At 41.1% G+C, this 121,896-nt stretch overlaps 1 protein-coding gene across 1 annotated transcript; it reads right to left on the reverse strand.

Moving 5' to 3' along the window:
- Window positions 1-28,788: 28,788 nt before the first annotated feature.
- MBOAT1 (membrane bound O-acyltransferase domain containing 1) lies at window positions 28,789-121,178 on the reverse strand. The gene is made up of 13 exons (XM_008528044.2): window positions 120,670-121,178; window positions 75,278-75,423; window positions 74,158-74,235; window positions 66,322-66,417; window positions 53,852-53,907; window positions 51,870-51,924; window positions 50,186-50,369; window positions 48,115-48,307; window positions 43,044-43,147; window positions 40,214-40,278; window positions 38,028-38,160; window positions 35,401-35,552; window positions 28,789-30,006 (listed from the first exon to the last, which is right to left on the reverse strand). Exons 1-13 carry the CDS (start codon window positions 121,024-121,026, stop codon window positions 29,880-29,882), a joined length of 1,746 nt encoding a protein of 581 aa, XP_008526266.2. The 5' UTR covers window positions 121,027-121,178; the 3' UTR covers window positions 28,789-29,879.
- Between the last annotated feature and the right edge of the window lie 718 nt (window positions 121,179-121,896).

Here is a 121,896-nt window from a genome sequence, read left to right on the forward strand (position 1 = left end):
AAAAAAGCTAAAATCTCCCATAATAGGCAGTCATCAGATAAGGTCTAGAATTGGTAAAGCAAAAAAATATCAATAGAAATATGGAGATAAAATAATAGAAGAAATAGCTGAAGAGAGTTGAAGTTGGCTGCCTTTTGGGAGCAGGACTGGTGAAGGTGTGGGAGCAGAAGAGGGCAGAGAACTGTGCCAGAAGAGCATTCTAAGCTTGAGACTGCCAAGATCACTCCAATACAGGTCAACTCATCCAGCACGATTTTCAAACCCTTGATTTCTCCGTGCAGATATCAATCACTCAGTGTTATGGATGTGGCACCTGGATACATTATTATATAATTAGCTACACAAATGTATAGTTAAGAAAGGATGAGAGAAGCAATTCACCTGCAATATTCCAGAAATTCTTAAAAGCACATGCTTGAGTTTGAATATTTATACAAAGCTAAAACTCCTTCTTAGGTTTTCTTGTATGATTACTCACAGATTTCTACCCACTATCAAAACCACTCCTTGGGCTTTCCATGGCACATCTACTTCTTTTTTTCCCCAGTTTTATAGAGATATAATTAACATACATCACTGTGTAAGTTTAAGATGTACAGAATAATGGTTTGACTTACATATATTGTGAAATGATTACCACAAGAAGTTCAGTTAGCATCCATCATCTCATCTAGATACAATCAAAAGAAAAAGAAAAAAATTTGTTTCCTTGTGTTGAGAACTCTTAGCATTTACTCTCTTAACAACTTTCATATATATCAGACAGCAGTATTAACTATAGTCATCATGTTATACATCACATCCCTAGTACTTATTTATCTTATAACTGGAAGTTATACCTTTTGACCACCTTCTCCCAATTCCCTATACTCCCACTACATCCCTCTGGTAACCACAAGTCTAATCTCTTTTTCAACGAGTTGGATTGTTTGGGGTTTTGTTAGATTCCACATTTAAGTGAGATCATACAGTGTTTGTCTGACTTATTTCACTTAGCGTAATGCCCTCAAGTTCTGTACGTGTTGTTGGAAATGACAGGATTTCCTTGTTTTTATGGCTGAATAATAATACATTGTAAATATATACCACAATTTCTTTATCCATTCATCAGTTAATGGACACTGAGGTTGTTTCCATGTTTTGGCTATTGTAAGTAATGCTGCTATGAACATGGGGGTGCAGATATCTTTTTGACTTAGTGTTTTTGTTTCCTTTGGATATATTTCCAGAAGTAGAATTTCTGGATCAAATGGTAGTTCTATTTTTAATTTTTTGAGAAACCTCCATACTGTTTTCCATAGTGGCTGCACCAGTTTACAATCCCCGCAATGGTGCACAAGGGTTCCCTTTTCTCTATATCCTTGCCAGCATTTGTTATCTCTTGTCTTTTTGATGATGCCCATTCTAACAGGCATGAGGTAATGTCTCACTGTAGTTTCGATTTGCATTTCCCTAATTACTAAAGATGTTGACCATTTTTTATGTATCTATTGGTCATTCATATATTTTCTTTGGAAGACGTCTATTCAAGTTGTTTGCATTTTCTTTTTTTTTTTTGTATTTAGGTTTTTTGCTATTGAGTTGTATGACTTCTTTCTATAATTTGGATATTAACTCTTTATCAGATATATGGTTTGCAAAAATACTTTTTTGCATTCTTTTCATTTTGGTTGTCTTTTCACTTTGTTAATTGTTTCTTTTGCTGTCCAGAAGCTTTTTGGTTTGATACTGTCCCACTTATCTTTGATTACCAGTTTGTGCTTTAGGTGTCATATCCAAAAAGTCACTAACAAGACCCATGTTAAGGAGCTTTTTTCCTATGTTTTCTTTCAGGAGTTTCATGATTTCAGGTCTTACATTTAAGTCTTCAATGCATTTGGAGTTAATTTTTGTGAGTGGTGTAAGATGGGGTCTAGTTTCATTCTTTTGCATGTGAACATCCAGTTTCCAAGCACCATTTATTGAAGAGACTGTTTTTTCTCCGATGAGTATTCTTGGCTCCCTTGTCAAATATTAGTTGACCATGTATGCTTGGATATATTTTTGGGCTCTTGATTCTGTACCATTGATGTATTTGTTTTTGTGCCAGTACCATACCGTTTTGATTACTACTGCTCTATATTATAGCTTTAAATCAGGAAGTGTGATGCCTCCTGCTTTGCTTTTCTTTCTCAGGATTGCTTTGGCTACTAAAGGTCTTTTGTGGTTCCATATAAATTGTAGGATTGTTTTTTTCTACTTCTATAAAAAAACGGCCATTGGAATTTTGATGGGGATTGCATTGAATTTATAGACTGCTTTGGGTACTATTGACATGAATTCTTCCAGTCTGAACATGGGATACCTTTCCATTATTTGTGTCTTCTTTGATATCTTCCTTCAATGTCTTGTAGTTTTTAGAGTAGAGATCTTTCATCTCCTTAAGTTTATTCTTAAGTATTTTTATGTGGTTATAAATGGAATTGTTTTCTTTATTTCTTTTTTAGATAATTCATTGTTAGTGTATAGAAATGCTACTGATTTTTGTATGTAAATTTTGTATCCTGCAACTTTACTGAATTTGTAGATTAGCTATAACAGTTTTTTGGTAGTGTCTTTAGGATTTCTGTATATAAAATGTCATCTGCAAATAGAGAGAGTTTTACTTCTTCCTCTCCATTCTCATGCCTTTTATTTCTTTTTTTAACCTAATTGTTCTGTCAAGAACTTCCAGTACTGTGTTGAAGGAGTGATAAGAGTGGGCACCCTTGTCTTGTTCCTGATCTAGAAGAAAAGATTTCAACCTTTCACCATTGAGTGTGATGTTAGCTGTGGGCTTATCACCTATGGCCTTTATTTTGTTAAGATATGTTCCTTTTTATCCTTAACTTGTTAGGGGTTTTTATCATGAACACATGTGGAATTTTGGAAAATGCTTTTTCTGTATATATCAAGATTATATGATTTTTTTCATTCTATTAATGTGATGTATTACATTGATTGATTTGCATATGTTGAAGCATCCTTGCATCCCAGGGATAAATTCCACTTTATCATAGTAGTTGGTCCTTTTCATGTGCTGCCGACTTTGGTTTACTAGTATTTTATTGAGAATGTTTGTGTCTATATTCATCAGGGATATTGGTCTATAGTTTCCTTTGTAGTAGTGTCATTTTATATCATGGTAACACTGGCCTCATAAAATGAGTTTGGATGTGCTCCCTCCTCTTTGATTTTTTGGGAGAGTTTGAAAAGAATTGACATTTAGTCTTTAAATATTTGGTAAAATTCATCAGTGAAGCCATCTGGTCCTAAACTTTTCTTCATTGGGAGATTTTTGATTACTGATTTAATCTCCTTACTAGTTACTAGTAATTAGTCTATTCAGACTTTCTATTTCTTCCTGATTCAGTCTTGGTAGTTTGCATGTTTCTAAGAATTTTTCCATTTCTTCTAGGTTGTCCAGTTTGTTGGTGTATAGTTTTTCATAGTAGTCACTTATGATCCTTTGTATTTCTGTGGTATCAGATGTAATGTCTCTTTCATTTATAATTTTGTTGATTTGGGTCCTTACTCTTTTTCCCTTGGTTAGTCTAGCTAAGGGTTTGTCAATTTTGTTTATCTTCTCAAAGAACCAACTCTTAGTTTGGTTAATCATTTCTATTGCTATCCTGTTCTCGATTTCATTTATTTTTGCTCTAATCTTTATTATTTCCTTTCTTCTTCTAAATTTGGGCTCAGTTTGTTCTTCTTTTTCTAGTTCCTTAAGGCATAGACTTAGGTTGTTTATTTGGAATCTTTCTTGTTTCTTAATGTAGGCATTTATAGCCATGAACTTCCCTCTTAGAAATGATTTTGCTGCATCCCCTAAGTTTTGGTATATTGTGTTTTCATTTTCATTTGTCTCAAGATATTGTTTTATTTCCCCTTTAATTTGAGCCGTTGGTTGTTTAGGGAAGTGTTGCTTAATTTCCATGTATTTTTTAATTTTGCGGTTTCTATCTTGTTATTGATTTCTAGTTTCAAGTCATTGTGGTCAAAGAAGACACTTGGTACAATTTCAGTCTTCTTGAATTTGCTAAGACTTGTTTTAGGCCTAATATTATGGTCTATCCTAGAAAGTGTTCCATGTGCCTTTGAGAAGAATGTACATTCTGCTGTTGTCAGATAGAATGTTCTGTAAATTTCTGTTAGGTTCACTTGGTCTATAGTGTTATTCAAATCTGCTGTTTTCCTATTGATTCTTTGTCTGAACAATCTATTGTTGAGAGTGGGGTAGCACCATCTACTGTGGTATTAATGTTTATTTCTTCTTTTAAGTCTGTTAGTTTTTTGCTGTACGTATTTAGGTGATCCAAATTTGGGCACATAGATAATTAAAATTGTTACATCTTCTTGATATATTGACCCCTTTATTATTATATAATGACCTTCTTTGTCTCTTTTTACCACTTTTAATTTAAAGTATATTTTGTCTGATATAAGTATAGCTACATTTGCTTATTATGGATTACCATTTGCCTGAACTATGTTTTCCCATCCCTTCACTTTCAGTCTATGTGTCTCTTTAAGGCTAAAGTGAGTCTCTTGTAGGCAGGATATTGTTGGATCTTGCGTTTTTATTTTTTCAGCCATTCTATGTATTTTGATTATAGAATTAATCTCTTTATACTTAAAGTAATTATTGATAGGTAAGGATTTACTATTGTCATTTTGTTCATCGTTTTCTGGTTGTTTTATAGATCCATTGTGCTGTTTCTTGTCCTGCTACCTTCTTTTTGTGTTTTTGATGTCTTTTGGTGTCAGTATACTTGACTTCTTTATCACGTTCTTTGGTGTAAGTACACCAGGTTTTTCCCTTGTGGTTACCATGAGGCTTACATAAAATATCTTAAAATTATAACACCTTATTGTAAACTAATAACAACTCCAATAGAATTCTTATGCTTCACACTTTGCTTTTCTTCCCCGTCACATTTTAGGTTATTGATGTTACAATTTACATATTTTTAATATTGTATAACTAATACAGATTACTGTAGTTATGTTTTTTTTTTTACTGTGTTAACTTTTAAACTGGAGTTATAAGTGAATTATGTATCACCATCACCATATTACAGAATATAACTCTGGCTATATATTTATCATTACCAAGGAGTTTTACTCTACCTTCTTATGTTTTTATGATGTTAACTAGTGTCCTTTTCTGTCCACTCAAAGAATTCCCTGTAGCATTTTTTAAAGCAGGTCTAGTGGTAACTAATTTCCTCTGTTTTTGTTTGTTTGGGAAAGTCTTTATTCCTTCTTCATTTCTGAAGGACAGTTTGTCTGGGTATAGAATTCTTGGTTGATGGGGTTTTTCCTTTCAATATTTTGAATATGTCATCCCATTCTCTACTGGACTGAAAAGTTTCTGTTGATAAATCCACTAATAGCCTTATGGGGGTTCCCTTTTTGTAACTTCTCTCTTTTCTCTTGATGCTTTCAAAATTCTTTCTTTGTCTTTGAATTTTGGCAATTTAATTATAGTGTATCGCAGTGTAGCCTTATTCTGGTGCAACCTATTTGGGGTTCTTTGGGCCTTCTGGAGGTGGATGTCTATTTCTCTCTCAGGTTTATGAAGTTTTCATTCTTTATTACTTTAAATATACTTTCTGTCCCTTTCTCTTTCTCTTCTTCTTCTGGAATTTCCATAATGTGAATGTTGTTTCTTTTCATTCTGTCCCATAAGTCCCATAGGCTTTCTTCATTCTTTTTTATTCTTTTTTTTCTTTTTGCTCCTCTGACTGGATAATTCCAAATGGCCTATATTCGAGGTTGCTAAGTCTTTCTTCTGCATGGTTCAGTCTGCTTTCGAAGCTCTCTATTGAATTCTTCAGTTCAGTTATTGTATTTTTCAGCTCCAAGATTTCTGGGTTTTTTTTAAAGGTTTCTCTTTCTTTATTGAACTTCATTTTGTTCATGCATTGTTTTCTAATTTCATTTAGTTGTCTGTGAGTTCTTGTAGTTCACTAAACTCCTTAAAGAAGATTATTCTGAATTCTTTGTCTAACAGTTCATGGATCTCCACGTCTTTAGGGGCAGTTATTAGAAGTTTATTAGTTTCCTTGGTGGTGTCATATTCACCTGATTTTTCATTATCCATTGTTCCTTATGTTAATATCTGAACATTTGAGTAAGCAGTCTCCTCTTTCAGACTTTATAGGTTTGCTTTGGCAGAGACCGTTCTTCACCAGCCAGCTCAGTTTATATTTCTGCATGTATCTGCTGGTAATGTTTTTGGGCAGGTGGGGCCTACTATTGAGTCTAATTTTGGGTGATTCAATTCTTTTGGCTCTAAGGTTGGGGGTTGGGGGATGTGCCGCTTGCTGAGAACAACTGTATAGGACTGCTGGCTTGGTTCCCTGCCCAAGTGAGGCTGTAAGATGGGCTCTCCAGTTACCTGGATTTTCTCATCAGACTTACTAGATGGTCAGAACTGGGCACTATACTGGCAATAGGTGGGGCTATGAATTAACTTCTCTGCCCTGGCAGGCAGCAGGATGAGCCCCAGGGCATTCACAGCTCATTGTTTGGGGACCTGAATCAGGCTAGAGTGTGCACTGAATATCCTAGTCAGATACAGCCACTTGTTTTACTCTGCAAATAGGGAAAGCCACAGGCTGTGCTCTCTGTTCAACTTTCACTGCAAGCATGGCTGTTGTGCTTCAGCTATATATGTGCTCTGGTCAGTTTCCCTGGTCAGGTGGGCTGAACTCTGTATTCAGCAACAAATGGGGCTATGAATCAGTTCCCCTGCCTGGGTACAGTGGAACAAGCAGATCCATAGCCACTAAGGCTCTTTGTTTGTGGTCTTGACTCAAGCTGACTCATGCCTCAAGTTCTCTGGCTGAATAAGGCCACTGGCTTAGCTCTGGGGGTGATCAACTGTCCCCACCCACCTCTCAGCTCAACAAATTCTGGGTTATACAGCAACTTCCAGGTGTTCATCTCAGTCCTTCCTGTCAGATGGAGCCAGGACCCATGCTCCACAGCAAGTGGGGCTATGAATTAACTCCCCTGCTTAGGCATAGCATGGGAACTCTTCACATCCAGTACTGGCTTTGCTTTGAGGGCAATCAGCTCTTCCCCCTCTCCTCTAAGCTTAAATGTTGCTGAGTTATGCAGCTTCCAGGTCTTCTCGCCAGCCCTTCCTGTCAGATGGGGCTGGTGGCCATGCTCTGCAGCTGGTGGGGCTATGACTTAGCTCTCCTACCTGAGTGGGACTGGGAGGGCCCACTTCAGGCAACTCTCAAATTTTCCCAAACAGGCTTTCTGGTCAGGAGAGGCCCTTCTCCACAGTGGGTTGGGCTATGACTCAGTCTTCTGCCTGGGCAGTGGCAGACCAGGCTATAGGGCCTGCAAAACTCCTCATTTAAGGACCCAAATCAGGCAAACCTGAATCCTACCAAGTTCCCTGGTCAGACTGCACCATCAACTTGGTTCTGCAGATGAGCAAAGCCATTGGTTGGGCCTACTGTCGGGCTCTGCAGGTAGGAACCTGGTCTGCCAAGATTCGAGTGTTGGTTGTTGGCAACCCCTACCTCTTCTCCATCACAATCAGATTCCCAATGGCTGAGCCCAGCAGATTCCCCTGCAGGTAAAACCAGAGTAGGAGTTCCCATGAAGTAACCCACAATGCTAGGGGTGCTGTATGTCACCCTTTAGCTCTCTTTTCCCCCTGGAGGAAGTGTAGGCAAGGGGAGACCTCTCAGCATGGTGCTGTGCCAGCCAGGAGGAAGAGCAATGCAATCAGCATGTAGCCATTCCTCTTACACTTCTAATGCAGTCTGTCTTAGTCTCTGTGATGTAGGGGGTGCTTCAGCCTCACTCACAAGTTCTAGGACTCTCTCAGTGGTGTCTGGTCCATGTGTAGTTGTTAGTTCTTCTTGTGAGGTGGAACAAAACTAGGAAGGAACTATCTTGCCATCTTAGTGACGTCACTCCTGGTACTGTCTACTTTTGTGTCCACATTCAGCTTGTACATCCTTGCATTATTGTGTCCTTGTATTTCTGACACAATCTGGTGGACTTCTGTGGTTAAAAATTAATGCTGATTGATTTTCTTGCAATTGCATTCAAATCATTTAATGTTTCTGAAACTCAAATTGTAGTATATATATTATATATTTATAGATACCATTGCTTATTATATTGACCTGACTTTTTAATTTTATGTTATATTTTACCATACATGCAAATAACTGAGCTGTATATTTATGTTTTGTTCACAAAATGAACATCTGTGTAACCACCATCTAGATCAAGAAATAGAGCATTGCCAGCCTCTAGAAGGATGTGTAATGCCCCTTGTCTCTTTCTCAAAGTAAGTACCATGACATCTAATAATACACTTTGGGTTTTCCTATTTTTTCAACTTACTTAAAATGGAATCCTATAATATGTATTTATTTGTGTAGAGCTATTTTCCTTTTATTTTGCTTTTCTGTTTGTTATAGAAATACTTTTGTATTTAGGTCTTTTATTTCATGACTTTGCTAAGCTTACTTATTGATCCTAAAATTTATCTGTATGTATTTTCTACAGGATTTTCTGTTTATAAAATTATAGCATCTACATTTAATAAAAGATTTTTTTCTTTCTTTTCGACACTTATATCTCTGATTTCTTTTTGTAGCCTTATTGTATTGACTAGGAATTCTAGTACATATTTTCTCATCCCAATTTCAAGAAGCAAGCCTTCACATTTCACTATCAAGTATGACAATTGCTATAATTTTTTGTTTATATTCGTTAGATAACACAAGCTTCTTTATATTTTTAATTTGCCAAGGTTTTTTGAGGGTGGTGCACTGGAGTGAGATACCTTATTTTTTTGCCAGTTTTATTGAGATATAATTCACATATAACTGTATTACTTTAAGGTGTACAACATAATGATTTGATATATGTATATATTGTAAAATGACAACAATAAGTCCAGTTAACACCCATCACCTCACATACATACAGTTTTTTTTCTTGTGACTTAAACTTTTAAGATCTATTCTCTTAACAACTTTCAAATATACAATACAATATTATTAACTATAGTCACAATGTTGTACATTGCATCCCCAGAACTTATAACTGGAAGTTTGTATCTTTTGACTACTTTCACCCATTTCCCCACCACTCACCCCCCACCTCTGGCCACCACCAATCTGTTTTTTGTTTCTATGAGTTTGTGGGGTTTTTAGATTCTACATGTAAGTGAGGTTATAAAGTATTTGTCTCTGTCTGACTTGTTTCACTTAGCATAATGCCCTCAGTGTCCATCCATGTTGTTGCAAATGGCAGGATTTCTTTCCTTTATATGGCTGAAAAATATATATACATATACCACATCTTCTTTATCCATCTGTCAATAACTCTTAGGTTGTTTTTATGCCTTGGCTATTGTAAATAATGCTGCTGTGAACATGGAAAAGCAGATATCTTTTCAGAATAGTGATTTCGTTTCCTTCAGATATATACCCAGAAGTAGAATTGACGGATCATACGGTAGCTCTACTTTTAATTTTTTTGAGGAACCACCATCCTGTTTCCCATAGTGACTGAACCAATTTACATTCCCTCCAAAGTGCACAAGCATTCCCTTCTCTCCACATCCTGACCAACACTTATTATCTTCTGTCTTTTGGACAACAGCCATTCGAACACGTGGAGGTGATATCTCATTGTGGCTTTGATTTGCATTTCCCAGATAATTAGTGATGTTGAGCATTTGTTCATGTATCTGTTGTTCATTTGTATGTCTTCTTTAGAAAAAAAAGTCCATTCAGTTTTCAGTTGTTCTGCTCATATTTTTGTTTGTTGAAGATTAGCCCTGAACTAACATCCACCACCAATCCTCCTATTTTTGCTGAGGAAGACTGGCCCTGAGCTAACATCTGTGCCCATCTTCCTCTACTTTGTATGTGGGATGCCTACCACAGCATGGCTTGATAAGTGGTGGGTTGGTCCGTGCCTGGGATCCGAACCGGTGAACCCTAGGCTGCTGAAGTAGAGTGTGTGAACTTAACTGCTGTGCCACCAGGCTGGCCCCACTGCCCATTTTTAATTGGATTGTTTGTTTTTTTGCCATTGAGTTTTATGAGTTATCTATATATTTTGGATAGTAAGCCGTTGTCAGATATATGATTTGTAATACTTTCTCTTTCCATAGGTTGCCTTTTCCTTTTATTGATGGTTTCCTTTGCTGTGCAGAAGGTTTTCAGTTTGCTGTAGATCCACATGTTTATTTTTGCTTTTGTTGCCTTTGCTTTTGGTGTCAAATACAAAAAATCATTACCAAGGCTGATGTCAAGGAGCTTACCCCCTAAAACCAATTCTAGGAGTTTTATGGTTTCAGGTCTTACATTCAAGTCTTTAATGAAGTTTTAGTTAATTTTTGTGTACGGTGTTAAGACAGGAGTTCAGTTCCATTCTATTGCATGCAGCTGTCCAGTTTCCCCAAAACCACTTTTTGAAGAGACTATCCTTTCCCCATTGTATATTCTTGGCTCCTTTATCATAAACATATTGACTATATATGCATGGATGTCTTTCTGGACTCTCTATTCTGTTCCATTGATCTATGTGTCTGGTTTTATGCTGATACAAAACTGTTTTGATGAGTATAGCTTTGTAATATCGTTTGAAATCAGGAAGTGTGATGCCTCAAGCTTTGCTCTTCTCTCTCAAGATTGCTTTGGCTATTTGGGCTCTCTTGTGGCTCCATACAAATTTTAGTATTGTTTGTTCTATTTCTGTGAAAAATGCCATTGGAATTTTGATAGGGATTGTGTTGAATCTGTAGATCACTTAGGGTAGTATGGACATTTTAACAGTATTAATTCTTCTATCCATGAGCATGGACTATCTTTCCATTTACTTCTGTCTTCTTCAATTTTATTCATTAATGTCTTACAGTTTAAGTGTACAGATCTTTCACATCCTTGGTTAAATTTATTCCTAGGTATTTTATTCTTTTTCATGCAGTTGTAAATGGGATTATTTTTCCTTTTTTAAGATATGATTGACATGTAACATTATATTACTTTCAGGTGTATAGCATAATAATTCAATATTTGTATATATCGTGAGATCATAACCACAATAAGCTTGTTTAACATCTCTCACCACTCATAGTTGCAAATTTTTTTCCTGTGATGAGAGGTTTTAAGATTTACTCTCTTAGCAGCTTTCAAATATACAATACAGTATTATTAACTATAGTCACCATGCTGTACATTACATTTCCAGGACACATTCATTTTATGACTGAAACCTTGTACCTTTTGATCACCTTCACCCACTTTGCCCACCCCCACAGCCCTTGTCTCTGACAATCACCAATCTGTTCTCTGTATCTATGAATTTGGGTTTGTTTTATTTTTTAGATTCCATATATCACTGAGATTATATGATCTTTGTTTTTCTCTATCTGACTTATTTCACTTAGCATAATGCCCTCAGGTTTCATCCTTGCTGTCACAAATAGAAAGATTTCTTTCTTTTTTGAGGTTGAATAATATTCCATGTTATGTATGTATATATATATATAATTTTCTTTATCCATTCACCTACGATTGGACACTTGGGTTGCTTCCTTGCCTTGGGTATTGTAAATGCTGCAACAAACATGGGGGTGCATATATCTTTTCAGGTTAGTATTTTTGTTTCCTTTGACTAAATACCCAGAAGTGGAATTACTGTAACATATGGTAGTTCTATTTTTAATTTTTTTGAGAAACCTCTGTGCTGTTTTCCATAGTGACTGCACCAATTTATATTCCCACCAACAGTGCACAGTGATTCCCTTTTCTCCACATTCTCACCAACACTTATCTCCTGCCTTTTGATAATAACCATTCTAACAAGTATGATGTGATATCTCATTGTGCTTTTGATTTGCATTTCTCTGATGATTACTGACGTCGAGCAACTTTTCATGTACCTGTTGGCCATTTGTATGTCTTTTTTGGAAAAATGTCTATTCAGTTCCTTTGCCCATTTTTTTTTTTTTTTTGAGGAAGATTAGCCCTGAGCTAACTACTGCCAATCCTCCTCTTTTTGCTAAGGAAGACTGGCCCTGAGCTAACATCCATGCCCATCTTCCTCTACTTTATATGTGGGACACCTACCAAAGCATGGCTTTTGCCAAGCGGTGCCATGTCCACACCTGGATCCAAACCGGAGAACCCCAGGCCACTGAGAAATGGAACGTGCGAAGTTAACCGCTGGGCCACCGGCCGGCCCCTTTGCCCATTTTTAAATTGGATTGTGTTTCTTTGCTATTGAGTTGTATCAGCTTTTTGTTTGTTTTGGATATTAATCCTGTATCAGATATGTGGTGTGAAATATTTTCTTCCATTTTGTAGGTTGCCTTTTCATTTTAATAGTTTCCTTTATTGTGCAGAAGCTTTCTAGTTTGATGTAGACCCATTTGTTTATTTTTGCTTCTATTGCCTTTGTTTTTGGTGTCAAATCTAAGAAATCATTACCAAGACCGATGTGAAGGAGCTCACCACCTAAAACTACCTCTAGGAGTTTTATGATTTCAGGCCTTACAGTCAAATCTTTAATGAAATTCAGTTGATTTTTGTATATGATATATGACAGCCATCCTTTTGCATGTGCCTGTCCAGTTTCCCCAATACCATTTATTGAACGGACATTTTAACAATATTAATTCTTCCAATCTTGAGCATGGAATATCTTTTCATGTATTTGTATCTTCTTCAATTTCTCTTTTTTTTTTTTTGGAGAAGGAGTTTGTTTGTTTGTTTTTAATTGCAGTAACATTGGATTATAACATTATATAGCTTTCGGATTTACATCATAATATGTTTCGAATTCTATGTAGATTACATCATGTTCCCCACCCTAAAACTAATTATAGTCCATCCCGTCACATGTGAGCCTAATCACCCCTTTTGCCCTCCCCCCACTTCCCCTATGGTAACCACCAATCCAATCTCCATTGCTGTTTGTTTGTCGTTGTTTTTATCTTCTACTTTTGAGTGAGATCATACAGTATTCGACTTTCTCCCTCTGACTAATTTCACTCAGCATAATACCCTCAAGGACCATCCATGTTGTCACAAATGGCCGGATTTTATGATTTCTCAAGGCTGAGTAGTATTCCATTGTGTATATATGCCACATCTTCTTTATCCATTTGTCCCTTGATAGGCACCTAGGTTGCTTCTAAGTCTTGGCTATTGTGAATAATGCTGCAATGAACATAGGGGTGCAGCTATCTTTATGCCTTTGCGTTATCAAGTTCTTTACATAAACACCCAGCAGTGGGATAGCTGGATCATATGGTAGATATATTCTTAATTTTCCGAGGATACTCCATACTGCTTTCCATAATGGCTGCACCAGTTTACACTCCCACCAGCAGTGTATGAGGGTTCCTTTCTCTCTACATCCTCTCCAACATTTCTTGTTTACTGTCTTGTTAATTATAGCCATTCTGACCGGAGTGAGATGATGTCTCATTGTAGTTTTCATTTGCATTTCCCTGATAGCTAATGATGTTGAGCATCTTTTCATATGCCTGTTGGCCATCTGTACATCTACTTTGGAGAAATCTCTGTTCAGATCTTTTGCCCATTTTTTAATTGGGTTGATGGATTTTTTTTGTTGAGCGGTATGAGTTCTTTGGATATTTTGGATATTAACCCCTTATCTGATATGTGGTTTGCAAATATCTTCTCCCAATTGTTAGGTTGCCTTTTCGTTTTGTTGATGGTTTCCTTTGCTGTGCAGAAGCTTTGTAGTTTGATGTAGTCCCATTTGTTCATTTTTTCTTTTGTTTCCCTTGCCCAGTCACACATGGTACATGAAAATATGCTGCTAAGACTGATGTCAAAGAGCCTACTGCCTATGTTTTCTTCTAGAAGTTTCATGGTTTCAGGTCTTACATTCAAGTCTCTAATCCATTTTGAGTTGATTTTTGTGCATGGTGTAAGGTAATGGTCTACTTTCATTCTTTTGCATGTGGCTGTCCATTTTCCCAACACCATTTTTTAAAGAGACTCTCCTTTCTCCATTGTATGCTCTTGGCTCCCTTGTCGAATATTAGCTGTCCATAAACGTGTGGGTCTATTTCTGGGCTCTCGATTCTGTTCCATTGATCTGTGTGTCTGGTTTTGTGCTAGTACCATGCTGTTTTGGTTACTATGGCTTTGTAGTATATTTTGAAATCAGGGAGTGTGATAGCTCCAGCTTTGTTCTTTTCTCTCAGGAATCCTTTGGCTATTTAGGGTCTTTTGGTGTTCTATATAAATTTTAAGATTCCTTGTTCTATTTCTGTGAAAAATGTTGTTGGAACTTTGATAGGGATTGCACTGAATTCTTCAATTTCTTTAATCAATGTCTTATAGTTTTCAGTGTACTGATCTTTCACTTCCTTGGTTAAATTTATTCCTAGTATTTTATTCTTTTTGATGCAATTGTAAATAGGGATGTTGTCTTAATTTCTCTCTTATATTCATTATTTTTTGTATAAAAATGCAAGAGTTTTGTACAGATGGTACTGGACTTACAATGGTTCTACTTAGGATTTTTCAACTTTACAGTGGTGTGAAAGTGATATGCATTCAGTAGAAAGTGTACATCAAATTTTGATCTTTTCCCAGGGTAGCGATATGTGGTACAACACTCCCTCATGATGCTGGGCAGCTGCAGCAAGCCGCAGCTTCCAATCAGCCACGCGATCATGAGGTTAAACAATTGATACACTTATAACCCAGACAACCATTCTGTTTTTCACTTTCAGTACAGTATTCAATAAATTACATAAGCTATTCAACACTTTGTTATAAAATAGGCTTTGTGTGGGGGCTGGCTCTGTGGCCGAGTGGTTGAGTTCGCGCGCTCCGCTGCGGCGGCCCAGGGTTCGGATCCTGGGTGCGGACATGGCACCGCTCATCAGGCCAGGTTGAGGCGGCGTCCCACATCCCACAACTAGAAGGACCTGCAACTAAGATATATAACTGTGTACAGGGGGGATTGGGAAGATAAAGAGGGGGGAAAAAAAGATTGGCAACAGTTGTTAGCCCAGGTGCCAATCTTTAAAAAAATAAAATAAAATAAAATAAAATAAAATAGGCTTTGTGTTAGGTGGTTTTACCCATCTGTAGGCTAAATTGAGTATTCTGAGCATGTTTAAGATAGGCAAGGCAAAGCTACAATGTTCAGGTAGGTTAGGTATATTAAATGTATTTTTGACTATGATATTTTCAACTTATGATGGGTTTATCTGGATGTAACTCCATCATAAGTCAAGGATGATCTGTCTATAAGTTTTGTATCCTGCAGCTTTCCTGAATTTGTTTATTAGTTCTGACAGTTTTTTGGTAGAGTCTTTAGGGTATTCTATATATAATATCAGGTCATCTGCACAAAAGTGACAGTTTTACTTCTTCCTTTCTGATTTGGATGCCTTTTATTTCTTTTTCTTCGCTAATTGCTCTGGCTAGGACTTCCAATACTGTGTTGAATGAAAGTGGCCAGAATGGGAATCTTTATCTTGTTTGTAAACTTAGAGGAAAAGCTTTCAGCTTTTTACCATTGAGTATGTTTGCTGTGGTCTTGTCATATATGGGCTTTATTATGTTGAGATATGATCCCTCTATAGCCACTATGCTGAGAATTTTTATCACACATGGTTGATGAATTTTGTCAAATGCTTTCTCTGCATCTATTGAGATGATCTTATAATTTTTATCATTCATTTTGTTAATGTGCTGTATCACATTGATTTAGTTTGCAGATATTGAACCAGGCTTGCATCTCTGGAATAAATCCCATTTGATCATGGTGTATGATCCTTTTAATATATTGTTGAATTCAGTTTGCTAATATTTTGTCGAGGACTTTTGTATCTACATTCATCAGGGATATTGGCCTATAATTACCCCTTTTTTCGTAGTTTTCTCATCTGCTTTTGGTATCAGTGTAATGCCGGCCTTGTAAAATGCATTTGGAAGTGTTCCCTCCTCTTCTATTTTTTAGAAGAGTTTGAGAAAGACTGGTATTAATTCTTCTTTAAATGTGTGGTAGAATTCACGACTGAAACCATTTGGTCTTAGACTTTCGTGTGTTGGGAGGATTTTGATTACTGATTCAGTCTTCTTACTAGCAACCAGCCTGTTCATATTTTCTGTTTCTCTATGATTTATTCTTGGTAGGCTGTATGTTTCCAGGAATTTATCCATTTCTTCTATGTTGTCCAATTTGTTGGCGTATAATTGTCATAGTAGTCTCTTATGATCCTTTGTGTTTGTGTGGCATTGCCAAGACTTTTTAAAAATCATGAGTAAATGCTAAATGCTTCAAATTGCTTTTTATGCATCTGTTAAAATGATCATTATAATTTTCCTCCTTTTTTCTGTAAGAATGTTAATCACACTGATTAGTTTTTAAATACTAGACCAAGCTGGTATTCCCAAAATAAACCAATCTGAGCAAGATTTATTATCCATTTTACATATTGGTCAATTCACTTTGCTAATATTTTGTTTAGGATTTTTTAGCAGATTCAACTGTAGCCTTTCTTATAATTGTGTCATGTTTTGATATCAAGGTTATTAAGGCATTGGGGATGATCTTTATTTCTTCTTCCCTATTCTCTGAAAGGCCTAAAAGTTTAGCAATTCTTTCTTAAATCTTTGGAAGAACTCACCAGTGAGACTTCTGAGCCTAAAGTTTTCTTTATGGGAAGGTTTGTTAATTATAGATCTAATTTGTTTAATAGTTATAATATTTTTCTGATCTTCTTGTTTCTTCTTATGTCAGTTTTGGCCAGTCACAACTTGAGGAATGTGTCAACTTCATCCAACTTATCGAACACTATTTAAAGCTGCTCATAATATACTTATAATCTTTTAAATGTTTGCAGCAGGATCTATACTGTTGTGTCCTTTTTTAATTTCCGATATTACTTATTTGTGTTTTCTACCTGTTTTGTTTTAATCAGTCTATCCTGGAGTTTATGAATTTTATTAGCTCTTTCCAAGAACCAACTTTTAGCTTTACTGATCCTCTTTCTTGATTGTTTTCTATTTCACTATTTTTTTTTTCTCTTACCTTTACTATTTTCTTCTTTTCTGGGGAGTTTAATTTGATTTTCTTATTCTAACTTCTTGAGATGAATGCTTAGCTCATTTATTTTTAGATCTTGGTCATTACAGCTATAGAAATTTAAGACTATAAACTTGACTCTAAGCATGGCTTTAACAGCACCTCACTGACCTGTTTTATTAGTAGCTGTAGTACCCTTGTAACTTTGTATGCATACACCTATTTTTTATCACTTATTTAAAAAACAATCTTAGATCTACTTTTATTTACATCCCATCATAAGCCTCTACACTATTCCTTTTCTTTTAAGCTATATGCATATGTAAATTTGATACAAAGGTTGGGGGGACTTTCAACTTCCCATTTGCTAGAGGACAGATGAGAAAGACGTGCACACTTGCCTGTATATTTCATTTGATCCCACCTTCAGTCTTCACTCTCCATCTCCCCAAATCCCGTCAGCCCTTGGAGTTCCTCCTCAGCAAGGCTTTCCAACCTCTCCCTTCTCTGATCTCTCATAGTATTCGATATCCATTTTACTCATTTTGACATGATAATAAACTGTCTCATAGTATTACTTGTTTCAAGTCTGTACGTGACTTTCAATCAGCCTATTGTGATAGGGAGAGACCCTATTGTCTTTAAATTTGTTTTGTGATTCCCTCAGCACGTTGCATGGTGCCAGATGTGTGACTCACCCTCGTAATACACCTGCTCTGCCTGTATCTGGTGTTCTCTGGGAAGGGGCATGGCCAGTGCCTGCCCACATCTTCTCAGCACTCACCTTTCCCGTGCATGCAGCAGCTGCTTATTGCAAGCCCCTGCAGCTCTGCCCAGGGCCCTGTCATGCTTGGCCTGCTTGCAGGACGTGCCATAGTGCTGGGGAGTTGTCTCAATGACAAATGAGAGTTGGTCCGTCGATACCCAGCCTCCTCTTCTCTCCGGTGGGGCAACTCTAGGGCGGGCTCTACACTGTCTCCCGGGGTCCCCAGCAGATTGAGCCCCAATTGCCCGCAGTGATAATCTACTAATTAATGCACCCCGTATTAATTTCCTTCCCTTCCATGTCTCACTTTCCCATTCCAAATTCTTCCTGGTTATCACTTCCCAAACAAACTACCGTTCCTTAAATTGAAATCCCCATCTCAGGGTCTGCTTCTGGGAGGACGCACCCCGAGACCATCTGTTGGGTCTTTCTGTCTTTCTGAAGGGATCACCCCTCATTCAGAGATTAACAAGGCTTCAAAAACAATTTCTAACTGCAATTTATTCAAAAGAATAGCACAAGAAGAGTTTGTGATATAACTCTGGAAATGAACTTAGACAGTGAGGTGATACGAGACTGAAGGCCAAGAGGGTCTTCATATGTGTCTCCACAGGAAAGTTACTCAACTTCTTCAGGCCTCAGGTTCCCACCTTAAAAATGGACGGTAACACCTGGTTCCGCTAACCTCACATTGTTGGTTTGGGAAGCAAAGGAGAGAATGTATGGGAATGGGCTTTATGAACTGTGAATTACAAATAAAACATGGTATGACATGTAATATCACCTCTTTTCATGAGGAACTGAAACTCTTCTTGGAATGTTTAGAAAACTAATCACAAGAAAGAAAAAGAGGAAGGAAGGAAAGAGTAGAGGAAGAGAGGGATGAAGGGAAGAACAAACTTGCCTAAAAGATATGTTGCTTTCTAATATTTTTCCCTATGACAGTAAAGCATAAACTCAATTTGTGAATTTTATCCAAGTGCCTTGTTTGCTTGAGAAACAAATGAACTGCGAAGGGAGACCTAGAAAGAAAGATTAATTTACTGAGCTGCTGGTCCTAGCAATCTTGGGCCAGGGGAGGGCAGATGCCCATAACTTACTCACATGTGTGAACAGGCATTTACTGCGTCTTTTGGACACACAGGGGAGCTTTAAATATTTGCCAAAATGTTTCCCTGTTTCTTTCTAAATTCAGAAACTTGCCTAACTAACCCAATCATAAAACTGAAGTGTCAATGACAAAAGATAATGTATAAAATGCCTGTCTTTTCCTTTAGAAATTGGTCACTCAGAACTTATTACCCAGGAAACAAAATACTTACCCCAAAGTTACAGACAAAAAAAAATCACGCTGGCACAACCACAGACTGGGGAGCTCACTACCAGAAATAAAAAGATGCATGAGAGTGTGAAGGAAAACATCAAATATGGAATGTTAGAAGCAGAAGTGACCCGGGCAGTCAGCTTGTTGTATTTGTACTTTTTATAGGTGAGAAAATTGATATCCAAAGAGCTCATATGGCCCCATCCTACAATGACTTGATTATTTCCACTATACCATCATTTCAGAAACTATCAGCTTAATAACTCACATTCTGGCTTAATTCGTTTTTAACCTCCACAATTCTGCCCAGTAATTATTGCTGTTATTCTAACTAAAAGGAGAAGTACTCAGAGGGTTGGTTCACTTTCTCCACGGTCACACAGCAAGAAAGAGGCAGAAATGTGCCTTAAACAAAGCAATTCTGCCTCCAACATCTACACTCCTTTAAGTCCATATACCCTCTTTTTGTTTTTTCTAAGGTAGAGCGAGCACAGGAGAGTATTTGACCCTAGAGGAATACAGTCATTAAAATCTGACCTTTACTCCAAGAGACGATTTCCTGTTTAAAAGGAACACCAGAAAGGTTAAAAAGGCACTTGCTAGGCATTCAGTGTGTGAGTGAGCGAGCGAATGAATGTATGGACGAACAGACCAAACAAAGAATTAATGCTTGACTTAGTAACGCAACGCAAGTCGCCTGCAATTACCGGAAGTGTCCACAAGATGTCAGTACTTTACACCACTTCGAAAAAACTATCCACGTTCAAGTGAAGAATTTTAGACCATTTGGACAGAGAGCGATGATTTATCACTCGTAATTGAAAGAGGCTCCATCATTTCTAATGTCTTTTGACTGCTTCCTTGTTTTCTCTACCTCAAGAGATACTGCAAAACATAGACTTTAAATAAGGCCTGATACCCTTGATGCTGGGAACCATTTACCTAGAAGTCACCCACTGACGGGTTCCCAAGGCCGCTCAGCGAAAACAAAGGCAGGGCCGGAGAGCTTGCGTTAAGCCCTCAACCTGCACAGTGGCAAAGCGCCAGTCAGCACTTTCTTGTAATTCTACCACCCTCACTGCTTCAGACTCACGGGAAACAGTGATTCAGCAAAGTTGAAAAGACAGCGCATTGGGGGTTTAAATTGTGCTTTCTTCCTGAAATATTTCTTATATTTTCCCTCACCAGGACAGAAGTTCAAATGACTGTGTGAGTTTATGTGTGTTAGGTGTGCGTTTAATTATTCAATTCAGGGCTGTCCTGTGCTTATTGCTTTTATTTTTTTTAAGTATAATTAAAATTTAGTTTGCAAATCATTTTTTCACGTTTTTACAAGTTTTAAAAACATCAAAATTATGTTAGCCAGGCTCAATATTTCAACTTCAGTTATATTTAGCACTGATGAACCTTAAATTCATTTTAATTTAAATACTTTATTCATATGAGATCTACTGATGCAAAATATGCTTGTGGACTGCAGATTTTTAAAGTTCCCAGAATGTTTTGAAGTTTTATGTACTTTATTCATGTTTTATACTGAGATTCCTTGTCCTAATCTTTTTAATGACATTGGAATCAGTAATCTTCATTAATGACAATTCAAGTCTTGTAAGCCAGAGAAAGCAGTGAACTCATTCTGTTATAAAAAGAAGCTGCTTGGTAGGTTTTGGGAAGATGGTTCAACTTTGTAGACCAAAAGAGCTGTTCTGCTTTACGGGCCCGTATTTCCTGTACAACCACATCCTACTTACTGAGAGGCTAAATAAAGTCACTTAGCAGGCAGCAGGTTAAATGGCTCAAAGAAGCTGGCCTCAGCCTCCATGTTCTGATGGATTGTGAGATATGTCAAAGCAATTCCTTAATAATTATATAAAAGCTAAAGTTAGCAATTGATTTACCTTTTAAAAAATTAATTACTAGACCCTGTTCAAGCCAGCCCGCACTGTGGTCTCACCAGTTTTCATTCCTCAACGTGCTCGTTGGAGCAGAAGAAAAAGGGATGGAAGATTTAATGACATGGGGACATGCTCACACTGTCAAGTTAAAGATAAAATTCTGAACTCTATAGGAAGTATTAGACTTTTGTAAAAATAAAAAGGATCTGTAAAAAGAATAACTAGCAAATTTTTTTAACCTACAAAAGAAAAACTAAAAATATGATAAAATGTCAACAGGGACTGGGATCACACATGCCCTATTCTTTTCATGAATTTTAAAATTTTCTAGAAGGTATTTTTTTAAATTGAGTTCATAATAGTTTAGATCATTGCGAAATTTCAGTTGCACGTTATTTCTTGTCTGTCACCACATAAGTGCTCCCCATCACCCCCTGTACCCATCCCCCACCCCCTTCTCCTGGTAACCACTGAACTGTTTTCTTTGTCCATGTGTTTGTTTATATTCCACATATGAGTGAAATCATGAGTGATTTTTTTTTTTAATGAAGCACCAACCAGTGTCCAATAATTATGGGGTGTTTTTTAAAACTATGGCACATTCACTCACAGAATGGTATATAGTCACTAAAAACAACTTTTATGGGGCTGGCCCAGTGGTGCAGTGGTTAAGTTCGCACCCAGGGTTCGCCGGTTCGGATCCGGGTGCGGACATGGCACTGCTTGGCATGCCATGCTGTAGTAGGTGTCCCACATATAAAGCAGAGGAAGATGGGCATGGATGTTAGCTCAGGGCCAGTCTTCCTCAGCAAAAAGAGGAGGATTGGCAACAGTTAGCTCAGGGCTAATCTTCCTCAAAAAAAACAACTTTTAGGAAGTTTCTGTGATATCATGGATATTTGCTTATGATATTTCTGAAAAGATGCAGGGGACAGAATTTCTCTGAAAGGCTGTATACAAAGGAGATAGCAGTGGCTGCCTCCAGGGAATGAAACAAGAGAGCTAAGGACAGACCTAGGAGGGAGAATTATTTTTCTCTCTATATTTTTTACATTGATCAGATTGGCAAAAAGCAAAAGTCTGGTGATACCAAGTACTGATGAGAATGTGGACAAGGGAGAAGTGTTAGACGTTGCAAGGCAAGGAGAAGGTTCCTACAACCCTTTGGAGAACAGTAACACCTCGGCAAGCTGAAAGTCCATTTCTTTATATTGAGATCCCGCAATTCCACTTCCTCACATCTACCTTATCACCCTATGTGTCCACAGAGAAATACAAAAGGATGCATTATGTAACACAGAAACAATGAGAACAACCTAAAGGGCTGTTATGGGCTGAACTGTGTGCCCACCAAATTCTTACTTTGAAGTCCTAGCCCCTAGTACCTCAGAATGTGACTGTATTGGGAAACGGGGCCTTGAAAGCAGTAATTAAATTAAAATGAAGTTATTGGGTTGGGCTCTAATCCAATATGACTGGTGTCCTTATAAGAAGACGTTGCAACACAGGGACACACATAGGGAAGACCATGTGAAGAAAGAGGGAGAAGACTGCCATCTACAAGCCAAGGAGAGAGGCCTCAGAGGATGCCAACCCTGCCAACACCTTGATCTCAGACTTTCGGCCTCCAGACTGTGAGACAGTAGCTTTCTGCCGTTTAAGCCCCCAGCCTGTGGTATTTTGTTATGGCAGCCTGAGCAGATGAATACGAAGTCCATCAGTAGGAGACAGATAAATAAAGCCTTGGTTATGCAGACAACAGAGCTACCAAAACTTGTACAACTACCAAAAATTGTAAAAGATGAGGGTCCCAAGAATATGGAGTCCAGTGAGCGGATAACCCCCAGGAATTTAGTTCCAGCCTGCTCATCTTACCCCACCCGAACCCCAATGGCCAGAAGAGCTTGATCCAGCACATATTCAAGGGAAAGCCTGGACGCTAAAAGCGAGGAAACATGGAGCCTTAGTCATTACCAGGGCCGTTTATAGATGCAGCGGCCAGAACCCCAAACGCAACCTGCCTCACCAAGATGCTGTCTCCCCCTCACCCGAGAGAAATAATCCCGCCAGAGTGGAGTTCATTTATTCACTCATTAGTTCAACCAGTATTGACTCCAGTACCCCCTTGAGTCAGGGCCTTATATAAAGATATGAAGATAAACAAAACTTATAGTTGTCAGGCTGCTGGAGGTCTGGTTGAGGAGAGACAAATCAAATCACTCACTACACGGGTATTATTGGGGATCTATGAGAAGAATCCAGAGGCGAGTGAAGAAAGATGCCACAGTGAAAGCAGCACCTTGTACATTCAATTTTTCTCTGCCAGAAAGGCCTTTTTTGCTTTGGGAAGTGCCTGCTCAAAAAAGGCAGGTATTTCAGGCAGAGGTAATGAAGGGTACAAAGACACCGTGTCACAGACCCCCCCAGGCTGCTGGGGCTGGGGCTCTGAGTGGGGCAGCTGCGTGGCCTGATGGAGGGGCGGGAACCAGGCGGGTTGGGGTCTGAAGGGAAGGCGGTGGGTTTCACACTATAGACAGCAGGAGCCAACAGAAGTTTTTATGAAGAGGACTGGCCTGATGTGCTGTCCAGGAAGCTTCTCTGGCAGCAGCTTAGAGAAGCACTGGAGGGAGAGGGGCTGGTGACCAGGCAGCAAACTTGTTCCAGCATCTGGGCTTTTCCAGGCCAGTGCACACAGAGACGGTTGCCACCCGGGGCTGCAGCTGGAAATGCTGAAAGGTCATTTCGCCTGTGAAACACAAGACAATGGACAGAAAGAAGGCCCGGAATGAATGGACCATTGTAGCTGGCAACTGCTTAGACTGTGTATATTTTAATCTCAAAAGTGCTTATTCTGTATGAATTTTCTTTGAGAACAAAAGGGGCCATTTGATCCTCAGGGCTATGTGGATCCAGAAAGGCATAGAGAAAAGTGCTGCAGTGTCCAGAAAAGAGCTCCCCATCTGCCCCGACAGTTTGGATCAGCAGTTCTGGAAAAATTGGGAGGCGGCCTAGGAGCTGACATTATGTTGTGGCACGTGAAGGCCAACTGGTACCCAGGGCATGAGGATGTCCAGGTCTGCTGAAACACACCCAAACACTCACCTGTACCCTAATCCTCCGGCCTTAGAGGGGCATGCTGATTCCAGAAAATTTGGAGGGCTCCTCTTGTCCCATTTGTCCCCATGAAGTGCATTCTGCTGGGTGTTTGTTAGAAGGGAAGAAGCGTGTGTATTAGTGAGAAGTACACTGTGCTTGGTCAAGAGAATTTGCTTCTTCCCTCAACTCTGCTCCAGAAGAGCTTTGTGATTCCTTGGGCAAGTCACTCAACTCCCGGGGCCTCAGTTTCCCCAGATGTAAAAAAAACTAGATTGAGCCTGTAGTTCCCAAACCTGGCTGCACATCAGAATTATGTAGGAAGCAAGTTAAGAATACTGATTCCTAGGCAAAACTCCAGACCAGCTGAATCAAATTATCTGGGGATGGGACACTGGAGTGAGTCTGTAACCAAGTATCTGCTAAGGTGTCTGTTACCAGCGTATCCCCAGGGTCTCTCACTTTATAAGATATCCTTGTACTTAAAAATTCAGTTAATGAATTTGAATTCATTCATAGCATAGTACCACCCCCAACCCAATGGCCCATATATTGGCCAGTATTTTGGGGGATTCTCACAGGGGGCTTACATAACTCCTGGGCATATCTTGCTCTAATCTCTAGCATCTACTCTATTCTCTGTCTTAGTCTGTTCTCTTTTCTCCTCCCAATGGCAGCCCAAACTGGAACCAAGACCAACCTTTAAGATTAAAAGCATCTTCAGGGCTGGCCCGGTGATGTAGTGGTTAAGTTTTTGTGCTCTGCTTTGGTGGCCCAGGATTCACAGGTTCAGATCCCAGGTCCGGACCTAGCACTGCTCTTGTCAAGCCACGCTGTGGAGGCATCCCACATAACATAGAGGAAGATTGGCACAGACGTTAGCTCAGCAACAATATTCCTCAAGCAAAAAGAGGAAGATTGGCAACAGATGTTAGCTCAGGGCCAATCTTCCTCACCAAAAAAAACCTCTAGCTATGACGGTAAGAGAGGAAGATTCCATAACAGCCCAGCTATTCTACACTTTCCTACACTTAAAGGTCACCCTAACCAGTCCACCCACTGGGAATTCCCCTTCTCCTCCGGCCCCAAATTTCTGCTGTCTCATTCTTCTGCTCTGGAGCAGTGTATGCCTAATTCCTCCCAAGTTCTGTTCATTTCTCCAGCAAACCAAGTGGCTCCCCACAACACACATCAAGGACTGAAAGTCTAGGCCAACTTTCGCATATTTCACAATGCGCTAGGGATCATGTTAAACAAAAGGTCTCCTAGGAGCACAAGCACTGACAGAAGCTTCAAAATACCTTCTAGTGAACAGAATCAAATGGATTTAGCTTGGCTCCCATCTCGCCGGTTTACTCCTTCCCCAAGCAGCAGAGAGTAACAGCAGGGTTACCCTACCCTCCATTGATAGGAATTCTGCTGCTCCCCTTAGAAGATGGAAGTAGCAGCGGCCAGCATTTTCTTCTCAACAGCAAATCTATTTCCCTACTCCCTGCATATTTCATAAGCTCCCCAAGTGACAGGGCCACCAGTGTGCATTTGGAATCCACTGGACCAGGTGAGCTGTAGTGTTACTTTCAGCTTTAAAATTTTCTCTCTCTGAAAACAAAAGTGCTTCTGCACTGGGGGGTGAGATGGATTTTGGAGTTAGCCAGACCAGGATTCAAACCCCAGCTCCTCCACTAACTAGCTGGGTGGCCTTGGACAAGTTAGTTAAAGTCTCTGAGCTTTGGCTTCTACACTTGCAAAAAGAGGATAAAAATACCAAACTCATGGAACTGTGTTAGGTAATGCATGTGACAGGAACTGTTAAGAACTGAGTTTTGGTCGTCTTAACCTCTGGTAGGTAGCCTTACATAGTTTAGGGAGTTAGACAAAGCTCACATGGGATGCGCCTTCTCTCTGCAAATACTTTTCCTCCTAGGCCTCATGAAGTCATTCAATGAACCTAGAACCTGCACTAAAGATTCTTCCAGAGGAGGACTAGCCACCCCACTACCTCTATGGGCAACCTTTTAGAAGTACGGCCTGTTCCTTTGGGTGGCTACTACGTTAACTGGTGCTGATAATGTTGCACGGTCAACATCCAATTTCAGGACAAGGGCAAGTTTAACTCTAAAGGACCAGACATAGATCCTGGACATGAGGCTGGAAAGCAGTGATGTTGCTGTCCTGGGGAACCTTCAGGCACCGTGAAATAAGGTGGCTCCAAACTTACAGGAAAACAAAGATATGGTATAATTCTGAATGCTGGGCTTCTCCTGGGCGCTCCCACAGCACACGCTCTGGACCGTGTCTTTCTGGTCGCACTGCAAGCTCCTCAAAGGCAGAGAATGCATCTTCAGCATCTTTTACCTGCAGTACCTAACACAGCACCAGGCCCATACTAGACATGACAACATTTGATAAATAAGTGAATGCATTAATTAATGGATGGACAGACCAGGGACTTTCAGCCTATGTAAACTGACTGCATGAGTGGTTATTTCACATAACATGCTTTCAAAATCCCTTGAAAACACGAGCCTTTATTTCAAGAACTAATTCTGAAAAGCAGAAAAGATGTTTCCCAGTGCAAAAGCGACTCCATCAAAACTGTCAGGTGGAACAACACATTGAATTAATTCATTCAATCCTTCATTCATTCAACACACACTGAATCTTCATTATATGCCAGGCACTATGCCAAGAGCTGGAGACAAGAGAAACAAGATGTGTTCCCTCGAGGGGGTGGGCATCGATCACTTTTTAAAACACGTCCTAGGTGGTCTACTGTGCAGCCTGGGAGAAGAACTGCCCAGCAAGGCCATCAGCTCCCCGCCCAGAGCCCGCACAGTAACGGAGGGCACACCCACCCCAGCTCTGGTGACCACCCACAAACTCCCCTTTTTTCCTCCCAGTTTCAGCCTTTTTCTCCACTAGTCAGTCAAAATCTCAGACTGAATTATTTATTGCTTTTTGCAACTACTGAATAATGTTCCGGTTCCTTACAGTTACCTTAAAAAGTGAAAGAGGAGCCGGCCCCACAGCTGAGTGGTTAAGTTCATGCGCTCCGCTTCAGTGGCCCAGGGTTTCACTGGTTTGGATCTTGGGCGCGGACACGGCACCGCTCGTCAGGCCATGCTGAGGCAGCGTCCCACATGCCACAACTAGAAGGACCCACAACTAAAATATACAAAGCACTAAAATAGACTATTTTAGATTTGGCCTTTTCAAAAACAAAACCATAAATGTATTTATTTTAAACTGAAAGCTGATCAACCCAATACATAATTATTAAATGCATATTATATTTAGGACAACTTGGAACTCGAAAGCAATAGAAACAGTCCCAACCTTCTGTCTAAACTTTGGCCCTACATTGAAATTTTTTTCTATGGGTAAATAGTTCTCAGGGGAAAAAAGGTACCAGTCAGTCTTCTAAGTGTTCTCCTTTTAGTACTGAAAAAAAGCCTCACAAGAAGAAAAATGTGCCCAAGGACCCAGCACTGCCTGACATATGGCATCTACAAAGCCCAGATTCCAGGGGCTTGACTTCCACTCCATTCCATGACGAGTCATTGATTCTGGGCCGTCACTAGGGGGACCAGTGGTCCCAGTTTGCCCAGAAGTTGAGGGGTCATCAGAGTCTCTAGCAAAGCAAGACTGCTGGTCACCCTAGTGATCACCTCTCCTCTCGCTACTGAAGTTCTCTCAGAACTAAAGATACTGCAACACAGTGAAACACGGCCATAAATCATATTGCAAATTCAAAGATTGCATTGTAATATGGATTATTCCACACACTTCATGCACTGGTGATATATAGCATTTTTGCTGGTATGCAAGATGTGCATTGTTTTTGATCTTACACCTCAAAATATTCCGTTGGAGACAGACTCTGACAGGTTTCAGGCACCTACATCCCCTCCCTTCTCCCCACTATCTAATATTCCTCCTGGGACAGCAAAATAGGTTGCCTCAAGATATCCTGGTTAAGTTGGGGTGAACCTCATACACTGTCTCAAATGTGCTATGTCCTAACTTCCATTATCTCACTTAAGAACCAGAGTTCAGGTTCTAGTTCTCTGCCCAGCACCAGTTTATGGGACAAGCACATCATTTCACACTTCACTTCCTAAGAAAGGCACCACCAGGACACCTCATGGAAAGACGCATGGCCAACGGCTTTCTTGGAACTGCCGTGGATTCAGATCTCTGCTTTACCAAGAACTGTGACCATGGGGCAGTTGGCAAACATCTCCTGATCCTGTTTCTTCATCTGTAAAAGGGGATTAAGTCCTGCCTGAAAAGTTGAGAATAAAGGCTAGAAATCCAACCCAAAACCAAACCGTCTGAGTCCCTTGCATAGAGGACAAACTGAACATGTTATAATGCTCCAATTTCCAACAAGTAAAACCTTAAGCTTGTGCACGTTTGTTAAAACACACACAAAAACACACAGGTGCTTCAAAATGGCAAGTCTCTACTGGCACAAAAAAAAAGCAATTCTTCTGTTCAGAAATATTTGCTTTATATACAAACACAGTATTCATTCATTAAGAAACTAATTCTTTTACCATCTGATTTGAAAAAATTCTCTCTTCCCAAGGCATTTGATAGCGGGCACACCATTATAGGATATATTTTATTATTATCATTATTATTATTTTCCACAATAGTTAATGCCACATTTCCCTTCCCCACAGAGAATCCTACTCAATAGAAGTCCCCAGAAGGAGCCACAGCACATTCATAACAAAGATTGAAAAGTAAACCATCTTTCAATTTCTGCTTTCCAATATGATGAGTCAACTAAAACAAGTCAGATTTAATCAGCTATGAAATCGGGAAAATGAAAACCAGCCCGTGTGTACATCATGATTGTGAACACCTCTGTGTAATGGGGGAGAAAAGAGAAATAGCTGCTGCTTTTCATAAACTTCAATTTAACTTTAAATTACTTTTTTAAAAAATTATTTCTTTAAAAGACATTTCGCTGCCTGTGATGGGGTAACACTTGCGTGTTTTCCCAGCAGAAGGCGCGTGTGAAGTGGAAGACATTTGGAAGCAGTGGCCCCACCTAGATTCCTGGTGTGGGGACAGGAGACTTTCTTATTTCCAATTTTGGCTCAGTTCAGAAGAAAAAAGGGGAGAGTTACATCCCGGGAAAATAACGCAGCCTACTTTAGGGCCTGTCTGCCTTCCAGTCCGTTCAAGTGTTCACGGTTGGTCCTCCTGGCTCGTAGAGTCTTCGGTACCCTGAAAACCTCACTCCACGGTCTTCTGAGTGTAGTTATTCGAAAACAGCAATGTCGCAAGTCAAAGGATTTGGGGCTTCTGGAGGAACAACCATTTCTGGGTATGTTCTGGAAGACAAGTCATCTCAGCTTCACCTTCTAACTTCCGGAGCCTGGGTTCCAACATCCAGATTTCAGTGGCTGGAAATCATGCCAGAAAAACACGGACCCAGCAGCGCAGGACGGACTGTCTCTGCAGCTCTGCTACATTCTCCACACCACTTAAGTGTCCTATAAAATATTAAATCAACTGGACATGGCTGATTTACTGGTACAAAAAGGCTTTATAAAAATATTCCCTGCACTTAAAAAACAAAAAAAGATGCATGTCCACGTTGCCTCTAAGTCACTGGAGAACCTTGAGCCTTTTCATTTCATCTTTCCAACGTTTTGCAGTTCCCCTCGTTCAGCTTTTCTTGGAGGTATTAATCTTTTTTTTTCTCATTAACAGAGTTCAGAGTCTGTGGCTGCTTCTGAATATGAGCTTGTGGTTTGATTGGCAGAAATAATATTATCAGGAGACTTATGATATGTAAATAAAAGTACATGGACCTAGGAAGAAAAACAGACAAAAAGTATTTCAAACAAGGATACAAATGGGAACCATCCCACGAACATGACCGCACCATCTGCAGTCTGGCGAGTGAAGGCAGTGCTTTCGGCAGGAGTGGACGCGTTTGTACTCAGGCTTGCCTCGATCCACTGCACAGGGAACAACTTTGCTGGGTGAGTGGGCCAGGGATGGACCAAAACCACAAAACTGGCCACGGCAAACCAACCAGCTGTCTGCAGATAGGCGTGTAGTATTTGTCTCACTGACATTATATGCAGACTGAGAGAATTAACCCCACAACAGCCCGAAACCCCCAATATTCAAAGTGTCAGAATGCCCAGGATCCAATTCAAACCCTATACTCTGTTCCCTAAACACAAATGCAACCAATATGCTCTGCTCAGTGTAAGGAGTTCTTCTTGTGTGTATTAGGAGCCAGAAGAATCCAGATTTTCAAAACCTACTCCATACCTCTGAAAATAACTTTCATCCAAACTGATAAAAAACAAGCTTTGCTTTTGAGGTCTGTGGCCTTTTATTGCCTAACTGTGGCATTCAGCACATTGGGTACAACGCAGACTCTCAATAAATACTGAGTATATCAATAAGTGCAAGTAATTAAAAAGAGCTGGCATTTGTACAACTGTTCTATAACCATTTGGAAAAGTTGAACTTATATTTTCTCCAGTCCTTTTTGAAGATGAAGAAAAATAATGTTAAAAGCGGGGGAAAAAACCCACAGTTGGTTTACGGATCATTCCCCAGCTTCTGTGATCATACGATCAGCTACCTTAGAAGCAGGTAACTCACACATCCCCTAAACTTGCCCACCCTTTAGCAAGAGGAATGCCTCCTGGAAAATGTCTACAGAATAGTCCAGAGCTCTAACAGAAGCAGAGCTTCACTCATTTATTCTTTCAATAAGCATTTACTGCTTAGAATGTACAAAGCTTTAAACTGGGATCCACAGAAAGGCAAAGCCCCTCCCCCTTTTCTCAGGAATGGAAAACAGGACCAGCACAGGAGTAATGGTACTTTAACCAGCAGAGGGGTGAAGAGCCACAGGCAAGTGGCCATCGAATGTACTGTCCAAACCAGGACATTACTGAGAGTGAAAAAGAACTCCACAAACACGCTGGCGCAACAGGCGTAAACTGGGATTTTGCAGGCGTACCCCAGCCACAGGCAAGTCCAGCATTCAAAGTCTGCTTATCTAAAATATACTTTGTTCTTGCACCATTTTGCTTTCCTCCTTCGTACGTGGCCAAGTCTACACTGGAGTAATTATGCTAGATGAAAACAAAATATTTTGAAAAAGCCAAGGAAAAAAATTTCAGTCCCCTAGGGAGGTTTAGTAACTTATTCTGACATTCTATATTTCTCTAAAATTTTAAGGAATATTTGATCTTTTTATTATGGAAAAACTCAACTAACAATGATTGGGCATGCTAGGACTGGACTAAGTACTCCAGATACACAGATGAATCAGGCATAGTTCCCACTCTCAAGGAGTCTGCTACCTACACAAATTTCTACACCAGTTCTAACATTCTTACACATTGAGTTTAAGAAAGTGTTATCTAGTTAAAGACAAATTAATGTATGAGGGTTTGCTTTTCAAAATGATTTCATAGAAAGGTTCTGCTCTGGACTGAATGTGTGTCCCCCAACCCAGTCGATCTGATGAAGCCCTAACTCCCAATGTGATGGTATTTGGAGGAGCAGCCTTTGGGAGGTAATTGGTTTACATGAGGCTATGAGAGTAGGGCCCCCATGATAGGATTAGTGCCTATTGAGAAAGAGAAATCAGAGTGCACGAGCTCTGTCTCTCTCTCTCTCTCCCTCTCCTCTCTCTCTCTCTCTCTTCTTCTCTCTCTCAGTCTCACTGTCACTTTTCCTGTCTGTGTCTCTCTCTCTCTCCTCCTCATCTCTCTCCCCATCGCTCTCTCCTCCCATCTCTCTGTCTCTCTCTTCCTGTCCCCCTCCATGTTTCTCACTCTCTCTGTCTGTCTCTCTCTCTCTCTGCCATGTGAGGACACAGTGAGAAGACAGCCTTCTGAAGCCAGAAAGAGAGCTCTCACCAGAAACCAAATCTGCTACCAGCTTGGACTTCCCAGCCTCCACCACTGTGAGAAATAAATATCGACTACCCAGTTGATAGTATTCAGTCATAGCAACGCGAGCTGACTAAGACAGGTTCTTTCATAACGTTTACGTGTTCACTTGGGGCTCCTTTACCACTTAAGGAAAAATTAGACTGAGAAATTCAAAGCTGAAATTTGAAGTCACTATAGATTGAAAACAGTAGACATAAAAATGAAGCACATCTGAAATGCAAATGTTAAGCAGGGAAGACTATACTGAGAAATGGATTTGCATACAACTGTCATTCACTGCCAGTGACTGAAATTAGCCCCATGTGAGGAACAGATCTGGAATACAACCAGACCCACCTCCACTAAAACACCATTCAATTTTAATTTCTTTTACCAGATTCTGTAATTCTCTTAAAAGATTCTGAAAACACTGTTTTTTGAGATGCAATCTATGATAGTCATTGGCAATAGGTGGCTGCCAACATTCAAATTAATTAAAATTAGATAAAATTGAAATTTCTGTTCCTCAGTCACGCTAGCAAGGTTTCAAATGCTCAATGGCCACATGTACTGGTGGCTCACACATGGGATGGCATTTCCATAACTGTAGAAACATCTCTTGGACACAGCTGATCTAGATAAGGAATTTAAATTACATATATAAAGCAACTTTGATAACGACATAACACATTAGGTTGAATCATCTGACATTGACAAAATTGACAGAAATGTCACTTTCACCCTAAACAAAGGTGTTTTTGTTTTAATATTCTAGATTGTTTTTGGAAAGAAATCTACTTAAGCATGATCTGGATTGGTAACTATTTGATTCTTCCCCTGGAACCCCTGCCTACGTGTAGCAGTAGCATGCTTTAGTTGGTTAAAGCATGTCATCCCAAACAAATCATTGCTTAGTTATGATCCCCAAGAGTTCATTTTCTTCCCAAATTGCTTCTCCTAAAGAAATTTTTAGTAAATGTACTATTGATCTTGCTGTTAAAGGAACTGTGAGTCTAAAACTCAGGTCTAGCACTTACTTGCTGTGTGAGTTTTATTAATTTACTCACCATCTCTGAGCCTCCATATCCTCAAATGATAAACAGGGAAACCAAAACCTAACAACTCTCTCTTTTCAGCTCACCACTTTCTACCCTAATTCTATGTTCTGCCCATACTCATGTTTCTCGGGTCTTCAGTGCACAAAGTTTCCTCCTGTCATGAGGGGGCTTTTCTATGCTGTTCCCTGTGTCTGGAGCACAGCCCACAGTGCTCAACCTGCCCACCACCCTCACACACGTTGTGCCTGCTTCACTCCCACTATGCAGCCTCCAGGACTTAACTCAAACGCCACTACCTCCCAAAAGCCACCCTCGATGCCCAGTCTGAGTCTGATCCCTGTTACATGCTCCCTTAAATCTTTGGACCATTGACTCAGAGTACGATTTCAGTGTGTGTTTATAAATTTGCCAATTATTGCCTGTCTCTTCCATGAAGACTGTGCTTTCCATGGGAGCAAGAATGATTTCTATATTTTGCTCCACTCTATCCCCAGCTTCTAGAACAGCGCCCAGCACACTGCAGGTATTAAATGGTACTCAGGTGAATACAGGCATTTCTGCTATAATATGATGCATATCTTCCTGAAAAATCTCTCATTTGGCAATATCACGTGCTTAAAATACAAAGGCTTATGGGAGGGTAGGGATCATGTCAGAAGCAGACAACTCAAAACCTATGAGACTTTGCAACTACAGCACTAACAAAAAACAATTAGCACCTAAGCCAACAACTTGGTCAGCCCAGGCAGACAGCTCATGCGGGTAACAGCTGCTTTAGCGGGTAGCAGACAATGAAGGGCAAATGCTGGCTGGAGGGCACTGAGACAAGGGGAAGGGAAATGGAGCTGTGAGCAAGTGGGGCTGCCCTAAGGCTGGGCATGGGGGAGGTAAACCCAGCTGACAGCCAGAGGTGCGGGTTTTTTTGGGGGGAGGGTGCCTCTCAGAAGAGGGAGCCCAGCGAAGGGGTGCTCAGGTTCCATGTTCTTATATAGAGCCGAAGTGCTTCTATTTCTGTAGCAGCTGAACTGAGGGCTTTTTTTGCTGAACATTATAATTCTCTTCCCTCTATACTGGCATGCCTGGTCTAGGAAAATTTATATATTAATAAACCAGCTCAACTCCCATGTTATCCTGACATAACTCCTATGATCTAACTGGTATTATAGAAATAGACTTTACTGATGAGTGTTGACCTTCTTTTCCTATGACCTGCGAAACACTGGCATCTACATTGAATATTCAAAGTTTCTTTGATCATTCCTGACCGGTGTATCAACTATAGGGAATCCTCAACTTACAAATAAGGGGTGTTTGCACTGTTTATTTGTAAGTCACTTTTTTGATGATAGCTATTTCCAAAATTAATCTACAAAAGCCTGTGCAAACCACTAAATAATACAAGTTGGCATTTACTGAGTATAGACACTACACCAGGCACCAGCTGAGGCCTTTGCACATTTGCCTCATTTAATCCTAACAGAGGTGCTTTGAGGTGGATTTTATCCTTACCCTCATTTTACAGTTGAGAAAACACAGGTAAAAGAGGTTAATAACTTGCCAGAGGTCACGCAGCCAGTTTGCAATAGCGGAGAAATAAGACTTATTTGACATAAGAGTGAAACAGTAAAAGCAAGCAAGAATAGGTTTGCAGTTCAGCTGGAGCACTGGTGTTTGAATAAAAGGGGCTGACATCCTTTCTCGAAAGGCCTCTTGCCATCTCCTCCACCCTAAATGCTGCGTACTCCCCTCTACTATGTGCAACTCATAGCAGAAATCCCCACATGCACCCACCAGCATTGCCATTTCAGGAGAGCACAGAGCTCTCCTGGAGACCACTCAAGTCAGCCCATCCAGCTCCCGCCCATTTCTGTCCTGCTCTCAGAATGCCCCATGCTCTCCAACATGACATAGCCCCAGGAAAGAGAGGCAAGGGCAGCAAAATTCACCCTCTGGGTTTGTAATCCAGGTACATCTTCTACAAACTCACTCCCATAAGCATTCCTTAATTATCTCAGGAATGGCTGAAGGGCCTCCCGTCACCTTTGCTCATCTATATCACTATTTGTACCTTGGTATCTCTGGGATGGCCATTTCTTCCTAAAGCTTTCTATGGACATTTTCACAGTGAAGCCATATTTAGAAATGCTTAGTACTAGTTGACTGAATTTACCAACTCCTAAATTAAACAGAGAAAACAGACAAGTTTACTAAACAGCCATGGAGAACAACGGAAACTTACTTGTATAAACTGATGGTTGGTTCAACAGCCAACATAACAAAGGGCGCGACCGTGTAAGAGACAGCCAGCTGAGTGACAGCCCAGGTGACCACATCATAAACAAGCTTCAGGGCTTTTGAAGAAAGGAAGTAATGTCTGTAGTTGTTCCTCATCTGCAAGCCAAAGAAGGCAAAGGTGGGGAGGGTGAAAAATAATGACTTTTACTCCATGCATGCAGGTGGTATACCTCAAGAACACGGAACTCAGACGGTTGGAATTTCAATAGCCTATTTTCAACTAAAATACCATTATGGGTTTTCTTATTATAAGAAAAAACAGTACAAGTCCACTGTAGAAAACTGTTCAAAGAACAACTAAGCAAAAAAATTTTTTCTTTAACATCTCCCAGAGAAAAGCACTGTTTATAAACTTGGCACATATCCTTCCAAGACTTTTTCTATTCATATATATCCATATTTATATTTCCAATGGCATCAATATATTTTTAGCCTGTTTTTTCATTTATGAATAAGTCCTAAATCATGAATTTTTTTCCATGTTGGTAAATATTAATCTCCAATATAATTTTAAGTTAATTTGGAAAAGTTAGCTTGACTCCCATCCTCCACTATTGTAAACAATTCTGTGATACGTAAACCTTGTAGCTAAAACTCTGCATTGTTTCCTAATTATTACCTTTGAATAATAATAATAAAATAATATTACTATTGATAATAATAAGAGCAGCTACCCTTTACTGAGTGCTTACTGTGTGCCAAGTCTGTGCTAATGTTCTATATATATCTCTGTTAATTCTCCCAACAAGCCTATCATGTAAGCATCATTATTCCCATTTTACAGAAAAGGAAACTGAGGCAGCTCTTTGAAATAGAATGTGCTGGGTCAAAGGATACACTTATTTATCAGTCTTTTGACACATGTAACTAGATTTGCCTCCAAAAAAGACCTAATTTCCAGATCCAAGTACCAAAGGCAGAGCTGGAACAATGGCTGGCTTATAGGTAGGTGAGCCCCAAAGCAGGAAAGGCTCATGCCTGGTACCATGGCTGCCTGGTAAGCCTAGGATTCCTCTCCTTGGCCCTGAGTTCCTTAAGACAGAGGCCAGAAGTCCATCCACTGGGGGGAGCCTGAGCAGTATCTGGAAGCACGATTGAGAATTTATTAGGTGACTCCCTGGGCCTAAGACAATTCATGACTCTTTAAGTTCATTCTCCTTTCAGAAAAAAATGGGAATACTGTTCCTTTCAACTCTCTCCTCTCCACGCCCTACCTGACTCATCTACAGAAAATGTCTCCAGGCCACCCAAAAGAAAGGTTTTACATAAATCAATGTTTTTATACCAGCTGAGATCACCAGACTAAAGACATTTTACGGAATAATACTCTGAATATATTAACAAACAAAATTCTAGCCTTTGTTTTAGTTTTTCCTGGCCATCTGTGCTTTAGTTTTCTTTTATAATCCAAGTAGGTATACGAATGGGAGAAAAGAAAAATGTCTTCCCTGTTTTCTATGCACAAATATGTACAATATATACCATATGTACATGTATATGTACAATATATACCATATTTTAAAAGTGTGCTAATCAGCATGAATAGTAATCAATTATCCATCTTGTTCACACACATATTCCAACAAACACTCATCTAACCAAAATAGGAATTCCGTGGGGAGGGACCCTTGTCTTGTTCACTGCGGTAGCCCAGAACCAAGAACACTGACTGGCACATAGTAGGACTTATAAAATATTCACAGAATAGATGAATTAAGGAATGGGTCAACACATAGGCTGGAGCTCCTAAGTTCACATCCAAAATACAGTTTGACATATGTCATTAAAAATTCTTGGTACCTGAATAAGGAAGGCCACAATCCTTATCAAAGATTGCAATTAAATCAAATACAAAATTCTGTTTGACAGAGCTCTTTGAATTGCAATTACCTACATATGTGTCCATCTCATTCTTTGAGGACAGGCATATTTTATTATTCCTCTATTATCCTGCTCTATAACCAGCACATACTAGAAACAGTCTAGGACAAACTGAAGGCTACCCAAAAACCTAGAGAACCAAATTTATAAAAGTCACAAAGAATTTTACACAAATTAATTGGATCAGGCCTGAGACCGTGCATGAAAGGTTAGAGCAATCTCTAACAGAACACAGTTCCTGTGGCTGCAATTTTACTGGCTGCTCAGAGACTTTGTGAATTATTTCTAGGCTTAGGATAATGACAAGGGAAAGTAAGTGGAGTATAAGCAAAATGAAGTCCTACGGAGCCTACGTTAATTAATAATCATCATCATCTGTAATTAGTAGACTGTTTACCGTCTCTAATGACTAAAAATGTCTTCATCTCTTAAGGTCTTAAACATTAGTGCTAAAATTCCTTTTGTTTTGCAAACACTCTCCGTAAATACTAAGAAAATAAAATGGCTAATCATTTTATGACCCAAAGTTCCCATATATTGAAGTATTTCTCTAGTGGGAAGACTTTTGTTTGATTTTTCAAAATACCACTCCCGCCCCCACCTTCCCAACTCCTGATGGGAACTAAAAGACAACAAACACAAAGGCATCAGATTATTAAGGAAAAGACCCTACAACCAAAGGAAGCTTACCGTTCTGGCTGCTATTGTGACAAGGGTTCCAGTTAAGAAGGTAAAATAGTATCCAGGGTAGACCCCGTGCCACAAGGCAGACAGGATGAAGGTTAGCATGGTGGGGTACCATGGAACCCGCTCATAGCACACTCTGTGAAGAGAGGAAGGGGCAACAAGCCACAGGTCAAACATACCAGAAACGTCTAGCTACACTGCATCTTTTTGGATCAGACCATGCAGAAATCATTTGATCCATTACTGATGGCATGCCTGCCTAACCCCATTCAGGGACTTGCAGTGCAATCCAAGCAGCCTGAGCTCTAGTTTTCTTGAAAACTACCAGATAGGCAATCCTTTGGGGAGATGAATATGAGTTTTTAACCTCCATAGAACTAAATGATCTGGACCCCATCATACTATACCTAATAAAAGTCTGAGTGGTCACTCTATACCCAGCACGAGCTCCTGCCTTGTGGAAGCTTATTCCACTAATGGCCTAATCTACCAGGGATACTTATGGATAAGTGCCCTTGGCACTAAAAGTTTTGGAATCAGGATAAGGGTCTTTAGAAATGGATATCTTCATTTAGTCAAAATTAATTTACCTTTCCAGCCTGGCCCCTATGCCATCTAACTAATCAATGCTGCAACACTTTTCATCTCTCTTGGCAATGACTCCAGCACAAAATCTATGTGTTGGTTATATGACCTCTCCAGTTCTCACAGTGTCCATCAGATTTCAATCCATGCATTTGCCTTAAAGAGTGAGGATATTGTGAGGATTTAGAAACTGTCAACAAATACCCTGGAGATCTTTGGCTTCTTGGTTGATTATTAAGACAAAGCGATAGGGGGCTTTCTCCCAAATTCAGCCTATGAATTGCCAATGGCACTGTAAGGAAGCCACTACGTGGTTTAGTAAATAAGACGACCCCGCTAAAGAATAAATTCGAAATTCAAACAGTTAACACCAATCCAGCACCATATGGGTTGTCAAAGTAACTGATTTAAACCCAAACTAAGGATTATGGCTCCCTCTTCAAAGGAAGAAACAGAATGTACTTGGGGAGAGAAAAAAAGGACTGGGACCGCATTTGCAATGTTTCTTTTTGAAATGGGGGTAGCTTGCATAGGTATTTTTTTCTTCCCCTCTGTATCTTTTTGTAGGAATGAAATATTTCATTTTCTAAAATGATTTTTTTAAATAAATACTTTTTTTCATTTTTTATGTGCAATCCTGTATGTTCAGTCACCACAGAATATAAACTCCTAATGGAGACAGTAGGACTCCTGGTACATTGAGATTACTCAATATACAGAAATAGAGGTTTACGCTAAAATTATTTGCAAAATTAATAGCAACAACATTAAGGGCAAAATTTCAAAAACTGCATGTTTGATCAATTTTCAGACAACACTGCACAAGCTTACTTTGGAGAGATTACTGTACTTGTCTCTTCTTTTACCCCAATGTTTTGACCTATGAAAAATGCTATTTATCAAAAACAGTAGAATCTACAGCTTAATATTCTTATGTTCTCCCTGCACTCATATGATAGGAATATTCACTAGAGTCTGCTGCTTCAAGGACAGCATATTATTAGTCCATAATAAGCAACGTTTCTAATTTTGGACTGTGTAGAGAAACAAAAGGACAGAGAAATATCAACAAAAATACAGTTAAAAAGCATAAACATCTGGGGTATCATAAAGCCTTTAGTGCTGGAGATGAGCATAGAGATTGTCAGTCATTTGATGCTGACAGACTTTCTGCTAGGTAAGAGGCAGCGCAGTACAGAGGTTAAGAGCCTGGCTCTGGAGACAGTCTGTTTGGGCTCTTATCTATTATTCATTGGCTGTGTGACTTTGGGCAAGTGACATAACTTCTCTGAGTCTCACTTTCCTCATCTGTAAAACAGGGGTAATAACTACCACCATCTCATGGGATTGCTCTGAGGATTAAACGGGTGCCTGGTACACAGGAATGGCAGCATCCAGTGTCTGATATATTAAAATAAACATGCTACATCGTGACCTTCTCAAATCACTATATTTCTACTTTTTCATTTACAGGGCATAAATGTTAATACAAAACAAAGCATCAGATGACATTACTACGGGCAGAGGATTGCTGTTCATCTGACGGCTTCCATCTAAACATATCCGAGTGCCATGAGTAATGAGGTCGTTTTTGTTTTTCTTACCGCTTTAGCCAAGTAGCTGTCTGAATATTCCAGTTTTCTAAGTACATTTTGAAGCTTGTGGCAGTCTAGAAAGAGGAAAATAACACCTATCGTTAGCTTTAAAAATACCCCAAGTAATGGAAAGTCTTCTCCAGAACTTCCCTGGCAGCAGAGTAGATGTGCTATTTCAATAGAGACGACTCCGTCAAGAGTAGATCAGCTGTTCCATTGTATGCAGTAGAATTTTCTGGTGTTTACAAGATTAACTTTGCACTAAAGCTTAACTTGCAAAGTCTCCATTTTTCTCAAAATTTATTTTCTAATTATAGGAAAACTGAAGGACTGTTTTGTGGGTTTTCCTTCCACTGTGGTTAAAAAAAAAATTTGAGTCATCTGAATTTGAAGACCAAATAATCTAAAAGGGGATTTGCCACAGGAAAAGTTTAATCCTGTGAATTTCGTGCCCTTTTGGAGACAGCTTGAATGTAACTGTCATCTTTTCACTAGGCGGCCATCTATAAACTAGGTCAGTCTTGTGGGGTTATTCTACAAACGGCTGCACGGGTTCAAATGCTTCCTATTGTATCTAGAATAGTAAGACATTTTATGCATGAAGGAGTCACCGTGCAGAAAAGGAAACAAAGAAATATCACCCAACTGGCAAAGACGCAGGTAAATTAACCACTGAGGAGGAGAGATTCCAAAAGAAGCCATCAATCGGGTTTTCTCACTCAAAAAAAAGTCTTTTCAAAGGCTGGTGGCACATAGCATGAAGCCAACACTCAAGAACCAGAATTCCTAACAAAGGTGGGAAGTACAAGTGCCACTTTTTTCTGTTTCAACCATAAGAAAATCTTAGGAAGCTGTACACTGGCCTAATGCAGTATGTTTAAAAGGAAGGCAGAGAGGGAGGAAAGGAGAGAGAAGACAGGTAGGTAGGTAGGTGGGTAGGTAGACAGACAGATTTTTCTTTTTCTTTTTGTTTTCTTTTTGTGTGTGTGTGTGAGGAAGATTGGCCCTGAGCTAACAGCTGTGCCAATCTTCCTCTGTTTTGTATGTGGGATGCCACCACAGCATGGTGATATGGTGCATAGGTCCACCCCAGGGATCCGAACTGGCAAACCCCAGGCTGCCAAAGCAGAGTGCATGAACTTAACTACTATGTCACCAACCTGGCCCCCAGACAGATTTTGCATTATGAGTTTTTATTTCAAAACCCTAAGGAGTTTTAATTATCCTTGTCTTCTCTGACTAATAAAATGCTATATGCACAGCTCAAGGTACCTTAACTAAATCAAACTTCCTTGGAGTTCTTTAGTTCTTTGCTGTATATCAACTCCACTGAAAATACAAACTTTCTGGCCCCATGGCATAGTGGTTAAGTTTGGCAAGCTCTGCTTCAGCGGCCCAGGTTTGTGGGTTCAGATCCCAGGCAAGGACCTACACCACTTGTCAGCCATGCTGTGGCAGCGGCGACCCACATATAAAAGAGAGGAATACTGGCACAGATGTTAGTTCAGAACGAATCTTCCTCAAGCGAAAAAAAAAAAAAAAGAAGAAGAAAATATAAACTTTCTCCTTCTCCTTTTCTTTTATAATAAACATTTAATAACTTAGTCCTTTACCCTGAACACATGCCCACAGTGAAAGAAGTCAGTCTTTTGGTGTATATAGCTCAGTGGACTGTGGGCAGCCAAGGATCAAGGAGAGCCACTCTGAAGGACAATTACCCACTGCGCTCCAAGGCAGCCAGCAGTGGTCCAAGAGTTTTGAGAGAGAGAAGAATTTTAGTGGGAAAAGGCAGGAAAGTCATAATACACTTGGACTCTCACTGACATCATCCACGTAGGAAAGAGAAGCTTGCAGATTATCTACACTGCCTTCCCCAAACTTAGAAAGGTTGTTCTGAAGGCTGGAGCTTGTCTACTTAAGATAAAGAGAAGCCTCAGGCATCAAGAAGGAGAAGGGCGCCCCCCATGTCCCCTGTGGCCTAGTGTCCACCTAATGTGGGTGGCAGGTGGTCAGTCTCCACATCCCTGTTTCCTGCTTTACAGATACATCCCCCTCTGCCCAAACTCTCCAATGGCACTCTGCCTGCCCTGGGATGGGTGGAAAACCGAAACCTGTAGCAAACTGGAGTCACCTGGTTAGAGAACCAAGACTTCTGTATGTTGAGAATCATGTCCTTACTCCCATCCAGCTACAAGGAGAAAAGGGTCTAAGACCTGGCATTCCTATCAGCTCCAAGTGCTGACAGTGCCAAGGAAACCAAGAGTGATGTGGCTCCAAAGAAACCACCTCTGATGAGGAAGACACATCAAGGATTGTGGTCGATAATTGTGGAAGAAAGAAGACACAGAAAAAACACACCGATTCTAGTGGCCTAAAAGCTGGGTGCCTTGACAATTCTCCCTAAAAGGAAATGGATTATAAATGCGTCCAAAGAAACCACAGAGAACACCTGCAATATTAAAATCTAAATACAGGGGCTTCCAGTCTGCGTTCTCGACCAAACAAAGTAGAACGTGAACAAGAGAAAATGACATCTGTACTTTCTAGTTGAAAGAACAGGAATATAAACAGCAAAAAGATTTTCCTGGCTCTTTTTCAGACTTGTGTGTGTCATTATTCCTTGAACCATTAAAACTATCAAGAAAGTAGGTATCTTTAAAAAAACAAGGAGGAAAAAAATTCCAAGACGCAAAATGTCCAGGAGGCTGCTAGACATGGCATTCCCTGATAGTAGCTTTTCTTTGGACACTGATGACAAACGTCCATGGATCCCACGCTCCAAGCAAACCACTTGCTTTACTCACTATGGAAGCTTGATGCAAAAGCATGGTAGACTCACCTCAATTTTCCAGATGTTTAGGTTAGAAAGTAGATCCCAAGAGAAATTTCCATTCTTATCCACTCCGCTGAACCCAAAGCCAGCTGCATTATTCACTGCATCCGCTATGGTTTTTAAAACAACACATTAGGATATGGAACAAAAGTCACATTGTTGCCTTAAAAGATACTAAATGTCTGTCTAGCTTTAAGATCAAGAGATACACAGTAGCTTCCTTGGTAAAGAAACCAAAAAAATCTAAAGGACCTGCTACTGTTATGAATCAGAGAAAACATTTTTGGCTCTTGAGTGGCCTCAATTTTTATTCATTCATCTTTACTCATTCACTACCATTTAGTGAGCACCTGCTAAGTAAGAGAAAGGCACTAGATGCTCATAGAATGCAAAATGAGAAAAAAGAGAAATGAAGAACCAAAGGAAAGCAATAAGGAGGATTTAGTGACCATTTGATAGAAGGGGAGAAAGAGAACAAGGTAAAAATACATCTAAGCTCAGAAGCAGAGACCAGAAGAAACAGGGGTCTCAGTAGCGGTCCAAGAACTGTCATTAAAGAAGGCAGGACATTAACTGCTAGACAGCATTAAGTTAGGAGGGAACCAGCTCTGAAAGAGAAATTGGAGCTCACTCTGGACATATTAAGCATGACATGTCAGTAGGACATCAGATGGGGCTGCCAACATGCAGTCAGGAAAGTTAAGAACACAAGAAAAAAACAGAGCTAGAGATGTGAATTTAGGGCCAGCTGCCACAGATGCCACACCTGGACACAATTACCAAACCCATCCTACCCATAAAGTCAGTCTGAAAGCTCCTGTCTCCCTCCTTATTTCACATCACTGAACTCTAAGAAAATGTCCCCCTGTGGTATTACATTTCTAATCAAATCCTTAATGAAACGTTTCTGTAACCAAATACAGACCTGATGAAATCAACTTATTTTGATGATGATGATCAAGAGGCCAATTTTCTCCTTTCATTTATCTTATTTTGAGCTAATTCTGTCAGAATATTTTCTTAAAAATGTAATTAACCGAACTAATTAAATCACAACACCCTCAAGTCTTAGATCTGGAGGAAATCTTAGATAAATCTTTCTTTCCTGTAGCTCTATTCCTTCTGTTTCTATAGGAGTTCAAGTCCAACTCAACATGGACTTCTGAAAGGCTCCTCTAAAGAAAAACAACGTGTTCTGTGTTTGTCTCATTTACTTTTGGCAGAGGTGGTGATTTAATATTGCTTATCTTAGGCTTGGCTTCACTGTAAAATGATCTGGTTTCTTTTAGAGAAGAAAGGATGAAAAGTACTAAGTCCTGCTATGTCTTTCTCCCAAGCCGACTGGATAGAAACTTGGTGGAAAAGAAAAATAAGAACAAAGCGAGGGTGTGTCAGTTAAAAAACTAATAGTTTTAAATGTGTGGGAAGAAATTTGTGAATGACAGAAGAGAAACTAGACTGAGAGAAGAGGGGCCCTGATGTCTGTGTTGACAATTAAAAACCAGGTTGGGCTGCCCTTGCTGGGACCAGCATAGCAGTCCCTAAATTCCTACTTCCATCTCTAGCCTCTGATCTGGCACATCTGGGTCAGATCTAGAAAAACAGAATAATGATAACTATCTGTGTGTGTGCATGCATGCTTACTATCTTTCCAGGATTCTATAGAGCATTCTACAGACACTTCTCATTTAATGCTCACAACAGTATGAAGAGGGTAGTTAAGGGCGGGCTCTGGAGGCAGATCCCCTGGGTTCCTATCTCCACTCAGCAACAGAGCAAATTCATGGCCTTGGGAAAGTTATCTAACTTCTAGAAACCTATTCCCTTGAGTATAAAATGGATGTGACAATGGGACCTATTTTAAAGGGATGGTGAAAGGATTAAACGAAATTAAGTGTGTATAGAGTGCATAGCACAGTGCCTAGCCCAAGTTAGCACTCAAGAAATGGTAGCAGTTGCTATTATTAATTATTATTATTATTATTATTGCCCCCATCTTGCTGTTAAGGGGACTGAGGCTTAGTGATGTCAACATTAAGATCACTCAGGTGGTAAACAATGCCAGAATCTGAATAGTAGAACTCTGATTCCACAGTCCGAGCAGCTAGGAGCCACTCTGAAAGATAAATGATGCAGGACCAGAAGCGGTGACTCAGAACTGGTGCATTTAGACGATGTCAGAATTCCCTGCTCTCCTTTGTACATTCCACTACAGTTTATCCAAGACTTGCTTTTGTCTTAGAACAGTTAGAGGTTCTAAGTTCACCAGTCCAAAACTGGCTTTACTCGTATTGTACACCGTATTGTATTATTACGGATAAATTAATTTGGACACCCATATTTTGGAGTTTGTGATCCTTAGAACACAGCCTGGGCTAACATTGAGTCTCACTAATTAGTAGGGGAAAAACAACCAGAATTATACACTAAGTCCAAAGAAAATAGCTGTATTATTTCAATATAAACAGTAACTAGAACTAGGCTAACACAGTGCAGCTAAGCTGAGATTCATCAAGAGCCCGGCTTTAAGGATTAAATTTATAATCATGTATAATTAGTACATCAATTATATGTAAATGATGTTTTAAGGAGCTGGATAAAACAATTATTTGGTTAAGCAGTTTAAATGTTCCCTGTTATACTATTAACTGCTTCTTTATTCATAAATAATACAAAGGTTAATGTCACACCAGCCCATGAAATCTAAGCGGTAACAAATTTCAAATTGAGGCCATACAAATTAATGAAGTGTTTCTACTGGAGCTACCAAAAAAGATAAAGGGGGGAAAAAGAAAAGAAAAAGAGCTAAGTCCACAGAGAAAGCTATCCACAGAAAGGGTTCCTTCCATACTCCAGATTATCTGGGGTAAAAGGGCAGAACGATGCCAGACACCCCCTCTTCCCTGTCACCCCCTCCCCAGCCAGAGCCCCACCAGCACAACCCACCTCGTGTTAGACTTTCCCTATCAGGCCACGGAATGGCCATTCTTTCCTCCTTAAATCGGGAACTGATTTAGTCCAGGAGCCAGCCCACAAGCCCTGGGATACAGAATATGGGAGCAGGAAGGGTAGGGAGAGGGAAAGAGAAAAGGAGGATGAGTGAGCAAGTAGAAGGTAGTAAAGGGAGTGAGAGATTCTCTCTTAAAAACACATACACACACAGGTTAGAGCACAGTGAAAATACCATTTCACATAGAAAAATAAGCCTGGTGTTCCAAGTAGGTTCAAACCGTAGTTGGTATCAGACCTACCTACTAAAGAAATTATCATTTTCCAATAATAACACAACTGCAGAAAAAGGAATGAGAGAGACTTCTGAAGCCTCCCCCAATGACCAGTCCATATGCATCGAGATCTCCTCTGTCTTCCTACCTCTGGGACAGCTCTCAATGCATATTGCCTGGTGCGGGTGCACGTCTGTGTTCCCACAGAGTGTACCAATCTTGAGGGTAGAGAAGATATCTTACCTTTGAATTCCTCATAGCACAGAACCTGGTACTCAACGAAAACCCCTTGAATTAAACTACACAGAAACAAATTTCCCACACTGCCAATTTTAAAAAGCTCTAAGTCAGATCACTGGCCAAGTATTACATAAATGCTGCATTGGACTGAACTTATCCCTGAACATTTTGACCTTTAAAAATAACTGGACCAGGAGCTGAGGGGAGGGAGGAATGAGGACTTATTACTTTGTTTAATGAATAGGGTTTCTGTTTGGAGTGATGGATAAAGTTCTGGAGATAGATAGTAGTGATGGTTGCACAACAGTGTGAAAGAACTTAATGCCACTAAATTGTACACTAGAGATGGTTAAAACGGTAAATTTTATGTTACATATATTTTACCACAATAAAAAATGTAATAAATGAGAAAAATAATTTAATAGCTGTAAACTTCAATTTGAGGCTAAAAGCCTGAAGCATGAAATGAGAGAAGAGGAACTCAATTAAATGCTACAGCCTCACTCACAGAATATGGGCTAAGCACGAGGAACTGAGTTTCATCATCTATTTGACTCAATAAGCTGAGTCCCTGCTCGCTGACATCAAGCCCCACGTTCCTTCCAGCTGAGATGTTAAACTTCCGTTCTTGAAAGGGTTCCCAATGTGAAACGGTCCAAACCCTTTACCACTCCTGGGAAGTAAATAAAGGGTTTATTGCTCATTTTAGTAAAGCTTTAAACTTTTCCAGTCTAAAATTGTTTGAAAGGAAAGAGATAAAAGCTTAATATTGACTAAATTACCTCCCAGGAAAAAAAAAAAAGTGTGATAAAACCAAATGAAGTTGAACTTTCAACCCTAAAAAAGAAGGAAAATCACTTGAAGTCAGCTTCTTTCTAAGGCATAAAGCTTAACGAACAATTTCTTAACAAAAAAATGTAACCTACATTAGCATGTGTGTTGATAAAATTAATTCAGTCTGTATCCTCTATGATGTACAATCCAGAAAAATGACAAGAAAGCCAGATCATTCTGGAATTTTTCCCTAACTTACTTTTTTTCTTGTTTTTTTTTTTTGAGGAAGATTAGCCCTGAGCTAACATCTGCTGCCAATCCTCCTCTTTTTGCTGAGGAAGACTGGCCCTGAGCTAACATCCATGCCCATCTTCCTCTACTTTATATGTGGGACACCTGTCACAGCATGGCTTGCCAAGCGGTGCCATGTCTGCACCCGGGATCCGAACCGGTAAACCCCGGGCCGCCCGAAGTGGAACATGCAAACTTAACCACTGCGCCACTGGGCTGGCCTGGAATTTTTCCCTAACTTTCCACTGCACTAAATGGCCAAGTTTGAATGGTGGAAACAGAAGCTTCCAAGTTTTGACATCTGTTAATAACATTGGGTTTAAACAACAGCCAGGATTACTTTTCTCTTTATTACAGGTGACTGGGTTTATGGATGGCAGGAGAGAAGAATGCTATGCTGGGAAGGGAAAAAGGATACTGGCTCAACTGTCTTCCAGTATGTATTAGACTTTTTTAGATTAGGTGATCCAAAATGTTGTTCTGGGTAAGCCATCAAAGGGAGTACCATTTTTTTCCTCCTTCCTTTAGGGCCACTCCATCAAACTTACCTAATGTCCAGGCAAAGTAATACTTGGGCTTTGAGGCCTGCATGACAACATATAGATAGCAGAGTCGAGTCAGAAAGTTTGCTTTGTGAACAAACCAGTCGTCGACCAGGCAGGTGACAGGGAAGGTCGTCGTGAGTGTCAAAAACAAAAGGAGAGACACCAAGGTCATGCACAACTTGTGTATGACAGCTCCCTGAAAACGAGGAAAAGATCAGCGTAACCGTTCAGAAGATTCTGGGCTGAGGAAAACCATTTTGGCAGGGGCACATTGAGAACAAAGCTATTGCAATAGCTGTTTTGACAACATTCCCCAGAAGGAGGGGCAGCAGGCATAGTTCCTCGCGACACGAATTGGATGATCAGCAGATATACTATATTTAGATGCAGAATAGACCTCTGACACTTGAGGACTGAATGTATCTAAAATGGAAGAAAACTCGTACCAGGAAATTCTACCTACAAAGGGTAGGTGGTTTTATTATCCAAAACACAAGAGAAATAGATGACATTACAGAGCGGCAATCTTCCTTCGGAAAGAAAGAACCACTGCCTTCCACTTCTGTAGCCAGCAGAGCCAAGGAAATGGGTTTGAATCACCGGCGAGGACAGAGGCTTAGTTAGGAAGGATCAAAGTGATTAAATGCCTGAACCAGGATGCCGGTAGGTAATGGAAAGCTTTCGAACGCCTTCCAGAGTAACTTACACGTAGTCTGCTCTGACATTTTAAATACCTCTGGAAGGAGCAATCTTGCCCAGTTTCCCTGCCATTCTAGGGAATGTCACGTAACATCAACAGAATTACAGTCCCCAGCTTTATAAAAACAGGCTCCATTTATTTGTAATATGGGGATAACAACAGCACCTCCCTCACATAGTAGCTAGGGGTTTAAGTGAATGAATATTTACAAGGTACTGAGAACAGTGTCTCGCTCCCAGTTAAGTGCTCACCACTCTTGGCCACAATTATGACACCACCACTGGGGACACACCAGGTCGTGGCTGCCAGTCCCCTCCCATTAATGTGTCTTTAGCCAAAACGCGGCCTCACCACTTCATTTTCTCTGTGCACTAGAGTCTTCTTGGAGACTGAGGTTAAGACTCTGTGATAAAATTATTTTCTAAATAAAAGAACGTGAAACACAAAAGCACCACTGTGACACACACTGACTACAAACACCTGTGGTTACTTTGATGTCTCTAACCATGGCGACTTCACTCCCAGATCGTTTCAATAAAGCAGCTGGAGCTGAGACAGTTGACTAACCACAAAGTGTTGAGGACACGACTGTGTCAGAACTATCTGAAAATTCATGCTTAATTAACAAATCACTTAAATTTTCAAATAATTAATTTGGTCTGGACTTTAACCAGCATTTCTGAAATATTTAAATTATCCTCATTTTCTCCCTTTTCCAATTTTCCCCGTTCCTTCAATTAACTACAAATTTCCCTTAAATACAGGATATTTGATCTGAGTAAATTTAGCATATCTTTAAAGCTGAATAAATTATCCTAATTTTATCTAATTTGAGATTAATAAAATTCAGATTAAAATTAAAATATGATTTCAAAAAACCATCTTAAACTCTCTCAAAGTCAATAAAACCAAGCTTTGGGCATGCCAGCATAAAACTGTTTTCCCTTGCAATCAGCAGGCTCTACCATAAAAAGCTCATTGATTCTCGTCCACCTCTGATGACATACTATCCTTTGGCTGTATATTAATTTCTCTTCATAAAGACAAAACACTCATAAATTTGAATGTGTTAACTAGCACAGTGCTGAGTACATTGTAGGCACTGAAGATTGGCTGGCTGACTAAGGGATCAATTTCTGTAATATTCCCAGCCAATGAGCTCTGTGAAATAAACATCTCTTGCTCCAACACAGAGAGCTGCTGCAAATAAATACCAATACTGGTATTTTAAACAAATGGGGAAAAAAGCCATTGGCCAAGCTTTCTGGTAAACTGTTTGGCTTTTTAATTAGAACAATTATTAGTGAGAGTCAGCTCTGGCAGAAAAACTCGTTTTCTGGACCTCTGGGTAAATACTTGGCACTAGAAACTTACCATGGGAGAAGGCTCTGGCAGGCTGTGGAAACCTTTTTGCTTCCAGTTCACTTCCAGCAACTTCATGTGTATATGTCTCCCCTCAATGAAGTCTACATAGTCCTTGAAATTGTTACAAGGGCCAGCTATGACACTCATGAAGTTGAGAAGGTAGCTTAAGTATTCCAAAAAAGAGGGTTTTACTCTGTGAAAATAAAAAGTAAAAAATTGACAAGCCTTTGATTTTTCTTTCATATTTGCAAATAAGCAAATTGTAAACACAGGTGTTGTCTTTGTAGATTATTAAACGTGATGTGATCTTTCCTTGCCCTGTTTCTTTAAAAATACGCCTAAGAGAGAGATCTTCTGGGAAAGATAACAAGGTGGGCGAGTGGCTTTGAGAAGGCGCAGCACTCCGTGGCGCCCTCTGCTGGCCAATCACCGATACAAGCACCGAGAGCGGGGTGGAGGGCAAAGGCAACTCTGAAGCTGGCAAAAGCTCTTTCTCATAAACCTCATCTGTCTACAAGAGAAAACGAAGGTAATAAACATAAGGCAGGGTGGGAACCTGACCTCATGTTAGCTGATGCTTTGAAATAGGAAAACTCCCTTCCAACTGCCAAAATAAACACAAAACAAATGATGGGTGGAACCAGTTTCCACTTGAAGAGGCCACACAAAACTACCGCTCTAAGTCTAGTTGGCTTTGGCATCCAGGCACGAGGTCCTGAACAGACAAGAGAGGTAGCAGGAAAAAAATCCTGTAGAGACTAGTTCTGTGTAACGTTTTAATGGCATTTTAGGAGGCGTGCTCCTCTAGCAGGATAGCACTGTGGGGAACGGCTTCCTAAAATGCCGTTGTTAAGCAGTCACTGGAATTACGCCCTGTGGCCTTTACACCCCCATAATGCTTAGCAAAGAACTTGATTCATTAGACTCTTCCAATGCTTTTCCATTGCTTCCAAGTCCTAATTCCTTAATGAAGGAACGAAGCACTCAATCTCTTTACCACCCAACCCTCCTTACGCCATTTATCTCCTAAACCCCTCCAGTAGGAACCCTCCACCATGGCTGGCAAACCCTCCCCGATGTGCTACTCCACATGCCATTTCCAGTCCCATAGATCAATGTTATTCCCCTATTTTACATAGCCTCCCTTCCTCTCCATCACCCACCCGCCTTTCAGCTGCACACCAATACTGGTCGAAGTCCGCCTTCGGTCTTCCGTCTTCCTGCTATTCCCAGCCCATATTTATCTCTCCAGCCCTTCTTCTTATCTTTTTTCACGCCAGTGTTTAATCCCACTGATATGCATTGATAATTAACTGTTTCTTGAGGACCCCCAGATATATGCCCAATAAAAATAATTCTGGAATAGACACACCTCCAGAGAAGAATCATCCTGCAAAACTAACAAATTACAGATCCATTTACTCTTTGGCCTAGCAATCCCACTTCTAGGACTCTATCCTACAGCTATACCCAACCCCACTTAAAATGACCTATGGACAAGGTTATTCATCGCTTACCATTTCTAAAAGCCAAAGAGTGGTAGACAACCCAAGTGTCCAGCAATAGCAGATTCGTTAAATAAACAATATTACATCCATATAATGGAGTGAAGATGTAGATATAACAAAATCAGGAGGAGGTCTAGATACTGATACACAAAGGGCTCGAGAATGTATTGTTAACCTTCACTTACTTTACAGCAAGTCGATGTTGCTCCACAGAGAGGTCTTCAGCTCTTCGACCTAATCCTACGAAAAGGAGAAAATTTAGAAATAAGGCGTTTGAAGTGAAGGAGATAACTAATCCTAGAAGAGGCTTATAAAACTCATTTGAAAAAAGTGATTTATAAAAAGTCTCTATAGGTTCTTATGAAAAGGACAGAATTCAGGGGTTGCTCCTATTTAATTTGCACAGTATGACACGGATCCCAGAGAACCCTCCACGTCGCCTACACTCCTGACCACGCTGCATCTGTTTCTGTTGCTACATGAGAGAGAGAAGCCTGCCTTTGCAGCCTGCAGCACCTTAAATACCGGTCTGATTATGCTGGGTGCAGACACCTGGTACAAGCTGAAAACATGGGTGTGGAATGTAATGGGGAAAAGAATAGGAGACTTCCCTCTTCCAAAAAACAGGAAATGTAACCCTGAATGCAGCAAAAACACAAAAAAATTAATCAGGAGATTTTTCTTCTTTTAAAACGCATCTATGCCAGAAAAACTCCCAACCGAATCACATCTGTGCTTCCTACAAAATTTATATGTTAACTTATAGTCAAAGAAATTTAAGTGTCATCTTATAAGCAACAGAAGTCGACTTTAAAACGGTATATTCAGCTAAGACTTATTATTTTTGCCAATCACAAAGGCTACTCAAAAACATGCCTAAGAGAAGGCGGAGTGTTTCTCGAATTTACTTGTTCTTGCCACACACAAGAAAAAAGGGAAAAAGCAAATAAACATTTTGCCGCATAAGGGATGTTCCAGAAAACAGGGTAAACTGAGAATCCTTTAAAAAGTAAATTTAGGCAAAAAGCCTATGTATAAAAAAACAAAACAAAACCAAGAAGCTGTGTTAAAAATTACACTCACTTTTTTCTGAGATCAAATAGGACATCTCTGGCAATCCCAGAAATTACGCTGATTTTAGCTATTGGTTTAAAACCACTACCAAGAGGATTTTCAGGTACAAAGAGGGTGACCGACTCACCCTAGTTTGTCGGGGACTTTAGCAATTTGGGCACTGGAAGTCTCAGGTTTGGGGCAACCTCTCAGTTCTGGGCCAACCAGGATTCTTGGCCACCCCGGAAAGACTCCATCCTTGGTGTTACCCAGTTCTCTACAGAATGACCAAATCACCAAGTATGAACTAGGAATACACAGGGTCAAAATGAAATTCAAGCAGTTCTCAAGCTTTAGGGAAAAACAAGGTAGCTAGCCGAGATTATCAATCTGCTCAACCTGTCAACACCTAAAGAAGTTTCAACAGTCAGAAAGCGTTTGCCAGAACAGTAAAAATCTGCAGAAGATACTTTTACTAATGGCACCTGGCGCCTCTTAAACCCATATTGCCATCTTCCGCCTGGCTGAAAGTACCATCCTCCTTTCCTGGAACCCAGCTTTAACAGTGGAAATCACACGTTCTGGCCATTTTCAGGAAGGGCCTGAGAGAAGAAAACGTTCAGTTTTATACAAACAGAAGATTCTTCCTTCTCCCAGCTTTTTATAGTCAGGCTAATCTCCTTAGATGATTTTCCAAGCAAAAGAAAAAAACTAGCATTAAAAAACTGTTAACCAGCCAATGCTGTTTTTACTCTTTATATTACTTCGTGAGCTTCTCAGAGATTAAACCAAAGAAAAAGGATGCCATGTCTTCTTAACAGATTTGGAAACGAAGGGCAGAGAGTATCATAAATTAACTTAAATTTAAAACATTGTAAAGGTTAATAGAAAAACCCACTGTTCTCAAAGCAAATAATTCTGCAAATTTAGACGAGGGATTCAGCAAGGAAATGGTAAATAATAGCTGGGAGGGTAAAAGGTTGTGATTAAAGAGGCCGGAGATAGCAGGATCTGCCAGCACTTGTCTAAACTTTGGAGTGTGGATATAGGATAAAGGAAGACCTCTGAATGTCAGGGTCACTTTTAGAACTGAAAGGAGGGTGCTTTTTCTCACCATCGTGAACTTGGAATGCCAAGGCTATGATCTTCTGAGTGACAATCATCAGAGGCCTAAAAGGAAGATAGAAAATAGTCAAGATTAATGAAAGTGCCACTGAAAGAAAGTTTTACTCTATTTCTCTGCATGGTAGCTTTTCATCTTGAAGATTATTAAATAAAATACAAAAACAGTGAATTCAAAACAAGCAATTTTTATTTCCCTTTCAAATCACTTTAAATAAGTAAATATAACAACATTGCACAAGATCACACTAGAATGTCCCTCTTGCGCTGTTGCTCAAAGAGCAAGTTCCAGGACCAGCATCATCAGCATCGCCTGGAGCCTGTTGGAAATGCAGAATCTTACCCTCCATTCCAAACCCAGAAAATGAGAATCGGCATTTTAAAAAGATCTCTAGGGAATCTGAATGCATATCAAAGGGTAAGCAGCACGGGTTTTGGAGATACCTAATCCAGTGTCCGGGGTCCACCTGGATAGATGTATATACTTCTTCATCCTAAGATGCTCTAATAAGCTTTGTCCTATTAAAGGCAATTCTTCCATGCACACATAGTAAAAGTGTAAAAATCTGTAAAATGCAGCTGCCTGTAAATAAACCATTTAGTGACCAAAACATAACACCAATCTTAATTTGAAAAAAAAGCCATCAAATAAAAACTTGCCTAAGAAGTAGCACCCATGTACAACAAGGGTGCCAAGATAATTCAGTGGGGGCAAGAATAGTCTTTTTGACAAATGGTTATGGTACAACTAGATATCCACATGAAAAGAAACACAAAAAGTAATTCAAAATGGATCAAAGACCTAATATAAAAGCTAAAACTATAAAACTCTTAGAAGAAAACACAGGCATAAATCTTCATGACCTTAGACTTGGCAGTGGTTTCTTAGATGTAACACCAAAAGCACAAGTAACAGAAGGAAAAAATAGATTAAATGGTTATCATTAAAACTTAAAACTTTTGGGGCCGGCCCCGTGGCCAAGTGGTTAAGTTGGCGCGCTCCACTTTGGTGGCCCAGGGTTTTACCAGTTCGGATCCTGGGCATGGACACGGCACTGCTCATCAAGCCATGCTGAGGTGTCATCCCACATGCCACAACTAGAAGGACTCACAACTAAAAATACGCAACTTTGTACCAGGGGTCTTTGGGGAGAAAAAAGGAAAAATAAAATCTTTAAAAAAAAAAAACAAAACTTTTGTGCTTCAAAGGACACACATCATCAAGAAAGCGAAAAGATATTTCACAGAATGCGTGAAAATATATGCAAATCATATGTCTGATAAGGGACTTGTATTAGAATATATAAAGAACTCTTACAACTCAATAATAAAGACAACCCAATTTAAAAATGGGCAAAAGATCTGAATGGACATTTCTCTAAAAAAGATATACAAATGACAAATAAGCACATGAAAAGACGCTCAACAGTAATCAGCCATCAGAGAAATGCAAATCAAAACCACAATGAGATCCCACTTCACAAGAACTAAGATGGCTAGGATCAAAAAGACAAAGAATAGTAGGTGTTGGCCAGGAGGTGGACATACACACATTGCTGGTGGGAATATTAAGTGGTGAAGCCACTTTAGAAATAGTCTGCCGTTTCTCAAGAGTTTAAACACAGAGTTACCATATGACAAAGCAATTCCACTCCTAGGTATATACCCATGAGAAATAAAAATATGTCTACACAAAAACTGGTACATACATGTTCACTGCAACAGTATTCATAATAACCCATAAGAAAACAACCCAAACATCCATCAACTGATGAATGGATAAATAAAATGTAGTGTGTCCATACAAGAGAATACTATTCAGCAATAAAAAGAATGAAGTACAATACATGCTATAACACAGATGGACCTTTTAAAAACATTATGCTAAGAAGCAAGAGACAAAAGGCCACATATTGTATGATTCAATTTATATGAAATGTCTAAAATAAGCAAATCCATAGAGAAATGAAGTAGATTGCTGGCTGCCTAAGGCTTGGGGAATTGGGAGGAAATGAGAAGTGATGGCTAATGCACACTGGTTTCTTTTGGGGATGATGAAAATATCGTGAAATTAATTGTGGTGGTGGTTGTCCTCTGTAATTCCCCTCTGTGAATATGCTAAAAGCCAATGAATTGTATACTTTAAATGGATGACTTGTATGGCAAGTGAATTATATCTCAATAAAGCTGCAATAAAAAACATGGTACCTGTTTTCCAATCATCTACCCTAGTTTAGTACCTTTAATAGCCCTATTCCTGCCTAACAAGAAAATAAAATCCCATTGCTCTAACTACCATACTTTCTTTCAAACCTTCTTAGCCTAGACTGATCTCTGATTCTTGTGGCTTCTTACTGAATTTCCTGTCTCTGATCCCTATCGACTGATGGCTCATTTACACAGACAGCTAAGGTTTAGATCAGTGACCTTTGGCAGCATCCCTGGGATGACCATGGGATTCCATACAGTCTCTGTGCCCTGAGCTCAGGCCAGGCCCAGGTGTGTGGGAGGATGGGATCAGACACAAATCATCTTTAGGCCAAGTCTGATGTGTGTCAACTGCACTCAGCCACTTCTCTGAGTCCATTTTCCTCTTTAATTCCTCTCATTCTCATTCCTATTTTCCACCTCTTTAAAATAATAAGCATGTGGGGTCAGTGGTTAAGTTCTCACATTCCACCTCAGCCATCCGGGGTTCATGGGTTTGGACCCCGGGCATGGACGTACATACCACTCATCAAGCCATGCTGTGGCGGCGTCCTACATACAAAATAGAGGAAGACTGGCACAGATGTTAGCTCAGCAATAATCTTCCTCCAGCAAAAAGAGGAAGATTGGCAACAGATGTTAGCTCAGGGCCAATCTTCCTCACCAAAAAAAAAAAAAAAGCACATGTGATATTTTAAACTATCAATATCAACTAATAAGATCAGCCATCTTTTAAAAAGTACCAACAAATGCCCTTTGAAATCTTCACACCTGTGCCCAACTTTATATTTTACTTGCAAAAGCCCAATGGCTAATATTTGAAACAAGATTCCTAATACTGTGTGTGAGGCTAAGAGAAGGGGAAAGGAGTCTGACTGCAGAAGGGAAGGGCAACTATGCTCTGCCAGGACTGGTGAGAAGTGGGGATGACAAACAAGGGAACCACCTTGGCAGTCATTCTAGGGCAATAAGACATGCTCATAGCTAACAATGATTTTGACTATGCTCTTTTATAGTGAAAAAAGTAACTGCTCTTCCAGAACACGGAGGTTTGGATCTTAGTGATGAGGGCTACATCAAAGCCAAACTGGTCTTAGAGAATAACATAACTTTGCAGCTCCCCTTCTTGATATTCAATAAGACCTCTGACATAGAACGTATGACAGATGCTGAGGGCTGTTCTACTTGAAAGGACTCATTCTAATTGTCACGTTCAACGTAGTTTCCAAATAGGACTTTCAAAGCACAACCGTTATCTTTCCAAAGGCTTTTGTCTTTTTTTTTCCCTGCAAGATTGAAAGTCCTAGGAATAAGGAATAGGACCTAAACTTCCAGCCTTCCTTACACAAATCCCAGTAAAAAAATTTTTTAAATCTGAGGCATACTCTGGTGACTATGCAATTTGCAGCCCAAGTAAGTTCCTACATTCAATTTAATTCAGAACTTCATTTTTAAAGGGCCTAACAAATTGATATATATATCAGTAAAGAAAATGTGCCATGGAATTAGCCTACCTTTCTGTCTCTATAGAAATACAGCATTTGTCTTCCTTTATCGGGGTTAGATTTAATGTATTCCCTAATTAGGCACATGCTTTCAGCAAAGCATTTGGTAGTCAAATATTCACATATGCGGTGGCCATGAAAATGAGCCTTTCAGATCGGCTGCTGTGGAAGCAAAACTGACTGGCTCCAGCTGCACCCTCTGATTCCACTGCCACCTTGTTCATGCTGAGCCCACGTCCCCTTGAGGCTGCTCCTAGCCAATGATGAGCACAGCAGGGTGGGTACCCAGGCAGGCCCCTCCACTCAAGGCACAGTGCTCCTCTGGCCCAGGAATTTTAGCTCAAGGACTTCTCATTGAACCTGCCAAAACTTTCTTAGACTTGCACTGCAGTCCAAGACCTCTCTTCCTTCCTTCCCTCTCTCTTTGCTCAGGGATCAGATGTGCATTTCAATCCGATTGCCCTCCCAGCCTCATCCAGTTGCCTCCACGGTTTCCCTCACAGGCATTTCACCCAACAAATCTTTTACACTTCTGTTCCCATCTTGGTTTCTGCTCCTCAGAGAACCCAGACTAATGCAATACATAATATTAAATTTCTAGATCAATGTCAATAAATAATTATTCAATATGAAATCTGCACCATTGGGTCTATGTAAAAACCATATTGTTGTCACTCTTTAGAAAAAAAATGTTCCCTTTTCTTGGGAATAAAAATAAGAAGCTATGGATCAAATATTGTTATACATCATCCAGACTATACTTTCAACAATATATTGCTTCTGTTTTAAATATCCGAAGAAGCTTCTAGCAACTTAAATAAGAAACAACTCACACAACTGATCATGGGTTTATAAAACACAGTGTTCTGATAACTTGTGAAAAACTAGATCTAAAATCCACAAACTAGAACTAGAACCTGTTCACTAAAAGGAAACAGAGTTAGAAAACTTCTAACTTTTCTATGGGTGTAAGGAAGTGCACCGTATGTTCTTACTCAGAGGAATTCCTCTCTGAACACTTTTCCAGTTAAACTTATGGATAGATCAGATGCCAAGTTTAGACTGCACAAGTTCCTTAGATTTGAGAGTCAAATCCCTAGAGTTACTGCCTTAAGATAAAACTCAAAGACCATCCATGCTGCATTTCAATCAAAACATAACTTAATCTAAGACATGTTTGCTGTTTTGTGATTGGAACTCAAGCTTTCTTTTTGCAAAAATGCAAAACCCAGCGTACACAAGCACATACTCCAAGCACAGGAAGGACACAAAAAGGCTCCTTGGTGCAGCCAAAGAACATCCTCAAGACAATGAGGCCTTAGGACTTGAGCTGTACTCAGATTTTCCACCCCCTGAGAAGTGTGCCCTGTCCTTGGATTTGCACACACTCGTCAGTCATAGGCCCTGCCCTTGAATCCATGGGAACCTTCTGACCAATATGAAATCAAGGTGTGCATCCAGCCTGGTTGAGGCAGGGCCACTCCTCTATCATCCTATGAATTTTTTTCATGATTGGAAAAAAAAAAGCCAAAGAAAACCAATTTTTCCTCCCTGAATCTACGATTATTAATCTAATTGGGATAAAGAAATATAAGAAGAAACAAATACGGGAAAATAGGCAGATGGAGATGTATTTAGAGTAAAAAGAAAGAACAATGCCAGTCCCCACTCCCCTCTACACACACACACAGACACACACACAAACACACACACATATACACACACACACCCTCAATGCCTTCTGATACAGACTCTGGGCAATTTACCAGCAGTGGTGTCCATTCATCTATTTCCACTTCTCATATCAATTCCCAACAAAAAATAACCTATCTCTAAAACATTAAAAAGAAACTCAGTTTTGAGCAATATTCCAATAAAGCCTACCAATTTTACCTTAATCTTTGGACCTAAGGTGGTTAAGTTCTCTGTCCTGGTAAAGCTAGGATGGAAGAATGCGATGACGCAGTCATCAGTTAAAGGTGTCAAAAGAGCCAACCAATCACGCAGCTGGCTGGCCAGCATCAAGCCAGATCTGACATTCAAGGGTCTTACTCTCTTCAACAGGTAATTCTATATCCATAAAGTTCTACTTTAGATTTTTATTACTTCTTTGTTTATAATAAAAATCCACTTGTAATACTTACAGACTAGGAAAGCAATGAGACAGACAAGCAAGAAGTTTGGCAGGGTGGGAGAATACCATCATAACAGACTTCCAATCAGCTGCAACCTAGGCCGGGCCTGCCATGTCACACAACAACCAGGGGCACCAAGATAACAGTGCGAACTGTGCAACCCGTAGCCTGGACCCAGCAGCGGAGGGACAGAGAAGGCTCAGGCAGTACTTCCTCACCTCCCCGTTGCATCTGCCCCTCTGGGACCCCCTGCTCCCTGGATAACTGAAGAGCAGGATGATGATATTACAATGTTAGTGTCATGTTTCCAAACTCCTACCAACTATGCAAGCATGGGGGAAGAAAATAAGGGACTCCAGGAGTCATAGCAAAGAAAAAACACAGTTCCATCAGGCTTCAACTGAAAGCAGTGGGAACTCCTAGACATAATTTAGAGTTCACCAGTATCTTTTCAGAACCATCCAGAGGTCAGTCAGAGTAGAATGGGTTTTTACTCTTTCCATTAATCTTTTCAAAGATTTAATCTCTATAATTTGACACTCAACAACAATCAGTTCCCCATTTTAACAGGAGCCCACCAAATAGACCTGGTATAACTTATACTCATCTCCTCGCAATTAAATTCCAAGGGATTGTGCTAATTACTGAAAAGCTGGCAGCAGCCTGAAGGATAAATATGACATAAGCAATCTTGAAATCTTTTTGCAAATATCTCTTCTTTATTCCACATTATAGAACCCAATGATTTGAATACTGGGCTGGTCAGTGGAGTGAGCAGGATGTCATAAACCAACAGAAGGAAATGTTTCCTATGGTACAAAAGGACAAATGATCTCCACCACTCGCAAGGGCTGTGGGCACGTGATATTTCTATTATGCCCCAACAGAGTACCATGGAACACAAACGGCTACGGCTCTGCTTGCGTAGGCTGCAGTTCACCGTAATACGAATGCAAATATATTTAAATAACATTTAGAATTTCCCCTTATTATTATAATCATATGACAGAATAAAATAATTATTAAAATCACCAATAAAGACCCCCCCCAACAGAATCACTGTCTTAGCGTTTTGAGTATTTCCTTCCACTCTTTTTTCCTATGCATGCGCACATTCATAAAAATGGAATCTTAATACACATATTTGTTTTGTGGTTTTGATTTTCCATTACATTATAAGCATTTTCCAGTGTCATCAAACACTTCTTGAAGACATCATTTTCAATGGAAGCATATTTCATTTAATTTCATTTAATCATTCACCTCTTTGGGATCATTTAGGATGCTTCCAGTTTTTCACTATTATTGACAACAGTTGAACAAGCTTATGAACAAATCAGGTTTCCTCAAGGTAATTCAATTCCTAGGAATTTATCCTATTCTAGGGTAAGAAGTTTTAAAAAATTCTTGCTTGAAATTTATGGCTAAATTGCCTTCTAGAAGAGTTGTACCAATTTCTACTCCCACTAGCAGTGTATAAAAGTTCTCATTTCATAACGTTAAAAACACATGGGCACCTCAAACTGTCAACATAACAGGAGAGTAATTATCTGCCTGAATCTGGCCTGGCCTGCGAAAAGGAAATAAGGGTGCTTCTTGCTGTTTCTGTCAGAAGAAAACTCGATTTGCATTCTTCTGTGAGCAAAAGAGAATTAGTTCACTGCCACAAACCTAAAAGGAATCAAGTACCAGCTTTATTACAAGCCATTGTTGAGCCTCCCCTAGGGGAACAGTAAATGTTCCAGTATTTTTAATAGCCCACATTCACAGAGAAATCACAGAGGACATTCGCTACTACATGTATTGATATAAACTGTATTAGCTACACTAATAAAAGTGTATCTTGTGTGTTATTCTCACCATTAATACCAATCCAGCTCATGGAAACTTGATTACTTTCAGAATAAATAAAATTTCAAACCCCAGAATAATCTAAAGTACAAGTTTGTGTGTTCTCCAAAATTAAAAACATATATATGTTGTTTGACACTAACACTAATCTAATCCAATCCCATTCAACGCCTGTCTGTGCTCTTATTCTAAAGGGGTAATACGGGATGCTCTGCACTTAGACGTGGACGCATGTCAAAAGAGAAGAGCTACCACATCAGGCTGCTTTAAAACGCCAGGTTCAACTTCAAAACTTTATTCTTCAACAAAATCCTAAATAAGATTTTTAAACTGAAAAAAATAGTAATGTTAAATTCCATTCTGAAGGATAACTGGCAGTTGCTTGCAAGCATAATGAGAACAGACATTGGCAAAGAATCTCTCTAATTGACAATTTGTGATTTAAAACATCTTGTCGGGGCTGGCCCCGTGGCCGAGTGGTTAAGTTCGCGCGCTCCGCTGCAGGCGGCCCAGTGTTTCGTTAGTTCGAATCCTGGGCGCGGACATGGCACTGCTCATCAGACCACGCTGAGGCAGTGTCCCACATGCCACAACTAGAAGAACCCACAACGAAGAATACACAACTATGTACCGGGGGGCTTTGGGGAGAAAAAGGAAAAAATAAAATCTTTAAAAAAAAATCTTGTCAATTTCAGGTTGGCCGGTACTTCTCCGTTTATGTTTACTGACATTATCCAAGAAGATGGATTTATGTCAGTAAGGCACTGTGCACTTATGATGCTAGGGAAAAAATAGTGCTGCTTAATAATGCTCTATAGTTAAAAAAAAAAAAAAAAAAAACACACACACTCCCCAAGAACTGGATAGTATTTCCACTGAGCAATTAAGAGAACTAAATCGCATGCCATTTATAGGTAGCAGACATATTTTCTTTGTATCCTTTCCCTATTAACAGCGTCCTTTCTAGTTCAAACATTCTGTGGTTTTGTGTGTAATGTCAGAATTTCTTAATACAAGAAGATACAAAAACTGCCAGAGAACAACCATCCCTTGAGGAAATGTATTGTGATAACATTGCTGAAAGTAAAGTTGACAGGAACTGATTTTCATCCTCCCTTGCTGTCAAAACCCAAATCCACCACATTCCACAAGCACATTGCTGTTTTCCGCAAAGGCCCTTTATTTTTTCCTTTTGTTAACTTCCTACAATTCTGGTTATACTAAAAATGATGTAACAATCATTCAAGACTTTATGGTTTTATGAATAAAATCAACAGCAGAGGAGGTGTGACAAGAGCAGGGAGAAACACGGGCAGTAGAGGCACTCATCCTGCACGATCAGAAGAAGGCAACAGTTGTTAGTTCACCAAACATAAGCAATCATAAAAAATTGCATATTCGTTTCCTAGAGTTATTGTAAGGGATTACCACAAATTGGGTGGCTTAAAACCAGAAACACTGTCTCACAATTTTGGAGGCTAGGAGTCCAAAATCAAGGTGTTGGCGGAATTGCTTCCTTCTAGAGGCTCAGAGGGAGAATCTGTTCCCTGCTTCTTCCTAGCTTCCTGCGGCTGACAGCAATTCTTGGAGTTCCTTGGCTTGTAGTTGCACCACTCTTATCTCTGCCTCCATCTTCACATGGGCTGTTCTCTCCCTGTGTCTCTATGCGCATGTCTGTGTCTCTCATGGCCTTATAAGGACACCAGTCATAATGAATTTAGGGTCCCCCTTAATCTAGTATGTCCTCATCTTAACTAATTACATCTGCAAAGATCCTATTTCCAAATAAGGGCATATTCTGAGATTCCAGGTGGACATGCATTTGGGGGAACACGAATCAACCCAGTATACAATGATATGCTCACATTTGAACCTTTTATACAAACTTGAAATAGATAACTATGCATTCATTCTGCAGTCTTTGCCCACGTCTGTCTCTTATAACCATGCCCGGAATTTACAGGGTTCTCAATCAGTGTCTAATGAATGAACAAAACTTTTGATGTAGGACTAAAGCCTTTCCTTGGAGTGGGGATCTGCTGAATGATGGCATCTCTCTTACACAAACCCCATCCACTCTCTTCAGAGTTATTTCCTCTACCATGGACTAAGGAGGTAAAAGCAAGTAAAGATGCTTGCAAAACAATCTGAGTACAGAATCCTTAATTTTTATAATCTTCCCGCAAATCCTTTCAGCATTCCCACCCCCATTTAATTCAACAGCTATCACTTTTAACATGCTAAACTTGCTTTGGTGGCTGTCCAAAGGACCCAACCTAAATTTAGGTTCTCCTCAATCTCCTTTCACATTCATATATAATCAGCTTATATATAGGTACAAACCAGAATGAACAAGTTTGGGAATAAACACGTATGTCATAGGATAAGCGTACAAATCAAAGGATGAAAGCAGAAGTGCCCCTGCCTGCCCACTACAAACACTCTGTGCACCACGGTCTCTCTGGCCAGCACCAGCCCTTAAAAGCCAGGTGCAAGGTCCACAATGCAGTGACTAATTTGATGTGGAGGAAGGGGATGGGGAGGGAGGGGGTGGCAATTAGAGAAAGCTTTGTAAAGCGGTGATCTTTGAGCTGAGTTTTAGAAAATGAAGGAAGAGATTTCCATATAGACAAGGATGGTACAGGGCCTTCTGATCAGGCGAATGAGCAAGGCACAGGCACAGAGACATGAAATAACCTAGCATGCATGGGCACCATAAACTTTTCGGCATTGCTGCCATCTGCAGTGCACCACGGGAGCAGGAGGTGGCAGGCGATGAGGCAGGGCCAGCTCCTCATCTGCTTGATATTTTAGAACCTGCTTCTGGTTGGTATAGAGACCAGAGACTGGAGAAGGGGCTGGGTGGAAAGATGGACGGCCAGCTAGGAAAGTTGCAGACATGTGGTGGTCCAGGGTGGTGGCAGTGGGCATGCAGAGCAACGGATGGAGTCCAGCGACAGCCAGGCTGCCGACCTGATAGGACCTGGTGACACAGGGATGTGAGTGGTAACAGAAAGGGAGGTGGCTTTCTGGGACCTTCACAGGCACCTGTCTGACATCTCTGTGCCTGGAATACCCTTCCTGCTGCTCAAATGCAGTGTCTCTGGCACCTGGCACTGTGCCCAGGATACTGGAGACTCAAAAACTGTTGCAGAAACGAATGGATGAATATACGCTTTGTGGCCTAAAAGGATGATACAACTGAGAAACAGGTAATAATCTACTTTGGGCTGAAGTCAAAGTTTTTGTTCAATATCCCAACCAAATATGGCTGGAGGGGCTGTGTAATTGAGGTTCCTGGAAGCACTGAATAAAGGACTGACAAATACTAGGTGTTTCATACGTTCGTTTATTGAACACCTATTAAGTGCCAGGAACTCTTCTAAGTATGGGGGATGAGGAGCACGGTTCTGGGGTGAAACCAAAGAAATGAAGTTTGTTGATTAAATACTAGGGAGAGTTATGATCAATGTTTAAAAATTACTTTTAATACTATAACTTCCTGGCTGTACTGTTAATTTTGTTGCTCCCATATTGTCCATATTTTGCTAGTAATGCACATCATTAAAAAATAAAAGAAGTCTGTGAACTTGTCTCGGAAAAATTGAAAAACCATGCTCCACAATCTGGGGGGAAAGGAATGCAGAGAGGAGACAACTGAAAGAGAAACAGGTGAAATCCCAGAGGCCTGAGAGCAGGGACTGAGGCACAAAAAGCCAGCTGAGACCAAACCACAGTCATGGAAATTTCAATGCAACAGTCTTTCCTTCCCAAAACTACACGTTGCCTTCCTGAGCCTCTTGACGGTGGGACAGTTTAGTTGCACAACTTGCAAAGTTCACAGAGATGAGCTGTGAATTGTAACCCCTTTACTTCATTCCCTTTTCTCCAGTATTTTATCCAATAAAATGCAAGCCATTCTCTCAAAGACAGTTCAGGGTCCCCCTGACCTCAGACTGCCTGCAAAGAACAGAACCAAACTCCTAAGGTCTCGTGGATAAGATACAACGTGTTATGAGGAATCACTCTGCTTTAGCATGCGTTCCTCAGGATTCATAAAAAGTTGTTCCTGAACAGACATCACCAGAGCATAAAATGTTCACTGATCCATCCCCAGTCTTCAACAGGTGACCAATCGGGAGATGGGTGGCCCACCAGGCAAAGGCCTGGTGACAGAAAATTTTTACAACTAGCATGGAGCCCCCTTCTGCGCTGGGCATTACCCTTCTAGTTGCTGGAAGCCAGGGGGCACTCAAGGGGGTCAGGGTGGCAGCCGTTTATTAGCTAATATGGGAGCTATCAATAACTAGTAAGAGATAAACACCAACACTGTGTTAAGGGTCTTAGAATAGGTATTGGCAAACTTTTTCTGTAAACAGCAAGATAGTCAATATTTTAGACTTTGTGGGTCATATGGTCATATGTCTGTCACAACTACTCAAACCTACCACTGTAGTACAAAAGCATCCAGAGATAAAACATAAATGAGTAAGTGCCTGGTTGTGTTCTAATATAACTACAAAAACAGGCGTCAGGACAGACACAGCCCACGGGCCATAGTTTGCAACTCCTGCCTTACAACACAGCAGAGCTAACAGTCCTATAGAGCAATCAAATCTCCAACCTTAACCTCATTAGCACAGTCTTACCAACTGATTTAACAGCCACCCATGATTCTTCTGCACATGCTTGATCTTTACAGACCCCAAGGGACTGAGTTAAAGTCACCAGTCAAACTGCCCTCCCCAAGTCAAGATACTCACCCAGAAAAATCTGTAGTGAGAATTCCATAGTGGAAGATGTAGATTCGGCTGATGTGGCATATCGTAAGGTATCCCATTGCTACAAAAAAGGAATATCTGAAACCAAAAACACAGAGGCTCAGATTATTATGCATAACAATTTAATCTTCTTCCTTCCCCTCACCCCTCAACTTGAAATTAGTCGCAAAGTCCTATCTGGTCTGTCCACATCCCAGTCCCTCCCCTCCCTTCACCTCCCACCACTGCTCTGAACCCTTCATCTTTTCTCACCTGGTCCATCCACTGCAGTGGTTCTCAACTTTGGCAGCACCTTAGAATGACCTGGGGATCTTTACAAACTACAGATGTCTGGTCTCTACCCCCAGACATTCTGGTTTAATGGGTATAGGATGCACCTGGCAGGTGTAATTCCAATGTGCAGCCAGAGCTGAGAACCACTGACCTGCAAGATCTTGTGCTCAGATTCTGATCTTTACAAACCATCACACTTACACGATGATCTTTAGTAAAACACAACTCATCACCATGTGCCGACCACTCCTTTTCTGACCCACTTTCTTCTCTTGGCTTCCATTCTTGTTTTCTTCCCACCTCTCTGGATAATTCTTCTACGGTTCTTGCTCAGATTATCTTCCTCTACCTACTCCCTAGTGTTAGCATTCCCAGTGCTCTGCTCAGAGCCCTCCCCGTCCATGCCTGAGGCTGCAGTTACCACCTGCTCATGGTCCCTCCCTGGCTTCCTTCAGAGTCTGGCTCTGACCACTATAGTATAAACCAGCAATACAAACACACACACACACACACACACACACACACACACACACGCCATTCAGAACATTCATCAATTTGTAATTATAAAGATATGTGGTAATCCAATTAACTACTGTCACCCTTACGAGACTGAAAGCAAGGATGGCCATATGTTTCATTCACCAGAGCCACTACTGTGTGTTGAATGAACAAACAACCAAATAAATATAACTTGTCTTAAAAGTCTCCAACAGATCCCACACTCTAGGAATTTTGATGTGGGATTCCAGTACACAGCATTCTAGGTACTTCACACCCTCAGCTCTACCTTTCCTTTCTGGACTCATCACCAGCCATGCTCCATGTCCACCTTATGTTCAAACTACACTGGACTGCTCACTTTCCACAATTACATCCTGCATTTTCAGGCCAGCTTTCTTTCTGCACGCTCTTTTCTCTGCCTGCAACTCCCTTCTCCATCCAATCTGGAAACTGCCTAATTATCTCCAAAATCACCTGGCTTGACCTTGCTCTATCCATCCCACCCCCACTCCCAGCACAATTCATTGCTCCATTGCCTGTTTTTCTCTAGTGCTACATGCTAACTTATAGTATTAAAATTATATGCATCTGCTTCCCCAGCTCATTGTGACCTTGAGCATCCCAACCTTTGACCATAGGAGGGGTTCACTTACTATTAGTTGGAAGGAGCTGAAATGAGTATATTAAACACTTTAAATGGTTCAGGAGCTCATCAGAAACAGACATAAATTCAAGGTATAACTTTTAAACATGGGTCATAAAACAGGGAAGATACATATTCTGATATTAAATTATACTGAAATTCACAAATTCACATTAAAATAATTCATGAAGACTAGATCGACCTAAGGAACAGTAACGGAGGGATAATAAAAATTCATTTGGTAGCAAGGGAGAGCCAGATAAGAATGGGAAGGAAACTCTCAACTATAGCAATATTTATATTAATTATATTATATTAATATTAAGGTAATTAATATTAATATATTATATTAATATGGTTTATAGTTCTGTAAACTCTAAAGCGCTGTATAACTTTACCTCTCCTTACCATTATTTGCAAACAAAGACTTTACTACACAAAAAAGATTTTTCCCTACCTTGGGTTCATCCTTAACCCTTCCCAAACCAAGAAGATGATGAACAAAGCAAATGACTAAGAAAAAACAACTCCCATAAGAGCTGAAGCAGAAGTAGAATGGACCTAGGCCTTTTTGCCTCCAGCACAGGTTCCCTTACTCCAGTGAGTTCACGCAGCTCAAGGCAGAAGCACAAAGCAAATTCAAAAGAGATTCTTCCAGGGCCCTTTCAAATGCAGGCATGCCTGTGGCTTCCCCTTTCTCTTCCACAGGAAGGAGCTAGACCCATACCTTCCCCTGCCCCCCACCCAGAGAGAAAAACAAGGTCAATTCAATTGTTATAATAAGACCCACCTATCAAGGATGGTGCAAGTCCTGCATCCCAGTACAACAGGGCAACGCATTCATGCCCTGGACAAACCGGAAAAACCTAAAGAATCCAGGAGTGCTAAAGGGAGCATGTATTCTGGAGACAGACCAACATGAGTTCAAATCCCAGCATTGGCAAAACTAATCTGTGGTGTAAGAAGTCAGGATAGTGGTTATTTCAGGAAGGAGGAATTTCGTAGAGATTGGGACATGAGCGACAGTAATATTCTACTAATTGACCTGGGTGGTGGTTACATGGGTGTATTTGCTTTGTGAAAATTCATCGAACCGGATATCTATTTACCTCTCTGAGCTTTCATTTCCTCATCTCAGGAAAAAAAAATCTCAGAGTTGTCCTAGAAAGAATATATTTGCAATAATAACATGAAATGTATATTAACACATTTATATATAATATATTCAATGATTATTAAATGATATAGTAAATAAAAGTTTACATGTTAGAAACAATGAAATATGGGGGCCAGCCCCGTGGCTGAGTGGTTAAGTTTGCACGCTCCGCTTTAGCGGCCCGGCGTTTCGCCGGTTTGGATCCTGGGTGCGAACGTGGCACCACTCATCACGCCATGCTTAAGCGGCATCCCACATGCCACAACCAGAGGCGCTCACAACTAGAATCTACAACTATGTACTGGGGGGGCTTTGAGGAGAAGAAGAAGAAAAAAAAAGATTGGCAACAGGTGTTAGCTTAGGTGCCAATCTTAAAAAAAAATACTGAAATCGTAATATATTTAAAAGAGCCTGGCTTAGCACTGGCATAAAGCGGGTACTCCAAAATTGATAAATGCATCACCAAGTTCTCACACAAGGCCTCTGTCCTAGGAGATACTAACTATATTCTGCTCCAGTTGGTTCATATAGGATAAATTCATGCCTCTGACTTCTGCCCAACATAGTGGCTTGGGAAGGAAACAGAGGTGGTACTCCAAGAACTCTCTAGACAAGTCCTGAATAACAACAATCAGTCCAGAAAAGGGTTAGTTCCACCTGGCAACAAATACTAATCTTGCCCCCCGCTATTCCTGTGGACACAACTCTTATAACTGGCTCAGTAAAGGGAAGAAGAGAACAATTCACAAAGAATCATGAAATCCTGGTCTTGAGGAGAACTTAAGTTCAAACTTCCACAAACCCCATGTTTTATTGGTGGGAAATGTGATGTACAGAGAAACTGCGTAACTTGTCTGAACTCACACGGCTAGAAAGAACCAGATTTCCTGACTCCTGTCTAATGCTTTTTCCCTGCATCAATAGGAAACAACTGCCATCCATCGGGAACTGTGAACTGCTCCCCACATCTGCGGTTCTGGCAAACGCACAGGCAAAGACGGAGGGGAAGAACTTGCTCTGGCATCCTTTCTTTGTGGTCTTATGACACAGCCCTCTGCTACCACAATATTATTGCAGTGAAATAGTCATCGCCTGTCTGTAAACTGCTCGGCTCTGCCAAAGCTGGAGAATTCCATTCCTGGCCAGAGACGAACACAGCAAACCTGGGCTGGTATGGGACAAGTATGCATGCAAGTTCTTGACCCTCTGAAAATCAGACTATACCCCATGAGCATCACCAGTGTGGGCAGAGCTGTCAAATTATGATTTGTGAGGTAGTTGGAAATGTGCTTGCTATAGAGATGCAACAACATTTTTATTCATCATTTAATTGTTTCCAAAATCGAGTTTAGGAAAAGCCACGCATTTTCGCTCCCCACTAAAAAGGGCATTTTGTCATAATATGAAGCATTTCCCAAATCCATTCTTGCCAATTTAGAAATATGGATTTCCTATTTCCCTTCTGAAGGAATGACGCTATCCCCTTCAAGGAGGGCACTTAGAAGAGAGATGATCAGAACTAAATTTTCACAGCTCACTTGGATACGAAGTTGAATGACTACTAAAATGTAAAAGCATGCAAAAATATTTTCCCTTGAAAACCAGAAATTTACTTTAAGTCATTACAAGATTATACACTGAAAAGTTAAATTTCAATGCTTTTAAGAAGGAAAACTATGGTGCCAATAGTCTTATTATTAATCAAAGAGCTTTCTGAAGCTGAAATAAGGCATCTGCTTTTTCAGAGAAGCTATCAGAAAAGAAGTAGAAAAACGGTAAATGTCTTTTCAAAGATATTTGATTATTCATTCCATCAATATTTATGGAGCCATTACTTGTGCCAGGTATTGTTCTAGGCTCTGAGGATGCAACAGTGAACAAAAGAGAAAAGGCTTTGTTTTCACCAGGCTTACACTCCAGTGTTACTGAAAGGCAGAATTAATACTGAGGTTTCAGCAAGACCATGGGAAACAGAGACAACGCAAAACAAACATCCCAGGTATCTTAACTGACCATCCAAGCATGTAGCCTTCAAGGTAGAATTAAATTACTTCTGTACTTTGAAATCAAAATATCATAGTAAGAAATTTATTGTACATATTTAAAGTATACAGTTTTTTATGTTAGAAATTAATTTATTTAACTAATCTAAAAGAATTCCATTGAGATAATATTTGAGACGGTCTTTGAAGAATGGGAGGTATTTTGACAGGTGGGAACGGGAATTGGAGTTATATTTTAGATGGAGGATATAGCTTGAACAGAAAGCCATTGATGGGAGGGTATGGTATGTATTTGAGAAATATAAGTATTTCCAAGTGATTAGAACAAATGGTACATATATAAAAACTAATTAGGAAAGATAGGTTGGAATTACAGCATGGACTATCTTGAATATGAAAATAATTTGGTAAAGCAGTAGAGAGCCCCTCAAATTTTCAGGAAGTAGAGGAATATGATCAGACCTGTGCTTTAGAATTGCAGTCTCTAAAGGGGTGTGTGCATAAGCAGGGCTTGGCCATCACATTGCAATGGGATAGTGAAGAAAATATTAGAACTTCTTTTATTTGTTTTTAATCTACAATATTAAAATATTGAGCTTTGTAATACTTAATATATGGGTTGCTCTGGCACTCACATTTGGTCTGTGTGTCATATGGTCCCATGTCGCATATCGTCAGTAAAGCATCCTTAGGGAAGTGTGGAGATTTCAAACCAGTGGGGATGACAATGCACCCCTTATTCCTTCTAGCTTTCAATTCACTGTTACTTATTGACATTTATGTCTACTTGGTTAGTGGATTTACGTGTTATGTTATCCAATTTTAACTAAGCTTAACTTCACAAAATGGATGAATGTTTTACAAAAAAAGTTGATCATCCTTTTTTTTCCATTGAAGATTTTCTTTTTCAGATGTACATCATAATATATTTCGAATTCTGTGTAGATTACATCACGTTCACCACCCAAAAACTAATTATTGTCCATCACCTTGCATGTGAGCCTAATCCCCCTTTTGCCCTCCCCTGTCCCCCCTTCCCCTATGGTAACCACCAACCCAATCTCTGTTGCTATGTGTTTGTTTTTCGTTGTTTTTATCTTCTACTTATGGTATTTGACTTTCTCCCTCTGCCTTATTTCACTTAGCATAATACCCTCAAGGACCATCCATGTTGTCACAAATGGCTGGATTTCCTCATTTCTTATGGCTGAGTAGTATTCCTTTGTGTATAAATACTACATCTTCTTTATCCATTCGTCCCTTGATGGGCACCTAGGTTGCTTCCAAGTCTTGGCTGTTGTGAATAATGCTGCAGTGAACATAGGGGTGCATGTATCTTTATGCCTTTGCGTTTTCAAGTTCTTTGGAGAAATACCCAGCAATGGGATAGCTGGATCATATGGTAGATCTATTCTTAATTTTCTGAGGATACTCCATACTGCTTTCCATAGTGGCTGCATCAGTTTGCACTCCCACCAGTAGTGTATCATGGTTCCCTTCTCTCCTCATCCTCTCCAACACTTGTTTCCTGTCTTGTTGATTATAGCCATTCTGACCAGAGTGAGGCGATATCTCACTGTAGTTTTGATTTGCATCTCCCTGATAGCTAATGATGTTGAACATCTTTTCATGTATCTGTTGGCCATCTGTATATCTTCTTTGGAGAAATCTCTGTTCAGATCTTTTGCCCATTTTTTTAGTTAGATTGTTGGTTTTTTTGTTGTTGAGATGTATGAGTTCTTTGGATATTTTGGATAGTAACCCCTTATCTGTTATATGGTTTGCAAATATCCTCTCCCAATTGTTAGCTTGTCTTTTCATTTTGTTGATGGTTTCCTTTGCTATGCAGACGCTTTTTAGTTTGATGTAGTCCCATTTGTTCACTTTTTCTTTTGTTTCCCTTGTGCAATCAGACATGGTACTTGAAAATAAGACCAATGTCAAAGAGCATACTGCCTATGTTTTCTTCTAGAAGTTTCATGGTTTCAGGTCTTACATTCAAGTCTTTAATCCATTTTGAGTTGATTTTTGTGCATGGTGTAAGATAATGGTCTACTTTCATTCTTTTGCATGTGGCTGTCCAGTTTTCCCAACACCATTTATTGAAGAGACTCTCCTTTCTCCAATGTATGTTCTTGGCTCCCTTGTCAAATATTAGCTGTCCATAAATGTGTGGGTTTATTTCTGGGCTCTCGATTCTGTTCCATTGATTTGTGTGTCTGTTTTTGTGCCAGTACCATGCTGTTTTGGTTACTATAGCTTTGTAGCATATTTTGAAAACAGGGAGTAGGTACCTCCAGCTTTGTTCTTTTTCCTCAGGATTCCTTTGGCTATTTGGGGTCTTTGTTGTTCCACATAAATTTTAGGATTCTTTGTTCTATTTCTGTGAAAAATGTTGTTGGAACTTTGATAGGGATTGCATTGAATCTATAGTTTGCTTTGGGAAGTATGGACATTTTAACTATGTTAATTCTTCCAATCCAAGAGTACAGAATATCTTTCCATTTTTTTGTGTCTTCTTCAATTTCTTTCAAAAATGTTTTCTAGTTTTTGGTGTACAGATCTTTCACCTCTTTGGTTAAGTTTATTCCTAGGTATTTTATTCTTTTTGTTGCAATTATATATGGGATTTAAAGTATACAAAGTTTTGACATATGTACACACCCAGGAAACCACAGCCAAATTGAAGATAACGGACATATCCATACCCCTCCAAGTTTCTTCATGCCTCTTTGTGATCCCCTTCACATCTCCCCACACCAGCCCACCCCAGGCAACTTCTGCTCTGATTTCTGTCACTACAGATTAGTTTGCATTTTGAGAATAGAATTTGTGTGGCTTCTTTCATTCGGCATATTTATTTTGAGATTCATCCATGTAATTGTGTGTACCAATCATTCATTCCTTTTTATGGCTGAGTAGTATTACATTTCACCATTCCATTCACCATTTTGGTAAATATTTGGGTTGTTTCCACTTTGGAACTATCACCAATATCGGTCAATAGAGCTGCCGAATTCTGATATATTCTTTTTCCCCTGAGACCCAATTTGCATACCACCTTTTTCATAAAGCTTTCTCTGAAGACTCCCAGCATTTAGGGCTCCCCATCCCCCCTAACATCCCAGAGAACTTAGGACACACCACTGTGACAAAGGGGGAAGGTACCCCCTTTACCCCAGAAATACATGTCAAAGATCAGGACAAACCTCACCTTGCACTGTTCATTCCCAGGGTCTTACCTGTGAATATTGGATACGCTTGCAGTGACCATGATTCCATAGCACATTAACACCAGCACAAAAAGATGTACAGAGTACCTTTAAGACATCACAGAGGGGGAAGGAGGAACACTGAATATATTTTGTATTAACATACCTATTGGCCACCCATACTGCTACTCCACCTCCACCCCCTGCCAAAAAGCAAGTGATCTGTTAACTCATGTTTATGTAAGAGAAAAGAAATCAAGTACTTTTGGTCTATGTAATTAAGACACTATATCTTGAAATGACACTAGGAAGTTACGCCATAGTCTGCCAACTGCAGCACTAGCAATGTCAGGAATCCAGAAATGGAATGCTTATACTTTCTCATATATACAATTGACAGTCTGGAAGAGAGTTCTTTCTTTCTTCAGGACTTTTTTAAAACCGAGCTGCCCCAGATACCAAGACTTTCACCTGGTGGCTGATTCAAAATACTCATCACCCTTTCCCAAATTTTTGTTGAAGGAAGAGGAGCAGTATTCTAGGACCCTGAACAAATTCACAAATTGTCTTAAGTTGGACTTCTAGAAATGCTGGTTTTTAAAATTTCTTCCCCAACAAGTGCCACTCCCAGGGTATTTGTCCAGCTTCCCTGGTAGAGAAAAGCATAATCCACAGGCTTTCTCTGTTAAAGAATAACTCCCACTGCCTAAAGCCGGACTGAAACTACTGTTCTACTCTAAGTGCAGGACTAACACCAATATCTCCAGCAGTCGTGCAAGAAAAACACCAATATCTACAATGGTTAGGAAAGTCTCCCGGTCAGAAAATAAAACCTCATAACATTCCATTTACATGACCCAGGGGAGATGAGTAAAGGTTTAAGAAAAAATTCACCGTACTTGTTAGGCTTGTTCTGAGCAGATTGTGGTTAATATCTTACAGGGCTGGGGCTGGGGTAACACACCACCTTCTAATGGGGAGTCAGTTTCTTGGTTCCAGGTTCTTACAGTAAATGGAGATTCCTGCAACATCCTCCGTATTTTACAATAAGACTAAATATACTTCTTTCCTTAGTGTCTGGGAAATGCCAAAAATATTGCCACAAAACACCCAAATGATAAAGACCAGAATTTATGAGGCTCATACTCACCAGCCAAAACAAAAGATGACAAAATAGATGCCAAAAATGGTGGCGAATGCGTGCCGGACATCGGGACTGGTCTTACCAGGACTTAAGTAGATGCGAAACCAGAAAGCAGCAAGCAAAGCAAAGAGCTGGCATGCCACAAAATTCACCTATATGGGAAAAAAAGAGAATCAAAATCTTTACTGTTTTGCCTGTGTGCGAATTTTCTCTACTTTTTTCAGATTTCCACATCCAGGTGCATCTTAGACTTGGATATGGATTTTTTTCTCAGTAGCGTTCATTTGGAGGAAGTGCAAGAGACTGAACAGATAACCACAACCTCATCTGATATAAGTGAAGAACTCGAAGGTTTCTTTTTTCTTTTTTTTAGGAAGATTAGCCCTGAGCTAACTGCTGCCAATCCTCCTCTTTTTGCTGAGGAAGACTGGCCCTGAGCTAACATCTGTGTCCACCTTCCTATACTTTATGTGTGGGACGCCTGCCACAGCATGGCTTGCCAAGCCGTGCCATGTCCACACCCAGGATCTGAACCCGCGAATCCCGGGCCGCCGAAGCGGAACTTAACCCGCACTTAACCGCTGCCCCACCTGGCTGGGCCTCAATGGTTTCTTTTCCAATCATTTAAGACTAGCCAAGGTTGCTTTTCCACCCACAAACGGGGACTTTTCAGTGTAAAGGGCCCTTAGCTGACTGTTAAGAGCAGCTGGGTGGGTCTCTTCCCCGTCTCCCCCAGCACGATCCTAAGAAAGAATGTGTTCTTTTAGAGATGCAAATGAATCAGATCAATGAAGCTCCCCTCATTCGGTACCTAAGAAACCAAGTGCTTCTCCAATGTAATCATCAGCTGTTTTCTGACTCTAATTTTCCTCATGTTAAATTAACACCATATAAGCAAGAGCATTGCTCAAATTCAAGGTGTGACACTAAAGATCCACAATAAACGAAACAGCCCTGCGTTAAACTTCCAATGCCAACCCTCTCCAGTTATGCAAAATAGGCACCAAATTTCCCTAGAGAAAATCTCAATGATCTATCTCTCAAAAAAATTTTACCTAAAAGAAAATACAAAATAATTCCCTGATACCCCTGGAAAGACCAGCTGATTTAACAAAAAAACCAAAATACATTAAGTCGTTTAACCATTAATGAAAACTGGAAAAGTAGTTTAAACTTTTCAGAGCATTCAGGATGAAAACTTCAGTATCAATTCCCTTTCGGAAATGCACTTAATTAAAAGATATGGAGGATATAAATATCTGAACAGACCGTTGACATCAACCTCGGCAGTTTTTCACACAACAACAAACTGTAGCTCTTGGTGAAATTCACTAGGGCTGGGGGTAGCAGTTATCAGCTCCACCTGAGCTCTTTTTGTTTTCCCGATAAAAAACAAGAATACTTTGGACGCCCTATAATTCATAGAAAATAATACTTTCAGGGAATTTTTTGTTTCGCTTTTAAAAATTGACTGTGCTGAGTTTCCCTTCTATTTAGAAATCATTCTTCACCAATCTTTCCAAAAACTTACTCCCGCCACTGCCCACCCTCACATTCTACCTCAAAAGGCAGAGAGAAGGTGAACTGTGATCCCATCCTGCATAATTTGGTCAAATCTTTTTATATAGCCTAAATGCCCAACCAACAACTCACACACACACACACACACACAGAGAAAAATAATCCTCTTAGCAAGGTTCAAAATGGAAAGGAATTGGCAACTGGGAAGTCCAAGTTATGACTACATATGATTGTATGATCATTCAGTTATGATCAGTTGTGTAGGGGATCCATCACACATTCTTTCATTCTCTCAGCCTAGGGACCAGCCCACAGCCACAGCGGAACACAGTGACTCAGGAGAGCAACCAAGAGGAAATGTGCTCCATTCCTTTTGGTTGGCCAGTAGTTATCGAGCATCCCTACACATGATTCAGAAGACAGAGCAGTGGTTCTTAAGAATGTGATCCCCAGACCAGCAGCATCAGCATCACCTGGAAACTTGTTAGAAATGCACATTCTCGGGTCCCAACTCACACCTAGCAAAATAGACTTTCCCAGGGTGGGCCCAGAAATCTGTGTTTTCACAGGCTCCCCAAGTGATTGTGATGCACACTTAAGTTTGAGAACCACTGGGACAGAGGAGAAAGAAGGCATGATCCCCGCCTTCAGGAACTTATAATCTAAATGGAAAAGAGCACAGATAACCTCCAAGTAATTGTGAAGTAACATTAACATTGTGTGAATTTATTACAGTATTATTATATTCTTACAGTATGTGCCCTTTAGATCCAAAGCAAATAACAAGAAGTTTCACGGTTAAGGAGGGATGAGACTCAGGCAGACAATCAGGAAAACTGTTGAAATAGGTAAAAAAGGAGGGAGGCTAAGGACATTAAAAATACTGCTGCCTGGGTCCTATCCTCAATCATTCTGACTTAACTGGCCTGGCAGCAGGGCTTTCCAGAGAGGTCAGGTGATTCTAAGATGCAGGCAAGATGGAGACCTCCTAGTTTAGAAGCACAGAGACCTACAGAGGCAGCCACGAAGAGCTGGGCTTCTCCAGAGGGAAGAAAAACACAAAGGACAGGAAGATTGGAAGGTGAAAGCTCTGGGGCAGGGATGAGGCGGAATAGATTTATGAGTGATCAAAGCATGGTGGCTATCACTCGGCCAGCCCAGCCCTCCTCAGCCTTCTGTCAGTCTCCTGAGCTGAGTTTGTCTTCTTTAAGACCCCTTCAAACCTACCTCCAAGGAAGAGAGGGCCTCACCATGGGAAAACCACATCTGATCTTGTGGCCCTAGCAACTGAAAAGGAGGCAAGAAAGATTCACTTGGTCCTTGAAGCAATCGGCCATTTTTCAGTCACCATAATAGAATGTGGAGCCGACAGAATGCCCTAGTTCTGACACTAAGATGTCAGCTGGGCATACGTAATTCATTGATCAGTTCCACAAACATTTACTGGTTGACTCTATTTGCCAGAGACTGGGGACAGTGAGCAAGACACTGTCACTACCCTCAAGTCAAGAAGAGGTGACTTACATGCTCTGGGTTTCAGTTCCTTTTTTTGCAAAATGTGTGCTTTCCGTGAACTTGTCTCTAACGTCCCTTCTGGCTCTAATGGTCTCTGATTCTATATCTAACCCAAATCCTTTCCCTTAACTGTTAACGGTAAAGTGCCTAAACACATGACTGCTATGAATTAAAAGCTTCCCCCAACACACAGACACAACCCACTCCCTCACCCTCTTCCCAGGAGTGAGTCATGGATGGCTAGCTGAATGTTCCATGGCAAACGGCTCCAAGGCAAAAGTGGAAACACACAACAGCATCACTTAGTTCTAGCAGCAGGGTTCTAGCAGAAATGCTTCTCGATTACCACATGTACATCTTAAAAGGTACAGGTTGAACCACAATCAGATACCACTTCACACCCATTAGGATGGCTATTACTTTAAAAAAAACAAAGTACTAAGCATTGTGGTTGTAGAGAAATTGGAACTCCGTGCATCGCTATTGGGAATGTAAAATGGCACAGCTGCTTTGGAAAACAGTATGGCACTTCTTCAAAAAGTTAAAAAACTAATTAGATATGATCCAGCAATTCCACTTCTGAGTATATACCCAAAAGAACTGAAAGCAGAGTCTTGAATAGATATTTGTCCACCCATGTTCACAGCAGCATCATTCACAATAGCCAAAAGGTGGAAGCAACCCAAATGTCCATCAGCACATGAATGGACACACAAAATGTGGTATATACATACAATGAAATATTATTCAGCCTTAAAATGGGGGAAATTCTGACACAAGCTACAACATGGATGAACCTTGAAGATATTATGCTAAGTGAAACAAGCCAGTCACAAAAGGACAAATATTGTATGATTCCACTTATATGAGTACCTAGAATAGTCAAATTCAGAGAGACTGAAAGTAGAATGGTGGTTGCCAAAGACTGAGGGATGGAAGAAATGGGGTTCGTATTTAATGGGTATAGAGTTTCAGTTTTGCGAGACGAAAAGAGTTCTGGCAATGTATGGTTGTGATGGTTGCACAACAATGTAAATGTACTTATTGCCACTGAACTGTACTATAAGCTTAAAAAATGGCTAAAATGGAAAATTTTACATTACACATATTTTACCACAATTTAAAAAAAAATACCAGCTGTAGCACGATACCAGTTTCTTCGTGTTTGCTAACTCACATCAACACTAGTAGCTGGTAGGAACTATGACCATCTCTGCACTGCCAGTCATGATCTCCAACAATGCGTGCTACACAATTAAAGCACTGTGTGGGCCCTCATGCATAAGGAAAAGGAGAGCACAGCTGTTTTGATCAGACTCTCCAAGACAAGCAAGACTGACATAACTCGGATTCAGCAGGAGCTCAATTTCCACAGCCCTTGCAAGATTTCGAAGTCACTGAGAAGAAATAAAACACAAGCCCAAGGCTTTGACTTCTTATTTCACCAAAGCACAATAAAACTGTCCTGCCATTTTCAGATGTAAGCTTCAAATCTTTCTGCTCTAACGTGCTGCTGGAAAGGCATTCTTTGGGGATTTCTGTCCCATGACTTTCATACTCTTCCAACAAAAAAATGAACCTTGCCAGGAGCAGAAAACATTGCCTTCCACCTAATGAAGAGATGCAAGCAGGCTATTTTTAACAACTAGCAAATATTAACAGTCCAAAATGATTTCCTCCACAGTAGTTTACCAGAGGCTCACCAATGAGGCGCAGGCAACTGTCCAGCCTGGAATGTTTTTCTCAGCAACACTGCCTTATATGCTCCTAGACAAAACCAATCTAATTAAACAATTCCTTATTTAAAGGCAAGCCATTCCCCCGCCACAAACAGTACTCTTTTGCATTGTCCCCTACAAATAAATGTGGCTGGGCAAGAGTATGAAAAATGCTATTCCTTTCTGTCCTACAGAACAAAAAGGGTTTGTACCACACTCTTTAGCTGCTCTGCACTTTCAAAGAGATCCTTGTTTGCCTTCATTCCAGACTCCTTGGAATGTCAGCAAGAAATGCTTCTACATCTGTCAGGAGCCTATTTTTTCCAAGCTTGCAGATAAGCAAATATTATTTAAGATTGATAATCAATGTGCATAACTTATAACCAAACAAGCTTCCAGTTGGCATTTTGTCTCATCATAACAGTAAGTGCCATTTATTGAGTGCTGACCACGTGATAAACCTGACATAAATGATTCAATTTAAGCTTTACAAGGACTTTATGAAGTAACTTACTCCCAATTTATATAGGAGGAAAATGAGAAATAAAATGTTTAAGTATAATGGCTGATTTCACAGAGCTAGTGAGTGGCAGAACCAGGGTTTAAAACCTGGCCTGAGTTCTCACCCATTATATTGTACCACTTCCCCTCAACCCCCAACATTCTCCCCAGAAACACTACCATTCAAGGAGAATTTAGTAGCTGCCTGTATTAATTTGCTCCAGCTGCCACAACAAAGTACCACACACTGGGGAGCTTCAACAATACAACTTTATTGTCTCACAATTCTGGAGGCTAAAGGTCTGAATTCAAGGTGTCAGCAGGGTCGGTTTCTTCTGAGGCTTCTCTCTTTGGCTTGCAGATGGCCATCTTCTCCCTGTATCTTCATGTGGTCTTCTCGTTGTCCGTGTCTGTATCCAAACCTCCTCTTTTCATAAGGACATCAGTCACTGGGTTGGGGCCCACCCCAATGACCTCATTTTAACTTAGTTACCTCTTTAAAGACACTATTTCCAAATACAATCACATGCTGAGGTACTAGGGCTTAAGACTTCAACATCTGGATTTGGGCACAACACAATTCAGCCCATAACACTGCCCAATAAAAATCCTCTACTCAAACACATGGAGTGAAACAGACTTCATTTTCCTTGCTCCTACAGGTGAAAAGTAAGAGGACCCAAACCAAAGCCTGGGAGGGATGCTGTGAGTCTCAGCATAAGCTGGAGCCTCCCATCCGCCTGGAAGTATCTCTCAGCCCACCACAACCAGCTCCTGTGAGGGGCTTCCCAGATGCTGCCCCTGCCTCCTTGCTCCTACCTCTGTCAAAAGCTTGTTACCCGATAATGGTCTATGCATGTTGAGAAAGTTCATTATTCCTTAGCCTTTGTTTCAAACACACTACTTTTAGGTAATAACAATCAGCACCTATTGAGCATGTGTGTTTATTGAGCTCCACAAATGTCGGCTGTTATTCTAAATGCTTCATATCTATTGTCTCATTTAATCTTCCCAACAACCCTCAATGTACTACTGAGGAAACTGAGACAAAGTAATGGCCCCAAAACATCCAGCTATAGGGCAGCACCATGAGTTAAACTGGAACGCTTGGTGACTGCCTAGGATTGCCTCTCAACATCTCAATCAGGTACAGGGGGAGACTTGAATTAAGCAGCTGGGGTCAAAATCCTTTCCAACGATTCTTCTTTGAGGCTTGCGCAAACTTTTTCTCTGGAGTTTGTATACTCACATAACAAGCCTCCTTCCACCAGTTCAGAGGAAGGCATCCAGTCTCTCTGGAATGAGATAATCCCTCTCTTAATTCTCAGGAAAGAACCCTAGTTGCTTGGTTAGAGTTTAAATTGTACAGGAAGACTGGTGGCTTATCTTATTCTGTAAATATCATGTCATGTGTTAGTTATGATTTAGAGTTAAAAATCCTTTAAAAACTGATTCCATTGGATACAAGGGGAAAAAATGTTTATGCTGTTCCTCTAGCCATGGCAAAGAAAAAACCTTGAAATATGTGGGTGCTATCTTTTAAGGATCTGCATCCAGCTTGCTTCCCACCCCATATATCATAGTCTTATAATCTTTGGCCAAGTAAGCAGCAAAGACTGAATAGAATTCACGACCATTTGAGGAGTCCAGAAAGACCCTGTTCACAAACATGCTGTCACCCAGCTCCTCTGGAGATATAATTTCCCCATTAGAATTAATTCCATTGTTAGCTAGTTCATAATGTTGATAACAATAATAACAAAATAATAATAGTAGCTACTATTTAGGGTGCTTACTACATCCCAGGCACTGCTCTAAGTCCTTCTGTCTGTATAACTCCCTTAATATTCACAACTCTTTGAGGCTCTTTGAGGCATTCATTTTATAAATAAATAAATAAAGCCATGGAGAAGTTAAAAAATTTTCTGAGGGCCAGCCCACTGGTGCAATGGTTAAGTTCGCATGTTCTGCTTCGGCAGCCCAGGGTTCGCTCGTTCAGATCCCAGGGGCGGACCTATGCACCGCATATCTAGCTATGCTGTGGCAGGTGTCCCATGTATAAAATAGAGGAAGATGGGCATGGCCCTGAGCTAACATCTGCGCCCATCTTCCTCTACTTTATGTGGGATGCCTGCCACAGCATGGCTTGACAAGCAGTGCATAGGTCTGCACCCAGGATTCAAACTGGCAAACCCCGGGCTGCCAAAGCAGAACGTGCGCACTTAACTGCTGTGCCACCAGGCTGGCCCCCACAAATATTTTCTTGTGATGAGAAATTTTAAGATTTCTTAGCAACTTTCAAATATACAATATGGTATTATTACCTATAGTCACTATGCTGTAGATTATACATTCCATGACTGACATTTTACAACTAGAAGTTTGTACCTCTTGACTGCCTTCACCCATTATGCCCATTCCCACCCCGCCTCAGGCAACCACCAATCTGTTCTCTGTATTTATGAGTTCTGTTTGCTGTTTTTAAAGATTCTACATATAAGTGAGATCGTACACTATTTGTCCTTCTCTGTATGACTTATTTCACTTAGCATAATGCCCTCAAGGTCCATCCATGTTTCACAAATAGAAAGATTTCCTTCTTTTCTATAGCTGAATAATATTCCACGGTAACTATACCACATCTTCGTTATCCATTCATCCATCAGTAGACAATTAAGTTGCTTCCATGTCTTAGCTACTGTAAATAATAAAAAAAATAAAAAGGACTGATTTTAGGGCCCCATTCTGAGTTTGGCAGGGATGGGCAAGAAGAGAGGCCAGCCATCTTTTTTTACGAGGTTCCCAAGTGATTCTAAAGTGCAGCCAGGTCTGAGAATCACAGCTTCAACTTATCGTGTTGCTAACTGGGAGGTAAGAGGCAGTTTGGTGAATATATTTTAGAGTAACTAAAGATTTTAAACCAGTCATAAAGCAGACAAGAGAATCTCAGACTATTAGCAATTATCCAGTCCAAGCCCCTAATTTTGTGGGTAAGGAAACTGGTCCATAGAGGGAAGTAATAGGGAGACTACGGCAGGAGACTCGTAGCTCTGTGGATGAGCTTCCACCTTACCAATGGACTTAAAACTTCATGCCCCATGTGAACTATGACTTCTCTACTGATGGAGACTTTTTTGACATATGTGCTGGCTGACTAACTCTGACTTCATTTCATCTCCCTAACATTCACCACTCCATTTACACCCTGCTTTATGAACTGGCAGAAGAGCTATGAAGAAGGTTTAGCACACTGCATACCTAGCTTTTCACAGAAGGCTTAAAAATGAATAGGGAAACCAAGTGACTCATATAAAACAGTTAAAAGTCATCCAAGCTGATCAAACTATTATCCTATATTCCCAGGACTGAATGAAACATACTAAAACAACTTCAGGTTCTTCTTCCGGCATCTAGTGAAACTACAGCTAAACGAAGTCAATCAAAAGAAGCCACAGAGGTTTTTCTTTTAAGTCTAATTTCTTTTTATTATAAAATTAATAAATGCTCATTTTAACAAATTCAACAAGACAGACACATGGAGTGAAAAAAAGCACACAGTACCCCCATTCTCAATCTTCTAAATACACCACCCACTATTATTCTTAGCAAATCGGATTACATTTTTTAATACTTTTTGTCTATGTTTATAAAAATGTACCCATATATAATGGTTTCTCCTTTTGTTTTTGTCGGGGGTTTTCTGGGGATTTTTTTTGCTTTGTTTTTTTTTTTTTAAAGATTGGCCATGAGCTAACATCTGCTGCAAATCTTTTTTCTTCTTCTTCTTTTTCTCCCCAAAGCCCCCCAGTACGTAGTTGTACATTCCAGTTGCAGGTCCTTCTGGTTGTGCAATGTGGGACGCCGCCTCAGCATGGCCTGATGAGCAGTGCTCAGTCCACACCCCGGATCCAAACAGGGGAAACCCTGGGCTGCGGAAGCAGAGTGCGCGAACATAATCACTTGGCCATGGGGCCAGCCCCTCTCCTTTTGTTTAATATAATCATGGTACAAAAATTACCATGTAACTCAACTTTTCACTTAACAAAATATCATAGATATCTTTTCAAGTTTATTCCTATCTAGCTAATTTATACTTTTTAAAGCTGCATTGTATTCCATAATATGTGTTGGAGGGGGTAAACACTCTCCACTCCTTAGATTTCCATAAGGGTGAAATAATTTCCACTCCATTCCCTAGGAGGAAAAATATGACAGGATAATTTCCACCTTCACTTTATGCTGACCCCCTCACTCCCTCCTCCCCAGGGAAGCAGTCAATCAGCTTTATCATTAATAAAAATAACATTTTGCTCCCTGTGTCTGTCTCCTGGGTCTTATTTCCAATTGGTTTCATATCTAGGAAAGGAAGAAAAGGATTTTGTTTATCAGTTTCCCAAAACTCCAGTACTACATATGTGACACAATTTACTCAAGGATTCCCCAACTTCCAAATGAATTCCAGTTTTTTCATCATTACAAAAATGGCGCACTGTAAAAAAAAAAATCCTTGTACAATATCCTTATGCACTGGTGATTTTATGTCTATAAGATAAATTCCTAGGACTTTGGTCAAATAACATATTTATTTAAAATTTTAATAAATATGACCAGATTACCTTCTCTACAAGTTGAAGCAGTTTTTTACTCGCATCAGTCATATACGACCCCTTTACCCCTCACTCTTGCCAGCACTGGATGCTATGAATCTGTTCAATTTTTTCAATCAGATCGTGGAAAAACTGATATTGTATTAATTTCAACTTGTATTTTCCTGATGACTTGTTGAGCATCTTTTCATTTATTATTGGCCTTTGGCCAATGAATTTATTGGCCACTGGACTAACATTTTCAAGTAATTACTGGAAAAAGGGAGAGTTATGCAGATGAATTAAGCACACAGATTTAATCAATAGAAATGAGAGCTGGTTGCGGCTGGCCTGGTGGCGCAGTGGTTATGTTCACACATTCCACTTCGGCGGCCTGGGGTTTGCCGGTTTGGATCCCGGGTGCAGACATGGCACCACTTGTCAAGCCATGCTGTGCTAGACGTCCCACATAAAAAATAGAGGAAGATGGGCATGGATGTTAGCTCAAGGCCAGGCTTCCTCAGCAAAAAGAGGAGGATTGGCAGCAGATGTTAGCTCAGGGCTCATCTTCCTCAAAAAAAAAAAAGAAATGAGAGCAGGTAGAGTTAAGAGCACAAGGTCTGAAGTCAAGCTGCAGGGGAAAGAATCCCAACCTGACTCACCTCCTAGATGTACAACCTTAGCCAAATCATTACCTTATCTCAAATTCTCCTAAAAGATGAGGATAATAATATAGCTACCCTCACAGGATTAAATGAGTTAATACATGTAAAGTGATTAGCATGGTGCCTGCCCAGCATGAAATGCTCAATGCATACTAAATATTATTATCTTTTCTCCATCAAGTTGCTTACCCAACACAGCAGCAAGGAGAAAAGCTCAAATCTACTAATTAGTTGACTAACTTCTCTACACATCCTTCAGTAGAAAGCATATAAATGATGTACGCCACCCCCAATCACTGATAGCCTATGAAATGCATAATAAGCTCCTATATAGTCGAAGACCTGTCCTAAAGGTAAAAATGCAATTAGCTCATCTTCTTTCCCAAATGAGATCTGACTTTATGACTGTGCTTTAAAGAGGCTCTGTTCATTACTCTAACTTTTTTTTTAAATCTCCACATTATTTATTTTAAAATTATTAGACATACAGGGGCTGGCCCCGTGGCCGAGTGGTTAAGTTCGCGTGCTCTGCTGCAGGCGGCCCAGTGTTTCGTTGGTTCGAATCCTGGGCGTGGAATGGCACTGCTCATCAGACCACGCTGAGGCAGCATCTCACATGCCACAACTAGAAGGACCCACAACGAAGAATATACAACTATGTACCGGGGCGCTTTGGGGAGAAAAAGGAAAAAATTAAAAAATCTTAAAAAAAAAAAAAATTATTAGACATACACATTTGATATAGTAGAATTAATCAAGAAACAAGAGGATGAATCAACTATACTATGCTACTACAGTGTTGTCTTTCTTATAAAAAAGTAACTACACACACAAAAACACACACGCACACATACATGCACATATGCGAACATAAATGTATTTGGTTGTTTCATATCACTAAGGAGGCAGTAAGTACAAATATCATCAGTGTTTTCCCAGTGGGTAAGATGGAGAGGTTAAATAAGGTTATTTAATGAGACAGAGGGAAACAGACTCCCAAGTCACCTCTTTCCCCAACAACCTATGTTGCCTCTTAAACAAAAAATCTGACTTGAACAATTCCTTTCCTGGTGTAAAACTTTCCTAAGTAAAAACTTTATCACTCCAAAGAAAGTGCCCTCTTCAGACATATATACTTTCCTATCACCAATAATACTACTTACTATTTAAGATGCTACTATAAGTGAGATCTTTGGGGACAATGGAAAATGCAGAACCAGGGCTACATTTTCTTATGCAACACCCTAGGGTGTGACCAATTATCTCAGTGTGTTATGCAATTCTCAAAAGTGTCAAAACAGAATTAATTTTAATTTAGTTTAAGTTGAAAATAAAATACATCAACATTTAGCTTTTATAAAACAGACATCTTGTGGAGCCAGATGGGATCAATACAAATGTCACAACTCCAGGAGCGGAAAGCCCCAAGGCCTGGTGGCCGTTGTACAACCGCGGACCATCAAAATAGGAATATCTGTGATTCCGCCTCGTCCCTAGGAACTTAGCTATTTTCAGCTCCTATTATGTAATCACCTCCTCTAAAATACGTGTTTATAATAAAAGGGAAACTCTGACGTGAACCAAGAGTCCAAGAAACCGTGCAACCCTGTTTTAAAAAAACCTTAGCTTACTCAGTGGTAAACTAGACAACAGTTTTCAAAGGTGGGGAACAAATTACCAACTATAGGTTAAAAAAATTTTTAAGTAGCAAGCAAGCTTTTCTTTGGTGACTATTAATTCTCCCATCTATAGAGTCATAGGAGAAAGGGGGTGGGGCAGGATTTGTATTTTAAAAATTTAATTCCAAAGGATCCTAAAATCATATTCCATTTCTTAACCTCCTCTTCATGCCATTGACCATGACATATCCCTAGCCCTCCACAACAACTGCTCTGACCAAGTCACCAACTATCTTCTTATTTGCTAAAGCCAATGAGCCATATCCAGTCTCTGTCTGCCATGAGCTCTTTGCAACATTTGACCCTGTGCATTATTCTCTGCTCCTTCTTCTTAACTCCCTGACACCACATTCTCTTGGTTGTCTTTACCTTTCTGATCAGTCCTTACCCCTCTCCTTTGTGAGCCGTTCTCCTGATGCCCACTCCTGAAAAAAGGCAAGTTCTCATCAAGGTTGCACAAAATTGGAATTTTGTGGTCTCTGAATAATAGAAACTGGTATTTTCTAGTCTTCTGCTACTATAGAAGAAAAAGCTTTCAAAAGCTAATCTAGGATTTAAATCTTAATTTCCATAAAATAATCACAGAGATTAAAACAGGTTTTTAAAAGATATCACCATTTAATGGAAACATTTCATCAGAAAAGACTGATGACTCATTTTGGAAAATACCTGAAATAGAGTCAAAATACATTTGGCTGTTCGTGAAGAGGAGGACACAAAAGTGATTTAAAATTTTGTTTGACTTAGGAAGAGACAGACCAGAAATCGGACAACTTTTTAAATCTGAGTACTACATGCAGAGCTAAGCAATGCCAGTAAATATTTAGGAATACCAGGTTTCAAGTATGGAGAAAGGATAAAGACAAAAATGTTGGGGAAGGGAAATAAATAAGAAGGGAAAAGACAAAAAGGGACCAGTGACAGTTGCTTCTTACAAGACTGTTATAAAACTCAGATGAGATCTTAGAATTGGCAGCACAGTGTAAATGATAAACTCTTCACAAAGTCTAATTATTTTTCCAATAGAATGTGAGGGTCTCATGGACAGAAACCCAGCGGCTTATTATTCTTTGGATCCCTGGCACCTAGCACAGTGCTTGGCACATAGTAAGTATTTATCTCTATAGAATGAATGAATGGGAAAGACAAAAAGACAAAAGCTAAAGAAAAGCCAGAAGACAAAGGGTTGTACTGAGACAGTTACAACAGGTATCATTCAGTGGCACCCACAATTGGTGGCTCCAAAGAATGATCCCAACTAGTTCCTCTCCCTTCTCGCTTTACAGTGGATCACATGCTATTTGAGTAAATGCAGAATTATAGTCAGGCTTTATTGACTGGAAGGCTACTTGATCTCTTTTTCCTCTAGAGTTGAAAAAAAGGCAAATCTAACCTGATATTCTCACCTCTTCTCAATGCCCAAGAGACCAGTCCTACACAAACACAGCATCAACCAGGCCAAGAGGAAGTGACTCCCTCCTCATCTCATAGGTCAAGCTCCACAGACTACCTGGCTGGTCCCAACAACCACTTACTGGGGCCTCTGTGGACTCAAACGAAAAACGGGACTAATGATAACTGTCAGGTCTTTTTGCAGAGGTTTGCATGGTTTACATAAAATAAAGGGTTTGAAGGAACCTAAAAATGGTAGCACACTAACTAAACAAAGCTGTGAGGGTACTAATCACAATTCTTGTGGTGCACTCCGGATCTGGATAGCTCATTTTCAGAGGTAATGCTGTTGGCGCTCTCTGCTCTTGGGGACAAGCTGTGTCTGCATCACCTCCTCCTGGACCTCCCTGCAGCTCTCTCGGCAGATGCCACCCACCCCCACTCTGTGATCTCTTTCATCCTGGTCCGAGGAAAATGTATATGTACAACATACATGGATGTCAGTGGACCCTCTGCCCACCTTCCAGGTGGTGGGGTTGTACTTGTCCTTCTCTCAGAGTAAACACTGAGCCTCATAATATGGCTAATAGTTCCTTAGTATGCTCTAAAGAGAAAAACTAAGACATCTGAAGGAGAAGGCAGAAAAAAATACTAGGTGTCCAAGTGCCCTGGCCACCAATCTACAGAAGGGTGTGCAGCAAGGCCACACCGCTCGACTCCAGGCGGCCACTCCTGGAGCCACATGCAGCATACTCTGCACTGCTCTGTGCAACAGCTTGGCAGCTGGAAGCAATCAGGCCCAAGAAAGAAAAGCTGTTTCTTTTGAGGAGCCTGAAGAAATCAGGAGTGCCCAAAAACCGTTCCACTCATGGGATCTGCACTGAATGAAAATGATATCAAGTTACCAATTATGGAGAGGAATTGTCAAGGTAAGAAGTTACTATTTTTTAAATTCCTTTAATTCCTATTTTCACGTCTGACATTATGGGTACCTGCCAGAAGAGAGGCAGTAACATCCATGAGAGGCAAATTAATTCAGCCTGGATGTATCTTTAATAAGACAGTCAAGAAAGGGAGGGCACAGCACAGCCACTGTGTGGTAAGTTCTGAATGCAGAATGAAGACTTCTGCGGGCAAGTCAGGGACAGAGAAAAAAACCATTCCCTCTGCAAAAGCTGGTTTCCTTTAAGAGCCAACAGAAAATTTGTTTTTAATTAATAAAAATAATATAGCAAGAAAAGTCCAAAGAGAGAAGTTATCTTTAGCACAGACACTGCTTCTTCTAAAGTAAGGAATTTTAAGCTTAGGTTCTTAAGAGAAATTCGTATTTTTCTCTTCAAGAGAAATTCGAGAAAAAAATATTCCCTGTTGAAAAAGATATATACAATTGCAAAACATATCAAGCAGCCCAATAGCATCATGAGGGTTGTCTACAAAGAACTATTTAGAGCTTGATTGTGAGGGCATGTGCGTTTTCGTTTTCGTTTGTTTTAGGATTAACACAGCGCCGTGTTGTGGTTAAAAGCACAGAATCTGGAGTCTTGGACCCACTCACTATTTATTACCTTTGTCATCTATAAAATAGACACAGGCTCTACCCCTTAGGATGGTGTGAGGTTTTAATGAATACATGTGAAAGATTAGTAAATAGAATAGTGCCAGCCAAGGCCTAAGTATCTAGTAGTAGTATCATTATGATTATTTATCTTCGGAAATAGTTCATTTATTTAAAGCTAAGGATTTAAACAGGGCCAAAGTAAGACCCAGAGGAGATGATGGCATTTGCTATCAGTTTTTACTGCATTTCAAAGATGTTGAGGTCTAGTCTCAAAATTATTGATTATAAAGATGGGTAAAATTTGACAGTTTACAAAGCTATTTCATATATATTAGAAACACTAAAAGTTTCTTAACAGTCTAACCTACCATCGAGAATTACCTGCCCATAGTCACCACCTGGTTGAAAACACTAAAGACCCTAATTGTTGGTGTTCCAACAATTAAAAAGAGGCCAGTGCTCAGTCAGCTTGCGCCCGGGAGCTGGCCTTGGAGCCTCAGGAAGTCACATCTTCCTCTGCATCGTTATCTTCCGCAGCCAGCAGAAGGTTCACACCTGCCTTGGGGTGCTGTGCTAACAAATATGTCTATGAAAAAATCCACCAAGATGTGTAGATACGGACAATAAAGTGAAGTACAATATTGTGATTTCTTACGAAACTTGGCAAACGTTTCTGAGGCATTATCCTAAATTGTCTGCTTTCTCTAAAACTTTACGTTTATTTTCTCACTTTTGTTGCTTTCCTCCTAAGCTCAGCCTGTCTGCAGCCACCTCTACCACCTGACTCCCTCTTTCCCTTTCCTCTGATGCCAATTTCTCTTCAATCCCTGATGGCATTGAGTGTCACTCACAAGACTCATGTCCTGTACTTGCCTAAAAGCTTCTCGAATGCACAGTTGAGCATTAAAGCTACTCAGTGTAGAGGGGAAAGTCCTTCGGGTTTTATATGTAACCCCTTAGTCCTATAAAGTATATAATTTAAATTTTTCAGTGGTGCAAACAAAAAAATATCGACTCACCTGGGAACCCCACTAAGCCAAGATACAACTCCCTTTCTCCTATTGTGGTATTTCTATTTCTGTTTTACCTTTGAATTGGACCATTCCACCACAGAAGGCAGAAGTTACTGCCTGCTGCTACCAGTTCCCAAGGATATAAATCCTACAGGGAAGAGGAGGCGGCAGAGGGGCAGCCTGCACATCAGGAAACAGGAAAGTCCCCACAATTTGTACATAATATGCAGACAATTATGACCTGTTTATTCAATGAACAGACTTCTAGGCGGCCCCCATGACACCATTTTCCTTTAGAACAAAAGCTGAGCTTGCTATGGCTACCTACTACTATGAAGATTTCATCACTGCAATTCTTACCAAGTAGCTAATGCCACAGAAACATACCTTAGAAAATCATCACAGCATTCTGGGAAATAAATATTTAAAAATTAACTGTTGTTTTAAACGTGATGGCCCTTCCAAGTACACCTGGAGTCAGAGTGAGCATAGCCATTTCCTAACCCTGGACCAGACACTGACTGGCTCTGTGACAGGCTCATCTGTAGGCTGCAGTCAATGTCTATTACCAATTAATCAGACAACTCATCTAACCCTTAGGGCCTAAGCTTTCTAACCGGGGAAATCAGGAGATCATATCAATGATCCATAAAATCCTTTCTAACTCAAAAATTTTGGGGGCCGGCCCAGTGGCCAGTACACGCTCTGCTTTGGCGGCCTGGGGTTCGCAGGGTTGGATCCCTGGTGCTGACCTACACACCACTCATCAAGCCATGCTGTGGCAGCACCCCACGTACAAAAAAAGAGGAAGATCGGCAGAGATGTTAGCTCAGCAACAACCTTCCTCAAGCACCAAGAGGAAGACTGGCAAGAGACATTAGCTCAGGGCCAATCTTCCTCACCAAAAAAATATTTTTTTAAATTCTTATAAATGTTTTTAATGCTTTGGCTGGGATTAAGTGACTTAGCCTAGGGGAGCAGGCTGCTTGCCATCTGACAGCTAGCTAATGATTAACTGATTGCCGTCATATTAAGTCACTGGTGACAACACAAGACAGCATGGGAAATAAATACATTGTACTGACACCAATACAATGCGGGTAGCAAGGTTATCCCACCAAATGGCCACTCTTCCTCAAAGTTCAGCTCACCAAACATACACTGGGTGTCTGGTTCGTGTCAGGGACTTGCCAAGAGTTGGACTGAAAAAAACAAAAACAAACAATAGCTTCCCTCAAAGAATTGGGGAGAGGCAAGCATTGAATCTCTACCTCCCTTCAGCGACCACCGCGACTGGCATATGCCAGCCTATTGTACCCGCTGCATACTGTCTTGTACTCTAAGTGTCTGTGTTCAGGTCAGTTCCGCTACTAGACCGTTTCTTCCCTGATGAGAAGAAACTTACCCGGTTGATCTTCACTTTGCCCAGAAAGCAGACACTTCTGCTCTTTCCAATAAGCCTCTGACGTAGCTTGATGTCCTCCCACTTGCTTTAATTTCTCCCTCATTCCTTTTTCCAACCACTTCCAATCACCCTTGCTCTCACTAGTTCCTATTGTCACACATCCCCAATGCTCCTTCCCCTTCCCCACACCAGTCCTGCTGTTTTCCATCCTTTGCTCACTCCTGGCATCTCCCCAAGGCCCCCCCAGTGTGGACTCTCAGGCCTCATGTGCAGCTCCCTAGCCCCTTTCCTGCTCCAATCAACACCTTGGCCTTGGATGGCCTACACCCTCCGCACTCTGTGGCCCTCACAGAATCAGCTGCTCTGAGTTGTTGCTAGCTAAACTCAAGAGTCGGTCCTTGGTGAATCTGCCAACAAAATTCCACTTTGAGCTTCCCTAAACAATATTGCATTTCTGGCCTTTAAAGACGACACCCACTCTTCCCTCTACCACTTAACAAATACCAATTATTACTTTTCTTTTTTCTTTAATTTAAAAACAAGTGAATTTTTTAATTCACTTGTTACCACGGACAAGTGAATTTAACGAAAACTTTCATTTAAGAAATGACATCTCCTATGTAAACCCATAAAATGTTTTCAAATTAGAGACATAGAAAAGCTTAATTAGAACTTAAAATTTAAGAATTAAAGAAAGTGAAATGACCAGAAACCAGTTTGATGTAACCAAAACTGAGTTTAATGAGATGTATAATTAAAATAGAAGCAAATGATTACCTTGAACCAATCAGTTGGGGGCAGTGCTAACAGCAGGGTAAAAATAGAAACCAGATGATTTAACCTTGCCTGCTTCTCAGCTGCCAAAGTACGTGCCTATTGAGGGCATTTCCGACTGGGTGGCTCCAATGAGGAGGGATGAATTATGAATGACACTCTGGCCACTGCTGTGGTGACGACCCACCCTCCCGCCGCCAAATACCACCACAACACAAGGGTGGTCGGAGCCACTCAAAAGGGGTAGGACCACCTCAGGTGGAAGAGGAAACACAACATCCTTGGTCCACTTTGAATGCCTGCTGTGTGACCTCTCCTTTCTAGAAGGTCTTTTCTTTCATCTCCTTATTATCATCTCCCATCTGCCTTCTCCTTCTTCCTGCTCCCACTTTATTCTGTTTTCTCCTGCTGGCCTTTTCTCTCCATGTTTTCTTCCCTCTTGAATTCTAAAGTGAATGAAAAGTAGTCACTTAAATTGATTCAGTTACATAAATACTCCCAGAGAGCCTGTGAGTTCAGGCATTGTGCTGCAGGCACTATATGAGCAAAAACGACAGGTGCTTTGGTTCCCACCTTCTAAGAAAGGGGTAAAGCAAGCACAGCCGACTCCTAAAGCACAAGCGTCACTGGTCCTCACTCGCCTGAGACACGAACCCGTGGGCAACCAGGGGAGAGAGCTCATATCTGCACGGGACCAGATGATGAAGGAGAGATCATTCTAAGCGGAGACGGTGCTTGCAAAACAAAGCATATTAACAGACACGGGCATATGTATCTTTGGTCTAGGAACTCAGATTACTAAGAGAGTACTTTACATCCATAGCAAATGTAAGGAAAGGCCAGCAGCACACACATGTTCTCATCAGGCGGCCTGGTGTGATAGGATGGCCTGGGCTTTGGAGTCAGGGGACTTGGGTTTAAGTCCCTGTTCTCCCACATAGATCTGGGGGACCCCGGACAAATTACTCAAGTTCCTGTTATAAAATGCGAGTACAGGAGTCGAGTGCCTACTTCTAGAGTTAAGAGAACTTCAGTCATGCATGGTTACTCAAACCTTTATAAGCTGTTAACCTTTCCTTCTGGGTCCATATATAATCGAGGACTTCTCATCTCTAGAACATTGGGAAGAAACCCTCCTCCATTTTCTCCTCCTCCTCACTCAGCATGTTGGACGGAGAGTATAACTGACACTACGGTGATCCTTTCTTCCTCGAGGGGAGGGATGCATTGAGGGTCCACTCTCCCACCCTCTCCCCTGAGATGCCTGCCCATGGCTGCCCAGTCTCCCCATTCCCCCCAACATGGGACAAGCGCCCGATGCAGCACTGTGCAGCTGCTCCACCTGCCACTGAGATAAATCAGATCCACTCAGGTTGCAGGAGCTCTAACTTAGCCCCAGGGCCATACTGACATCTCCATTTAGCTTTGCCAGTATCAAAGCTGATATCTGTACCCCTGGCTAACACCCATGCATATTTCTCAACAGATTCACAACCCATAGGAGGGGTGAAAATGGAAGCCTCAAACCCTGACACTTATTCTAACTATGGGAAACAATGGAGAACTTTCCAATTTTCCAATGGAGAAAAATTTGGAAAACACAATGGAAAGGACTGGTATTACATTTATAAAGAGAACAAGCTGACATACAGTGCTCTTCACATGTGAAAGTCCCCTCCCCTTATCTCTCATTCCTATCCAGAGAGGCAAGGCTGTGACTACAGCCAAAGAGAACTCCCTGTCCTCTGCTCCCCTTGGTTACTCTCTCTCTCACTCAAGGTACCTGGCAGGCTGCCCTGTCCTCCAGGCTGGAATGTAACTAAAATACACCATAATCTAACCCACAGTACTATGATCTACCTGGAAAAGATAATGTGTTTACAGAAAGGGGAGGTCTGCAAGGATTCTATTAAAAGGGAAAAAAAAGGAAAATAGTTGACTATGTGAAGATGTCCCCAGCACCCTATAGATGAACAGTTGCCACAACTGGCAGACCCAGGTACAGCCATACGATGCACCTGGGTCCAGGTGACCAGCATGGCTCAACACCATGACCATGACACCCATCCAGCTGACTCCCTTTACTTCTGGTTATACTTTGAATTTGTAAGGAAAGTCTCCTATATGAGACATAAATGGAATGATTACCCAATATCACAATTCCCATCCTGCTTATCACCTGTATTAATCAGAGTAAATGGATAAAATGGCATTCTGTTTGGTCGGTGTCCGTCCCTGAGCACCGTCAAGTGTCCACCAACAAAAGTCAAGACCCTAGACTAATTAGCAAATCTAAGAACAGGACCCTGAACAGTGTGACTCCAATGAGTTACCACTGCTGGCAAGACCCTGCCCAAAAGGCTCACCACACAACTCTAAAATCTTCAATATTGCTTCCTCTTAAATTGAACAGTATCTGAGGAATAGCCAGCCCTGGGGGTCTACTGGTTAATATTCAGCACCCTCACCACCACAGCCCAGGAACCACACCACCCGTCTGTCTGTTGTCATACTGTGGTGCCTGTGCGTTGCTGTGATGCTGAAAGCTAAGCCACTGGTATTTCAAATACCAGCAGGGTTACCCATGGTGGAGAGGTTTCAGTGGAGCTTCCAGACTAAGATAGACTAGGAAGAAGGACCTGGCCATCCACTTCCAAGAAAAAAAATGGCCATGAAAACCCTATGAATAGCAGTGGAGCATTGTCTGATATAGTGCCGAACGATGAGATGATGGCACAAAAAGACCAGGCAGGGTTATGCTCTGCTGTACACAGGGTGGCTAGGAGTCAGAATCAACTCAACAGCACTAACAACAGGAATCCATGGGGTCTCTGGCCAGTAACTCACAGCAAGACAAGCAGAAAGAAGCAGGGACCTAGCATCAGGGCCACCCAGGAGGACAGCCTATCGGGAACCATCCAGGTGCTGGTGCTGACAGGGAAGTCCAGCCTGGCTGACAGAGTCAGCTCTGATGAGCACAGTATTGCTGATCACCATGCAGAGGGGGTGGGTGGGTGAGGGTGCAGGAGGAGGATGGGACACTGTCTACAGCGATGCCATTCACAAGTGGGCAGAGAACAGTTGGTGACAACCCAAGGTAGACCAGACCATACTGGAAGCTCATGCTGGCAGACAGGGAAACAGGGATGAGCAACTATCCTCAGAGTGCAGGACCAGGACCCTAGTCACTAAGCCAAGGCTGAGGATTAGGCCTCAATCTCTAGAAGAATGACTAGCCCCTGTGTGTCTATAAGACTTCCCAAATTTTCTGGTGAGCAATTCGTCCATACCTCCTCAAACCATCCTCCACCAAATGAACTACGGATAACACAAATCCACCCATGTCTCTCCCAGGATTAAAGCCCCTTAGGTACATTCCCATCCCCTGCCATCATCTGACTCCCCCCTCCCTACCTACCTCCCTCCTTCAGAAATGGTCTCCTCAATCCCATTCTCCTACACCCATCCCCAGACACACACACATGCTGGGCCAGACCTGCCTCTGTACTACCTCTGTACTCCCTGGACATATCTATCATTTTAATTGCCACACATAATCGCAATTATTTTGTTGCATGTCTATATTCTAGCTGAGTTTGAGTTCTCCACAGGCAGGGAAGAAGTTTTACCTATCTTTGTAAACCTAGCGCCTAGGATAGTACCTAGCGCCTAGGATAGTACCTAGCACATGAAAATAAAAATTAATTTTATTCTCTATGGTTCAAGCACTTTCCATATTTTTTTCATTCCATCCTGTTAACAAACCTATGAAGCAGATACTACTATCTCCATTTAAGAGATGAAAAGACTAAAAGTCAGAGAGTCTTAGTGACTTGCTCAAGGCCTTGCAGGTAGTTAATACCAGTTCTGTTGGACTTCCTGCCTTTAACTAGTCCTTAACATCAATAAACGATTGGGAGAAAGGAAATGGTGGTGAGAGGGCTGGAATTTGCTGAAAGCTTCAGCTATGTCTTCATCTGCAGGTATTTCATCTTTTTTTCCTCCTGGGAACAAGAGAGTGTGGCTTTTCGATTATGGGCATTTCCACACATCTCAAGAATCTCTTTTTTCCCAACTTTATTGAGATATAATTGACATAAAACATAGTGTATGTTTAAGGTATACAACGTGATGATTTGATATACATATATATTGTGAAATGATTACCACAATAAGGTTGACTATCCATCATCTCACCTAATTACCTTTTTTGTGTGTAGCAGTACATTTAAGATCTACTCTCTTAGCAAGTTTCAATTATACAATACAGTATTGTTAACTATAGTCACCATGCTGTACATTAGATGCCAAGAACTTATACCTTCTATAACTGGAAGTTTGTGCCCCTTGACCAACATCTCCCCATTTACCCCACCCTTTAACCCCTGGTAACCATCACTCTACTCTTTGTTTCTATGAATTTACCTTTTCTAGATTCCAGACAAGTGAGATCATATAGTATTTGTCTTTCCCCATCTGACTTATTTCACTTAGCATAACGCCCTCAAAGTTCATCCATGTTATACCAAATGGCAGGATATCCTTCTTTTTTGGCTGAATAGGAGTGCACTGTATATATATATAAATATACCACATTTTCTTTAACTATTCATCCATCAATGGACACTTAGGTTGTTTCCGCGTCTTGGCTATTGTAAATAATGCTGCAATAAACATGAGGGTGCAGATACCTCCTCAAGATAGTGATTTCACTTCCTTGGTATGTAAACCCAGAATTGGGATTGCTGGATCATATAGTAGTTTATTTTTAGTTTTTTGAGAAACCTCCATACTGTTTTCCATAATGACTGTACCAACACATATTCCTTTCATCGACGCTTCTGGCATACGCATTCCCTGTGTCTTCTCTCTCCAGGTTCAAGTACTTAAAGACCCATGTGCCCTGAGTTTCATCACCCTTCCTGAAGCCCAGGGTAAGAAAAGGAGAAGCAGAAAGAGAGGCGAGAGTGTGACCCTGTGTGGAATGGATAACAACTTGCTGTTTGAACTTAGTGGGCAAGTTCTTCCCTGGCTGGCTGCTGGGTCTGAATCTGGAGAGCTAACGAGGCCGGCTAAAATGCTATGGCTTTGGGGCAGAGCTCTGAGCTTTGAAGAAGTAGCATAAATAGGAATATTCTGTCAAAGGCACTTCTTGGACAGTATAAAGGGGTAAAAACTGTATCTGAGTCTGGGACTTAAGAAAACCACATGAGAAAGAAAATGTCTACTTCTAAAAGTCAACTAACCATAAATTCAGAAGAAAAACCAAGAGCCTAAGGTCAGTCCAATGATCAGTTTCTAGTTAATTTAACAAGTTCAACACTCTGAAATGTGGAAAGCAAAACATAAGCCATTAAGCTTTAAAGAAAACCTGCAACCTGTAAATATGGCTATAAAACTATTTACCAAGTTGGTTGGAAACATTTACTTCAAACTTAAACATCTTTGGGATAAAAATAACCTTCCATGTTTATTCCTCTAAAACATCTTTGACCACTACAACTTGCTTATTCAGATATTAATATAAACTCCTCCCAAGGACATGAGAGAGGATTCCTAAGCTGCCTGGAGTGTTTACGTGCCAACCAATGGCAACTCTGTTTGCAAAACCATTTAATTCAAAGGTCTAGCATTCTTAACATGACCCCATTTATTAATTCAGAAGATAGGAGCAAAGTAGTAAGCATGCCATATTGAAAACAGCATGGACTTCGGTGTCAGACAATCAGTTCTGCCACTAGCTAGCTTACTGGTGTCCTTGGGCAAGTGATCTAATCTCAATAAGCCTAGATCTTACCTGTAAAATGAGGAAGGAAATAGGATTATTGTTAGGATAATTCTGAAAATTCCATAACGAAATACATGTAGCACATTTAGCACAAGCATCTAAATGGCTCTTCCACATGCACTTATTGGGGAGTGTTCTCCAGGGCAAGTCTCTGCTGTGGTCCCATAGAGCTCACTTTCTTCTTCCCATTTCCCCTGTGAAAATAGTTCCAAACTCTTATTTTACAAATTTAAAACAATTTACAAAACCAGAAGAAATTCAACAAAGAAGTAAAGGAAGAAAAGAGAGTCGTGTCATTAAAAGACCCCTGGATTAATTAATATGAAAGAATAGTATAAAAAGAATAATTTCCATTGGTCAGGTGAAGAAAGGAAGAAACTTAACAGAGCACTGGTTTTCTCCCTAAGTTTAAAAGTAAAACGGGAACACCCTATGGAGCATGAGTGAGAGGCAACCCTGTGAACTGCAAGAACACCCAGACAAAAGGACTTCAGGGTGCTCAAAGACACCTCTGAGTCTTAACAGGAACAAGACAGGGTAGGTTAAGAATAGTAAACAACAAAACACAAATCCACACACACGAAGGATGGCTCAGCCTTGGAAATAGCAAGCTGCCTGATCACCATTGGGAGACTTGAAATTCCCAAGTGAGCAAAAATTTAGAACAAGTCCCTATAGGAGTAAATGCTCAGACCAACCTTCACACAATACTCGGAGTATTTATGCCCTAGAAAGTCATGCTTCCTCTTAAAGACCCCCAGCACATCCCAGGCAGCTCCTGAAGGGATTCTTTGGATTCCCTAAGAGTCTTAGCCTGAATTTATTAGGAAATTCTGAGTGAGATCAGGGGCGGGGCCCAGGAATCCCTGTGTTTAAGAAGCTGCCCCAGAGATTCTGATGATGACCACTGCTTGGGAATGAGCGCTGTAAACCACAGACACTGTGAGCCACCTTAGGACATCTTAGGTTCTTAGGGCACTGTGAGGCCCATCCCACCCTTTTGATTGTTCCCATCTACTTGGCTCTTTCTGGAGAAAAAATACGGATAAATTAATTTTTCACATTTTCACCCAGGCATTCTTCAGATGAATGAAAAACCAAAGTGAAGGCTATTCAGTAGGAGCACTCCACACTTCCTCCTATCTCCACCTTGAAGTGATTCAGGTCTACTCTTATCCTTCCTGGTGGAGAGGTTGTCCTCAGTTGATCAAGTTCTGGATCCCATCTCCTCTCACATTTAACCCACTCTGCACCAACAAGTCTCTGTCGGCTTCTTCTCCACAGGTTTTGTGATTTTTTCACCTCTGTCTTCTGTCCTCAAATATGGACAACTCCCTGCTATCTTTCAAAACAAACCCAAAACTCCCCTTGGCCCTTCCCGCCATTGTCTCTTGTCTCGCGTCTTTGAAACCATCAGATTTCTCTTATGAGCCATCTACTCATAAGTCCATTTCCTCCCACCTCATTCCCTCCTAAACACTGTAGTCTGCCTTCTTTGCCACTTGCCTAAAACTGCCTTCTCCGCCATCCTCAGCAACTTTTTCTCAAAAAATTGAACCCTCTACCTCCCTTGAGGGCCCCTCTCCTTCCTCCCCCATTTCCACGCTACTGGTCCAAATGACCTTTCTGATGCTGCCCTCTCTCTGAGCTCCTCCACTTGTGCTTAACCAGGAGTGTTCGCCAAGGTGAGTCTCTGCTGTAGTATCAGCTCATCTCCTTTCTCAGTGACTTCATTCCATTACCTGGTTTCATCCACCCTTGTCCTCAGATGCCAATGATTTCCAAATCTCCAACTCTGATCTTTCACATTTCACACTGCCTCCAGGGCATTTTTTTTTTTTTTTGAAATCCTGCTCTCATCTCAACATGGCTCAAGCAGAAGTCATTAACTCACCCCTTTAGTCAACCTCTATTTCAACTTTCCTCATTCTTGTAAAAAGTAGTCCCGTTCACCAGGATGTTCAGGACTCCAAGTTTGTAACAACTCTATCTTCTTCTTCTTATACCTGCCTCTGCAACCTTATTGGCTATATGACTGGGAGACCCCCAAAATAACCACCACACCGTCTGATATTTTACACAATTACTTCATTCCTTTGGGTCTTTTTAAGGTTTTAAGTACCAAAATACCATGTTTGTTTAAAAAATATGAAGATGTAAAAGTTAAAAAGTAAAAGCTTCCTTCACCCTCCCCAGTAATCTGGGTGATTGTTAAGAGGGTCAGGATCACTGTCACCACTATCTACACTTTGCTGACTAAGTTTGATTCCAGAACTAGATAGAGAGATAGAGCATTTTGATTCTTTTTAATTTAAATGGGAATAGGATCACAATACACAAACTGTTCTGCAATTTGCTCTTTTTAAACAATATGATGCACATCTTTCAATCTCACCTCATTTTCTTTAATCCTTGTATATGATTCCATAGCTTGAATATACCATGATTTAATCTACCTACAGTCGTGCATTGCTTAACGACAGGGATACACTCTAAGAAGTGCATCGATGGTTAGGCAATTTTGTCATTGTGCGAACATCATACAGCGTACTTACACAAACCTAGATAGTATAGCCTTCTACACACCTAGGCTGGATGGTACTAATCTTATGGGACCACAGTTGTACATGAGGTTCATCGTTGACTGAAACGTCGTTATGCAGCACATAACTGCACTCCTCCATGGCTTAACAGACATCTTTTTGTCTTTAAATGCCCACTGAGAAAGGTCACTCCTTAAACCACCGACTTATTTGTCAATTAATACTAAAACAAGAATCACTGTGGACTGGCAGCTGGATACGGAATAGAACTCAGGGCAAACAGGTAAGGAACAGGGATGTTCCTGACAATGGGAATCATCACCTTACAGCCTCTGCCTGAATTCCACCAGGGGTGGGGGACTCTTGAACTCCCATGGCCATCAATTCTTTTATCTACACAACTCTCATTAATAAGTAACTTTATGATGAACTGAAACCCACTTCCCTAAAGTTTCTGTCCCTTGAGTTTAATTCTGCTGAGGATAGAGCATAATTAGACTCTTCAAGTATCTGAAAACTGCTATCATATCATCTCTAAGGCTTTTCTTCTTCAAGTTTAACACCTCCTCTTCCTTCAGCAATCCCTCCTTATATGAATGAACTAGGTTCAAGGCCACACACTTTGCTGCTTGCCTTCCTTCAGCTATACCTCAGTTTGCCAATGTCCCTCTTAAAAGCTGACACCCAGCACTAAACACCTAGGAGAATTGTGACTTGACCAGTACAGAGTGAACTACAATGGCCACCTGCCCTTCCAAAGGATCAGCTGCTATGGACAGGAAAGCAAAACAAGTCCCCTGGATCACTTTTCCACATTTGACAAGCCAAACACAGCAGGTGCAAAACTGCTTTGTATTCTGGTTCATTCCCAGATTTACCCAAATATTCTCTGAATCATCCTTGCTTTGAGGCTGCACCTGATGACCACAGGCATAAAATAGAAGAGGGATAAGAGTCCAGGGTTAGAACCCAAACTTCCTGGGCCTGAATCCTGGCTGTACCGCTGACCAGACATGGGATCTTTCATAGGTCACTTACTACTCAGTGCTGTTGTGTGACTTAGATGAGATAATTCACGCGGAGTGTTTAGTACAGTATATAGGTAGCACTCATAGTAAAAAGTTTCATTTATAGCTCAATTAGCATTATGACCAGAAGTTGAAGGTAGAAATAATGCCATGTGATAGAATAAATATACCTATGGCCCATACCTCCTCAGGAATTAAGCTGTATATTTCTTTTCAATGGAAGACATAGAAAGAAGTCAAGTTTTACATATCCAACTGGCTGATGAGTAAAAAAAAAAAAAAAAAGTGCCTCAGTGTCTGTTTTAAAAGACAATTTTTTTAAATATTCCCACCGGAAAAGCCACTCAGGGGGCCATAAACACACCCCAACTAACAACCCCAGCATTTCAGTTAATAAGAAGTAATGTTTAACTAATAGGAAGAGCCATTCCTTTGCAGGGTTCTTGCATACTTCCTGGGCGCACTAAACTTACCTGCATTTCAGCTCAGATTTCTACCCTCCCGTTTCACCACAGTCAAAAAAAGTTTTCTTTCCGTCTGTCACCCACGCCTTTACTTATTGCCTTCCTCTGCCCCATCTTTTTCTGCCTTGAAGTATCTTAAGTCTCTTCATCCCCTCCCTTCCCCTGAGTTGAGTATTTTCTTCCTCTTCACCAGATACTAACTGAAACCCAACTTCCCCTCCGACCACCCACACCCACCTCACTGCCCAGGCATCCTGTCCATTCCTTAAGGTAATCCCAAGAACATACTTAAACCCAAGACATTTCAGTGGAGTAAGACAGTTGTCCAACTTAGACCATTAGAAAGTAAACTCCTGTAAGACATTAATACATGTGTAATTAAACTTAATTAAATAAACAATAAATGTGTATTTATTAAGTTCAGTGCTATAATAACGAAGTCTTTTTCCCTACTGGCTTCAAAAATGTGATGGGGCTGCCAATGAGGAAGTAATAACAAACAATATCCCTATCTTTACTAAAGAGTTTACCAAAACCTTCCCCAAGGATCACCTGCCTCATTTGATATTCACAACAACCCCTTAATGTAGTTATTATTAACTCATTTTACAAATAAAGAATCAGGCTTAGAAAGTTTAATGGCTTGTCCAAGGTCACATGTCTAATAAATACTGGCTCTAGGCCTACACCCCAGCTCTTCATAGTCCTATTCCAGCATTCTCCCTACTACCTTAGAACAAGGTGAGTTCACGGGTCAGAGCTCAGAAGGAAACCCAAATGGTAATTTCACAGCCTGGGTCTGAAATCTGGTCTACTTCTATACAGCTAGCACTCTATCATTCCTTATGAGCAGATTTTTGCATGGATTCCTGTGGCTTAAACAATATGCACTTGGAACGGTTCTGTTGAATGAAGAACTGAGAGGCAGAATAGCATTTCCGGAGTCAAAATTTAATGAGGAAATATCTCAGTGAGCAATGGTAAACACATGGGAAGTTTGTTTGGAGGTGGCTCTGTTGTTTGATGTTACAGGGAGAGAAATATTTATCTTATTAAACAACGATTCATTCATGAAAATTACATGATGAGGAGCCTGAGGTGTGACACAGATGAATGCAAAAATTTTAATAAATATAACTTTAAAGCGAACAATAAATCTAAAGCACTAACTGCATATTTTCATAACATTCTTCTGACTAGAAAATTATCTAAAAACATACAGGTCTCAACATCCTTTTCTGCCAATATGGTGAGTTTGATATTCACAGATATAGCACAATTAATGACCCTGGATTAAAAATAAAAAGCATCAGTTTTTAAATAAACTTTAGTTTTTAGAATAGTTTTAGATTTACAGAAAAATTGCAAAGATAATATAGAGTTGCCTAATAGCCCACAACCAGTTTCCCCTATTATTAGCATCTTACATCTTATGGTACATTTGTCACAGTTAATGAACCAATGTTGATACACTAGTATTAACTAATGTCCATACTTTATTCAGATTTCCTTAGTTTTTACCTAAACCCCTTTTTCTGTTCCAGGATCCCATCCAGATACCATATTACATTTAGTTGTCATGTCTCCTTAGACTCCTCTTAGTTATGACAGTTTCTCAAACTTTCCTTGTTTTTGATGACCACGACAGTTTTGAGGCGTACTGGTCAGGTATTTTACAGAATCCCTCAATTGGTAATTGTCTGATATTTTTCCCATAACTAGACAGAGAATGGGTTTGGGGGCGGAAGACTACAAAGAAGGTAACACACTATCGATACAATTATCACTATTGATGCTGACCTTGATCACTTGGCTGAGGTCAAGCTTACTCGGTTCCTCCACTGTAAAGCTGCACTCCCACCACCCTCTTTCCTTTTCCATACTGTCCTCTTTGGAAGGAAGTCACTATGCACAACCCATACTTAAGGAGTGGAGAGTTATGTATGCTCCCCCTCCTTGAGGGCGGAGCATCTACATGAATTATTTGGAATCTCTCCGTAGGAAGATTTGTCTATTTTCCCCCCATTTATTTACTTATTCAAATATTTATTTATATCAGTATGAACTCATGGATGTTTATTTTATACTTTGTCGTATAATCTAATACTTTTATAATCTATAAATTACAGATCTATAACATACTTCTTTAATCTATACTTCTACAATCTAATACGTCTTTATTTTTCTGCTCAAACTGTTCCAGCTTTGGCCATTGGAAGCTCTTTCAGTTAGTTCCTATGTCCATTTGACACACTTTCATCATTATGGGTTTTGTTTCTGTTTTTGTACTTTCTTACTTTCTGCCACTACGAGATACGACAGGCTCATCTTGTGTATTTCCTGTCCTAGTCCTAGAATCAGCCATTTCTCCAAGGAGCCCGAGAATGGTATTAGAAACCAAGATCTAAGTGTAGGTGTTCTCATTGCTAACGGAGTGTCACTCCTTGTAGTCTCTCTCTCAGCTTATCAAGCAAGGAAATATATGTGTGTGTATTAACCCTCGAATATACACATATCCATAAATATTCCTACAAGTAACCATCTATATCTATATTAAGCTAAACATGAGTTCAGATTGATGTGCTTGATCATTTTCATGCACAGCTGGTGGAAAAGTAAGAAAATTCCTCAGAAGCCAGAAATACAAGAAAGCAGAAATCAGAGATGTAAGGACCCCTGGCATTTGCCCTGGGACATACGCCCATCCAGGTAGCTTGGAGCTTGGGCACCAGACACAAAACAGACCGAGAAAGGAGTGGTGGGAAGAAGATCTAGACACTTCGTAAAGCTAAGACAGGTCTTGAAGCCAGAACCCCTCCTAAACTTCTGGAAGGTGACGCCTCACTAGGGAAAAAGGCCCTCCTCAGAGAGGGAGAGAGTGGGATATATGTTTATATGGCTCTGGGTGGAGAGACAAAATGTACAAAGACTCCTCTGAGAATGAGAGTTTGGAGGCCTAAGTTCACATGCCTTGTACGATCAAAAAAAAACCTAAAGCAGGAAATGCACTTCAAGAGAATGTAGCTTAGGAGTGCTCCCAGGTACCCTGGCAGAAGAAAACTCAATTTCTCTCAAAAGGATTGTGCTTTAAATCCAGGTCTCAAAATATTCCCACAGACAAAGTACAACAGAGCATGAGCACCCAAGTGAAAATCATCAAAGACCCTTGAAAATGAACAAAACCAATCACAAAGACACATATAATATGATCCCTTGATGTGAAATGTCTAGAATGGGCCAATTTATAGAGAGAGAAAGTAGATTAGTGGTTGCCAGGGGCTGGGGGGAGAGGTGGGAGGCGGGATTTGGGAGGAAATGGGAACTGCTAAAGATATGGGGTTTCTTTCAGGGCAGACAAAAGTGTTCTAACATTAGATGGTGACAAGGGTTATACAACCTCGTGAATAAACTAAAAAATACTGAATTGTATACTTTAAGTGGGTGAATTGTAAGGTATGGGATCCTGGTATAGAAAGAGGACATTCATGGAAAAATTAGTGAAATTCAAAAAGGCTGGGATTTATTTAATAGTTAATATACCAATGTTGATTTTTCAGTTTTGAAAGTTCAGCGTGCTCCGCTTCAGCAGCCCAGGGTTCGGTTCCAGGGCGTGGAACCACACCACTGGTCTATCAGTAGCCGTGCTGTGAAGGCGGCTCACATAGAGGAACGAGAAGGACTTACTATAAAATATACAACTATGTACGAGGGCTTTGGGGAGGAAAAAAAAGAGAGAGGGGAAGATTGACAAGAGATGTTAGCTCAGAGCAAACTTTTCCCAGTTAAAAAAAAAAAAACCCACCATTAAATATTAAAAAAAAAAAATTACCAAGGAATGTGATCCATCTATTAGGAAGCAAAGGGCAATCCTTAAGTGATGTGCAAGTCATTTCTTGAAATACTGGTTAGACCCTTGATACTTTCACTTGAGCTAAAGAGGGTTAATTATAAAATAACACACCAAAGGAGGTCTGCAAGGCCATCAAGTTCAAGACCTTCTTCAGGAAATAAGACGCGTCCCTGGCACACCCAACCTATGGCTGCCTAACCAGCATTTTAAGGTCCTCACTGATGGCCACTCCACGATGACTGAGCATGTTAGCTACTTCCATTTCCTTTGGTTTAGCAACTTTAGTCTAGCTGTTCTTATGACCAATTTTCTTGATCTCTTCTAACTTCTCCAATTCTTCTAGAAACGTTGCAACAGAGAACCAAATCTAGATACATATTACTCTAATAAATGTTTGAGAGTTGCCGAGTACACAAGAGATGGTTTTCCAGCTCTCACAAAAACTTGTAAGTGACCAATTTCTAAACCCTTTTACAGCCCGCTACCTGTCTTCAAATCCACTCTGCGATTTCAACTAGCTAATAGGCACAGTCATCGTTCGTTATTATGATGAAATAGAGCCCCACCTTGTACCTTGATGAAATGATAGTTTTTGGTTTATAGCCTCATTTTGCCCTTCTTTTAAAATAAGATAACAAAACCGGTAGATAAAGACACTCTAAATATTTCAGGAGAAAGATAAAAAAACACATAAGTTGACTTACGTTTTGCAACTTAGTAAAGCTAACTATAAAACTAAGGTAAATATTAACCCAGGAAGGCCGAGATTACAAAAATGAGTTTAAGATAGTCTTTCACCATACCCTTTTTGTACACGCCACCCCTAGGCCCCATACATTAAAAAAATAAAAAATCTTTTTGTCCTTCCCTCTACAATTTGTTAAAATGGCTCTCTGAGTGTAATTTCATATAAATGTTGATTTGCTTCCCTTTTTGTTAAATAACCTGCAGGCAAGTTAACATTTATTGTAAGAAGACAAATGGGCAATTATCTTTAGAATGGAGAAGAGGGGAAAAACACCTGAACATCTCTAGTAGACAAGAACTAGAAGCTCTTCTTTATTATCTTTTTCAGAGCAAAGCACATAAGTTCCTAAGGCATTCTGACATTAATGAGGAGGTGAAAGAAGAGAGAAGATTCCAGAGCCCCGACAGTAAATTCACTTCAGCCAACATGTATCAAAAAGCACACATTTCATTTAGAGAAATAAGAAAGTAAAATAAACAAGTACAATCCTTTTAGCGACATCCACTAAAAAGTAAAAAGAAAAACAGTCTTGGTTTGTGGGGTTTACCCCCAAGAAGTATTTCTTTACAATCTAAAACCAAGCCTTCCTTGCTACTGTTGAAGATCTTGGAATCACAAAATTTTAGAGCTGAAGAGGGCCTACTGAGCATCATTTCCAGCAGATGGGGATACCCAGAATTCTGGAGAAGCGCTCTGTCACCAGGCTAGAGGCAGAGCCATTTGCAGCCCTGAAGCTCAATGGATGCGGGCATCTTTGATGTCTTCATGCCTAAGTCGAGAGTGTGCTTCTCTCCATCCAAGAGGAAACTGGAAACGAACTTCAATCTTCTGCCTCTCCCAAGCTCAGTGCTCTTCCCCCATGTGTCCCATTATTAGTGGTGCTCGGTGCTCTCCGTATCCTGGGGAATGTGAACAGAGGAGGCTGTGCCGACGTGGGAAGCCCTCAGCCCCCTCACCCACGAACACCAGCACTTTCAGCGTTTGCTACAAAACAAGGCAGTTTCTGGAAGCACAGAAACAGAACTCTCAGAAAAGGGAGAAAGGAAGTCAAATGTCATAAGAGCTTTGTATATGCAGATATGAATCAATCCCTACGAGACACTGTTAAGTTAAAAAAAAAGTAAAAAGCAAGGAGTGGAGTAACTGCACACTATCGCTTGTGTCAGAAAATAGAAAGATTCTGTGCACATGTATGCATAGGCAGATGCCATTGGCTGCCAGCGGGGAGGTGATCTGGGCAGCTGCAACCCTGGGGCAGGCACAGGGGAGGATGACTAATCTGCCTTCTGATTTTGATGCTAAATATATAAGCTACCTAGTCAGAAAACTAATTTTTAAAACTGTATTTATACAAAAGAAAAACAAAAAATTTAACTTATTTAAAACGAAAAATTTTAAACAAAATTGATAAATAAATACACAAAATTTAAAATAAATAAGACAAGATAAAAACAAAGACAGAGCCCAAAAAGAGTGCTAGGAAAAAAATAAAGTCTTGGTCACAAAGAAGTCTCAACGCAGTGACACTCATAGCTGAACCACTTCAAGAAATTTCACAAAATGACTTCCGAATTTAGCAATTTCCTCTAGGCCTTAGCAAGCTTCTGCTGTACACCTTTGCTGCCTCTGTTTCAAATTAGAGCTACAGAACGATGAATGAGACAAAAGTGAGGGGAGTGGAGGGAACAAAACACAGTCTTTTTTATTTTAATTACTTGTTTGAAATAAGAATTTAGAATCATCTGAACAAAACTTTTCCAACAGGCCCCTGCTGTTTATCAGATAAGACCAGAACCTGAGCTCTGTGTTGTTGTTTTGGGAAATAAACCTGAGAATGGACTATCTGTAATGCTATCACGGTTGGGAAATCCCCAGAAATCTTCAACACTTGAAACCACGTTAATGCTGCTGACTTCCAAAACCGTACTTCAAATCAGGTCGATATTACTAATGCATAAAAGAAGATTAACCACTGATAACTTTAAAAAGTTATAAGCAGAGCCCTACTATTACAGGGAAGTTGGTAAATGATTCACCAAGCGCATATTTTTTGGACACCTAAAAAACACATTACAAATGGCTTAACGAGTTCATCTTGTGGCAGAAGGCTGTGATTCTTAAGCCCAGAGGGACAGCAGTCTTATAATAAAACACATTTTTAACCAATATAAACCATTTGAAGTTACTTTTCCCACTCACAACATTCTATGCTTGTGTTATCCTGGTAAAACTACTAGAAATTGTCATTAATAAGACTGCAGCGAGTTTTCCATTTATCTTGTTTACTGAAAGGGTTGACTGACTTAAAATAGAAAGCTCTAGAAGGCACACAACCAAACACTGTTATTAAATTACACACACTGAATTCTTTTCACAAGTTGCTGCCACAAAAGATATTTCCAGATTTTATCTCCTTAGATATAAACTTCTCACAAAAATTTTCTTTATAAATGTAATTCGGAGGCCATGCTTGCAGAACACTTGGGAGCACTGGGTATGTGGTAGCTTTTATATGTGTAACTTGACTTTAGACAGCTACAAGGAAAGTTCTACATGTTGTTCACACAAACCTGAGACAACTGGTACAAAAAATATTAAAATGTGCATTTATAATTGCATGTGATGTATACATCAACTCCACAAAATGCAAATGGGAACGGAGTATTTTATATTTAAACAACCCAAGATTAACATTGAACTATCATCAATTGGGCCATTAATTAAATTTCAAATCAGAAACTAGGCCTATTCAATCTGAAAGGCTGGTTCCAAACAATAAACAGACCTAACTAGTCGGTAAAAAGAACTGGCTCCCAATTTTAATCTTAATTTAGTCCTTCATTCCAATGCAAGAATGTAAATAAAATTCCATTTCAACGCACCATCGCTTGTTTAGTTCCTATTTTGTAGGAAGCCTACCAAGATGACTAAGACTCATTCACCATCACTGCCCACAAAGAAGGTTCATTTTTTTCTCGAGTCTCAATACCTTTGCTCGAACAGCTTCCTCTTCCCGGAATATTCTGCCTATCCCACCTGGCCTCACCTAGCACACTCCCCTTCTCCTCCTAAAGCAGCAGTTCCCACAAAGTCCGTCCCCTCACCCAGGGGTGCTGAGGCCCCGTGTCCTCAGGCAACGGCGCGTGCACCCATCTCCTGGAGCATCGTGAACACTGTCTTACAAGGGTTTACAGTAATATAGTAGTTTACCAAGTGCTTATAGGTTTGTCTCTAGAAGGCACAGACTCTAATTAATCTGTGTCCCCATTCTAGCCTAATGTTTGGCATCCGGCACTCAATAAGTCAGTATTGAAAGAAGCCTCTCAGAGTCAGGCAGGGCAGAAAGACCAATAAGTATCTAAGACATAAGGTAAGAGGCACAATGCGGTATGAAGAGAATGCTCAGCAGAAACAAAGAAAAAGAAGGGATCCATCTGGCACTAGGGGAGCAGGAGGGGGCTCCCCAAGTGGAGAGGAGACAACAAGGCCAGGGGTACAGAGACGAGGAGGTAAAAAAGGAAATGAGGACCACAATGAGGACTCAGGGAGAAGCAAGAGCGTGAGCGGAAGTATTTGAGGTGAAGGAAATAAATAGTCCACCGTGATGACAGTACAGTGCACAGGAAATGGTGGCTGGGACGCAGTGCAGTGACCAGGAGCAAGGCCTACAGAGATAGTCCTGAACTCCAGCCTGCCTCTGCCCCTTCCCAGCCTCAGGGTTTCAGGCAGTTACCTAAGCCTGGGAGGCCTCTTTCTTTCCCTTTTTTTTTTTAAGATTGGCCCAGAGCTAAGATCTGTTGCTCAATCTTCCTCTGTTTTTCTTTTTTTTCCTTCTTCTTCTTCTCCCAAAGCCCCCCAGTACATAGCTGTATATTCTAGTTGTAGGTCCTTCTATTTCTGCCATGTGACACCACCTCAGCGTGGCTTGATGAGCAGTGCTAGGTCCGCACCCAGGATCCAAACTGGTGAAACCCCGGGCCACCAAAGCAGAGCACAGGAACTTAACCACTCGACCACGGCCGGCCCCCAGCCTCTTTCTTAACTTGAAATTTGGGGTTTAACTTTTAGTGCTGCCAATTAAACAAGATAATGTACACAGAGCAGGAGGCTGAGGCCTGATAGCATAAGCATTGAATATACGGAGTCGTTGGTGTCATTAAGCCAGACGGGCAAAGTGAGCCCACGTGTGAAGAACCACCTCTTGTTCCACAACAGCAACAAGCTCAAGGATCCACTAGGCCTCTGCTTGAAATGCCAGGAAGTATATGGCCACGCCTGCACTCTCTCTGACCTCCCTCCAATTACTGTCAAATCAAGCCACCAGATTGTGACACCAGCCAGCACTTTCCAGCCAGGCCAGCCCACATCCTGGACTCACCCAGGGTCCCCTAGAATGGAGACTGCTCATCCTCCTGCTCTGTACGCGCACAGACTCCCACAGGGCTGCACTAAGGGACGTCCCCAACTCTCCCAGCCTTGTCCTCTCAATTCTTTGGAATTCGAGGATTATACCTCACAGTAGGCCCTCAATACAGCTCATCCTTTGATGTTTCTGCGAGCCACCTTCCACCTCCCAACCGCAATCTCTTCAGACCCACAAAGGAACTTTCTATTACATTCATGTGCAGCTCCAAGAAAGACCAAAATGCTCAGGGTCAGTCACTGGCCACGCCCTTATCAGGACTCTAGGACCCGTGCAGGCACCTCTACCTGCCTAGAACCGTCCCTCTCACCCCCGACCCTCATGACCAGCATGCAAGCTCCACTTAGCAACTTGCAGCTCTCTGCTGCTCCTGACTTCCCCCTGCTCCATGACTCATCTTCCCACCACCGACCTCCCTCCCTCCCACTGCTGACCTTCTCAAAGTCCTCACTGGAGCCTTCCCAGCTCTCTCCCTTCCCTCTTAGCCTTGTTGGAGAACTATGTGCCTCCAGGCATTTGCTTCTCATTTTACCACTACAACCGGCAAATAGAGCGAAAAAACTCACTGCTTTTCCAGATTCCCCATTGCTGCTTTGGACCATTTTTCTTCCACCATCCTTACACGAAACCTTTCCTCCCTCCAGACTCCACCCAGACTCCAAACAGTAAATGAGATGCTGCCTGCAGAGCAGCTGGCTGAGTGCCAGATAGCAGAGCGGGTCATACCCTTTCTGGTCCTTCTTCACTCTGTCAGACTCCACCAACCTCCACATTCCTAGAAAGCTTAGCTACCACAGTCTTTTGCTGCTCCTCATATCCCCAGTCAACCTGGGCAGCTTCAGTGTTTAGGAGGACAATCCATCAAATGCCCCAGTCCCTTGGCTTGCTAAACCGAACTGACCTTCACCCCTATTCCCGTGTCTGCACCCTGACTTTCATCATCCAGGAAAGCTTCATGAGGAATCTTCCACTCTAACATCCCAGCCTCCAGCTCTCTCACTTCCTCTGCACCTGCTCCTCAGAGTCCCTCCCAGCTCTAGATACTCCCTTTTCACTTTCATCACTTCCAACTACTTGTCAGCATCTTTCAACACACTTCCTTCTTAGCCCTCCAACAACCTTCTCTGCAAAGGTCCAGCTGTCTGTTTTACTTTTGTTCCTAGAAGGAGCTGTTGAAAGAGAAACATCACATATTGGCACAAAGTCATCCCTCTAAAATGTTTGGTTTTCAGTGGGTTGAGTATACTCAGCAACCCAGTAAACTGATCCTTGTCAGCTCTTTCTCCACTCCCCCATAAAGCCTACCCTAAACCTTCACTCATCCTCTGCTCCTCCTGCATCCCTGCATCCTTCAGCCGTGACCGTCTGCATCACCTCACAAAACGAAAATCCCTTCACAACTTAATCCTTTCAATGCCTTCCCTTTGATGGCAGCAGTGGCTCTAAGCTTCAGTTGGCATAAGAATCAGCCGGGGACCCCTCCACCCTGATATTCAGATTCACTAGGTCTCGGCCAGATCCCAGAAACAGGCGTGGCAAGAGATTCTCTTGATGGTCCACACACCAAATTTTGAAGAATATTAGTCTATCCCAGGGGCTTGGGCCCTTGGGCCAAATCCAGCCCCCTGCCTGTTTTTGTGTGGCCTGCAGGCTAAAAATGTGTTTTACATTGTAAAACGACCTGAAAAAATATCAAGAAAAGAAAATTTCACAGAACATGAAAATTATATGAAATTCAAATTTCAGTATCCATAAATAAAGTTTCATGAGAATACAGCCAGGCCGAATTGTTTACATATTGTCTACAGCTGCTTTCCTGCTACAGTGGCAGAGTTGAGCAGTTGTAGCAAAGACTGTATGGCCTGCAAAGTGGGAAGTATTTACTGTCTAGCCAATTATAGAAAAAGTTTGACAGTCCTGATCTGCAGGATGAAGTGCCAACCCCTCAACAGAGCCTTTCAGCTTCCTTGTGATGTGGCCCATGCTTATTTCTCCCACCTGGAGTCCAGCAGCCCACACAAGTGCAGCCCACCAGGCACTTCAGTGGACACTCAGTTCCTTGAATGAACCACATAATTTCACACCTCCGCACCTCTGTCCTCCATGTTCTTTCCACCCACTCTGCATGACAAAGCCTTCTTCACCCTTTAAGACCCAACTCTTGTTCCTCCTCACCTGTGAGAAGTTCTCTGGCAACCACCACTCAGCCCCCTCCACTGTCCTTGATTAATTTGTATCCCAATTATCTGTGTGCAGCAGGGGAGTTCAAATTTTGGGGAGCATCAGCACCACCTGGAGGGCTCACTAAATCCCCCACGGCTGGGCCTGGCCCCAGAGCAGCAGATAGAGGCACCAGGCAGAGGACAGACATTTCTAACAAGTTTCGGGACTGATGCTGCTGGTCCAGGTCCTAGACATGAGCCACACCGGTTGACATGTGCGTCTCCTACCCAACAATGAGCTTTTTGAGGAAGAGCCCTATATTATTCATGTTTGAATCATCACAGCCTAGCACAGCCCCAGGAATTTTCCCGGAACACAGCAGAAACTCAATACTTGTTGTTTGTGGTCTAACCACATTATTTTCCTCCTGCAGGTTAATCATTTTCATTATCAGACAGTGAAAGGGGAATTAAATGGAGAGAGGAGACCTGACTTTGCAGGAACTACTGAGGCCAAAAAAGAAAAATAAAGTGGCTCTCTGCAGACTGATGTTCTGTGGCCTGTCATAAGCACCCTAAGCTGGTGTAAACTGGAAAGCCGCAACGTGAAGAGCAGACTGTTCAAGGCAGAAACCCAAGGGTATGGTCTGGAGGCAGCAATGAGCGGGAAATTACATGGACCCTTTCTCCCACAAAGGTCAATCTACTGTCCACTTTAAAAACCAGATTCTATATATTGAAATTTGATAATATATATCCTTAACATTGGCATATAGTGTTACTAATGATAACCATTTATTGTTGTTAGTGCAATCGAGTTGATCCTGACTCCTAGAGGCCCTGAGTTCAGCAGAGCTAAGCCCTGCTCTTTTTGCGCCATCCTCTCACCTTCTGGGCCGTATCAGACCATGCTCCGCTGCTATTCATAGGGTTTTCATGACCAATTTTTTCAGAAGTGGGTGGCCAGGTCCTTCTTCCTAGTTTGTCTTAGTCTGGAAGCTCCACTGAAACCTGTCCACTATGGGCGACCCTGCTGGTATGTGAAATACCAGAGACATCGCTTTCAGCGTCACAGCAACATGCAGCCAACACAGTATGACAAGCGACAGACGGGTGGTATGGTTCCCTGACCAGGAAATGAACTGGGGCCGCAGTGGTGAGAGCACAGTCTTAACCACTAGACCACCAGGGATGCCTAAAATATTTAGTGAGCACCTACTTCTTCCTTGGAATACAAGGAGGGATAAAACCTCGACCTCAAGAAAACTCCAAATTAGTTTGAGGGGGCAGGCCCCATGGCCGAGTGGTTAGGTTCGGGTGCTCCACTTCGGCAGCCCGGGGTTTCACCAGTTCGAATCCTGTGCACAGACATAGCACCTCTCATCAAGCCATGCTTGGGCGGCTACCCACATGTCACAACTGGAAGGACCCACAACTAAAAATACACAACTATGTACCGGGGCTCTTGGGGAGAAAAAGGAAAAATAAAATCTCAAAATAAATAAATAAATTAGTTTGAAATTCAGCATATAAATCCAGCAAGGTAACTAACAATATACGGTAACATTTACTAAACGTCAAGTGTAAACCATGTCAAAGGTACACAGTAAATTTACAGGAGTCCAACGTGCGCTGTGGCTTTCCCTTCTCTGTTCCAGCAGGCGCCATCTACAAACCTCTACAAGCGCCTACACAGGTCTGTGAGTGTATGGCCCTTCTATACTTACATGGATCTTTTGTCTCCTCTACTGGTCTATAAGCTCTTCCAGGATGGGGACCTTGATTTTTTTCATCCTTCTGTTTCTATCACCTGGCCAGGGAGCTGGCACTAACAGCATTAAATAAATATTTAATTGATTTAATAATCAATTGATTTAATAATACATAAGACTGTGGAATGTGAGCTGAGCTTTTAACAAAGGGCAAGACTCAGATAAGAAGAGAAATGAAGGTTGGCCTTTCCAAGAATAACCAAAGGAACCAACCAGACAACTGAAAGCTCCAGGCAGGTAAAGACACCTTGTGGTCAGAGGGCCCAGAGGAATAATCGAAACGCACTGCTGATACCACCATTAGTGGAGAGCATCAGGTCTTTAGAGCTGGTCTTCATTCATCTAGCCTTTTAAATTCTAACACAAGCTTATGTTAATAGTCCTAAATCTTTGCTGCTTTAATCTCAGAATCATTTCCTAGATTCTTTTTTTTTTTTTTGAGGAAGATTAGCCCTGAGCCAACATCTGCTGCCAATCCTCCTCTTTTTGCTGAGGAAGACTGGCCCTGAGCTAACATCCATGCCCATCTTCCTCTACTTTATACGTGGAACGTCTACCACAGCCTGGCTTGATAAGTGGTGCCATGTCTGCACCCAGGACCCGAACCCGCAAACCCCGGGGTGCCGAAGAAGCAGAATGTGCTCACTTACCCACTGTGGCACCGGGCCGGCCCCATTTCCTGGATTCTTAATTCCTGAACTATTTTTCCCTTGTCCCTTTTTTTGCTGATTAAATTAGAGGGGGAAAAAAGAAAGGAACCCAGACAAAGAATCGTAATTTAACACTGAGTTGATACTTTATGCAAACACACAAAAAATTTGGGGGTGGCAGTGGGTAAAAATAGCCTTGGTATTCAGAGTGCCCCACAACCAAACTGTAAATTCCTTAAAGTCAGAAAACAGTTTCTTTCTGAGCTTTCACAGCTCGTAGGACAGGACCGTGCACCACACAAATTAATAATGTCAACATAATTGCATCCATCCTGGTAGCTGAGTCAATCTTGCACACTTGGAAGGCTATGGTTAGTTTAAAGACAGATCCTGTCACACTCCACAACCAAAACAAAGTGGAGACAGCATGAGCAGGCGATTTAAACAAAAAATAAAACACTCAGCCTCCGTTCCTTGATTCCCCCTAAATGGGAAAGAAAAGTTCTTCCCTAACTTGTCCTGGGTAAGTGAAACTTTATTTCTGAATAATCCTAGTAACAGCCAGAGCTCCATATTTGCTAGACAGACAGGGACTCACTATTTTAGAAACACAACTCTCAACAAACTCATCTGTGAGACACTTGTGGAGGCCCCTAAGTCATCCTCCATTTCCTATATTCTGCATCTGAATTGCTGTGCTCTATTTGTTTCTAATTAAATTTTACATTGAACATCTTTAGGATGTCAGACTAGTAAAAGTCCCTGGAAACTCAAATAATAGACTTTTCCTCAGAATAGTCACAACTGCACCCAGGCTTCCCCCAGGAGTTGACAGAACAGATAAATGGAAGAATCAAATGAAAAATAATGAAAGAGTTCTCCACTCATGAAGTACAGTGCTCAAAGGATATTTCAGTTTTTTGCAAATAATAAACTTCTTGACATGGGGACGCCCAGGATCCAAAGTCATTCTCAGAAGTGCAGTCAATTCAGAAATTATGAATCTAAGTGTGAAATGTAAAATCAGTGGGAAAAAGATTCAGTGGCCTTAAGTAGCATATGAAGAACTATTTGGGTAACCTGAAGTACATGTTTTATAATTTTTAGCATAACGCAGGCCAATAAAAAGTCACTTTTCAATGGGACAGCAGCAAGCATTCATCAAGGACTCTGCTCTTATCCTTGGATTGTCCTCTAGGTCTGGCTCTACCTTTCTCTTCCATGGCCTGTGCCCCGGGAGGAGGCCCCGCAGACCGCATCACCTAGGCACCCCAAGCCAGCGAGCCTTGGGTGGGGTCTGACCACTGGGGGGCAGTGGCAAGAGATGGAGGGCTGTGGGGTAAGGAGAAGGGTTGAGGTGGCAGGAGGTGGGGGCAGGTCTCAGTGGACAATGGCAACAAGACTTCCTCCTCTTTCCCCTTCAGCACCCAGATCTTGGTACCTGAACATCTTTGCCAGTGTCCACCTTAATGCTGCACACATACCTCAAAGTAGTTCTTTCAAGTTTCCTCATTGTAACCCAATGAGCCAATGAGTTAAATTCTGTTTCCTGACAGGACTCTGTCTGATAGATGGACCTTCCTGATGTAGGGCATCTGAGATCTATACACATTTCTCAACTCCAATGTGCAGTTCTTATTGCTATCTCCCTTTTTACACATGAGGACGTGAGGCCCAGAGAGGGTAGAGTGCCAGCCAGCGGTCACAGAAGTGGTCACAAAGGAAGTTTGCTGGTAGAGCAGGAATGACACCCAAGTCAGCCTGACATCTAAGACCTTAAAAAGCCCTTGAAAGTGTGAAGGAGAAAAACACATCAAGCTTCCAAACTCTCAAGCCACAATTTAGCCTCAAACCACATTATTTATGGTTTGGGACTTTTCCCTGGGCCTAAAATAAGCTGGCTGGGGCATTGCCCTACAAGTGCTTCTTCCACCAAGAGTCACTCAGATTTGACCCTGCTGGAGAGCAAGAGCGGTGGAGCTGTCCTAAGACCTAAGAGATCACAGGTCTCCTTCCTTGCCCATCGCCCACATTTTTCCTTCAGTTCATCCCAGAAATCACTCCCACCCAGCCTTAAACATCCCTAAGCCTCTTTGCTCTTTTTTGTAAGTTAAAGACAGAGCTCCTTTGACAGAAATCCAGGAGATTGGGGATGGGGTGGGTGCAGTCAAAAAGCGCCTAATAACATGAGGCTAGCACCATAACTCACCAGGGTCCCTTAACTATCTACCTCTTTCCATACAAAAAAACCTCCCTGGATTCCTCTCTCTAGCTGTGCAGAATAGCTTAAAACAGAAAAAGCAATTAAAATAAATTCTGAAGGGGGCGGAGGGGTAAGTACAAAACAAACTCCCCTAAGGAAATTCAGCTATGAGTTAGTTTCAGGGCTAAAGAATTTGCTAATATTTCTGCCTTTGCCTAGGTCCTGGGGTCTCTCCCATCCTCACTGCAAACTGAAGAGTAATTTACAAAAGCACGAGTTAGCATCTGATACCTCTCCCAATTACCTGACTTTCTGGATTTTGCAACTGATGAGAAGGCAATGGTCAGACTAGGTGGAATTACAAATGATATCCTCAGAGGGTGCCAGGTAGAAGGGTGGCTCAGTAAACAGTATGTGAGTAAGGCAGACGTCCAGGTCTCACTTCCTCATTGCTGAAGGAATGTGAGTGGAAAGGGCAGCAGGTATGCTCTTGTTTGAAGAAAAGAAGCATTTAAAGAAAGATCACTTAGTGAGAGGCAGGGGAAGAAAACTGGGCAAAAACTCAGCATGAAACCATCAGGCCCTCCTCCAGCATGCTCTACCCAGTTCCATTTAAATCAACACGTGTTTATTGACTCACTAAGAAATACATGGCAGATCGAGCCTGCAGCATGCAATGAGACAAGAAAATGAGTGAAGACAGCCTCAACCCTCAGGACAATTTCTCACCTGGCCTTACTGTTGTCGCCATTTTCCATGTTAATGGTAGCAGACAACTCCTAGACAGAACTCCTCTTCTCCCATTAACCTGTCCTATTCAGAAGCCTGGACCCTCAAGGATAAACTGACTGAATAAACTAAGGCCCTCGGAAAACCATAGTGTCCCGTGTCCCTCCGCCCTTTCAAATGGACATCACACATGGTATAAAATAACCGTCACCGTGATTTGACAAGTCTCAGTGCTGGAATCTAAAATCCACGTCTCTCATTCAAAAGCTATAGCCTACAGATTAATCAGGCTTATTTTTTAAGTAGGGTCATCTAAACTGAAAATAACAAAGACTTCACTACACTGATGGAAGAGACAGTTGATTCATTTATCAGAATTCTTTAGAACTTGGTTACAGAAAACAAGGTAACCCAAAACTTTAAATAAAAAAAGAAGAAGAAGAAGAAAAGAAAAAGAAAGAAAGAAAAAAAAGTTCATTCGAACCTGCCATGCAGGGTACACCAATTTTTTTCAGTTACAGGAGAAAAACATCAACTCAAAAAAAAAAAAAAAGTTCCACCTTTTACTCTAGTTTGTAGCAGTAAAATAGGCTACAGGGGTGGAGGACGGAGGTAGATAACATTTCCCCCAGGCTTTCCGCCCGCATCGCCTGGGGAGGGGGGTTCCAGCGCTCACGCCCGGCCGCGGCCAGGCCGCCAGCAGTTCCCTACCTGGTCCAGCGGGATGCCCAGGAGCTCGCTGAGCGGGTGCAGACAGGTGGAGCCCGTGGTGCGGTAGGAGAGGCTGGACGGCGGCGCTGCTGCCATCCTGCATCTTCGGGAGGCGGCCGCCCCGGCTCCAGCCCGCGCCGCCCCGCTCGGTGCCCTCCGAACCGAGTGCCCGTGGGTGGCTGCCCCAAGATGCGCGCGGCCGCCTCGCTCGCCCGGACCGAGCGGCGAGGCCGGGGAACGCGAACGGTTGCAAACTCTCGGGGCGCAAACTTGGCGTTGGCGCTGCGGCCACGGGTGCCGTGGGAGGGCCGCGGCCCAGCGCGCTGCGCTTCCCGCTCCCCTCCTCTCGGCGCTCATTGGCCCAGCCGCCGGGGACGACGAGGGAGGGAGGGAGGAGGAAAGGGGCGACGCGGAGCCCGGCCCCCGAGCGCCACCCGGCCCGCCCAGCCCGGACCTGGAGAGGGAAGGCAACGCCAGCGGGCGCGGCCGCCTCGCCCTGCGGATGGTGGCGCGCAGCCCCGGGCGGAGGGAGGCGCCTCTCTTCTCCTTCTCCCGAGCTTGCCGTCCTGTGTCCCCGCCGCACGAAACGACCGCCACCCGTGTCACCCAGGCGGGCGCTTTTCACTAAAGAGCACCCCGCCCCACCCTGTTTTGGTTCCCCGCAATCGCGGCACCCCCCTCCCTGTCCCCGTGCTGGCTAAAATTTCCTGCGCTTTCCTTTCACGCTTTTTCCTTCGGAGTCCTTGCCGCAAAGCGTTAATCTACCAGCCGCTGGAAGCCCGAGGAGCCCCCGGTGCTGCTAGCCAGCGCCCCAGACTCCCTCTCTCTCTTTACGTTCCTCTAGGCAAGACACGGTTTCCCACACCCTGATCTGACACGCTCTGTGTCATACAAGCAGCTACGGAGGACTTCTAGCTTCGATCATTTCCTTCCGTCCCTTTGGATCGAGAATTATTTTACGCCCCCCCCCAGAACGGGTGTTACTGTTACATTATGTGCTTTCGGGTAAGTGTTTTGCATTCCCGGGTTCTAAAAATGGGTACCTGGCCCCTTCTCTTCTCTGCCCTCAGACACCTGAGCATATCACTGGCACGTGGAAAACTTTTTCAGTAGATATATACGTTTTGAGAATCTTGGAAGTCTTGAAGATCCTTTCCAGAAAGTGCTGTAGGCAAGCTGATGAAGAATGCTTTCAGGAAAGCCACGCTCTGAACTCATAGTAAAAAA

The sequence above is a fragment of the Equus przewalskii genome, chromosome 19 (genome assembly GCF_037783145.1).
Source record: "Equus przewalskii isolate Varuska chromosome 19, EquPr2, whole genome shotgun sequence".
Taxonomy (NCBI): domain Eukaryota; kingdom Metazoa; phylum Chordata; class Mammalia; order Perissodactyla; family Equidae; genus Equus; species Equus przewalskii.

Excerpts from the sequence above, each read along its gene's own strand:
- MBOAT1 (XM_008528044.2), bottom strand. The coding sequence starts at position 121,026 with ATGAGCGCCGAGAGGAGGGGAGCGGGAAGCGCAGCGCGCTGGGCCGCG. Across the intron at positions 66,418-74,157 it reads AGCGTATCCAATATTCACAG|ATATTCCTTTTTTGTAGCAA; the intron begins GTAAGACCCTGG and ends TTTTGGTTTCAG. Across the intron at positions 53,908-66,321 it reads CTCACTACAGATTTTTCTGG|GCCTCTGATGATTGTCACTC; the intron begins GTGAGTATCTTG and ends TCTTCCTTTTAG.